Here is a 116,527-nt window from a genome sequence, read left to right on the forward strand (position 1 = left end):
GAATTGCCTTGATAGGACTTTACGCTATATGACTCTCTTGTCCACCCAAAGCCCAAAACTACCCTCAGTTCCTTTACCCTCAAAGCCTGGAACTGCCCTCTGTTCCTTCACCCTTTACCCATTACAAACAAATAACATGGTATATCCACCAAACAAGGATACAATAAAGACCTTTGGCTCTTGCCAAAAGAAGAGCCCAAATCAGATTATATAAAAAGAAAAAATATTTTAAAAAAGACTAAAAAACAACATGTACCACGGCTCCTGCTTTCACTTTTCTTTCTCCTTGAACTCTGCACAGCAGAGTTAGAAACTTGTGTTGTCATTGTATGTCTATATGACATATGCTAGAAACAGGAAGAAGAAATGTCATTGAATAATTACAGAAAAATGGGCTGGAAAGACCCTTGTGAGTCCATCCCAATGCTTGGGTTGGATCATCCAGGCTGAAACTACATCTGAAAAACAGGTGCTCAGCAGTTTTATAAGCTTGTGATGATGAAGGCACTGCAAGCTCTACAGTCAGTCTCATCTAGCACTGTCTATACCACTAGAAAGTATGTTCTAATGTCTAATACAAGTGGTGAACAGATAATTAATTTTCTCTTTATGGATAGCTTTCAGTATTGAAGTTTATGTTATCCTCATTTTTTTTAAATAAACAAGTCTATTTCTTTCAGTTTTTCCTTGCAGATTGTATTTTGTATCCCTACTCTTATTCTCCTGACTTCTCTCTACAGCCCTCCTGAATGCACCACTCATGGCTGGATGTGGTGCTCCAGCTGAGGATTTGCCCCTGGCAAACACAATGGAAGGACTATTTAATGTCTTTTATTTTTACACATGCCAATAGCACATTGAGTGTTTATTTTTCCAACAAAGTCATCTGCTGTATGACTGAGCATCTGATGAACTCTCAGACAGAAGTACAAACTCTGAAGATGAAAAGGCTGTGCCAGGGCAAGGAGCTGCTGACTCCCATGTCTTAGCCTTGCTTTCAGCATGCAGTCAGTGGGACACAAACAAAGCAAATGAATTATGTAACTGATCACTGTGAAAGTTTCCGAGGGACAAAGGAAACTCTCCAGTGGTTACAAGTAGAGACAAAATGACAAGGCAGTTTGAACAATGCCCACAGACAGAACCACCTGTCACTTCACTAACCATTCATTTAAGCAGTAGGACACTAAGGCACAACTGTCTTCACCACTGCAGAGACCACAAGAGAAACAATTTTCCATTGTACGTAGCAGTGAAACAGGAATCAATGCACAAAACCCGGAACTCTGTGGAAGAATTGTTTGAGAGTGGTCCTCTTTCACTTAAAAAAGAAACATAAAATATGTGTGAGGAAATTCAGGTTAGGGGGCTGGGAATTAATTAATTAAACCGCAGCTCTACACAGCCCATTGGGAAATAACTGGCTTTTGGACAAAACTGTTGTAAGACTACGTAATCAGTAGCACATGGATTGTTCAGAGACATGTGGAAAGATGCTGAGCACCAAAGTCAACTGCTGATATGACGCAGGTATCAGGCTCAAGGCAGCCTGCCAAACAATAGTCTATTGGCTGTTGATAAAAGCATTACGTATCTCATAGTGGGGATTGGGTTAAGACTACAAGAAAAGATGTTATTCAGAGGACCCATGCAAAAGTCAGTAGCAGTAACAAAATTTAACCTGAATTTCTCTTTATTCAGAAGTATGTTGTTGAGAACTAGCAGGTACTTAGAAAATGTGATTGGGTGCAACCCGTGATGTGTGAGCAGGAACCAGCTTGTATGAGAAATATTAAAACCCAGCTGCCTGTGGAAGGAGCTGGCCAAGCTCCAGGAACAATTTAAGGTCAAACTGGAACTAAAATCTTTCTTAAAAGGAGACGGAAATTTGAGAAGTCAGAAAACCAAAGTGGCTGCACCAAAGTACAAAATCACTCAGTGTTAAAATAATTCCAAATGATGTGCAAAAAGAAAGAAATGAGCTGTTCAAATTTTACCTCAAGTAAGACGCTACCTGTTGTAGAGATAAAACTTGGAAAATACTTGACAGTCACTAGGAGTTTCAGGAAGAGGTGTGCATAGGAATACTGATTTTGAAGCGGGAGTTTGTAGCAACTTTCTGAGAGGCCTATCTGCAAAGACAACTTTGCAACACTGAGATTGGAGCATGAGCAATATGGGCTGCCTTAACAACTGAAATGCAAAATCTCTGGGAGGTCTGTGATGGACTTGGATGGTTGTAGAGAACTATTTTCAATGTATGAAGCACTTAGAGCATACCGGAACCCAAATTTTGGATTCCTTATGTTTTATTGAGGGTTACATCCAGCTTCTTAATGAGAGCTGAATGGGCATTATCCTCTTTCCCCACCAGCCAGTGAGCTTAGTTTCTCAGCTGCCAGCCTTGCCCTGAGATTAGTAAGAGAGCAATGCTGCAGGATGTTTTGACCTTTGAAGGGGAAGGCATGCCATCCCCCTGCAAGGCAGCTGAGTGACAGCAGCAGCAGCAGGGCTGCACAGTGGGGATAGCTCCTACAAGCTCTCCTGGCAGCTCTTCAGTCAGAAAGAGAAAGCACCGAGTTGCCTGAACACTCTGCCTTTGGGGGCAGCAAAAGAGCCGATTTCAACAATTTCCAGGGAGTCCTGGGCTCAGAACCAGACTGGTCCTGGTTCTTGGCCAGTCTTTGTGGACTGGTCACTGCCACCTGTACAGTGGCTGAGACCTGCTCTTTTGGATATCCCCTGTGTTCCTTCTGGACAGGCACTGGTTGTGCATTTATAAAGCAATGTAAAGCTTATGTGCTGAATGTATCATTTCAGTATTGGTAATACAAAGAAGCGCAATAGAATTGCACAAAAATGCATAATAATAACAATAATAAAATCACTTGTGTAACAGTTTTGGCCAAGAAGTTCAACGGTGTATTCTAAAGAGCAAAGCAGCTATTTAAGCCCACGTCACCCCTTCCTGTTCCTCCGCTCAGCAGGTAGCTAAGGGTTTCTCCGCCTTCTCAGGAAAGCACGTCCCAGGGACTGCCGCGGGTCGCTGGCAGCACAAGCGCCCAAATGGCCATAACCGAGGGCCAAAATCAATGTCCTTATAGTTAACTGCTGGGGATAAACCCCGAGGGCGAGTGCCCTGCTCGTTAAACCAGGGAGCGCTGAAATACCTGAAGCACTCGCTCCAGCCTCCTGGGGCAGGAATGTTAATGGAAAACGCCACAGCCTCCCAAGCAAGGCCAGCGGCGAGGGGACACCTCTGACTGCAAGGTCAGGGTGGTTAACCTTTTCCCCGGTTTATCACAGGCGGGATCAGCGCTCCCTTCCAGCCGACTGCGGCTTTACACCCCGCCCTCGCATTCTCACTCCCGCCCGGCCCGGCCCCCGGGGCGGAGCCCCGCGGTCCCCAAAAGCCGCCGCGGCAGCAGGGCCAGGGAGCGGGATTTGGGAGTGGTGGGTCGGAGCGGTTGGACGAGGAGACCTCGGTGGTGAGTGGGGACCTCTCAGGTCGGGGTGGGGGACCATGTTTCCTGCGTAGTTATTGACATAATCGTTGTTGCCTCCCTAGAGTCGAGTCCATTTTAAGTAGCTAAAATTGCTACAAGCTTAAACTACTACGTGCGCTTCTACACGGTAGGGATGTTTTAGCCAATGCATTATTCCATACATGACTTTTCAAGCCTGTTCCCCAGCAGAGGAATACCGAGCTATTTCAGCAGTACCTTCTTTTGTGGAACCCGGGCGTTTGGTTTTATTCCGGTCACGCTGTGGTTAAAAGCAAGCAGACTTGCTTCTGACCTCTGCAGAGAGCCTGGATGAATATCGGTCTTAACTCAGAAGGTGTGGATGAATCTCTATATTGATTCAGCCCAGCAAGTATCTCCTCTGTCAGCACCCATGTTCGGAGGACAATATCTGTTTGATAAGGACAGTATCTTTCCATTAAAACTGGAGACCTTAATGTATTTTATAATGATGGCTGGATTCCCTTTTTAACTAGTTTGCCACTCACTCACCTGATATGGAATTCTTCTAAGGAGATGCTTATTATTTTTATTGGTATAGGGAAGAAATTCTGAGTAAGAAGCAAACCAAGAATTCAGAAAATGAGCGGAAAATGAGACAGCTGAGGTCATGGGACGAAATTACTGGCTGGTGTGTTTTTTTTGGTTTTATTTTTTCCTGAGCTAAACTCTGCCTCTTTGCTTTAGTTTCTTCTTCTTCTTCATACTTCTTTCAAAATTATAGACAGCTGGGGCGGAGGGGTGCGGGGGGGACACGATGTAGGATAGAAGTGGAAAGACTCATAGGTTAGTTTGGCATACTGGCAGGAGAGGAGGTACAGACCTTGACCTTCACCTTGGGATATATCAAAGGAAGAGTGCTTTATAAAATTCCTGCACTGGGGTATCCTACGTGTATATTGAAGCTTCAACTAATATTAGTAAATCTATGTACAGTTTGAAAACTGTATTTGGTAGTACGCAGAATTACACAGAAAAAGTGAGTAGCCTTCACTGCCTAGGCAGAGCAAAATTCAAAACAAACCGAAAAAGTATATATTTTACTTTTATCAGTGTTGCTGTATTTGCGATAGATGAAAACTTGTTCCAGTATGTTGGGGCAGCAGGAGTTAACTGTCAGTGTTAACAAGTTTCTCAGGAGCAAAGATCAGCTTGTGACTGACAGTGGGCAAAGCAAGCTTGGCTTTGTCTCTGTTAATTAAATGATCTGTCATTAATCATGGTAGAACAGGAATGTGAGGAACTTGGAGCTAGAACTGTCTTCCCTGAGATAAAGTGTCCTGCCTATGTGGCTCTGCTGCATTTGTATTGAAAAACTGGCACAGCCTGTGAGTCCCGGCCTCTGTATGGCACTCTCTGGCAGTATAGAAGAATGTCCTTAGTTGCCGTTTCCTTGTTTATTGTTTTTTACATCTGTGCTGTCCTTTGCAGTGGTCTAAAGAGTAAGATGGGCTTCTCTGCACATAAGTGTTGTGTATTTCTGTGTTTTGGGGTTTCATTGTATTGTGTGTCAGAGGGCCCAGGTAACTTTTCCTGAGGTAAAGATGATGAAAGGAAAACTAGGGCTGCAGAAACTATTCAGGCATGCTGAGTGTCTGCAACTTTTTCTAGTTTATTTGGATACTGGATTATTTGCATTGCTAGAGGAAGTGACTAAAGAAGGTTCAGCTGTACAGAAGGCTAGCAAAAAGAAACTGGTATATTTCTGACATTTTCCATCTGGGCAGTACAGGTGAATAAACAAAACAACAGGCAATACAAGTGCCATGGGAAATGCTTTCGAGTGCAATTTTCCCATAAAAATAGTTGACATAAGATAACTGCAGAATACAGTGGTTAGGAGGATATTATAGAAAATGGGGAAGTGCTTATATTATGAGGAAGGGGAAAAAATAAACTGTGGACAGACCTGTTTGCTTTTGGAAAGGGCAATCTTGTATCATCTGGACTACTTCTTACCTCTTTTCTAAGATAATTTAACATCTTGCAAAGCTTTATCATAGTGAATTGCAATTTGTGGTCACTTGGTCAAATTTACTTATTGACCTCTAAATTAGAGAAGCCTTTTATACTGTACACTGCCTTATACACCTGATTACACTATTTTCATGTAATGTTCACAAGAATCAATATTGTGAACACAGGTGGCAAAAAGAGGTCTTAATGGAAACAAAATTATGTGTACACTCTTTTTTATTTTCTGTCCAAGTGTACCAGCTCAGCTCTTTTCATGTTGTTGTGATAACTGGAAAAAAGGAATTTTGGTCGTGATTGTCTTAAGTTCCATTTGATTGCAGGATGTAGTCAAACTAGTTCAGCTTGTTTTAAATCCTTGGAGCCTTTTCACTGCAGTGCTCCTTAACATCAGACCTGGGAGACAAACCGCTTTAACCTTCCATGGTGAGAAGAGTAGTGACCCAAATAAATAGGAGACACTGATTTGAATCCAGATGCTTTTATACAGTATTCCTGACTTTCTTCTGATTGTCAATGTTATTACATGTTTTTCACTCTTTGTATGTTTGAAAGTCCTGTTTTAAATGGACCAGGCACAAAGTTTTATTAAGTGTTAGCACGTATGTTTATAACATGTACTTACAGAAGCATTAAATCCCCTTATTTCGCAGAAAGAGGAACCTATAATGTCAGCACTAAACTGGAAACCCTTTATCTATGGAGGTTTAGCATCAGTCACTGCAGAATGTGGTAAGCATTTCCTTTAACTGTTTACATGATTTTCTTTATTGAGATAGCATGGAACCAAGCTTGGTTTAAATAGAGACTATCAGTAACACAGTAGTGTGTGGTGGTCTACAGCATAGGAGTTTTTTGTTTAATGCAAATGAAAATTTGCTCTGATCTGTTACGATGTCAGAACACTCATCCTTTATAAGTCTGGTTTTTACAAACTTTTGCCTTTGCACTTTATTATTTGGTGTTTGTTTCATCTGTTCTTAGATATTGGTCATAAGCAGATACAGCTTTTGCTTTGCTAGACTGGACAAGTTAAGCTCTTGTAAATCTTTGTCTCAGCTTTCCTGAGTGTGTGTGTTGCAGTTTAAATTCCCTTTTCTTGAATGTGAGTGGCTGTTTAGATTGAACACTTAAATTTAGTTAGTGAGCAACATAGAATAATTGCTATAGTGAGATAGTGCATCTGATGTTTTAGGCCTACTCTAAAGACAAACTTAAAATACCAACAGCCTTATAAAGTTTTATCTGAAATGCATGTACATGAAAATAAAGAAAATGTGAATTTTCATAGTTGCAGAACATAGTTGGGCATGTGGTGGGGCTTTTATGTGAAGTCTGTCTAGTAAAGTAGATGCAATACAAAATAACACTTAAAGCTACTATTTTGTTTTCATAGAATCATAGAATAGTTTGGGATCGAAGGTCATCTGGTCCAACCTTCCTACATTGGGCAGAGATATCTTTAACTAGATTAGGTTGCTCAGAGCTGTGTCCAATCTGACTTCGAATGTTTCTAGGGAAGGGAAGGATTTCTACTTTCTCTTACCTAACTTGTGCAAACTTGAGTTTGAAACCTCTCTTGTTTGTCTTGACTGAACACGGCCAATAATGCCAAAAACTTTTTAAGGAAGACAAACAATTCACAAAAGTTTGTGTGTCTGGTAAACCTTGTTAGAACAGATGTAGTTCATCCTGACTCCTGTTAGTGCTTAGGTCAGTACTGAATGTTGAGGTGGTCCTTTTCCTAAAGATAAGCTCTGGAGGGATATGCTTTCTGAATCCTTTCATAAAGGGAGCCTGGAGAGTATGAACTGAATGTAGCATCAGGCTATGGGAAAGCAATAACAGAAATGGGTCCTTCTATTTCTTTTTTTAGATTCTAGGCTAGAATCATAGCTTTTTCTATGGAATTTATTTGCCTTCAGTGACATGCTCTTCAGAGGTGTTGGTAGAACACACATGCAAACTCTGTACTTCACTGTGATTGTAGTATCCTATTCAGTGTGGCTGTTTACAGCCAGGCAATACAGTATGTTGCCTGAAAATACAGTGAATGCAGAATATAAACACAGGGTAAACAGAGGGAGAAGATAGTGCCTCTGACAAGCTTTTAGAAGAAACAAGGTGGTAGAGCATGAACTAGTTGTTTGAAAGAAAGGCTCGTTAACAAAGACTTCTTTACCCATGGGAGTGTTTTTATAAATTTTAGTATATAAGAAAGGCTGCTTTTTCATATATGATGTTCTTTTTTTTTTTTTTTGTCTTTGGTTAGATAAGTATTTGATTAATTTTCTCACTGATTTTCCTTTAAGGTACTTTCCCCATTGATCTGACCAAAACACGTCTCCAGGTTCAAGGTCAAGTTAATGATGCCAAATACAAAGAGATCCGCTACCGTGGAATGGTGCATGCACTAGTCAGAATATGCAGAGAAGAGGGATTGAAAGCCTTATACTCTGGGTAAAATTAACTGACTTGCAGCAATGGCCTATGAACAGCCTATTGATAAATATAACCCCACACTGTATGAATTACTGGGGTTTTGAGTTAGAAGGTATTTGGTTAGCCTTAATCTGGAAATTGAAAGACCAAGCTTAGATTGCTTAAGTGTTTACACTCTGCAATAGAATTTCATGTTTAAAAAACTCCCTCAAACAAACAACAAAACCTACTTGGAAAAAACATCTAGGCATACAGTTATTCTCTGCAGTGCTGCTATGGTTGTTCCATCTCTCAGAAGAAAAACTGAATTAACCTTTATATATAAATGAGCATACTTTTCTTTAGAACATGCAGGATGGTGGAAGAATTAAATTTCAGACATGCCTGCTAGCTAATTCTATAGATCACAAGTTGAGGCATGGTCTGATAGCAATCCCTACACAGTTCATTCATGTTTTTGCAGGCTTTATTTAAACAAACAAACAATCCCTCCCTCCTCCCCCCCCAAAAAATACCCTCCAAAGCTTGTTTTGTCTATACTGACTTCAAACTGTCAATTTAAATGAACCAGCCTTTCTCTGGTAGATATCTTGTGTTCAATCTCCTGCTCTAAAAAGTATTTGCTGATCACTTTTTGTGATCTTGAGCATAAACATTATTGCTGCTTGTTTTCACAGGATTGCACCTGCAGTGCTAAGGCAAGCTTCATATGGAACCATGAAAATAGGCACTTACCAGAGCTTAAAAAGAATGTTTGTTGAGCGTCCAGAAGGTGAGTGGTTATTTTCCATTTAATTGAGGATTGATTTGCTTGAAACTGCTTGTTTCTATTTGGTATCCTACTGTAGCAGTTTTAACAAGTCTACTGAGAAGACATTCCTTGTACCAGTTACAATGAAGTGAGTCAACAAGGATAACTTGTCAGAGCAGTTTTTAAGGCTTCTGCAACTGGCACTCTCTCAGTGGTTAAAGAAGTGGCGGCATCATCCTGCCCTGATGCATCTTAAGATTTGTAAATCTGCAGTTAAACTCTTTTTATTTCCTTGTGAAATAGATGAAACCCTGATGATAAATATTCTGTGTGGCATTCTTTCGGGAGTAATCTCATCATCTATTGCCAACCCTACGGATGTCTTAAAGGTAATTATGAAGAGTTTAGTTATCCTTAGTTTTTGTTCTCTCATTGAGGTAATGCAGAATCTCCTGAAGAACATAAGATTTTTTTTTGTAACCCTATTTAATCTCATCTTTTAACTTCTAAAAATTAGTAACATTCTGAATTCTTGGAACCTCCTGCTGGTCTGTACTAATTATTTGGAAGTGCGCACAAGGCAACTAAAGGCTGGGGAGGTAGTTGCACCCACGTAACTCTTTCTGAGTATGGGAAGAGAATAATATACCATGACTCTTTTTAACGTTCATGCTGTAGTGTTTGTGTAGAAGCCACACTATATATGTCATCTGTACTTCTTAATAACACTATTACACTACAATGTTTTTAGATCTCCAAACAGGTGAAGATTAATTCAGAGGGAAGAGTCCCAGTGAGTGCTACTTGTACTGTATGATTCTTTAACTCTGTAGAGAGGCTTTGGAATCCTATAGTCCATGGAAATAGGGTTCCAGCATCAGCCATTTTAAAGTGAATTTGCGATATGACCATGTCTTTAAGAATGTGTTAGTTTAGCTCAGTTGGTTGGAGCATGGTGGTAACACCTAAGTCATAGGTTTGATCCCTGCATGGGCCATTCACTTAAGTGTTGGACTTGATAATCCTTGTGGGTCCCTTCCAATTCAGCATAATCTGTGAATGATAGTCAGTTACTTAAAAGGGTTAATGGTATTTATGTTACGAAGCTGGAGCCTGTGATTTACATAGCTGCTTCTAATAAAAAGTCAAGAAAACTCTTTATGTTCTCCTGAAACTACTAAAACATTTAATCCTTCATAGTGTGGTTATATAGTGGCATTTCAAACATAAGCTTGTATTTCAAGTGTGGCTGCAATTAGTTATATCCCAGAATTATGTCCACTTACCAAGTTGCTTGTTGCCAAACTTGTATTTGGAAGTTACTGTGGCAGGTTTCTAAGGATGTTCTTGGAAATCTATAGGGTCAAAGACTACGGTTCTCACTGGCTGAAACATTAATCTTTGTAACCTTTCATTTCAACATGTTCCTGTGAGAACAGTGTAAAAGACATCCTGCAGAACCCATCTGTCAGTCTAATCTAACTGGAGGAGCATACCCATACAGAAATAGAAGTGATTTAATGCAGCTAAGAATTCTACCCATACTTGTTCAAAATTAGCAGCTGCGTTTGAATAGTTAAGGCAAAAGATTGCATTATGGTTATAATAATGGCAGCTCTTAATTTATATTCAAAGAGAAATTGACTTTACTACTTACAATTTAAAGTTAATAGCTCAATACAATTTTATTATTTTTGAGTGTATATTAGAAAAATGTTTATTATTTAATTTTGTCTTCAAATGAATTTCAGATTAGAATGCAAGCCCAAGGTAGTGTGATTCAAGGAGGAATGATGGGCAACTTCGTACAGATCTACCAAAAGGAAGGTGCTAAAGGATTATGGAAGGTAGGAGGTTTTTTTGAACTATATCTTACACTTTAGGTATACTTTCTTGTGCAGTTGAATTTCATGTATTTCTATGGTGTTCTCAGCTAAAATATGGAGGACCTTAATATATGTTATTTGTCACGATTGCTTCACTGCTGGTGTTCCAGTGCTTTTAGATGAAGGGTTGCTGCCAGTCTTGGGTTCAAGGATTAGCTGCCACTTAAAAAAGGGAAGACAAATGTAGGCTTCAGTTAGGGTGACTGGCTGTAGGACTAGTTCAACAACCTTTTGCATGACACCTCACAGTCTGTATGCTCTGTCTGTTTTAAAACACATACTAAAGAACATTTGGAAGCAGAGGTACTAATGAGCATCCCCTCTAGCTCAGGATTCTCATATTCAGCCTTATAGGTTCTCTTATGTTAATTACAGTCAATGACTGTATAACAACTGAAGACCCAAAATTGGACAATTGTTCTGAAACAGCTGGAAAATAGAAACTTTTTTCTATTAGTGTGTTTTTCTCTGCGAAGTTTCTTGATCTCCAGTTTTCTGTTTATCTTCCTTACTCTGTCAGTTTTTGAGTTAGCAGCAAAGGAACACAGTTCTTTGTGTTTTAGCTGACTGTGGATGAAAAAATTGAGATGTTAAGCAGAGATAAAAAATAGCATAAAGGAACTGTGTGGAGAAGTGATTTATCTGTTATTTCAGATTTGTGGGTTTGGAGCACGTGCAACTAGGACTTGTATTAATTAGCCTTATTTTAATTCACAATGTTCTTAACACATTTCTGTTGTGTTGCTTTGTATTATAAGAGCTTGGCTTTTCTGATGGCGCAGAAAGGTTGACTTTGAACTTCATTTATGTCCTTTCTTTTGCCAGGGAGTATCACTGACAGCACAGAGAGCTGCTATTGTTGTTGGAGTGGAACTGCCAGTGTATGACCTTACCAAGAAGCACATAATTATGTCTGGATTTATGGGAGATACAGTATATACTCACTTCCTGTAAGTTTGTGTAACTGTTTATATAGCTCATCGTAGTTCAATTCTTGTTATGGGAGATGAGTATTTTGATTTTTCTGTCATCAGTCCAGATATAAATATACTTCTGATGAGTTTATAACTTTTAATATAATATCTCAAATGGCAGCACAAAGCATGGAAGCTAATTTTATTTGGGACTTGGATTTAACTTTCTTTTGAAATATGGAAATTTGTTTTGTGGGTGGTCTGAATCATTCAGCTGTGCAAATTAAGGGTAGAGGAAAGTTCCAGTTAAATATTATTTACAGGGGCACAACATCTGTTCAAGCATACTATATAAGGGCTGCATAGTAAATATTCAAAAATATGCTATTTATAGTAAATGAAAAGTAATTTTTTGTATCTATTACCTAATGTAATTTTTAACTAAAAGCATTAAACAGCCCTTGTTATTGTGTGCTTCCTGAGGAAGAGAAACTCTTGTGTATCTTTAAATGTGGTAGATCAAATTTCATTATACCTTTCTTTTATAGATCAAGTTTTACTTGTGGGTTAGCTGGTGCCCTTGCATCCAACCCTGTTGATGTTGTAAGAACACGCATGATGAATCAGAGAAGCCAACAACATGGGGGACACTCAAACTACAAGGGCACTTTGGATTGCTTGTTACAAGTAAGTAGTTCATTATCAACATAAATACTACTGCCATCAAGCAATGGTTTTGGTGTAGAGCTCAAAATTATTCTGTTTCCTTAAAAATTAATTCTAGTGACTTAGCTATGCTTTTTGCCATACTACTCAAAAGGACTGTACTGCCAGTAATGCAGTTGGTGTGAAAAGTATCTACTGTCTTGAGAGAAAGGCAGGAAGAAAGTTAGTGTCTGCTGTGGGCCCTTACTTCCTTGGGTGAGGAGACTAAGGCTCTCAGCAGCACTCCCTCTTACTGAACTTTATACTATGTCAAGCTGATAGGAAATGGTAGTTTTCAGTTCTTGAAGAACAGGATCATCTGGGACAGATGGTTTTCTTTGTTGCTTATTGCATAATGGAAAGCCTAGTACAGCCAGAGGCAAGGTCAGTCTTTGCTCTTGATTACTTGGATTTGGTTTCTTAAAACTCTAAATTTGGTATGAGGTGGGAGCATGGCAGTGTTTTACACAGAAAAGAATAGATAATAAGCTGCTGGTGTCCAGCTGTTGACTTTTTGACAGTGAAATTTTGTGAAGTCCATAAAGCAAACTTAAAAAAAAAAAACCCAAGAGAATGCCTAATGTGAGCTACAGGCTTACGTGTGGCACTCTGCAAAGTGCTTTTTTGTTTGTTTTTTTTTTTTTTTGGTGTGGGGAGAAGTTCAGGAATGCAATTTCGATCAATCTGGATTAGGTAATGAGTAACAGAGACTGCAGCATTACCCACCAGGTAATGCTGCAGGCACTACTAATCTTGGTTTACCTAGTGAAATTTTAATTTTTCCAATCATACAATATGTTTAAATGAAGGTTACAGGACTAAGCCATCTTCTTTTCTGGTATAGTCCTGTTAGCTGAGATGCTGTCTAGATTTCTCACTAATAAAGAATTATATAAGTATGTTCTTACTCTGTTTTGATGTTGTTTGGGTTTTTTTTTTCCTAGACATGGAAGAATGAAGGCTTCTTTGCTCTGTACAAAGGATTTTGGCCAAACTGGTTAAGACTTGGTCCTTGGAATATCATTGTATCCTTTTCAGAGGTGTGCAAGACTATTAAGTTAGCCATACAGCAGCAAGTATTGTTTTTCACAGAATATTAAGTGTGGAAGCAGTTATGTCAGCACAGATATTCCCTTTTTATAAATAGGAAATTGTGTAGTTGACAGTGGGTTTTTGGGGAGTTTTTTTTGTTTGTTTTTTTTAAGTCAGCTGCTGCTGATCAGATTGAATTGATGAGTTACACGGAGTGAATACTAAAATGTCATCTTGCAAAGTGATTCTCTCTACTTTTGATTTAATACCTGTCAATTTCCTTAGTTTTAAATAAAATTGACCAGATGAGTTAGGAATGGGGGCGATTTCTAGAACTGGGGATGCTGCTGGAAGTAACTGATGCAATAATTTTGTTTATCTTAGACAACTTTGGTTTTGTTTCAAGAGCCAGCTAATCAGAGCCCTGGGAAATGGGTTGGTAGTAATGTTTTTTACCATGAGCAAACCTCTCATAGCCATCAAAGCTGAGTGAGTAAAGACTCTAAGGACTTTTGCAGTATCCTCCTGCCTCCTCAGTCCTGTGTTTAAGACCATGAGGAAAAGGGATGGGACAGTAAGTGGCATCACCAGCTTTAAAGCAAGTTTCATCTGCCTAGGATTGGGTAGAAAAAGTGGCCAACCTGCCGCATGGCATAGGAGGGAACTAAGAGTGTAACACAGTTTCCCACGGACACAGCTGTCCTTTAGTAGTAAAGTGACCCTTTTGAACTGCATGAGCAGGAAACAGTTTTCCTCAATCAACTGTCCCAGTTCTTTCTGACATATGAACAGCTGAAGAAGTTGGACGCCTGACATGCTGAGATGTATACTGAGTAGTGTTCATGTACTGAGTTCAGAGCAATGTGCAAGCTGTCTTGTATTTGCTCTGTATTGCCTGAGCTGCTGGCCAAATGAAGAGGTCACTGCAAGACTGTTGAGAGTGAGAAAAACCTGGAAGCGATTTCAAGGCAAACTGGCTCCTGTATCCATGGCTTGTGTGATTCAGTGGATGATGTGCAGTATTTTCTAGACTGAACCAAACATGGTGGAATACCTTCTGTTAACTGTTTCATTGTTCTTGAATGTGACGATCTTAGTGCAACTTCATGCTGTTAAAACTCATGCACAGTGTTTTGCAAGAGGTGAAGAACAGGCTTTTTTTCTTCTGTATTTCAGAAAGGAAGAAGATTTCCGTAGAGAAATCTTTTTTTTCTTTTACAGAAAGATAAGCAGTACCAAGGAGCTGGGTTTTTCCTGCTTTCAGAAGTGTATACAATTTGAGTGTAATAACTTAAATCTTCTAATTAATTGGAAGTGTCACAAGACATCCTTGCAGGCTTTCAGGTCAGCAAAATACCTACTGCAGTAAAAAATCTGCTTCTGGTTTTGGCACTTTCCTGTGTTCTAAGTCCTTAGAAGTCTGCATAATTTGCTGGGAATAATCCAGCTTCATTTGCAAGGGTGGTTGCTACAGTTGGCAGTTTTGCAGAGCTTGAAGAAAGTTTTTTTGCTATGTATCATGATGATTTTCTGCATAAGTGATTCTTTGACATTCATATGTAAATTACAAGTAGGAATGAAGTTCAAATAAGTTCATGCCCATCTGCTGATCTTGCAGAGAAACTTTCTGTGCCTCTTCTGTTGTTGGAAGAACTACTTGTATTGGTTACTGGCTGTTACCTGTCATCTGAAGGGTGCAAATTTTACACTGAGCAGTTCAGGCTGTCATGTGGATGTCTGTGTGAACAGAACCAACCCCTCCAAAGGTGAATCTACTATAAAGGCTGCTTTCCGTCTTTAAAAAGACACCCAAACCCAGAACTACTATGCACTTTCATATACCAAAGAGGCTCAAATTGCTGTTATATGTAGATAAACACTATGCAGAAATCAACCACAACTTCTATAAGGCATTACCCTTAGGCTGAAGTGTGTATCAAAACTTCAGGGCCTTTAAATAAAACAGTTGCCTTCTTAATAAATGCTGCTGTTCAGTTCCAGGAAAGGGAATATGCGAGATCCAACTCCTATGATGGATGTTCTGTGTTTAAAGCAGGATGCATAGCTTTGGTTTTTTGTGGTATTGTGTTAATCTTTTACACATTTTTCACAGAATCATGCATTCCACTTCAAGAATTTTCACTTTGTTTTCAAAATTATTGTAATCACTTAAAATTACTAATCTTGAATTCACATATGGATTTTTAAATGCACAAGGCACTTTTGTTCCTAAGGTACCATGTTTTCTATATATATGTGTATGCTGATGTGCAGTGGTTTTCCTTACAACTGTTTCTGTGCTTTAATAGAAAGATTTGTAAATATTTTTGTACAATGTATAAGCAAAGTGTATGTTTTACATTTTTAAGCTTATTAAAAGTGTTAAAATCATTATATAATGACTCTGGACTGCTTTCAGTTTCTAAGTTTCAAAGGGTGTGGGGGGGTGAGGCAAAGGGGCTCAAATACCTCAAGGTGATTAACAAAGGAAAGCTGTTGTTGGCATTGAACTGTGTGGTACTATTGGTTACTTAGCCAAGGTGGACTAAAGTTGCTGTACTTAAAGCCTTGTGTTCCCCTAATTTACTGGCTGAATGACACATGTTAACCATAGGTTTTCACTGTTCTTTGGCCTATGTTAAATTGCTACACCATTTCCCACAGGTTTATCACACTGTAACCAGAGTAGATTTCTGGAGTTCATGTAGGACAGAGGTGATGGACCAGGTCTGAGGGGTTGAGGAATCTGCTGGCTGGGTGTGGTAGGGTAGGAACATGTTGCATCAGTTAGTCTGTGGGACAGCTGGACAAGATGGACTGAAATAAACTGCTCAGAACCAAAGGCATCCAAACAGTTGAAAAGGAGTTCAGAGCTCAGCTGAGGGTGACTGCTGTGCTGAAGAACTCAAGCTATTTTCAAGCTCTTTAATTCTGACATGCCTTAGTTAGGATTTAGTGTGTAATGATAGGAGATTTAAATTTATGAAACAGCAAACCAAGGATAATGGAGGACATTTCTGAAGTGAAGTGAATTCTGCAGGCATGCAGGTTCTTGTGTGTGATGGAGAAAGCAGCTCTGGTTATGGAGTGATGAAGAAAATGAGTCCCCTGATGAGGAAGTTGAGTGGTGATCTACGTGGGTGTGGGGCTGTCTCCCTCTACCTTACCCCGTAACTACATCAGCGCTGTCTTGACCCTTGAGGGAGAGCCACTAGTGCTAACAGATAGGAAAGGGTGTGATGCTTCCCTTCTGGTGGCTGGGGAAGTGCTGGAGCTCATGGAAGGGACAGGCAGACACAGCAGTGCCCTCTCAGCGGCAGGCAGTGGTTTGGCACCAGCCAAGGCAAATTGGACGGCAGAGGACTTGTCAGGAGGCCTTTAGTTGCCGTGTTGGATTAAACTGGATCACTGTCATCACTGCAGCAGTTGATCCAGCTGTTAACACCTGCTTTTCCATGTGGCTGATCACTGGGAAGGGCAAGGTGGTCCGGAGGAAGGTGCCATCATCCCCAGGGTTGTGCTGTGGTCTCTCTGCCTCTGAAGAAGGGAAGAGCAGGGTGGCCTATAGGGAGGTTCCATCATCCCCAGGGTTGTGCTGTGGTCACTCTGCCTTCTGAAGAAGGCTCCAGGGAATGCTGGGCGTGAGTCATCTGCCGCAGTGCCCACTGGTGCCCATGGATGTGAGGTCCCTGCCCAGGAGCACTGCAGGGTCCTCTGTGCCTGGAGGCTCAACAAGACCAAGTGCTGGGTCCTGCAGTGTCACAACGGCCCCAGGCTGTGCCACAGTCTGAGGCAGAGTGGCTGTAAAGATGCCCAGTGCAAAAGGAGCTGGAGGTGCTAGTTGACAGCAGCTGAACCTGAGCCGGCAGTGTGCCCAGATGGCCAAGGAGGCCATTGGCATCCTGAAGTGTGTCAGGAATTGTGTGGCCAGCAGGGAAGTGATTGTTCCTCTGTACTCACCACTGGTGAGGTCACACCTCAAGTGTTGTGTCCAGTCCTGGGCCCCTCAGTTCAGGCAGGACATGGAGATGCTGGAGTGAGTCCAGAGCAGGGAAAGGAGCTGGGAAAGGGCCTGGAGCACAAGTCCTGTGAGGAGCAGCTGAGGGAGCTGGGGGTGTCCAGCCTGGAGGAGGCTCAGGGGGGCCCTCATTGCTCTCCACACCCACCTGAAAGGAGGCTGTGGCCAGGTGGGGGTCAACCTCTTCCACTGGGTGATGGGATGAGATGACACAGCCTTAAGCTGTGCCAGGCGAGATTTAGGTTGGACATCAGGAAGAATTTCTTCATGAAAAGAGTGATTGGACACTGGAAGGTGCTTCCCAGGGAGGTGGTGAGAAATATGAATGTGATTTTAGTGAGTAAAACAAATGAGTTTTTGGAGCTCCTATAGTGACATGAGAAGAAACATACGGCCAGCCAATTAAACAAAATTTCAATTTACACCCACATGGTAAGATAAACAGGATAGTGTTAAATCACTTTATCTCCTATAACTTTATCAAGGACTAGATGAGTTGTAACAGGAAGATTAAAGAGTTAAAATTTTGCCACCTAAGGGGAACAGAATTTATGGTGGGGTTATCACTGCGGTTGTAAGAGTGACTTAGCTATAGTAGTATATGTTAAACTGCTTAACGATGTACTTAAAATGTTTATGCATGAGTCGAATGAATATGTATGTAGAGACTAAATAAAGTTTAGAATTACACTGTATTCGGGGTGCAATGGCAAGCAATGCTTGTGTCCATCGTACCCAGCATGCTGAAATTGCTTTTATCATATAGTAAATTTTCATTAAAAACCTATGAGGTTGAGACTGTTTCTTATACCCTGGGTGATCGGATGAGATGACACAGCCTTAAGCTGTGCCACGGGAGGTTTAGGTTGGAGATCAGGAAGAATATCTTCACAGAAACAGTGATTGGACATTGGAATGTGCCGCCCAGGGAGGTGGTGGAGTCACCGGCCCTGGAGGTGTTTATGGAAAGGCTGGACGTGGCGCTCCGTGCCCTGGTGTGGTTGGCAGGGTGGTGCAGGGTCCCAGGTTGGCCTCGGTGGTCTCAGGGCTCTGTCCCAGTCCATTTGGTGACCCCGGGGCCGTTGTGGCTCCGCGGCCTCCCGCGCTCCTCCAGGCCGCCAGGGGGCGCCATCGCGGCCGCCGCCCCTCGTGATGCTCTTCTGCTTCGCGCCAGTGACGCCACTGCCACGCGACGCGGCGCGGCGCGCGCCGAGCCTCCCCCGGAAGCGCCGCCCCGCTCCCGGCGTTCCGCCCCGCTCCGGGCCCCGCTCCCGGCCCGGCCCCGCTCCCGGCCCCGTTCCCGGCCTGCCGCCGGCAGCACCACCACCATGCTGGAGCCGCCGCCCACGGAGCCGCCGCCCCCGGGCAAGGACGTGCGGGACCGTCTCAGCCTGTGGGACCGCCGCCCGCAGCCCACCGCGCCGCTCAGCGACCGCCAGACCGACTCGGTGCTGGAGCTGAAGGCGGCGGCCGAGAACCTGCCGGTGCCGCCCGAGGTGAGGCGGCGGCGCTGCCCGGCCCGCAGGGGCGGAGGGAGGGCGGGAGCGGCCGCGGTGCCACGTCGCCAGGCGGGCGAGGGTGTGGGCCTGGCCCGGCCCGGCGGGGCCGCCGCTCCCCGCGGCTTCGGGGGGCTCAGCAGCGCTTTGCCGTCTGGTTTGCGCCCGCAGCCGCTTCCCCGGACTCCCTCCCTCCCCGCGGGAGGGCTCGCCCTTCCTGCTGCTTTCCCGAGTCGCCTCATGCCCCCCTGGCTTGCAGGATTTTAGGCAGCGGTGTCAGCTTTCCCTGAGCATCCATGGGGCGATCTCTGCCTGCCCTCCCTGCTTCCCCCAGGTCATCGGAGTTTGTCCTCTTGAAATTGAGAGCTTTAGTCGTGGAGTTAGATTCTTTTGGTCCTCTTAATTTGATCCTCATCAATGCATAGCTGCTGGCGCCAGTGTTATTTCCTGGTACGACTTGCAGGTGATCCGAGCGTGTAAAGCCAGGAGTAGTGGTAAAAAGCTTAAAAAGAATTGTCAGCACCATAGAGGACATGGTCTCCCACTCAGTTGTAGAATACTGAACTCTGAGAAGGTGATTATTTATGAATGCTCCCATGTCTGCAGAGGGAAGTGGAAAGGAATGTTTGCATTCCTTAACTGCACTTTTCATGAGAGGCTTTGTGTTTGATACATTCGATATATCATTATGATATGAGCAGGATCATAGCACAAGATACAATACTATAAAATCAACCAAGTTGGCTCTTGGCTGGTGTCTGAAAGCTCAAAATAACAAAGGGGGAGTGTAAAGCAATTCCTTCCTGAAATGCACCTGTTTAATTTCATTCTTCTGATTTCTTCTCTTGTGCAAACTGTATGCAAAAAATAAATATTGGCAGCCATTCAAAATGATTGTAACAGGATGTGCTGCTATCCCAGAATGTTCTTAAGGATCTAAGCCGGCTTTGCAACAAGGCAGGTACCACATTTGCCAGTCAGGACAAGGCAATGCCAAGACATTGAGCTCTTCAGTGGACTGGGCAGTGGCCTCAGCCATTCTGAGAAATCAGGGTCTGATGGACTCATCTACTCCTCAGTACTAGACATGAGAGAAACCCTGGCTCCACTGCTGGGGTCCTGCCTGTTTTAAGGAGCAGGGAAGAGGAATGTGGAAGTTGAACAACATATGGCAATCTGTCATTTCTCAAATAGTTTAGATCCTGGTGGTTCTTTCTTTTTCTGGCTAATATTGCAAACAGTGAATATTTTACTAAGCAAGTAGTTTTCTAGAGAGATACTAATTTGTATTTAAGCAATGTTTTCTGGTTTTACTTTACTGATGTTCTCAGCATTTGAAAACATGCAGCTCATTATGTTAAGTAAAGAGGCTATTACATTAAATAAATGTATGTAATGGTATTTGTTTTCTTGAAGTAATTTCTTCCATGTCAGCTAATTATTAATCTCTGGCCATACATAAATACAGTTTATCTCAAGTTACTTTTTTCCCATATTTTTCTCACTTAAACAAAATAATTGTGGCTAGCTAAACCCATAGCACCCATTCAGCAGAACTGTTCCTTGTCTTCTGAATGAATTCTGGCAGTGTTAAGTCTTGAACTTTCCTTGAATATCTGACAAAAAGAATCTGACAATTCCTGTGCGATGGTGTTGCCATGCACCATAGGCAATAGTGGCTTTTGTTTTGTTGCTTCTGTGTCAGTTCTGAGTTCTCATGTTCTCAGATACTTTTCTAGTGCATCTCTCTGGGTTAGAGCCAGTTAAATTGGAAATTAAAGTGTAACTCATCAGTATGTCAGGTACATGTACCTTCAGTTTCTGTTCTTACACAAACATGTATTTACATAAAATGCTATACAATATTTTCTGACTTTAACTTAAAATAAAATTATTAGGTGTTTCTGAATGAATAGGTGTTGTAGTTGTTGGTATAATGGATGGACTTGATAATCTTAGGGATCTTTTCTAGCCTTAATGATTCTATGATTATCATATTGATAGCTAAAATGTCCATTGCATTTGTTTCTTCAAAAGTAGAAGCCTGTCATTTTCTCATCTTGTTGCTTTGGATTGTGTTGTAGTTGAGCTGCATACTAATTCTCAGTGAGTTCTCTTAACAAAATTTCATGGGGTTTTGTGACAGCTTCCAATTGAGGATTTGTGCAGCCTGACGTCCCAGTCTCTCCCTGTTATGCTGACAGCTGCAGTGCCAGAATCCACAGAGGATGTCCTTCTGAAAGGATTTGCAGCGCTGGGGATGGAGGATGAAAGAATTGAGACAGCACAGCAGGTAACCTCCAGGATGCGGTAATCTTTAGAGAATTCAGTTAGTTTCTGGGTCTCTCACCTGGCTTTTGGTGGGTTTGCTGAATTTTTGGGCCTTTTTCAAGATGCATAAGGGGGGACTTGGGGGGAAAAATGATTGAAATCTTAGCTCCTAAGTGAGAGATACTTTTCCCATTTGAAGTGGAGTCATGTGAGAGTAAGGCACCCCTTCAGTAAGGTGACATTGCTCTTAATGTAGAAGAATGTTGTGCTCCCTCCCCACTTTCTAGTGTAACATCCTTTTTCTTGTGCAAAGAAAACCAAATGAAATTCAGTCTTTCCCTTTTAATTTAGTGAAGAAATAGAATAGAATGTTTCAATTGGAAGGGACCTGCAGTGAGGAATTTGTTTCCTTGATTAATAATTGGGTTCTGAAACAGCTCTGTTTTTAACAAAAGGTCATCTTCATTTCGTAGATCATAGATTTGATTTTTTTTTAAATTGATTGCATGTGATATCTATATTGTTCACACCATAAAATCTCTTCTAGTTCTTCTCCTGGTTTGCTCAGGTCCAAATTCAGATGGATCAAGATGAAGGTGCCAAGTATAGGTATGTGTTATTCCTCAGTTCCTTTCACTATTATAAGCAGTTCAAACCTTGAAGGACTTCATCTTGTCAATTAATGTCAGCACATGTTTGGATTCAGCTGGCAGGGAATGGGGGGACATGTTGGAGCAGCTGAAGCTTTCCAAGGCAGTGTGCCTCATTCCCAGCCTGACGGCCACTGGCCTTGTGGCACAGCGGTCAAAGGGGACACAGATTTCCTTCTGAACTGCCCAGTGTGTTAAGACAGATGGAAGTTAGTTTGGGCTTGTAGACAAGACTGTAGACAAAGGCAGTGTAAGAGCTTTCCTGTGCTTTCTCAACTGCTGCTGCCAATGGAATGGCATCCTCTGAGAGTGAGACTGTGTTAAGCAGATGTGACTGGTAGTCATTTCTGCTCTCACCATTTGGCTCACCAATGACTATGGCTGTGATTGTGTATCTGCATTCCCTACATTCCTTGACACTTTACTCAACTCCAGTTTGTAGGCTCGTCATTTTCATCTGTTTTTGTCTGACTGACTTTGCCATCAGGCTCAGAACAACTCCCTCCCTCTGACTTAGACATTTACGCCTTGAGAGTCTGAAGTCCAGCTAAATGGCTTAGCTAAGTCTGCTGGTGACTTTTATGGAAGCTGGCATGTGTTTTGAGACTTTACAAACTTGTCCTTGGCTGCAAAGAGGAGCTGCTGTATTATCTCTTCTGCTTTTTCTCTGCTTTTTGTCTGTTATTTCTTCCTCTTTTGCTCTGACATTTGAGGACACATGACTTTTCTTAAAAGCAGAGGGATAGGCACATATTAAGCCCATGATCAGATAACATTAAGAACCTAAAAAGAGTAGGAGCCTTGCACTTTGTCAGTTGAAATGTTCTTAATAGAGCACATGGGTACTTAAGTGTGCCACCCATGCACAATGGTTTGAAGGATGGTCAATATGTAACTGTTTGCAGGAGGCCAGGGGGGCAGGAAGAAACTAAGTTCTTTGCCTTTTGTACACTAAAAGGATACATAGTAAAGGGACACGTGGATACAGGGAACTGTTTTACTTGCTGCTTTGCAAGTGGTAAAAGTAGAGCTCAGAATTTTTAGCTGACATACAAGAGCAATTAATTTTAAGTGATGCTTTAGTTAAGCTGAATGCTTGACACAGTATCTAGTGCTCATTTAGAATTTAGATCTGCATTGAGCCTTAGACAAATTGGGTGACATTAAGTACCAGGTCTGTTTCATCTAAGCCTCTTTTAATCCTCACAGTAAGTTTTGAATCCTCTGGAAAATTTCAGCTGCTTTAGGAGAGAAAAAGTAATTTCTAAATGGGAACTGAAAATTGTATAGAGGAACAGACCCAAATTAGCACCTCTGTTGGAAGGAAGGCAGGTATAATTGCAGTAGTCACTGTGTTTGTGCTGTCTTAGGCAGTATTCACATTGCTGTGGTGCAAGCTGCTGCTTTCTAGGCAGGCTTTCTGTAAGGAATGTCAGGGAACTGAAGTTACTGCAGTGGTTATTCCAAACCTTTTAGCTCTGTTATTTCTGCAGTTCATGAACATCTGCTTATTGTGCACTTTTGCTTGATGTGAGTGATCTTTTATTCCTAGAGAGGGAAGGGTGATGGCACTGTCCCTGCAGGCAGCTGGATTTGCTTATACAGAAAGGGAAATTTTACTTCTGTTATCTGTTGATTCTCTTTTTCTAGACAGATGAGGGATTACTTGTCTGGCTTTCAGGAGCAGTGTGATGCTATCTTGAGTGATGTGAATAGTGCCCTTCAGCACCTGGAGTCACTGCAAAAACAGTATCTTTTTGTGTCCACAAAGACAGGAACGCTGCATGAGGCCTGTGAACAGCTTTTGAAAGAGCAGGTAATCTTTGATGGGAGGATTACTGGAAACTTAAAAGACAAATTAAAGTTTCTTTTTCTTGGGCTGAGAAAACTTGTGAGCTGTGGTTACAGTCCCTCCATTTGCTTTGGACCTTGTTTTTTTGGGTGTGTTTCACCTGGGGTGTCAGGCTCTGCTGTAAAATGTTCAGTAAATGTCAATATATGCTTCAGTCAAGAAAGATAGGTAGCTAAGGGCAGGTTTTTCAACTGATGTCTGAGAAGTGCAAACTGTATTGAGATTAATGATTCATATCACTTACAGAAGTATTTTGAGCTGCTTATTACAAGAAGAAGGATGTTTTAAAGTTGTGAGCTTATTTCTCAGATACTTTCATTTTCCTCATAAACTGCTCCAGCAATGATGTAATGAATATGTTTACTAGGGCTGGATAAGAGAGCACTGATAGTACTACTCTGTTGTACTGCTGGTAGTGTTGCTGTTTGTATGCAGTAGTGTCCTTGGAATACTGACAAACCTATAGAATAATTTTTTAAAAAATACACTACTGAGAGTAATGTGTCATTTTCTGGTAAGAGAGAACAAAAGAGCATTGCTGTACGTTGCATCTTTTGTTGTTCTTGATTAGTTGCAAGTTATCTAGGACTGTTTAACAGTGGTATGTGCTGAGAGTTGAATGGCTGAATAATTTCATATGTATATATATATTTATATATATAAAAACATATATTTAAGCTACTTGCTAGGATGCTGACGTTCTTTTATTATATTTTTATTAGTCAGAACTTGTTGACCTGGCTGAAAACATCCAGCAGAAACTTTCTTACTTTAATGAGCTGGAAAACATAAACACTGTAAGTATTATTTCACTGTTAATAGTCATAGAAGATCAAAGTGTACCGATCTTTTGAACTTTGTCGCCAACAATAAGATACTTCGGTTCCTTACAATGATGCTTTGTCTCCTTTTCCAAAGAAACTGAATTCCCCTACGCTGTCTGTGAACAGTGAAGGATTCATTCCTATGCTGGCTAAGCTTGATGATTGTATTGCATATATTTCATCACATGTAAGTAATTCTGTATTGGTTTCAGCTAAATCTTCAAAACTCTCTGTTCATACCATTTTTGTGTGTTTTTCCCTGTTAAAAGTTCTCTTTGCCAAATACACTAAGAAGTCAAATATTTTACTGAATGTACTTATTATCCTGCTTAATTTTTATAAAGTATTGCTTTTAGTTGATACAAGCCAGCATTTATAGCTAGTTATGAGTATTTTAAATTTTGATACCTTTTTGACTCTTACTGTTTCTATTTAAAATTGATTTTTATATTTCTTTCAGCCAAATTTTAAAGACTACCCTGTGTATTTGAACAAGTTTAAACAATGCCTTTCTAAAGCTATGCACCTTATCAAGACATACACTGTGAATACACTACAGAACCTCACAAGCCAGCTAATGAAAAGGGTAAGGTGAATCAGTAAGTGGTACTCAAGCTGTACTGAAATGTCTATTGTAGCACTATACAGTTTTCTTCTCCTTTTTTTTTAGTTTTTCAAGGGTGTGAGGTGTCAGCAGCTTTTTGTGAAAATAGGTCAGTGCTATGGGGTTTGTGTAGGTTGTCCAATTTTCAGCCAAATATGACAGAGACCTAGAGATCCAAAAGATTTAAAACCAGTAATAATTAAAAAATCATGGAATTTGAGAAAGGTGAAGTATCTGAATTGAGGTGGGTGAGCCGTAACCTTAGTGAAGGCCAGGGATGGATAAGTGGCTGTGTTAGAGCAGCAACAACCAGCTGGCCAGACAGTTTGTTTCCCTAAACCAGCTTGTTCACTGTAGCTCTGAGGCAGCTGCAGTGCATGCTGCTGTCTAGGCTGCCAAATGGGGAGGGTGCACAAGAGAAATAGGGGTACTTTGGGGATCTGTTCAGGAGATGAATTGCTTTGGAGACAGAGAGAGGTTACAGGGAATACTTGGAGAAAGTATACAGGAATTGGGTGCTGTAGATGAGAATTGTTAAGACAAACTCTGAGCTTGTGCCATGACCTTTTCAGTATTATAGTCCACTAATTTTTTTGAGTGATCTTGGTCATCTAAATTTTACATTTTTTTCTGCAGTGGTTTGTGTAGCTGCAGAGAACAACCGTGACAAGTTCCTACTAGTTTTACCAGTATCTTTTGGTTTCTTTTAAAATGTTGACAGTGATACTGAAGTGTCCCAGGGAAGAGTTAGGTGTTTTTTCCCCACTCACTTCAGTGAGATTTAAGCATAAAGGTGAGTTAAGAGGCTTTTTGGTTTCATTAAAATGTTGGTAGTCTTGTGCTGCAATATTTTGGCAGACAAGAAAGGCAAGGAGAATGTCTCCTTCTACCCACTTTGATTCTTTCTTGGTCCTGTTACAGGCAAACGTGGTGTCCTGAGGGAGAACCAGTGAAATTGAAAGATGCTAGAATTGAGAACTGACAGACCTAGAAAAAGGGAATTTTAGACAGCATTCATGGAAACTTATGAAACAGTACTCGTGGAGTGAAGGTTTTTTGTTCAGAAGCATTAAACATTTTTTGTGTTTGGTGCAAACCTAAGTTTTGCTAAATAAAAAGTATCACAGCTTGGTTTGATGCCAGTGGATTGCCGTGACTGATCTGAATTTAAACAGAGTTGAATATCTTTGAGAATAAGCATGTCTACAGAAAGAAGTGTGTCACCACATTTCTGGATTTGTATTGCCACTTAAGAGCTTTAAATTCGGAAAGATACCTCTTTTAGGATTCAGATGACATCTTCTTTACCATGTCCGTGTGGGTTTTGTGGATGTTCTGCTTATTTTTCTGAAACATCTGCTAAAAGTGCAGTACTGAGACAGTGTTTTTTAGTTGTGATCAAGTGTTTAGATTTCCTGTTGCAACAATACTAGAGGCTTTGTCAGGACTGGAAAGGGACTGGTGAGATCTGGATGTCCTTTGTTGTTACTCAGGTGTGAGTGTTTGGGTATTTTTGTCTGTTTGTAGATGGGTGATCAGGTTGCTCAGAGGGATGAAAGTAGGAGGGGGGAAAGGTGGAAGAGTTTTCCTGTCCCCACCATGTTTCAAAAGGCAGCCATTCGTTTTTCTCTATGTCATCAGTAGGGATAAGGGGAAGGAAGCTTCTTCAGTGGCTAAATTAGGTCTCTGCCCTGCTTTGTTAGTGCTAGAATTTGCCTAAGTTCAAGCTGTCTGCCCAGCTAGGCTGGGCACCTGCAGGGAACTGCCTCAACACTTGATATTCCAGTTGGAGTTGAATACAAGCGGAAACTTTGCTTCTCTGCCCTGGGACTGGCAGGTAAAAGAGAAATTCGATTCCATTTTAGTACTATGCATTAAGGACCAACAATCAGTATTACTGTGGCGTGTCCAGAGAAAATTATTGTCTCTAATGGACAATGCCATAATTACTGAAAATGTTACTTTTGCTATAGAGGCTGTTGGTTGGGTTTTGTTCTTCCATTTGACTTTGAGTTCTGAAACCAGCATGCCTTTCTTGGTGGGAAGTGGCAAAGAGCTGTTCCGCTCGCAGTATAAGCATAAAGAACCAAGCCCCTGTGTTAAAGCCTAACTGTCTTGGCCATTATGTACTAGAAACCAAAGATAGTATTTTGCTTTTTAACCAATTACTCGTCTCTTCTTTCAGGATCCTTCAGCTGTGCCAAATTCTGACAATGCCTTCACACTGTTTTATGTAAAATTCAGAGCAGCTGCTCCCAAAGTCAGAGTAAGTAGGCTGGTAACTAACTTTTAAAAAGGAAGTTATGAAAATGGGGTCTGAATTTATTAATGTGAATGCAAGGGTTTCATATTGTCCAAGTGTGAATATCTGAAGATTGCATATTGTGTCCCTGAAAAATACTGCAAGCTATTTTCCAATTTTTACAAAAGATTAATATACTAATAATACTTTTTCCTTTTCTTTTTGAATAGACTCTAATTGAACAAGTAGAGCAAAGATCTGAAAAAATGCCAGAGTGAGTGTGTCTACATAATTTCTCTTCAACAATTTAAGTTTTGAAAATATTTACTGTTTAACACATTATTTGTTTAAAATAAAGCCTTAAGAATCAAAATTATATATACTTATGTGTACCAGAAAATGATCTTTAGGATGCAGCTACTGTTTTAATTTCTTGGCTAGGTATCAACAAGTTCTCAATGAAATCCATCAATGTTACCTCGACCAGAGGGAGCTTTTGCTTGGTCCGAGTATTGCTAGCACTGTTACAGAATTAACCAGTCAGAACAACAGAGATCATTGTGCTCTGGTACGTAAAGTAGTCATGTGTTGTGTGTTTTTTTGTTATGTCTTAATCCCCTCTACCCCAAGTAAAATGTACTTATTTAATTCAATCATTTGTGTGCAGAATTGTTGCTGTTGTCCGTGGTTTTGAATAATAAAAATTGCACTAATATTTTCAAGCAACACATGTGTTTCTGTACAAACTGCCCTGCTACAAACCTCACAAAGGAGGGAGGATAAAAAAAGGCATAAAATGTTGGTACTTAAATTTCAGAAACAAAAAAGAAACAGAACTTGTACAATGAGCGTTTGTTTGTCTAATAACATCTTTTCAGTCCATCGTTTTAATCTCATTAATTTTGAATTTTACAAAGCTTCAGTTTAATCATAGCTATAATAATAGCAACATGATATATGATATATAGTAATAATAACTGTAATATCTCCTGTAGTACTGAGGCAAGGAAAATAATTTAATAATCTAGTATTTGTATTTCTGTGAATACAGGTACGAAGTGGTTGTGCCTTTATGGTCCATGTATGCCAGGATGAACACCAGCTTTACAATGAGTTCTTCACAAAACCAACACCAAAACTGGAGTAGGTGGTACATGCTGGTTTTGTTTTACTGCATGTTGTATTTAGTATGCTATGATACAGTAGAGAATATTATATGGCAGATAGGGCTGTGTTGAAATGGTTTGGTAAGAACCAGCAAGAAAAAAACCCACCAATTGCTTTGTATATCAGAATTTGATATTCTTTTACTTCCTTTTTCTTCAGGCAAAGCTGATAGTTTGCATTCTCCATAAATAAACTGTGCAAGTGCTCTGTAGGTGGTCTGACAAGAGATAAAGACAGACAGCTACTTGGAAAATAGCTATAGAATTTTACAGTGCTACAGCTCTCAGCTGTTGTACAGCCTCTGTGCCACTGGTATGCACAGCCGGTTGCAGAAGTGCTTTTCATTTTCTTCAGTGTAGAATTAAGCTGATGAACTCCAGCTATTTTTCATCAAGGATTTAGTTAATGAGCTGCTCTTACTGTCAAGGGGTATTTGCATGTTGCCTGTATATGGGCTGAATTGAAGGCAGGGTAGTGAATGCCTGATGAGAGCAGCATCTGTATCTGCTCTGCCTAGTTCTAGAAGAGGGGACAAGTTGTTGCTACACATAGTAATTGCATTATAAAAGTATTGTGTGGTGTAAAGGAGAGCACTCCGGACTCTGAATCCCAATGACCTGAGTTCCAGTCTCAGTGGGACCGTCCCCTGGCAGTTCAATGCCTCCCTGCCATCCCGTCCTGTCACATCTCGGATGCTCAGCAGGGTCAGCCCCGGTTAGTACCGGGTGCTGTGACAGTCCCGAGGCCTTCCCTGTCACTGTCCAAGCTCGCTCGGCCGTGGCAGATGGACCTCAGGACTTAAACAGTGGGGGCAGTTCTGCACATGCTGTGCCTCACCTAAAACATCCACTGTGCAGGCTGGAAGGGCACACCCACGTGGGGAGAGCCCTGCCGAAATCTGCGTTTGTGATGTCTGGCCATACATATATACATGAAAGTACTGCATGTTTTTTACAACAGACCCGCAATATTAGAGCAATACCTTTGCTGGTATATTTTAATAATGACATTTCAAAATTTGTGTAGGTTGTGTCCCCTTCCTATGAAGTTCATAAATAATATATTTCTATTCATATGACTGATGCACTAATTTTGAGTTATTGTAGTGTCTTAAATTCAGTGCAGCTTGAGTTGTATAAGTGTGTAACCTGGAAAAAGTCCTGCCCACTACCCTCTACATCCTCTAAAGGTAAAGGAAATCCAAAATGCATAGAGCCTCACTGGACATAAGCTACAATGCCAGAGAAGTACCAGTCTTACTGAGAAGTTGGTCTCATGTGGGACATGCTCAGGATTTGAGGTGACCTGGCTAAATTGGCTTAAGAGTTTTGCGGTCTCAGTCCAAAGCCTGAAATAAATATCCCTAACTGGAATCAGTGTAAAATGTTCCGACAGAAATTTCGTCACTAGTGCTATTCACTCAAAGAATGAGAAGAGACTTTAGATTATTTTTGAATCTTGGTGGAAAGTAGTTACCTTATTCCCTAAGAATTTGCTTCCCCTTTTTTGCCTACATCTAAATAAAATAATAAAAACATTTCTAGTAGTAAACTACTTTATTAGGTTTCTCTTAGCATAATAAATAGCCTCTGGGGTTTTTTTGGACTGCTGAGGTGCTCTGAAGACATAAAGGCCAGGTGTCTATGTATGGCTAAAAGGGTTTACCAAAAATCTAGACAAGACTATAGGTCTGAGGTTGAATGTTGTATTTAAGTCTGGTGAGACTTTCTCCTTTGTTTCTGCTTTGATCATGGAGAGTTACTGTTTTACCAAGTTGCTTTTAATGCTATAGGTTGCAAAGGAAGAAACATTCAAAATGCTTCTTCTGTGCGTATTCTTTTCTGAGCATTTTTGCTCCCTCTCTGAGGGGAACTGAAGTGTCCTTGTCCTATTGACAGACATTCTTTGTGAATTAGAAAAAAAACAGTGCAATAAGCTCGACGTCTTTATCACACTGTAAATATTTAAGTACTCTTTGTGTTTATATTTCCAAGTCTCACTGGAGATTTACTTGAATTTTCAGCTACTTGCAATAGCATTGTTGCCTAAGATGTGATTAGTGAAGGGAGCATTGAAAATAGCAAAAATGTCCAGAGTGAGTACTACTGGTGTCTTAGCCAAGATATGCATCACTTTGGACATGAAAGAAAAAAGTAAACTGAAGTGAGATTTCTTGTGTTTCATGTTGGATTGATATTGTAACTTCAGTTAGATTGAAAGTGTGCTCTGCGATGTTTGTAATTGTTACATAAAACATTACCAAGCTCTTCTCCTGCGTCCTTCTTCATGTGCTTCTGGTTCTAATAAACTGTGGAGTACTTGGAATCAAATGAACATTTTTCTCAAGGGGAAACTGGGATTATGAATCTGAGCTCAGCAGGAGCATTTCTTTACACAGAAGCCAAGAAAACCAGTTTGCAGTATCTTCCCTTTGTGACAGGTTAAGTTGCTCAGTGTGTGTAGGTGTTTTGTTTGTTTATTTGGGATTTTTTTAGTTTTATTTTAAAATTAATTAAAAACTGTACCACCATTTTTAAGCAGTTAGTATTCTACATCTTTTAAGACTTCATAGGAAATAATGGATTCATGTTTTAAACAGTCCTTTCTAAAGTCTTCTGTGGCACTGTGTTGCATTGGTTTCTTGCCCTCCATTCAAAACTCTTTGCCACAAAATAATCTGTGATAAAATCTTGTGATAAAATTTTGTTTTAGTACTGTGGGATCCTGAAAGTATTTTGCTTTGTTTTATTTCTACTTCGTAGTGAACTCTTGGAGAAGTTGTGTCTTTCATTGTATGATGTCCTGAGGCCAATGATCATCCATGTCATTCACTTAGAGACACTTTCTGAACTCTGCGGGATTCTCAAAAATGAGATGCTTGAAGATCATGTACAGAACAATGGTAACTTATAGATGGAAGCTGATTTGTTTTTAAGTCTTCTTAACTGATAAAATTATTTAATTGCACAGGCAAAAAAATCCTAGATGTTTTCTTCTTTTTAGTGGATTTTAACCTTACCTCATTTTTTGTGTTTATGTAAAATGAATTATGTTTTTTCATTTATAGTAAAGGTCTGTGTCTAGGAGTTTGTCTATAGCTTCATCTAAATTAATATACTGATATTAGTCCTATTTTCTGTAGGTTGTACAAATGTATGGTAGGATTGATTTAAATGAACTTTTCAGATGAATGAATTGCTTCACTTGGCGCTGCTAATGCATCATCCGTGTGGAGTTTTCTGCATAATGATGATAAAAAAAGAATGCAAACTGAATTTTTTTTTAGTTCTCCTTAGTGTCATGTTTCCCAGACTAGAAATTGTAACTTCAGTAAACGAATGAAATTAATGAAGTAGATGGTATAGATTTTGGAGTTGTGTAAGTGTTCAGAGCTCAAAAGTCTCATAGGAGTGAGCTGTCCTAGTATCTCATTTCCTTAATATGACCAGTGCATAATGGCATCCTTTCACACTCTTAAACTTGCACCTGGCAATAAACAGAAATCATACTAGTATATCACACAGTGTAGCTCTCTGTTGCTGAAGCTGTGCCAATAATCATTAAGAACTGCTCCCTTTCCTGGAAGTATAATTGTAACACTGTGGGGAATGAGAAAAAACTTGCTGCCATAATCTTTTGGCTAATCTTAGGAACTGTCTTCCTACTACTTAAGTTTGGGCTGATACAGTGGTTCTTCAGTTGGATGTGAACTTCTTTGGATCACCTGTTCTGGTTGGTAGATGAGTTGTCAACTCCCAGCAGTCACACCACAAGCATTGCCTGTGATAGAACCAAAGCCACCTTGCTTTGTCATTCCCACCAAAATGCCACTCAATATACCCATTAATTAGAATTATACCAAATAATTAGAATGCTTAATTCTGACAAGGCCTCTGGTGTAATCAGAGTGAGGCTGAATTTTCACAGTCTAATGAAAATTTGGGGAGCTGAAGCAACTGCAGCATGGAGTTCAGAAATTCCTTGTTTGTCACAAATTTGTCTGCCCGCCACTGTTCCAGAAATAGTCTGACTTCATCTGCAGCAAGCTGGATTTCGGCAGCTCTGTATGTGATACTTCAAACTTTTGTTTCTATAAGCTTGTTTTGTGATTAACAAATTTGTGCCCTGTTTTGCCTTTGTCAGCTGAACAACTAGGTGCGTTTGCAGCTGGTGTCAAGCAGATGTTAGAAGATGTACAGGAGCGTCTTGTCTACAGGACACATATTTACATTCAGACTGATATCACAGGCTACAAGCCTGCTCCGGGCGATCTTGCGTATCCTGACAAGTTGGAAATGATGGAGGTATAGCATCAGCTTTTTATTGTCCTTAGTTGCTTTTCTTTTTATATGCAGCATATGCAATTCTGCAGGACAGTGCTTTGCAGCCAAGGTTTTCCAGTTCTTAGGTGTATTTAATATTATTGGCATTATCAAAGTGGCTCCTGCCTATTAAATTAAAGCCCTAAAATTTTTATTTACATTCATAAGTAGTGGGTATTACCCACTGTATTTTCTAGTTGAGCTGGAATTGAAGAGTAACTTTAGACAGTAAGAGCTGCAAGTTTGTTTTCAGAATTACTGGTCAGCCAGTGCTTGGTAGGCATATGTGTGTGCTTGCTCAAGTCAGTGTGAGGGGAGACTTGCTTGCAACTTGAGACAATTTAACATGTCATTAATCATAGAATCATAGAATTGATGGGGTTGGAAAAGACCTCTGAGATCATCAAGTCCAACCCTTGGTCCAACTCCAGTCCATTTACCAGATCATGGCACTCAGTGCCACGTCCAATCTGCATTTAAAAATCTCCAGGGATGGTGAATCCACCACCTCTCTGGGCAGCCCATTCCAATGCCTGATTACTCTCTCTGGAAAGAATTTTTTTCTGACCTCCAACTTAAATTTCCCCTGGCAGAGCTTGAGCCCGTGCCCCCTTGTCCTATTGCTGAGTGCCTGGGAGAAGAGACCAACCCCCATCTGGCTAGAACTTCCCTTCAGGTAGTTCTAGACAGTGATGAGGTCACCTCTGAGCCTCCTCTTCTCCAGGCTAAACAACCCCAGCTCCCTCAGCCTCTCCCCATAGGACTTATGCTCCAGTCCCTTCACGATTTCGAGTAGCCTTTTTCACGTTCTTATTAGTATTAGCCATTTCTGTCGTCATTCCAAGCACCTCGAGTCAATGTTCTTGTTGAAATGGAACAAACTAATTCTACTTACTTTAAAAGGTGAATGCTATATTGATGAAAGATTTTGGAATGAAACTACTCAGAGAAATAAAAAAGTGGCCAATGAGAAACTTGAAATTAGTTTTTGACTAGAACAAACTGCATTTGATATGCAACTGAAGAATGGCATTACATGGAGGCAGTAAAGCATAGTAAAGATTCCCCCCTCAGGTAACTGTTGCCCTTCACTTTATAATGACAGGCCCAAGCTGTCAAAGGATTGAGTTGACTGAGAATGGCAATTACAATGTGGACTGGCAAGATCCAGATTTTATTGCTACCAGAATAGCTGGTGGTGCTTAGAAAATTGTAGGGCTTATTTCCAGCTGACCAGTTGGTAGAGAAGCTGGTGTTTGCCTTCAGACTCAGAGCACTGCTTACATAAGACACAGAAGGTTTACAGCTATATATACATATATTTTGCTATAGGCTGAAAGAAATAAACCTTGTGTAACTGTACCTTATGGTGCTCAATTTTTGAGCAAACAGGCAAAATACTAGAAACTTGTTAGCAACTTACATTGCTATGATACTGTCTTTATACATGTCTAAAGCTTTTTTTATTTTACAGTTTATGCTTTGGTGATTATAAAGGACATTCACAGGGTTTGGGGAGAGCATTTACACACCCTGAAGCTAGTGAATTTTTTGAATACATGCTCTTTTGTACTGAAAGGTTAAGGACAAAGCAAAAATAGTAATTGAGAAGTCCACCACACAAAATGTCACTAAATGGGATGCTTCTATTCTGGACAACTAGTGATCAGAAGATTTACTAGTATGACTGTTAGGAGTGCAGGTTTGTTTTGTCGGTTTGGGGTCTTCTGTTATTTATTATTGTGTTTTTAAAATTGTGTGTGCAGAACTGGATTAAAAAATTACTTTGAGAGTTTTTTAATGTTAGCTATAACTTCTCTAGGCAAGTAATGCAGCTGCTTGGTCTATATGAGGCCTTATTTTCTACCAAGGGTCCTATGGCCCTTCAGTTTGGAAGAAGAAAGACAAGAAAGTTCATTCCAAATTGAGAAATTATGCTGCTCTTCATATTGTCCTCATAAGACTCCAGTTTTTGCCTGGTTTGAGGTTCATTTTGCTACTTGATTGCTTTTAATCCTCAAAACCTTGCTATTTAGAGAGACCTTCTGCCTTAGCAAATGAATTATTAAAATGCTAAAAGCACAGGACAGAAATATTTCTTGTGCTGTGCTGCTCAAATATTAATGCAGTTCTTTGCCCATTCTTACTGTCTCTTGTTGCTTTGAGGCAGACCAAGTAGTGAAAAAGGTTGAAGTGTGGAAAGGTTTAGTAGAGGAAAGCTTTTGGTTGAACTCCTGCAGGGAATAAACTAGAGAGAACTTTCAGGTCATCTGCACATACCATTTATGGGAATAAGGCTATCTTAAAAAATATCAGAATAAAATCTAAGTGTGTGTTGAATTGGATTCCCCTCTTTTGAGCTTCTCTTTCTAGGTAGCGTCATAGGTTATTGCTATTTAAAGATCAGTAAAAACAGGCAAAAGGGAAGGAACAATGTTTTACACAGATCTGTGTAGTATTTGGGAATCTTGTTTGGTATTGCAAGGTTTCTGCCACTGGTTTAGAAACCTTGTATTTCTTCTAAATGTCTTTCAAACACTGGGAGCTGAGTGTAGCTGATTCCTTTGGCAATTTAGTAAGCTTTTCTCTGTTGTAACCCAAACAGTGTAATGCTGCTTGAGAAAAAAAATACTATAATGTTATTGTGTATCTTTCTTTGCAGCAAATTGCACAGAGTTTGAAGGAGGAGCAGAAGAAGCTGCCATCTGAAGCTTCATTTTCAGATGTCCAGCTAGAAGATCCCGAGTCCTGCAGCTTAGTTAAATCCGGTATGAAATCTCACATTGTCAAATTAATGCATAAAGTCCATGGGGAGTGAGCATTAACTTGAACCATCTCTGAGAAACTTGCATGTATCATAGAGGGTTATTTTCTTAGAGAAGTTCATAAGAGATTTTGACAAGTGAACTTTGCCTCAAAGTTCTTAGCTTTGTATTTTTTATGAGAAACAACTTAATCTTGTTCTCTTGGTGGCATTTCTTTGTGCTTCCAGAGCAATCCATTATGTGAAAGCAAGTACTTTTGCGGCCAACAGTATCTACTGTACTGAGCTTTTGTATTCTCCACTGCAAAGTAGCCCTGCCATCAAGATGTGTACTTGAGGATGCTTCTTACTGTTAGCTATGCTATATGATCCATGTGTGTGTAAGTTAAAGTTAACTGCAGTCATATTCCATAAAATTTGGCTGTTTTGATGCCAATTGTTTGAGTGTTAAAGATTTTTAAATTTTTGTCTATATATTTCTCCTTTTTTTTGCCATTGTTCAGAATGGTACAGCATTATTTTTACCAGTAGCATCGTTGTCAACTCTATATCAACTCTCATATTGTTTTTGATTATGTGGTAGTTTCCTGCTTTTGGCTTGGAAGACCTGCAAAGGTCTTTCTGGACTCCACAAATCCTGTTGAGAATGGAGTTCATCTTACTTCAAGCCAGGTGTATGGAATTTGCAAGTCTTGTAAATCTCACGTGCATTCAGGAAATGGAAGGAACCTATAAGGTGTAATTTGGAGATATGTGTCTGAGATAACTGGGATTATTTGCCCTTCTAAAGTGCCTCTCTCCCAGTGCAGTGCCTGCAGGAGTAGCTGAAGTGACTAATAAATAGCCTAGGAACCTCAAACAGACAGTTTAAGGTCTTAAAGGCTTCTAATTAATGTGACAATAAATTTAAAGTTGCAAAAGGTAGAAAGATATTGCTGAATTATTTCAATTTTCACACTGATCACATGAACACTTCACAAGTGCTTTTCCATCAACAGGTAAAACCTTAAACATTTTACTTTTCTCTAATAGTTGCTAATTGATGCTACTGACTCAGCTGTTTTCCAGCTTGATATAAGGACAAAATAAAAATAATACAGACTTTGGTCTGTCAGGTGTTGTGAATATCCATTTTAAGCATACAGAATTATTATGAAAGTTACTCAGGAGAAACACTTTTTTATTGCTGCAACAACCTCATGACAAAATTGTTTTTTCCATTATTTTTGCAGTTATTAACATGATGTCTAAACCCTGTATTTTCTGCAACTGTTTAATCTATATAGGATTATCCCCAGCAGAAAGGAAAACATGAAGTAGAATTAGTGGAATGGTTTTTTTCTTTTTTTCCTCAACATTTCCTGTAATACTCTGATCTCTAAGCACTTTTTCCCCTTTTATGTCCTATGCTATTTTTTCAGTAATTGACTATTTCAGTTGTTCAGCTGAGTGGGAGGTGTGTCGTTGGAGACATGCCTGTAAAAGTAACTCATTAAAAAGGGTCGAGTTGGGCCATCCCTGAAAGCCAACTTATGTCTTACAGCCATGTGCTCTGTTCACATCAGAACTCCAGTATTGATTTGCACAGAAGGAAAAAAAAATTAACCTGTTTCAGTAAAAGAAAATGTCTTATTACTGTGTAGTCAATATAAAATGCAGTTGATATTACAGTCTCCTTTGGTTGAAAGGACAGATGAGCAAGTTTTTCATGTGTGTATTTTGCTTTTAAACAGGTTCATCTGAATCCCTTAATCCTAGGCACCAGACCACGATTTCACCAGCAGATCTGCATGGAATGTGGTATCCTACTGTCAGAAGGACTCTAGTGTGTCTCTCCAAACTGTACAGATGTATAGACGTATGCAAACATTTCTTTATCTATTTTTTTAAAGTTCATGCGTATAGCACACAAAGTTGCAAAGTGTGTATAGCATCATGTCAAAATATTTTAATATAAATTAGAAATGGACAGTTAGTGACCTCTTATCATCTCTTAGTCTTTTTGCTGCTATCTTTATGTAAAACAGGAGAACTGAAAAATTTAGGTCATCATTTCCAAGACAGTTGTGTATTTGTTGAATTGGAAAAATGGCACCGATTTGTACATCTGTTGTTTTGCTATTGCAGAAATAATTCAGTGTCTGACATTCAAGATACTGGTCACACCAAATTTGAGGAGTGAATAGGAAAGAAATAATAAAAACTTCTGGGTCAATTATAGAGAATGATTTTATTGCTGAAATTACTGGGTGAACGTGTTTCTTTGTGCTTTGCAGGACATCGGACAAGGTGATGTTTCTGGTGTTAAAAGTGATGACTCTATTACTTCTTTATTTTGGAAATGTTCTGAATTTTTTTTTTTGTGGTAGATCTTTTCAAGTTCCAAAATGTAGGAGACATTTCCAAAGTTTAAGAAAGTAGAAATCTTCATGTCTAACAAAAACAAAAGCAGTGTTTACTTAACACATATTTTGAGACTTGCCCATTAGTATCTGTTTTATTGTCTCTCACATAATAGAATAAAAGGCTGATAAGTCTCTGAGGAAAATAATGCAAGTGTTTTTTGTTTTCTGTATGTGTTGTATCTTTATTAGATACATGCTGTGCATTTCAAAGTGTCTTTGATGGGTGTTATATGAAACTGCTACCAAGATGCTAGTGCTTAAAAAGAAGCTGGAAAATATCGATGCTTTATTGCTTAAAATATCAATCTCATTAAAAATAGATGAGTATTTGCCCTTGTTTTCAGCTAGACCTTTGGAGATGAGGTTGTTTTTGTGTTGTTTGCAAGGCTCATTTATAGCATGTCTGCACAGAGTTTAATTTATTTTCCCCCTGAGGTCCTTTAGCAGAACTGGTACCCCCTGCCTGCACCCTGTAGGTAGGAGAAAGCATGAATGAAGTGGTGTTGGCCAGTACTGGAGCGGTCAGGGCTGTGTGTACTTTGTTGCAGTGCTGGTGGAGGTGAGTTCTGCTCCTACAGCAGCTCAGCCATAGGATGTAGTTGCTGCAGCTTAATGAGTTACTTGTGCCACCCGGGCCATGGCAGCTGTCATGTTTGTTTACTCACCTGTCGCAGATGTGAGGTAATTTGAGTTTGCTTGAGGTTAAGTTCACTCGAATGATCTCACATCGTTGCAGGTGTAACTTGCATGCACAACACAGGTGGTTACCGTGGCACACAAAGTGTCTGGTCTGGTTACTCAGCAAACATCATTCGTGCTGTTGGCTGAGTGCATGAGTTGTCACTGGTCATGTCACTACCCGGGTGCCAGTTCAGAGCTGGAGGGTAAGCAGGACAACCTTGAGTGTGCACCTGTATCCAGTCTAAGTGCTTGTAACAAGCTTTTGTATCACGCCATCCTCTCTTAGTGCTTTTAGACAACATGTTTGTGGCTTGTTGATCTAGAGGTTTATAGGTTGATAAGCACATTGTTCACAAATTGCAACTCTTAAAATTCTGCCTGAGCTCTAACACTCTTTTTGTCGGTCTGATTTCCTCCTCCCTGCAGAGGGCAGTGTTTCAGGGATTATCACAAGAGGCCTTATCTGCCTGCATCCAGTCGCTGCTGGGAGCTGCTGATTCCATCAGCAAAAACAAGGTCAGAATCTGTGGTATGTTTTGCAAGCCCCCTCCCTTCCACCCCATGTATATCTAAAGTCATGAAGCCGTTGTTCAGAATTCTATTGAAATCTTAGACAAAGCATGTTGGTCTGCCCCCAGAGACCTGACAGATTTGCCAGTTCTTAGTTACAGTTAATGTACTGCAGAGCAAAGATAATGAGTCACGTGCCAGCCTATCTGAAAAGGGAAATAAAGATCGCAGCAATCGTGTTTGCAGGCTGCTCTTAACTCGTGGGAATTCAATGAAGTGACGTCTAATGAAAAATTTCTGCTAAAGGACTCTGTTTCCTGTATTTATTGTCACTGTCTGTTACTTTTTTCTCTGCCTCCATTGTTTGTTTGAATTTTCACTGGAAAGATTTTTTAAGTATTCTCTCCTCAGAACTGTTTTATCAAAAGGTCTGATCTGATGTGTTGCTCAGATTCAATGCAAATTCAAGTCATGTTAAGTACTTAAGTTTAAATAGTTGGAATAAGCTTTCTTATTTCCTGTCAAAATTCTTTTAATACAAATCCTTTAATTCCTTACAGCCAGGAAGTGAATTTAAAAAAAGAAATAGACTAAAATTGTTGGATTTTTATAAGCAGTAAGTACTTAGTAATGAGCAGTTTTAGATGAGATTAGAAACGAAGGGCTGTTTTGAGTGTCCTTTGAAAAATACCTGTTAAACATAGTACCTCTAAAACCAAATTCAAACTGCATTTTAGCTTGAGTAGGTAACTATTTCCTGTGTAATTGATTCAGAATTCTGCAGTTAAATATCCATTCCAGCACTGTGTCCCACAAAGTATTGTGGAGAATGAAACTTGTTGTGCCATGAACCCTAGATAGATTGTCCCAGAACTAGGATCTGTCCTACTTTGTTCTTGATGCATGTTAATTTAACATTATCTGGTGAAATGGTACATAGAAGAATTAAAAAAACACCAATAAAACGAAACAACTCAAGAAGCCCTTCCACCACTTACTTATAGTGATATTTTTATTTGTTAAAACTGCATATTTTAACATTATATCAAGGAAAGTTCTCTTCCAGCTTGCAAAAGCAAATCTGAATTCTTGAGTTCTCCTCCTTTTACCTCAATGAGCCATGAACTTCAAAGATTAAAACCAGGATGCAGTATAAAGCACGTAGCTAAAATAACAAGCAGTGCAAAACATCCTCTGGGTGGTGTGAATATGGCCTTGTTTTATTCTATCTTTGCTGCACTGTTTAGAAATTAACTAAGCTTTGTGTTTAATGACGAGAAAAATGCCTTGTAAGACCTTTGCAGAATAGCACAGTTAATCAAGGTTATTACAGGAACATTAACTGTTTAACTGTTTGGCTTTTTTTAGTCATCGTAATGATTAAAACAAATTTAGAACTTCATGTTTTTCAACTATAAATTATATGGATTACATTAAGTAATTCCTAGCTCTTAAGAAGAATAAGTTTGTATCTTTCAAATAGGGGATACCTGTACTTAATAGAGAGACTTAGCAATATGACTGTATAATCTAATTCTTCTAAGAAATCTGAATAAAGTCTGCTTCTGTAGAGCAGTGTATTAGGAACAGTACAGAAGTGGGATTTGTTGATTCCAGAATGTAGTTAATGGCACTACTGACTAATGGAAAAAGCTTGTTAACTAATAAAAGTGGAAATGTTGGAACTTTGCTCTTCATCTAATTGTTTGAGGATTTTTTATACGTAATGCATGTTCTTTCTTTTGTGCTATAGACCCAGGTTGATGGACAGCTTTTCTTAATAAAACACCTTTTGATTCTTCGTGAACAAATTGCTCCTTTCCACACTGATTTCACCATTAAGGAAATTTCCCTGGACCTTAAGAAAACTAGAGGTACTAAACAGTTGCTGGCTACAGAATTGGATGTGATTGTCCTCCCTTAATGTGCCAGCAAAAGTTCTTGGTTTATTTTATGTTCACTTGCAATGACCTGTATGCTTTTTCTAATCTCTTGCTTTGTTCTTAGCTTCGCTGAAAAAAACCAAAAACCGTTCTCTTACTGAGGACAATTCAAGTTTTATCTAACAAATTCTTTTTTTTGTATGAAATGCATTTGTCTGCTTTTTGCTGCTGACCTAACTTATTTATCCGGTCCTTTTTAAGAACAGCTAAGTAACCTACATTTCTATTGCACAGAGATGTCTTTCCTCTCTTCTGACCTGTTAAAGGAATACCTTTTGTTACTGATGTTTAGCAGGTGAATTTATCAATACATCGGCAACTTGCCTAGAACAAATTAGAATTCCTAGACGTTTCTGTGAGGTTTTTGTTTTGGAAAGGTTTTCCTATTTTGCAAGTTCAATAAACAGTATTGTTGAATGGTATTATGTAGCAAGCATGTCTGTTCTGGGAAGTGAAAATAGAAATAGTGGCCATGGTCACGGTTTTTGAAATTGTGCTATGGTTCCTTTGTAAAATGCAGGAAAAAAGCTCTCAATGCAAAACTGAAGTGTTGTGCACTTTCCAAGTTTATAAAGGTAATGGGAAAAATTAGTGGAAGCATGTCAAATTTTTCTCTTTCCATTCCAGAAGAGAAAGCTAAAGAAATAACTTCTCTTTCCTGCTGTCTACTATGCTGCTCTCTTAACTTGGAAGCAAGCAATTCTCACACTAACCATTTCACTTGTTGCACTTGAACATCAATGAAACCTCCCACCTGTTGAGTGGTTTCTAGTTGACTGGAGGGTAAAGGGCAAATACATCCTTTTGGTGTTTCGTCCTGGCTGGCACACAAGTTTGTTTTCCATCTTCATTTAATGGAATAAATTTTTGTGCCAGCCAGTGCTTTGCAGATGGTAGTGGTAAGTAATGGAAAACACTTTCTTTATGTTGGGTGGTGACAGTGTTGTTGAAAAGATGTACATTGTGCTAAATTCTTACGTGGTGTAGCATAGGCCACTAAGGCTTTTATATTTGGGTTGAGCTGTGGAAGAAAAATAACATGGCTAATAGTTTTACTGTGTTGTAGCCAAACTTTCTGCACATGGATTTAAGATTTAATTTGGAGTTTATAGACAAAGGAATGCTGCTTAATGTAAAAGTCATGCTTTGGCCCAATTTTTTTGAAGCAGTGTGTTAAAGTTCATGTAACTGAAATACACAGTGGGAGAAGGGACTTTTGCACTGAAGCTCATAGGCTTCTAATCAAGATGTTGGGCTGTCTTCAGAGTTGGTGAAGTTTCTGGGAAATAATTCAGATAATAAAAATAATTGTTCTCTGTGGTCCTCTTTAACTGTATAGGAGTGCAGATTCTTCATTCAGTGCTAAACCTACATGCCTGTGTATTTGGTATTCCCTGTTTATTTAATGCCCTGTACAGCACTTCTTTAGCTCTTATGTCTTGTTTCCCTCCCATTGTTTTACACAGCAAGTGGGGCACAGAGTTGCTTTTGAAAAAAAGAAAAAGCAGGTGGATGTGTACGACTGTAGGGCAATAAGCTGTACTGAAACTACTGATAATTTTCTTTTTCCCAATTTGACTACATTTCAGGTTGACAACATCCTGTTAGCACTATAGGAGTATTTTCAGTATCTTGTATTAATTACAGACACTGTTGCTTTTTCTTCTTGGAACTTCTGTAGAGAACATAAATATGAATGTCTATCAACCTTGACGTTTTGTTGTTTAGTTTATAACTAAAACAATTAAGCGCAGAGGAAGAAAGTGCCAATTCTAAGTTACTTCATGCAACTGTGCTTGGTTTTACCAAGCAACATGTGAAAATTCTGCATATTATTTCTAAATGCTTAACTACGTAGTTTATGTAGAAGTCTTTCACTTGTAGATGCAGTAACAAGGAGAGCTCACACTGTTTGCATGCTCATAGCACTGCAGTTGGTATCAGTAACTTGTTACAAGTTTCTTGTAATGTATTTATCTCTTCATGTTGTGCAACTATTAGATTCAGGTTTACCATAGGTACAATCAAAAAATAGTGGATTAAGCTTTGTGTGCTTTTGTACATGTGCACTTGGGCATCCACTACTGGCAGTACTGGAGTCATTAATGTTACAGTTATAATAATTTATGCTGGGCTGCTTTTTATGTGTAAATGAATGATTGGAGTTTGTAATTTCTGGAGTGGAATTGCATTGACTTACAGTATGAGTGACTTTCTGATTTGCAGATGCAGCATTTAAAATCCTGAATCCTAAGACAGTTTCAAGATTTTTTAGACTAAACAGCAACAACGCCTTGATACAGTTCTTACTGGAGGTAATATGGAGTCTTACTGCATAAAAAAAAGTTAGATCATTTCAGTGTGTGGTGATCTCTGGCAAATAAAATGAAGAGTATTGTTGTCCTCTGTTCAAGGGTACTCCAGAAATCAGAGAACATTATATCGACTCTAAGAAAGATGTGGATCGTCATCTGAAATCAGCCTGTGAGCAGTTCATCCAACAGCAAACCAAACAGTTTATAGAACAGCTGGAGGAGTTCATGACAAAGGTACAAATGTGTTGTATGGTTGTTAACCTGACTGAAATACTGGTAGCACAAGGGAATTGGTATTTAAGTTGGATATAGGAGAAGCTGCTAGTTCTGTCTGATTAGCTGAAGGTGATGAGCTTTCCTTCAACAACAATCTTCCAGGCATTTTTGAGATTATTGGACTAAAGGAAAATGACATAGTTTGTTTTTAAAAGCAGCCCTGTGCTCTTAGATCAAGACACTTCAATGTTTGAGTTGAAATGGGTTTGTGAAGGTTGGCAGGAGCTTTCTTTTTGCAGGAAAATTCCTACCTTGACTGCGTTTATAAACCTTCAAAACCAATATTGGATCACGTGTATTCTTGAGGGAGGCCTTAGAGTATGGCTGTGAAGTGTGTTAGAATTTTCTATTCTCAGCATATTTTACACCAATGAAGTGTTTGCTGAGCAGGCCTTTCCTTAAAAGTTCTTCTTGGGACCAAAATCCTTGGTAAAAGTTGGTTAGAAAGATTAGGCATCTGAGGGAATAGAAACAAAAAAGATGCCTTTTTACAGTACATTTCTTTCTAGAATCTGCTCTAGAGCTCAGGATTTCTAGGTATCTTGAGAACAACCACACAGCAGAATCTATTCTGGAAAATGAAGAGTGATGTGGATCCTTATGTGCTGAGAATAAGTGACATGACCTCTCAGAAACTGTCCATTTCATGGACAGCAGATATCCCAGCTGCTGATTTTTGAGAATTTAGAAGATTATAGTGTTAAATTTACTGTTGCCTGTCATGCTGGGGTAGGGGTCAGTGGCGTGCCTAAAATATGAATGGGTAACTGGTGAGACTGATAGATTGACTGAGTGATCCCAGTGATTCATTGGGAATCTGGGGAGTTTGACTAAGCTGCTTAAGTATAAGTCTCTTTTGAGGTTTTGTATCCTTTGGTGCCTAAGCGTCTTTGTAAATTTAATCACATTTTGAATTTTACTTTCAAGAATTGATCACAGTTGTAATTTTGAATCGCTTTTCTGTCACACTGCTTCCCCTGTGTGTGGTTAAGTCAGGCCATAGAAGAGAAAGAGCAGGGGAGATTCTGTACACTGTGATATCTGACAGACTTGTGCAATTTTTACTTGGTCACTTTGTTGTGAATTCAACTGAAAGAAACATCATTTTGTCGATTTTACATTTCTTAGGTAGCTGCTTTAAAAACAATGGCCACTCAAGGAGGTCCCAATTACAGCCTATCACAGCAACCTTGGGCACAACCAGGTATTTGCTTTTGTTTATATTCAGGTAACTATTAGGAATCTGAAAAGGTGGCCAGAATAACTTGGACTGTGAGACTGTGATTGATTTTGAAAAATTGAACAGTTTATCTTTTTCTTGAAAATCTTGACTTCCATTTTAACCTGTGTGGTAGTTTAAATGTCTTAAGCCACCTCTAAATCAAAACCTGACAAACTTGAGAATATGTATTTAATTGGCGCAGTAGATGAATGCCTATCTCTCAAGCCGTGACTGTTTTTGCCTGTAAACAGCATTTCTGCAAATGCGTACAGAGTGTGCCTGAGGAATTACCTGATTATGTTATGAGAAAGCTTTTGCTTTTGTACAAAAGAATGAATCTGCCTTGTAGCCTTGTACATTTGGTACCTACTTTCTTTTCAGTTTTCCTGTCACTATGCAAAAATGGAATCTGGCTTTGTTTCCCTTTTTTTAAGTATTCAAATGTGAATGCTTCATTGGAACATTTGGAGCAGTTTTAGATGTTCCTGGGTTGTTTTGCTCTTCACATTACAAAGTTGTGCTTCTGGTTGAAAAAATCTGATTATTTCAATTCATACATTGGAACTCTGTTGCATCATGTTCTTAAGATGCAAAGCCAGCCATATACATACATAATTCAGTGCTGCTCCATGGGTCAGACACTATCAGAAGCTAACTTGAGCTTCTTCTGCTTCTCCAGGAGTATTTTTAGTGTTTGTTTGGAGATAAGTATGTGTGTAGAGGCAGATCTAAGTAGAGCTTCTGCTGTTTCTTGGAGTCATTTGTCTGGGAAGCAGGATTAAACAAAATATTTGGATATGGCAGAAATTGAGGAGGGGAAAAAATACATAGTATATTAACTTCAGTAGCTTAAAACTACAATATATATTTCCCCCTTGGCCTTTAAGCAACGATCTTGTAAAATCGTTAAAATTCCTAGCAATAAAGAAAGAAGGTCTTGTCTGAGATAGGATTCCTGTCTGATTGATTCAAAATCCAGGTGTCTGCAGCCTTTCTTCTCAGAGGTGTGCCTGTGGTCAGTAAGGAGAATTTGTGATATTCTCTTCTGTTTTCTAGCACTGTTTATTTCCCAGGGTTTCTTTTCCAGGTAAGTTTTCTAGCAGGAAAGCCTGTGTAGAACTTGGTTGCTGTTTAAAGGCTGTGACTTCAGAAACCTCAGGAGGATGTGGTAGCTTGCAGAAATGGGTTGAATGCATTTTCTGCAGTGTCTGGCACGCTGTAGTCATGTGACAGGTTTGATACTGCACACCCCAGCTGCCTCCTCTCTCCCTTTCACTCAACCCTGTGGTGATGATCAGCCCCAGTAAAAGTGAAGGTGATTTTTTGGAGTGTAGTGTTCAGCTAGCAGAACTCCATTTTAGCCTGTTAAGCATATTTTCTTTTACTTTCAGCAAAGATCAACGATCTGGTCTCTTCCACTTACAAGACAATAAAAACAAAGCTGCCATCAACTTTACGAAGCATGTCATTATACTTGTCCAATAAAGATACAGAATTAATTTTGTTTAAGCCTGTCAGGGTGAGTATTGCTGGCAGGTTTTCCTGTGGGTATTTCATGATGGTATCTTTAGCTTAAAACCCCCTAAACTCAAACAGCTATCCTGCTCTCTGTTTTACTTGGCCCACATAACACACACACCACAGGGAAGTAACTGGTGGTGTTTATTCTGCACACCTTCCACTTGGCATCCTATGAGCTACCATGAAGAAAATTAACTCTGTCCCAGCCAAAACCAGTTCAATTTGGTCAGTTATACATGGGCAGAAGCACCAGAGGCAGAGAGGATGACACAGATTCAATGAAAAACCTACTGTAAACTACCAGGAGAACCAGGCTTGAGTTTTAGGATTCCATGTTAAGTCTTTGGGACTCAGTGTTCAGTTTTGCACATCTTAGCTGAAGTTTTTATCTCATGGCCAATGTAAATTCCTTGGAGCTCTTTATCAAACCAGCTTGTTTTAGAAGAAAAGTTCTTAAAGCTCAACCACTTCTCCCTGCCTGATGCCTTCACTTGCTATTCCATGTACATTGTGTTTATTCTGGTTCATGTTTGAGATTGGTGTTGTGTTTTTTAATACAGAGGTTTTTTTTCTTTTGTTTAAAAGAATAACATTCAGCAAATGTTCCAGAAATTCCATGCTTTGTTAAAGGAAGAATTTAGTGATGAAGATCTCCAGATCATAGCTTGTCCTTCAATGGAACAGGTATATATTTAAGCCCTGTGTTTTATCAGTTGCTCTTTCATGTGACTGGCTTTTTTAAACATTGATTTTTTTCATTTTTAGTATTTCCAGTTCAGAATCTTTATTTATTTATTATCCTACTTAATCCTGGATGATTGAACTTTTTCTGAACTTCACACTCTCAGCTAGAAAAGGGCTTTGTTTGGTGTTTTTTTTAATGAATATCTAATAGATTTTCTTAAACCAGAGTGGTGATTGATGTTGTTGGGGATTGAGTTGTACAACATTGCTGAAGAGTTTTGCCATTTCTGGGCATTGTCTTTTTGGAGAGATAGCAAAGTCGGTGAATACGCCTTAAAAAAAAGCCTGTGCATTTGAAGGCAGTCTTGCTTTTGGCAAATACAAAAAGCAGCACCTTTTGCATTCAGAAAGCATGAGAAAGAATTACTAGAGTGCATTTCAAGTAAATTGCGTTGGGAAAATGTGCAAATGTTTATGGAAGTGTAACCCCACGTGGCAGGTAAATCTTTAGTCTCACAGATATTGGGTATAAGAATTCTCTGTATTAGGATTCTCTGACAGAAACCAAGTAGGTTTTTTAAAATGTCACTTTGGCCTTAGTGGTCTAGGGAATATGGATAGCATCTTGCTTATCACAGGATACCAATATTTAAACAGGTAAACTAGTTTGTGGATTAGAAGATGTTTCCTCCAGTGAATGTGGCCACAGGAATGAGTGATAATTGTCCTGGAGCACAGAGTAGGAGTGATGCACCAGAAGGAGGTGGCTTTCTCTAATTTTTTATCTGTTATACATTAAGGTCATATATCCTACAAACTGAATTGTACAGGAAACCATATTGTAATCTGTGGGAAATGAGTATTGTATAGGATCCCAAATGTGTTTCAGATGTCTGAGATGAAAGTTAACATTTTTGCCAGTGTACCTGTTTTTTGGAATTTCTTGACAATATGTGAAGTCATCTTAGAAAATTTGACACAGTAGGTTGTGACTGCTGAAGTGAGTGGTCAGCATGGCCAACAGTTGCATTTTAAAAAGCCTGTGAGTAGGCATTTGACTGGAAATTTTGGCCAGTTGTTTTATAGCTGTCTTGTCCTGACTAATGTGCTTTCTAGGAATCCTGTGCAAAGGTTAAAGTTTAACACATCTGTTAGGAAACTTAGGTACTCTAATGTAGGCTTTCCTTTTGTCTTTCAGGTGAACTTACTGTTATCGATGTCTAAGTAACCCAGCGGTGAGGCTGCTTGAAATAAGCTTCAGCTGAATGCCAAGCAGTGAAGGGAATGCAAAGACATTTACTTGAAGTAAACAAAGGATCCCACCATGCAGTCCTGTCTGCATCAAAACTATCCAGACTGCTTAACCCTGTTCTAGGGGAAAAAAAAAACACAAACAGGTTTATTGATTTGTTCAAGGTCTTCCTGTTCCGAGACTTCAGAAGTGGGCAGGAGAAAACAAAACAAAAACCCCTTTGCTGATCACTCTTACAGAAGCTCAGTTACTGCCTTATCCAGATGTTTTCAAAGTTGAAACCTCTTTTTTAATGTAAAAACCGTTTTTGCTTTCCTTTAATAAGCTGATGTATGCGATGGAAAGTCACACTTTCAAAGACATGCCAGAAATAAAGCACAGGGAATCAAATGAAAGCAGTAAGAGATATTTGTGAGAGCAGAAAGCGATACTTGTGAGAGCAGTAAGAGATATTTGTGAGACGTGGGAGATAAGCACTGGTATGGCTGTTTGACTTAAGCAGGCATGCCCTGAGTTTTTCTTTAACTCCCCATATAATCCTGGTAATCCACTATGTGCTTGAACATAATTCAGAGGTTCTTAGTTGGGAAAACTTTACTTCCCACATGGGAAGTGTTTCTTGAAACACTAGATGTGCTGTTCTTCTTACACTGTTCGGACTGGGAGCTGTGAGGTCTGACCTGGAGTTCTGCTAACCTTCCTCCATGTGAAGAGTCTCAGGTCCTTGGGATTTGCAATAGAAAGCTGTGCAATATAAGTTGTGATGTTTCTAGGAAACTACATGTTTTCAGATGCTTTACAGCAAAGTTTATGATTGAGGTTCTCAGGTACTTAGTTTTAGGGTAGAGTTTTTTTGCCTTTCCCAAGATCAGATGGTGGTGTCCTATTGTTTTAAGTGGGAACCAGGAATGGAACTTGCACAGCATTTGTGCCCTGGAGTCAGGGGGAGTGGGAATGCCTGAAATTGAATGTGCAAGGCTATCAAATTAGGATTGTGAACTGAAAATAAATACTTGGTAACTGGGAAACAATGCGCAATGTTCAGTATACATTAGTTGGTCATTAGTGCAGAAAGTTGAATTCCAAACACCTGGCCACTAATGGAATGAAACACTTCAAGCAGCTTCAGGGTGTGTCAGTGTGTAAATCCTTATTGGGCAGAACTGCAAAACAAAAAATGTAGTGAGTGACACGGCAGATTTTTAACTTATGTGTAAAACCCGTCCTGTCCTTCTAAATATGAAGAAATTTCCAGGCACATTGATGGTATTTTGATTTAATAATTTTCCTGTTGTAAATTACATGGCTGAAGAACAAGATGGTAGGATTTAAAGCTACCACAAGGAAGTGTTGCAGCAGTGGTGCTGAGGTACATAAATGGTACTCCTAGAACCTTAAATGACACCTTAAAAGTTAACTAAAGGAACTAACAAAGAGGAAAACTTGCCCTTTCTCTTCACTTATGTAGAAATACAGGCTGTAAAATAATGTCCAGTACATTGTAATATATGTATATTTGTTTTTTATAAAGTTTTTCAGAAGGACTGCATCATCACTGTACAGAGTTATGGCTGACTTAGTACAGACATTGTACAGAAAAGACATGAAGGGTAAACCATGGCAGTAATCACTCTTGCGGTGGGGATCTTTTTCTCTCTTAGTACCCAGACAGCTCGAGGAAAGCTGGTGGAAAGATTAGAAGAGCAATCAGTTTATACAGCCTGTTTGCTAAGTGACCATTTGTTTAAACATGTACAGTTTCAGATATTTACGTTTACAAATAGTGTAAATACTTTCAAAGATTAATTTAAGATGCTTTATATTATCTGACTAGAAACTTGCTGTTTTTAATTTTTTTAAATAAAAATGTTGCCTCCTATTTTGGTCCAAGAGTAAAGCTTTATTCTGTATCCTGAGGCTTGTCTGTCAAGATAACTGTAATACAGAGACAATAAACATCCTGTAAGCACAGGTGGTGCGTTGCTGAGAAGCATTCTTTTTTTAGCAGTAAGAGAACTGAATTCATTTGGCACAGATATATACCTGAGTGCTGAATGTACAGCTAATGGTTAAATTAATGCCTCCTTATGGTTATAATAAAAGTAAGTTTGTATTTTCTTTACTGACAAGTGATTTTGTATAACTAAATGATCTTTTTCCTTACAACTTTGTTAGGGGGAAGAAACCATAACTGTAATACAAAAGTATATTTTAACTGTTGGCTTTTACTGAGAGAAAACTTTGGAACTGGTGGCAGAAAACACAAGTAGTTTTGTATTTGATGTGTTCTTCTTGCCTGGTTACTCGCAGACTCATCAACCCATAGTTTCTCATTGCTACCATAGTGTTCTTCTGGCCCTTGGTATTGTAGCAGCATATCATCCAGAGGCTTGTGGATTGTCTCCTATATTGCCACCATGAAGTTTCCCTTCACCCTCTGTCTTTGGTAATGTCATTTGAATGAACTAACTTAAATAGAAACTCTCCTGTGGAATTCAGTTTCTGTCTGACAGGTATGGGGCAGTGATGTGTGACTACAGCTTCTGAGGTGCTTGGAGCCTCCTAAAGAGGTTTGGCCTTTTGGATTGCATCTTATCAATGAGGTGAATCCCAAAGCAGCTGGCCAGGCATTCACCCTTCTTTTTGTACAGCAGTGATGCCTGCAGCATAACCTTACACTGTGCCATGTGTTTTTCAAGCAAAACTTAATAGTCCTTTCCTCAAACTTCATGCTTGGTATTAACAAAAGTTATGCGAGTACAAAAAGGTGAAAAAGAGAGTCTGTGCTGCTGAAGCAACTGCTGGTGACTGCAGGTAGATCCAGCTCTGTGTCCATAAACGCTGCTTGCTCCTACTCTTGTGTATTTTCATCCTCATTGGGCCCTAGAACCAAGCCAACACTGTGGAGCAAGTAACATCTTTCATATAAAGAGTTCTAAATAGAACAACACAAAAAAAAGAATCAGTTGGCCCCTTTCTGAGGTGTCCAACTATGCCCCTAGGCCATGGGAATTGCCATCTTTCACCAACTGGAGCCTGGAAACCCAGGAGACACCTCATCTTTCCTCTGTTGGGTTGACCCTGGTCCCTGTACCCAAGCTGCTTTTTGCCATCCCGTCTCCACCAGCCCATTCTGGCTGACAGCCAAAGCAGACTTGTCAATCACACTTGGTACAACCAGTTCTCAAAGTTTCCAGTTCATCAGCTGTAGGATGGAAGGCATCTGCTTCAAAGCACCACACATTCGCTGTGTAACCCCAGTGATCAGACTATGATCCATCAAATGTCAGCTGAGGCAAACTTGGTGCTACAAGGACCTGATGTACAGATAGGCATTGTGAGCTTGAAAAAAGGAGATTTATTTTCATTGTGAGGTGACTTACCACCTTGGTGAAGGGAAAATTGATCTAAAGTGCTGATACAACTGCTTGCTGTGAGCACTAATATCTTCATTTCAGTATTTCATTGCAGATAGAAGATGATGAAATGCAAGGAGTGATATCACTGAGAAAGGGATTGCCAAAAGTATTGCAACATGGTCTAGTTTTTGCACAGCAGGCTTCTGAGCTGAATTTTTTTAGACTGAAGGAGAAGCTTGTCTTCACTTTCTGACCATTTCAGTAGGTGGCTTTTCTCTGGGTCTTTCAGCTGCAAAGAGAGCCCCTGCAAAGTGAAGAGTGTTAATGCTAAACTCTCAGAGGGGAGGCCGAGTGGAAGAGCATCCTGTGTCTCTTGGAACCCAACCTTTCACATTCACCCATGTAATGTGTCATGTGTGCCCATTCCCTTCGTGCCCTTGGAGCACACTAACACTACGGTTCACCTTTGCAGCTCATCCTCTTCTACCACCTGTAACAAGGGGACTGAGGAGCTAAACTCATGACTTGAGCCTACTCTGCTGGGAGTGGGCTGCCCAGAAGTAGTGGGGCAAGCAAGATGATCTCCCTACCTAACACAGCAATCGATTGTGAGAAGTCTGTATTTTGGAGATCACAGAGCAAGTAGCCAGTGCTTTATGACTCTGTGTACTTGAGGGCTTGTGTACTTGCCACCGTTCTGAACAGCTATGGCAGAGGTCTGTTTCCCTCAGCAACATGTCTGTGGTCACATACAGACTCTTTCTGTGAGGACTCTCAACATCTGGTTTTTGCCTGCACCAGGGAAGACAACTTGAATCCTTTACCCTGCGCCCTCAGCCCCCAACCAAGCATGAGCAGCATGTGACCTGTGTTTCAGTGGTGACCTGTTGTGTTTGCAGCTAGTGAAGGACTACACACCACACCACTAAGGCTTAGTCACAGTGGCCCTGAGCAGGGCTGAGCCCTGGCCAGAACAGCATTTCCATCTCTGAGGAAGGGTCAGAGGTGGGAAACCTGCGTGACAAATGCCAAAGGATTTTGATGTCCCTCTCCTGAAATGCTTGTTTCACACTAAGTGAAAATCACATTAAGATAAAATCAGAAGTTTTGTGCTTGTATTGACATTTAATATTAATATTTTCAAAAGAAACAGTGTTTCAAAATGAATTTGTGAGTCTTGTTGTTCTTACCCTTCACTGACAGCATTTCAGTCTCGTCTAAATGCTTTCCTGAGAGGGAATTTCATTAAGAGTCACACAGGCAGGAAATTTGGTTTTGAACGAAACAGTGATTTTTCCGCATGAAGATCTGTGACCGGTCATAGGCAGCAGTCCCAAGCTTATCTCCGCTGGGTGGTTTCCTTGCTGCTGTCCAAGGAGCTGCTACACAGGAGTTGACCAGGCAGGGCTGCCACAGCAAGTGCTCGCCCTGAGCCAGGACCCCACGCTGAAACAGGCAGCATTGCTGTGGCTCTGAGGAAGAGTAAGTAAATGTCATTCTAAGGCAGGGTTTTAAGGGTGAGGTGGCCGTTCAGTTTCATGGGGATGGACTGTAAAGGAGAGCTGCGAGAGTGATGTCTGAGGTCATGTCGCTCCCAGTGCTTCTGCCTGGTCCCTGCCCAGTCCAAGCAGACCCCAGAGCATAGGGCCAGGGCGGCCTTGGGGAGGAGCACACAGCTGGATTAATTTAGACCCAACATATTCTTGGTCTCAAATACCATATTTTGTCTGTGATTGGACCAAACTTCCATTTTTCCATTCAAAAGTCACCTCTGGGACTTGATGTATCAAGTCATGGACTAGTTTTGGTAAGCTTTTGTCCTTCACTAAAAGCATGCTACAGAAATTAAATGGCCCTGGGGGAGCAGTGAGTCCCTGAAGGGCAGAAAAAATCCTTGGGCAGTGTGGGCTCTGAGAGTGTGTGTGTGTCTGTGTGCGTGTGTCTGTGTGCATCCTTTCCCTTCTCCTCATTTCACGTCTACATCTTCCTAAAGTCCCTGGACATGGAAATTTCTTTTGCCCTGGCAGCCTTTAGGCTAAAAAAATGTCTTCCATGCGTGTGTGTTGTGCTTGCGGCTGGGTAAAGGGAATGGCCTTGCCAAACTACGAAGCAGAGAGAAGGGCAGAGTATGAGGGAAAACAGCTCATATTTATGCATACAAATACAAATCAATGTTCCCCATCTCAAGACGTCCTGGGTGCTGGAACATCCCCCCAGATGTGGCACATGGGGAGCTTCCATCATTCAATTTGCAGCACATATTACACAGAGCTTTTCCTGCCTAAGCATGAAGAAGTTGATTCTCACTGGACTGCAAAAGTGGCTTGGCCTCCCCCAGCATTACCTTGTGCTGCAGCTTGGAAAAACAGCAGGGAAAAAAATAAATCTAAAGCAGGAAAAAAATAAATCTAATTTTGCAGCTGTGATGTGCCACAGCGCCAGCCATTGGCAAGCCTGAACCAGTCCATAAGCAGGACAGGCTGTTGGTTTTCTCTTTTCCTCTCATCAAAACTATCCTATTCTCTTTACAAATATCAGAGTGGTCACTTAGCATTGTCCTCAGTTTAGAGGTGCTGGGTGGGTTATAGCAGCCAGCCCTGGCTCAGTGTTGAGCCAGCAACTGGTGTGTGGCTAATGCCAATGGGAAGTGTGTGGTCCCATGAAGTCAGGAGAGACCCACAGCAGGTCAGCGGTGGTTTAGCACTGCTAGGGATTGCCTTGGTTTTAGGCTATAAAACCTGGTTGCTGTGTGATGGATCAACATGTCTGCAGGCAAATAGTAGGAGTCTGTTGGAAGTGTTATTGCAAAAGCTATTTAAAATGATTTGTAGTAGCCAGTTAGACATTTAAGATGTCCATTAATTAGCCGCAGCACAGGGAGGACTTGTAAAATTGAGATGGGATTTACTGATTCCCCCAGACACTAGCTCTCTGAAGGGAAACTTTGGAAACTGGGACTGGGATGTCAAAAATTAGTATTTGATGGCTCAAACACTAGCAATTTTTACTGCAGCCATCAGTCACCTCATATTACAACTTAGACTGCAAGAGAGAGACTGCTCTAGATAACCCTCCCTTGACTGGAGGGTTGGAGTAGATGATCTCCAGGGGTCCCTTCTAACTCTTAACTATTCTGTGATTCTCTGAAATTGGTCACCTCAGTCATTCTTTAGTGAGAAGCATTCACTGGGTATGAGAAACAAACCAGAGGCAGTGCTGACCTCAAGCTAACTGACTACAGCAATTGTGGATTCCTGTCATGTGCAGATAACAAGCCCAAGTTTTTCCAGCATGGCCTCTTGGAGCTTCACAGGAAGCTGGTAAAGTAGATGCCAGGATCAATCCTCACTCCAGGGGATGTGAGGACATCTGTGGACAGATGTCATTGGCAATTGAGATGGGGCAATCCCCAAATGCCCTCATGCTGTACACTATGTCTGCACCTGGAACCTTGCTATGCAACACAAGAAGCTACCACCTGGTGGGCTGCACTTCTTCTCATGAGCTGTCACATAGGAAAAAAATAAAACTGGAATTAAAAAAGTGAAGGTGCTTTTAGCATGCATTAATGCCCTGGGATGCCACTGGGGCAGGTTGGGGGTGAGCTGGGACCCAGTGCCACCACCAGGCTTGCAGTCACCAGAGGTGGCCATCAAAGTGTAAGCAGACCCTGTGACCGTGACTCCCAGAGGCAGTCCTCATCCCTGACTATCTGTTGTTCTTCTGGATGTAGCAGGTGAAGAGGGCTTCCCTGGTGAGCATGATAAAACCAGCTACGTTGCCCAATGGGTAGCTGACAAAAAGTCAAGGAAAGCTGAGCCCATAGAAAGCCCACAAAAAGTACACTTTGGAAGAAAACCATCATGGAACACTGTCTGGGGGAAGTGATCTCAGCCTTCACGACCCTTCAGACAGCCATGCCCCAAGATGGCCAGCTCTGTAGACCTAATTTCCTTGCAGGAGCAACATGAGTTGTGTAGCCAGTCCAGGAGGCTGAGTGGAGTTTATCCAAGGGAGGAGGGTCGTGGTGACCCACATCAAGATAGTGCATTCCTGCAGGTGTTCCCCCAGCAAGTGCTATTGCTGCTGGATACTAAACCTGACCACTTCCATCTAGGAACAGGAGAAAAAACATTTGTCCATCAGGATAACATTGTCTTAGAGGCTCAGGAGAATGGCAGTGCTGCAGTAGCAAAACCGAGGTGGTGGGGCTGTCTGTCTGGACACAGAGGATGGGGATGCTCTGCCCCAGGCCTTCTTTTCCCCACACCAGTACCAACCCTGGAGCACTGTCAGACCACCACAGTCTGTGCTTTCCACCTAGACTTGGGGGATTTTTTGTTTGTTTGCTTACTTTTTAATTAAACCCTTCAAAATAACAAAAGAAAACTGATCCTTCACTTCTGTGTTTTCACATTTCATATACAAAGCTCAACTTTTCTTATTCTATGTTATTACCTGCTCTCTGATGATATAATTTGCTAAGGGCTCTGTTTCCATCAGACACACAAGTAACAAAGTACTGACAAGCAACACAGAAACATTTCTTTCCTAAGGGCTTAACTCCAAGCATTACAAGGAAGTTGGGTTTAATGCTTTCTAATAGAAATAAGCAGCATTGCCATCTGCTTCTCTAGGAAGAATGGAGAGCAACTAGGAGAGGGGAAAGCAAAGAGATCATCATTAATACAGTAGCTAATTCTCACCTGGAGAAAGGGACAGTGCTCACTCTGTGTCTGTCACAGAAACCTGAGGGACTTGTCCACAGCAACTCCCAGGCAGTGGCATTTTATACACATGAAGTGTCTGACTCCAGCTGTAACTGCAGCACTAATTTATATATAACCTGAAGATGTACATTTTGGCTCTGCAGAATAGCTAAGAATTTCCTTTCTTGTTGGAAGGGATAGAGGGGAACAAAAAAGCAACAAACTGATGATTTTGTTCCTGCTTTCATTTTTCAGGCTTTTTATGAGGCCAAAAAGACAGACAGTCCCAGGCAGGAGGATTTGCTATCCCTATATTTCAAGATGGAAGAGCAGTATAATGTGCTTCTATGTTGAAAATAAAAAAGCCAAGAAAATCACTGAGTGTGTGATAAATCACAGGTAATTTTCTTTCACCCTGGCAGGAACTGCAATGCTGTCTGGCTAGGGAGGGGAGAGGAGAGGCAGGGAGTGAAGAGAGGGCTGCAGTGGCCTGAACTGTCAGGGGGATCCCATTCAGCCCCTGACTGATGAGGCAGAACTCCAGTCTGCTTGCCCTCCCAGGGTCACCAAGGCTGGGACAACAGGCCCTGGGGAGCTGCTTCTCTTCACAGCTGGTTGGAGTAGACACTCCAGGACACCCCATCCCTTGCTGGACACAGTGGTGATATCCCTGCTGATGAATTCAAGGCTGCCTGGACACTGTAAAGCTTTTGCTTATGCTGTTAAATTGTTGGAACACAGCTAGACCTGGGACCAGTAGTACTTTCCCTCCTAATTTCCAGCTGAGGAGTCTGGATCTGACCCTGCTAGGCACTTTGGATGGAGCAGCCTGGTTTGGAGGATGAGAGGTGAATGGTATGAAAGTGAGTAGAGCTTGTTTCCCTGCCTTTAGGTCAAGAGGAGATGCAGCGGATGAGGGAAGGAGTGTGTATGTACTTGCATAGGTGAAGTGAATCCCAGCTGTTGGGACATTCAGCTCACACAGCTCATCACGCATGTGACTGAGTGCCCTGCATGCTGTGCTCCTGACTGCCACTCCAGTCTCTCAAGGCAAAACTCATCTTGTGTGGCTGGTGGGACCAAGCAATGCACATCACTTACACTGCTGATCCCTGCAGAGACTGAAGACAGACCCTGCCCAAAGGGCTCAAAACAGGTCTGATCTGGAGACCAAGTGGCACTCAGACTTTGTACTGCCCCTCAGTACCAGAGGGAAATTTCAGTGTGGGCTGTTGCTTCCATCAAAAGACATGATAGTACTTGCAAGTCTAACTCCAAAGGACCAAAATGATGGGAGAAAAGAGGAAACAGCAACAAAGCATGGATAACTCAAGTGATGCAGAAAACCTTTTGCCATCTGGAAAGTATCCCCATTTCTAGGGAGCTTCCTAACCTGCTAATGACAAACCTTCAAGGCCAAAATGGCAGAGATGGAGCAGGTAATGGGTGCTGAGCCCTCAGCTTTAAGTGCACCTCATCAAGCCATTTGGTGACTACAGTGAAGATTTGGACTCTATAGTGAAGATGAGCAGCATGAGGACTCTCAGGCAAGTATCACCTTGGCAGCACTTAACTGTCGTGGTCCAACATATAATTCTGGACTCACTCAGTGCTGTTGCCTGCTCAGCATGTCCTGCCTGGGAGCAGCTGATGGATCTTTTCTACCAGCCGCACTGTTGTAGGATTGACATGAGGATACTTCAATGCTTGTTGGTGCATGTGGGCAGCAGTGTAATGCCACAAGCAGTTTCCTAACAGAAATTCTCGTAACAGAGTGAAGGGACCTGGTATGGAGCTTCTCTCTACTCACGTAGGACTGGGGCTGGTCTTCCCCAGACCCTTACTGATGCCTCTTCTCAGATCAGTGTGGGAAGCATTGGCATGGGGATTGATGTGCAGCTCTTGCTCTGCTTCATCTTCACTCATCAGCTCTTGGATGACCGTGGCAAATGCTTACTTACATCTATTGCAGCAAAAGAGCTGTGTGTGGTGTGCCTATCAGGAGCGGTGGGGCTGGCATGGGACAGCTGCTTGCAGTGGAGACTTCCTCACCCTCCAGCTCCCTCAGCTCACAACCCTCTCTGCCATTGTGATTCCACTTTCCTTTTTTGCCAGGAAGAACCTTATGCGACAGGCATGCTCCCACTGTACCGATAGATACATTTTCCTGGGTCTGTTCCTTCAGATCAGCCACTGTTGGGATTACCTTTTCAGGAGCATTGCAAAAAGTGCACTTTGCAGAGTCTTCTGTCCAGGTGGTCTCCTCAGAGGACAAAGGAAAAGAAAACAAACATTGGAGCCATTAATTTTTAAAATATTAAATTGGACTTAAGTCTAGACTGTTCTCATAACGGCAATCAACCCCACTGCATTTAGTGTAATACCAGAACTCCTTTTCAGGATGTAGATATATAATGCCAGGAAATGTAGGTTATGTTTCATTTTCTGTGCTCCCACATAAATACAGTTGGCATATTTACATTTCCTTCTTAAGGGTTCAATGGAAAGTTATAGCTGTTTTTCATATGAAAATTTGAAAAACTTGGGAATTCAGTCTTCTTTTAACATACTGTGAAACACTGATAAAGTGGAAAAAAAAGAGGAAAAACAAGGCTTTATGTTTTTTAAAGGCTTAAAACTTTAAAAACTATTTTTTACAAAAGAGTTCCTGTCTCTTCTTTAAAAAGAAAACCCTGGGAAATGACGATAAAAATGACTATGTGCTCATTTTTTAAGACAATGTTAATATGAAGAATTTTCAAGGAAAATTAGAAAATTTGCATTTGGAAAGTAAAACAGCCTTCACTTGCAAAGAATTTGTAATGGAAACATTCATGATTATCACTCCTCCTTCCTGACTGGGCAATCACAAGCAGAAAATGGATTGTGAGCAGCTCTAAAGAGAAGGACTTGGGGGTGTTGATTGACAAGAAGCTCAACAATGTGCCTTCACAGCAAGAAAGCCAACTGTATCCTGGGCTGGATCAACAGCAGTGTGGCCAGCAGGTTGAGGGAGGTGATTCTGCCCATTTACTCTGCTCTCCTGAGACACTACCTGGAGTGCTGCTTCCAGCTCCAGGGTCTCCAGCACAGGAAAGACATGGACCTGTTGGAATGGATCCAGAGGACGGTCACAAAGATGATTACAGGGCTGGAGCACCTCTCCTATGAAGACAAGCAGAGAGAGATGGTGCTGTTCAGCCTGGAGAAGAAAGGGCTTCAGGGAGAGTTTATAGCAGCCTTCCAGTACCTAAAAGGGGCTCATGAGAGCTGGAGAGAGGCTTTTGACAAGGGCCTGTAATGATAGAACAAGATGGAATGGCTTTAAAGTGACAGAAGATAGATTTAGATTATATTCTAGGAAGAAATTCTTTACCGCAAAAGTGGTGAAACACTTGGAAGAGGAGTGTATCCAGAGAAGTCATGGATACTCCATCCCTGAAGTGTTCAAGGTCAGGCTGGATGGGGCTTTGAGCAACCTGGTCTAGCAAAAGGTGTTCCTTTCCATGGTGAAGGGATTGGAACTAGATGACCAATTAGAAGACCAACCTAAACCATGCTGCCATTCTGTGATTCTATGATAAAGGTTCAAAAGCAGTTTAAGACTGGGTTAGCTTTAAAGGCCCTTTTCCTCACTCCAGTAATTATAGTAGCCATTCTGGTGTCTTCTACCATGATCAGTCCTACCACTCCATATTTCTTGAAGTTGCTTTCTGGAAGAGTTTTCCTTTTCCGTCAGCCAGCTCTGGTCCAAGGCTGGGTGGGCTGGTTGCCAGCACAAACCCTGGTGTCACCAGGAACAATAAATGGCATCCACACTTTTTTTGCATCTTACTCTGGCTTTATTTGCAGGCATTGTGGGTTTGTGCTGTCTGAGTTACACAGGCTGCTGCTACTGCAGCTTACACAAAAGCAGTGCTCTGCCTACAATCCACAGCTGCCTCTCTGGTGGTGAGAAGAGTTGTTATTGATTACTCATTCCTTCCACAAACCTCTCATTAACAGAGGAAGGCAAAGACACTCCAGCTCTGACCTGAATGAAATGGGAAGTTTGTAACAGCAACTGAAGGGACTGATTTTATACCCCTTGTCAGTACACCAGGGCTGGGCAGACATGTGAGCCAAGTTGGTGTGGTTCACCAGCAGTGGGGCTGACACTGGGCACTTCACACAACTGTTACAGTCCCAAACCTTACCCTTAAACAAGTGAGAGGTGAAGGCGCAGCTGAAACATTCAGCCACACTGCAAGAGACCCTGTCACTTGCCAGTCCTCAGCTTCAGTCCCCAGAGTGGGCAGTGGCATGGCCAGGAGCAAGAAGGCTGAAATGGAAATAAAGATTTCTGCCTTGGTATTGCAGGTGGCTGTGTGCCTTCCCCACTCAGGTGAGGAGGGGGTTGATGGCTGCAATATCAGTGGGTCTGCCACTGATCTTCTCTTCAATTTCTGTTTTGACATTAACTTTTTCTCCTTGCAGCTACAGGAGCGTCAAACAAACTCCGCAGTGCATTTTTCTGAAGGTCATGTACCTTTTCTGGAAGGCATCTCACCAAAGAGTTGGCAAATCCAGTGCTGCCTGGGTCTAGAGGCTGCAACAAGACATTACTAGTGTCAGGGAGGAGAGAGAAACATGTTCTTTGTGACCCTGTGGCTCTGAGTTGCACCGCTGGACAGAGATGAGGAACCATCCACCAGAGCAGTTCATTGTTTTTTCCTTAGGTGAATTAATTTCATGCTCGCCTCTGGTGCTGGAGTGATGCTCAGTCTGACTCTTTTGGGCTACAAATAGCAGTGGCAACGCTCCAGCCTCTTCACCCAAACAAGGATGCCCCAGGCAGAAAGAAGTGCCCCGTGTTGTTGCTCCCCAACACTGATCCCCTTCCAGGCACTGCTGCAAGGTGCTGCTTCCTGGGGAAAATACATCATGGAAAGAGTGTTCCTCACTGGTAATTTCTGAGTTTTCTCACTAACTGATTAGCTGGGTCTTACCTTGCCTGGGCAGAGGGCAGTGACTACTCCATCATCCTCATGTTCTCTGCCATGAACAGAGGCTCTTCATCTGATTCTGGCCTTGGACTCAAGCTCAACAGGCTCCCACACCACTTTTTGCAAGGAAGAGTTGCCAGATATCTCCTATTTGTTCAACACAACTTTGTGTGAAGAGGTTTTCTCAGAGAAAGACTTTGTCATCCATTGCTTCCACTCTGCCTCCTATCCTTGGGCCCCAGGACTTCTGCACACCTCCTTGTGCTTGGGCCCATCTTCCAGTGATCTGCTACAGGAGGGAACAGACACATATCCCAGTGTGCTGGTTTAAAGGTGAACCAGCAGGGGAAATGAACTCACCACGAGAGAGATTATAAGTCAGACCTAAAATTTAATAATAATATTACAATAACAACACTGACACACAAGGGAGATTGCTTTCAACTCACAAAACCCCAGCAGTATAACCCAGTGTCCTGGGGCACAAACCCAAGGGGTTTGTTTGCCCTTGTGCTGAGACCCCTGTGGTTCCCCCAAGTCCAGAGCAAAAGGAAAAGAAAAACCTGTTGGTGCAGGCGAGGGCTGTGGTCTGGGCGAGAGCGGGGATCTCCTCCTGTCAAGGTCCTGCTGCTGCTCTGGATCCGACGAGAGGTTCCCGAGGTCTTCTTACCCACCCCTTATGTACCCTCAGGGAGCTCTCAGTCCCTCACCCTGGGCGGGGACTCACACAATGGGTGATTAACTCTGGGAGCCAGGGCGTGTTGAACTGTTGATGGCCCATTAGCAGCTCCGCCCCCTCAGGCTGGGTGTGAAGTGATAATGGCTCCCTGGGCAGCTGCTGCTAATGGCCCATTGACCTTGGGGAATGAATAGAGGGGGTAGAATACACAGCTTTGATCACCCCCACACAGGGTTAGCTGGTCCCTCCTGCTGAACTAGGACACCCAGCAAGTGGCGTCACCCCCCATCCTATCTGTGCAAGGGACAAGGTAGTTTTGCTGGTTAGGCACAATGCCATTTATTCCCAGAAATGCCAGTTGCTCTCCAGTGACACCCTGAGAGCTTGGGAAACTGCGTTTCTTCCCTCTTCTTGGGAGCTGGCACTTAAAATTTGAGAGAGGAAGGTGTTAAATTAGACTAAACATTGTTCCATGCTTTAAAAATATTCATAAATAATCTCAAAATAGCAGCAAGCAGAGAGAGGAAAAGTGTGCTGATGATATTAAAGGTGGTTGAGGTAAAGGTCTGACTGTGAACAGTTGAAGAAAGACCCTCGTGGCACTGAATAAAAGGGTAATAAAATCACAGATGAAATCTGATGTAGATAAATGTAAAGTGATGCGCATGGGAAAAGACAATCCTAGCTTTACATACAAATTAATGGGCTCCGAGCTGGCTATTTCCACTTGGGAGCAAAATCTTCATGTTATAATGGATAACTCTATGCAAATGTCAGCTCAAGACTCAGCAGCAATCAAAAAAGCAAACAAAAAACTAGGAATTATTAGGAAAGGAAGAGAGAGCAAAACAGGGGAAATCATTATGCTGCTGCACAAATCCATGGATTCCCTTCTCTTGAATACCATTGTGCAGTCCTGATTTACTGATCTCAAATATGATACAGAAGAAAAAAAAAAGGTACAGAGGAAGGCAATTGAAGATGATCAAAAGCACAAAAAGGCCTCCATTCAGGGAATGACTGAATAGATTAAGACTTTTTCTTTGGAAGAAAAAAATACTGAAGAAGAAATACGACCAAATTTTGTGAAAGGAAGAGTGATGTGACCGGGGAACAGCTGTTCATATTATTCAGTGCTCTTCAAAGGAAGAGAGTGAACATCAAAGAAAACTATCAAGTGACAAGTTCAAAATAAACAAAGGAGATTTTTGTCTGTGACACTCCTTGCCATAGGGTACAGTGGATGTATAAAATTTGTGTTTTTTTCAAAAGAGTGTAAGCCAGTCAATGGCAAAGGAATCCATCAAGTGCTATTACATGCGGAGTTGGCATACACAGTTCAGGAGGTTTGTGAGTTGCAGACCACTGGGGAAATGGAGAGTATTCTGGGAAGTATAAACAAATGTTTGCTCTATTTTTGTATTACTTCCTGAGCATCTGCTTGTCCAGGGCAGGATACTGGGCCAGGTGTATTTTGGGGAGTAACCCTTTGCAGTCATTCCTATGTCCTGCATTTCACACTAGGCCATGTCTCCCGATAAGCCAAAGCAGCTGAAATGTAGCCAGAGGTGTCTGGTGCTGTTGCCTCTCACTGTTTCTGATTCAGTCCACTTCACCACAGAAGCAGAGCTGTTTGGTGGCTCTCCAGGCTCAAAGGCTAAACACCAGGACCAGCTTTCAGTTTGGAAAGTCTCCCACCAAGACCCACAGGGAGGTGCATTCCATTTTCCTTTACCTCCCAGAGCAAAAGCCTTCTCCTGCATGGACAAGACTTCTCTGCAGGTCCTCAGCTGGAAGCCAAGTTTTTCTGGACTGCAGCATTGTGCTCCATGCAGACCTCTCATGTGCAACTCACAGTGGAGTGAAAATGTCACCCATTGGTAGCTGTGTCTCAGAAAAAGGATGTTCTGTGGTAGTCAGCTCACAGTCTGCAAGCCTGGCCTGGGTCACCCTGGGTTTCCAAGGCATCATGGAAAGAGAATGCCTGGTTATGAGCAACAGGAGATTGAGATTAAAAAAAATAATTCAGCAGTGGCTCTAATGGCCAGTCCAGATCTTAGTGATTCACTAAGATTTCCCCAAGTAAATTAAAAGCAAACACTTGGATGCTGCACTGACATAGTACACAAGTGCCTCTTTCGGTTGAAACCTCAGCATCTTAACGACAGAGACATTTGTGTTCCTGAGTATTTTTCCAAGGTGGCCTTAAAAACCATGCCTTGGCAGTTTACTGGCTGATGGACACAAGCTAGTAACCTCACTCTGCACTTCCTTTTCAGCTAAAATTGAGAATTAGTGGCTCTTAAAAGGTGATCACACCCAGTGGGAAATTCCTGAACTCAAGTATCTCTGTTCCCCAAATCAGAGTAATCTCTTGCAGTTGGCCAGCCACTGGCAAAAAGCTTGTCAAGATAGGATGGCTTCTTGCTCTCAGCATTTTTTCTGGAGGCTGCTGCACTGCCCAAGCAGCCTCATATGGGCATTGCATGTTCAATACTATGGAGGTGGGGCTTATTTTAAATGGTAAAGCCCAATTTAAAGTAAATTTAAGTCCAAATTCTGTTCTTATTGACACCTGTGCTATTCCACAGCAATTCTGAAGGAGTAATGACTATATACATTGAAACATGAGGACAGTCAGACATCTGTCCTGTCAATTGATCTGCAGGAGGGGGAGACAAAAAGGTCCATTAAACACACCGAAACAAATACTCTGATAGTGACTATTATGGGAAAAAAATCTCCACTCACATTTCTTGCCCCTAGATTTCTATTAGGAAGATGGAGCCCTTGTTCTGGTTGGCTCTGGAAGGAAAGTGTATGACTCACCTTCGCAAACAATTTGGGAAGGGCTCTACCCACATGGGTGTGTCCTTCGAGACTGCACAGTGGATTTTTTAGGTGAGGCACAGCATGCGCAGAACTGGCCTGACCGTTTAACTCCTCAGGTTCATCTGCCACGGCCAAGGGAGCTTGGACGGTGACATAGAAGTCTTTGGGACTAGAACCTACAGTCCCTGGTATTCGCAGGAGGTCTCCCATCCAAGTACTAACCAGGCCTGACCCTGATTAGCGTTCCAAATCTGACAGGATCAGACATCAGGGAGGCATTTAACTGCCTTGGAAGGAAGATGAGAGTCTTGGATTTAAGTGTGAACTGCAAGTGGGCAAGTGTAGGAAACCCCAGGTTCTGACTTCAACCTAGGGAAATTTGGTGGATCCCTCTTCCTCTCTCTTTCTCTGCCTTCCCCTTCCTCTTCTTCTCCTTCTCCCTATCCTTCTCCCCCATCCCCTCCCTCTTCCCCTTCCCCTCCTCCTCCTCCTTCTCCTCCACCCCTCAGTGGCCAGGGGTCCTGCCACCCTCAGGATGTCCCCTTGCACCAGAGCCAAGACTATGAACTGGGACAAACTCCAGCCTAGTTCCCATAAGGAGGGCTGGCACCATCCAGCCCGTGCTGGAGGGAGTTTTTAGCTACAGAAAGGCAGAGCCCTGGCACCCCATGGCCACACACCCTATGCATGAGCTATTGGTGCAGCATTGCTGGCACAGGCTCCTCACTGCTGAAATGGCCTTATTTTAATATATTTGTGCTGAATAATACATATTTCCTGCGAAGAAAAGTGTATTTCTGTTCAGGGGAAACTTGGCAGCTCTGAATACTGAGCAGCCATTTTCTCAAAGCAGTAGGATTCAACCCCTTAATCAACCTGATTAGCATTAAAAGGAACTGTCTAAATGTCAAGTCAAGTTCAATAAATAAGCACTAACACATTTAGAAATGGCTTAGAAAGGGGAATTAAAAGTTTTGCTGCTAATTATGTTTCTTATTTTAGATTTTCTATCAATTCTAGCTCTTCCATTCCAATGGGACAAACATTTACTGCCAAGGTGGAAGAAATGAGATGGACTAAAAGTGGGCAAAGCTGTTCATCCATAATAGAGAGATCTCAGCCCCTCTTGCAAGCCTCTGGAAGCACAATAAGGATGGAGTCAACAGACCTTTCAGTAAAGGTGCCTCCCAGCCTCCTGCTACAGTGAGTCCCAGATCCTCTGATACCTCTTGATCCTACCAGTCAGAAAATGCCAGGGGACAAAGAAGAGGAGGGCAGACTCCTCTGACTAGCTGAAGGTAGGCAGCCCAGGGAGTAGGAAAGCAGAAACAGGCAGTACAGCTTGCTAGAGGCACATTTTATAAGCAGCTGCAGAAACCTATGTTGGTTTCAACAACCAACTCTGCTCCTCCAGACCCAGTCACCTCAAACACTGCCTGAATGGAAGCAGCTTACCCCGTCTGGTGCTTTGATGTGGTAATGACATATAACTGATACTGATGGCAAAGGCTAATCCACTCTGCCCTGTAATGTTCCCAGTCAATCACACAATATTCTGTTATTGGAAAAACTAATTTTTGCCTGTCTGATGGTAATCACTGTATGCCCTGAAGCGCAAGGCTTGATAGCCACTGTAATTTGCAACCTAGCTAAGTGTAACTGCAGATGTTAATCCTATTTATACAAATGCCTGGCAAGCAAAAGTAGGGTTGGAGGGACAAGATGCAGGGCAGGGTAAGGCATAGAGCTGGATTTCCAGGAATTCTCCTGCAGATTTCAAGATGCTGCACCTCAGCAATGGAGATCAAGAGGTTTGGGTGGGCAAAGGGACGTAGCACAGCAGTGACTCTGCAGCTGTGCTGCTCCAGTTGCCTGGTATTTATTCTGGAAAACACTGGAGCAGACATCACCATGATCCTCTCCTTCAAGCAATCACTACCTAACAAGTGCAACCCAGGGGACCCTGACATGCAAATGTCAGGTGGTGCAACAAGGTCCCACACCTGGGTCAGCTCAACCCCAAGCACAAATATGGGCTGCACAGATGTGCTGGTTTAAAGGTAAACCAGCAGGAGAAATGAACACAACTCAAAAAAGATTATAAGTCAGAGTTACAATTTATTAAAAATATTACAATAAATGCAATGATACAAAAAGAAATTGGTTTTAACCCACAAAAACCAGAAACATAACCCAGCACCCTGGGGCACAAGCGGAATGATGTTCATTAGTCCTGGTGCTGAGACCCACATGGTTCTCCTGAGTCCAAAATAAAAGGAAAAGAGAAAATCTGTTGGTGCGGATGATGGTCACAGTCTGGCAGTCGCAGTCCTGTTGAGGTTCTGGGCCTCCTCTGGGTCCAAAGAGTGGTACTAGAAGTCCCCATCCCCAAGATTATATATGCTTAGGTTCAGGTGGGAATGCCCAGTAACTCCCCCAGGGCCAGGAGTTTCACAATGGGTGATTCACTCTGTAAGTTATGGGATATTTTTGGACTCCTTGATGTCCCATTAGCAGACATGGACCCTCAGGCTGGGTGTGAAGGTGCTAACGACCCCATGGAGGGGAGTTGTCACACCTGGGGCATTGATGTGAAGACCTTATCTCATAGGGTTTTCTAACACTCAGCTTATAGCCTGAGGAGTCAGGTGTGCCCTGGGCTGTAAATGATCCATTATTAAGAGTTTGTTAGAAATTATAAAGATGGTGTAGAGTACATAGTTTTGGTTACACTCACACCATAATAGCCGGTCCCAGCTACTCTAACTAGGACAACAGAGAATGGATTGAGAGCAGTCCTGAGGACTTGAAGGTGTTGGTTGATAAGAGGCTCAACATGACCCAGCAATGTGAGCTCGCAGCCCAGAAAGCCAATTGCATCCTGTGTGAGCTGAACCAAGGCCCAAGGTCAATTCTCTGAGTAAAGCACTTGAATTAGGAGTCTAATATTATCAACAAAGGAACACCTTCAGCAAGCAAGTGAGAGTAGTAGGCACCTAGCTTGGCGGGGTGTGGAGATGTAGACACAGCTCTCTAGTTACTCACTCCCAAGAGGGCAGGAAGACATTTCCTCAACTCACCAGTGTGCAATGAGACCTAAACATGTTAAATGGCTTATTCTGGGTGAACTGAGCCCCAAATGCTCAGCTTCTCTACTCATCTGCTCAGTTCTGCAAACACCCTCCTAACTGCCTGATGCAGGACTAAACTGTGGGAGGAAGGGTTATGTATTCAGAGAGGCACTGAATCTTATCCCATCACAGGTGGGTACTTAAAACAGACTTGCACTGTGCCTTTGATGGCTCACTCCACCTGTTTCACCAAGGACAGAGAGAAAGGAGGTCACTGACTTGCAACCACAGGAAAGCCCAAATTTCCAGGAATTCATGCCTTCAGGTGAAAACCCACCAAACAAGTTTCTCAGGCCTTAAAGAAAAGAAAGGTTTAATACTTCAAGCCTGGGCTTTGCAGGAGGTGTGACCTGCTGATGACAACAGTCCCATCAGCACAGTGACCCAGTGCCACAGAGATCCAGCCATCCAGCAGCATTTTCAGACATGGACTTCCCTGGACTGACTCCCATCCCAACAGGCCTGTAACATGCAGCACCTACACCCTGATGTGATACTGCTGGCACCATCCCTTGTCCGGCAGGATTAATGGAATAACAGCATTTCCATGGTGTTATTCCAGGTTTAGCTAACATGAACTGAAACCCAAAAATTCCCCAAACACAATCCAGGGAAACTCAGCCCCATGGCTATTTCACTAAGAATGATATCTCTGGAAAGCATAGTCTTAAACTACGTTGAGTTCGCTATGCTTTGTTTTTCTGCTGTTCATCTCTAGGAATGTCTCCCGCTTGGGCAAGAAACATCACATGTGCTAAGAGCATGCACTTATGGGTATATGAAGCATTTTACCTTACCAACAAATCCTCCCTGTCTGGTGACACTGATCGGGTTTTGTTTTTAGAGCAAGGCTGTGGCAACTTGGCTCTGTCACACAATCCTATAGCTGCAGGACCCCCAGTAGTGGAGCCCCCATTTGCTGTGGTTTGAGCTGCAGGGTTTAAGGTCAGCAGCAAGGATGAGCTGGCAGAGAATGGTAATATATTTAATTACATCTGTTAGTATAGATGGAAAAGAAGACATAAACATTTGTGCCCATTTGCTTTCTTCCAGACCTGAGAAAGAGTTGGTACAGCCAAGAACACATTTTCCAACCCAACTGTATACTACAATTGGTCTAATAAAAATGTGTTTCATTTGACTACAAAAATCACTTTTCTATGCACTTTACAACTGTAAAGGAAGTTGTTTTCTATTCCTGGCTTCTTTTAAAAGGCCAAGTCTTGCTGCTGTGTTATTAAATTCACCAGACACATGGTACAGCCCAGTGAGCACTGCTGTAGGAATCTTCACATTATAGTTCTCTAGGCTTGATCTTCCAAGCACATAAATGGATTTTACACTCATGGTACTCCTGGGACAGCAAGGCAGCTGCTTCAGGTTTTCACCAGTTTAAGTAAGATTAGTATCGGACCCAAGAGCTTGTGTGCCTTGCAACAGCCTACATGTTGCAGTCACTTTAACCTTGGTGAGCTCATGTCTGTGTTTCCAGAGGACAAAGAGTAGGACTGGGATACACAACTGGGATGTGTGCAAAACTGATGGTTAAGAGTGGAAATGGACAAGTAAACCCAGATGAAAACAGGAAAAACTGGTCTACTATTTGATTGTGATGCACATGCCAGCAAGTAGTTTGTGGTCCTTTTAGCATCCCTGAGGCCATGTGTAAGGGATGGTTTGGTCAAAAAAGATGTATTAAAACCAGAAACTTATGTCACCCCCATTGGTCTTCTGTGGGCTTAAGGCTGCTCCTGCCACCCACTGCCTCTAAGCTCTTATTCTCCTCTCTTATTACTGAAACAGCCTAAACATCATGTTTTAGTTATAAAGTGAGTTTAGTGGATAGAAGGGTGGGAGGGAAGGGGGATTAAATTTACTGCCTCAGTGACTACAGATCTGAAATAAATCTCCGATTCAATGATAGATCAATAACATCAAGATTGGGTTTAAATTATTAATAAACTATGAGAAATGAGGATAATTATTCTATGAGTCACAGCTCTCTAATGCACTGCACATTTTTTCCTGAGACATCTGCATTGAAGCCCGATCTGCCCATCTTTTGGCAGAAAGCTGTAGCCAAGCAGTTAATGTTTTTTGTTTTGCTAGCTAAGCATTTCATGAACCCTCATGCACTGAGACAGCCTAGTGACAATGTGCTTCACTTATGGAGAAACCCTTAGGCCAGGATCCCCCAAAACACTGAGGTGTCTAATGAGTCTCTGGACATCAATGTGATTGATTTGAATCACATTTGTGAATGGTTCAGAAGGCCTTCAAGTGTAATTTGAAACATGGATGTCTGGAGATGAAGGAGTTGTGCCAGCCTAAAAGGAGATGGAAGCCTTGGATGGTTGCAGAGGTACTAGTGGAAAGGAGGAGGGACAATTTGAGGACTGCTGGAGGCGGGGAGGAGAGGAACAGGTTTTGCACACTGCTGGAAGACTGCAATGACAGCACCATCAAACTGCTGGTGCATTTCAAGTGAATTACCTCCACCTTTACCAGCAAAAAGAGAAGGAACCATCCACCCAAGGAGGCCTGTTAAAATCAAGAAGCTGAAAACTATAATATTCCTTCATTCTGGGTCACGACCATCTCTATGACTGTACAGCCCACACTGACACAGTTGGGCTGGAGATGCTGAGCACCTCTGTGGGAGAATACCCTGGACGATTTCTATTGCCCTTAATGTTGAATTCAAAGTGTCATAAATATGTCTTCCCTATTGTATTTTCCCTTAGTCATGCCTGTCCCAGTTTCTTCTTCCCATAATCCCTCAGGGCTCCTTTCCCGCCACTCTCTCCTATTGGTTAAAGTTCCATGATTCTATTGGTCTTTACCCCTGCATGTTGATAGGTTGTTATCCCTGTTCGGTTATTGGCTGTTATGAAGTTCCACCCCTGTTTCCCATTGGTCCGTTTTTGATCCCTCATTTGCATACCCCTGGACCAATGGGAAGCTTGGTACCACCCACTATTCCAGAACCTTCCGTGCCAAAGCCTATAAAAACCCTGTACTCCCAATAAAGTTGCTTCCTTTGTTGCCAGTGAGCCTGGAGTGTGGCTCTTCCTTCAGGGTTCTGTGTAGGATTAGTGCAGAGGGTGCAGAGGGAGCCGTCCTGAGCTTTGAGAGGCTGAGCCTAAAAGAGCTGTTATCACTTAAGTTGCTGATCACTGAGCCCCTCAGAGCTGAAGACCAATGTTTGGTGGCATCATCATCCACCGTTACACCTCTGGGCATCCTCCCACCTCAGCAGGTGTCATCCCTCAGCTTGAGCATCATGGCTTGGGGTGGGGATGAGTAGCAGCCTTCTAGGGGCAGCTCACTGCAAAATCAGCTAATGCCTGCTCTTTGGCAGAGTGGGGTCATAGTGGGTCAGAGCACTGCTGATGGTGGTCATCAGTTGCTGGGCTATCAGGTGAGGTGCTCAGCATAGCCTTGGCTTATCAGGAGGGTACCTTCCTTAAGAAGAGAGGAACAGAACTCAGGTTATTGGTAATGAAATGCATTTATCCTTGTGAAAGCTAAGTCTGCAGCATGCAGAGGGGAGAGATGCACTCAGGAAGCTAAAAACAGCAGAGTGGAGAGGGTAACTGCCAGCACACCAAACAGGACAAGGAGTATTGGTAGCAACTGTGCACAGTCTTCTATGGTCTTAGTGGTTTTCTTCCCTCGTTCACTGGATGAAACAACATTGTATCAGCCCTAGAATCACTTTCCTGTTTATCTCAGCTTACACAGTTCTGCAAATGGCCTTAACTGACCCCCACTCGGCTGATGATACAGTATCACTCTGCATCCACATGGACTGGAGCTCTGCTGGGACACCTCTCCTTTACAATAGAATGTCCAGCAGCAACTGGGGCTTTCCATACCCCCTCTCTCTGTCTTCTTTCAGTTGAAGTTGTCAGTCAGGGTGCAAAATCATTCTGTGCCTACAGCATGGAACTATCAAGGTGTCCAGGTGCTTTTACTTCTGCAATATAGGAATAATGTTTTATAGCTCCTGTGATACACTAATTTAAAGATGCCTGTGGCTTTGGCACATTATAAAAACCCAAAACAACACAACTCCCCAAAACAACAACACCACCACCACCAGCACACACAAAATCATGAAAATGAGATACTGACCACACTGTGTTTGGGGCTTGACTGTGATCTGATTCAAGGTAAGGAATGAAGGGCTTTTTAATTTTTTTTAAATTTATCTCTATTAGAAATTCAAGAAGGCCTTTACACATCACTGCTTTCATATTAGCTACCTATGAATTATAAAGGATTCTAGGCACAGCACACACAAATTAATAAATCTGTGGATGAAAACTTTTCAGGAATAGGGGGAGCAGTGGTGCCTCCATCATATGTTTGCTCTCCCAGCTCTGCTGAGGGAGTAAAATGCCATCATCTCTGTCTTACACATGAGGAGCAGAGCCCAGTAAAGGGCCATGTGAAGGTTAACTGGGAAGGATATCAACCCCAGATCTTGTGGAAGCCCCAGTTCCTGGGCCCAGGTGGTAGGTGGGCAACTCAGGGTGCTGCATGGTGTTTGCTTGAGGGTGGGACGTGATCACACTGAGCAACCTGCCTGCCCTTGAGGGGTCAGAGTGCAGCCTCAGCAGTGCATGGGCAGCTGCCTGTTTGTACCCCAGATCATGGCCAGTCCTTTAAAGACAGCTCAGACCAGGCCTTCAAGGAGGGGGACTGCTAGATCCCCTCTTGCAAACCCCTCAAACGGAGGGAAATTCTCTTTTTTCTTGCATTTTTGTAGTGACTTGCTGCTAGCCAGAAGAGTGTCAGACTGATTTCCCTTGATATCACATCAGAGGTTTCACCTCAGTCCATAATATTTTCAAAATCCGGGAAAAAAATAGTCTGCACTCTTGCAGGCTGAAAGTTATGAATGTATAACATTTATTTATAGAAATAATAAACAGATAAATTTATATAGATATATAGAACTTATTACATATTTAAAATTTATATTAATTTAATTTATAAACTATAATTAAAAAACACCTTGCTGCATGCAAGAGCCTTCCCTTAAAGACCTGTTATATCTGTATTGGTGCCAAGGGCATGTGGTAACATCTTTTAAGTAAAAACATCACTTGGATATTCATATAAAGATTTTTATCAGTGAACTGAGTGCCATATAAAGTAGACAGAAGAATTTGGTCTTTCTTTGTCTGTTGTACAACTGTCTCTATTCAATTTCTTTTCTCTGCCTGCTCTCTGTGAGGAAGATTAGATGTGTCTGTATGTTTATGTCGGACAGACGAAGGGAGTGAGCTATGTCTCCAGCTGGTGTAAATCCGTGTTGCTGCAGCAGTGTCGGTGGTGTGAGGGGTGGTATTATGCTGATTTACTGTGGCTGGGGAATCAGACTTTCTTTTCCTCCCCACCTGGATGCTGTAAAATAAAAATCACTCATTTCAGTTGATTTGAGAGGTACTGCATGGGATTTATCTGTCTAACAAAATAAAACAAAAAACCCCCCAAAAAAACAAAAAAACCCTCTGCAGAGGCTGGCAGCACTCCTTTTAACAGTGAGTGTTGAAGGACCCAAAGACAATCACTCGGACAGACATAACTTCCAGTTTATTAATAGCGGGGCACAGCAGTGGCTGCCAGGTAGTGAATGTCTCAGGCATTCTGTAAATTTCCAGTTGTTAGGTGTTCCTGCTGTTCACCTGTGTATGGCATAAATACAGCCTAATATGACTGAGTTATATAGAAAAATGTTACCAGTTACTCTTCCTACCTGGATTTCTTTGGCACAGGTCCTGTGGGCTGAACTGGTGGAGAATATGTCACTGGTGCTAAAGGGGAGAGAGAAAGCTTGCTTTAAAAATAAAAATAAAAATCCTCTTTTTGTGTAGAACAGCAGGGGGATTTTTTCCTGCCTTGAGATTTCTTGCCATTTCATTATTTTGTATTTCAGATAAAACCTTCCCACCTTAACGAGGAACATTTTTCCCCATTGGTTTTAATGGTACGATAAATTGTGGAAGAGCAGAGAAAAAGCTCCTGAAAATGAACCATAAAAAAAGTTGCTGGAGACCGAGGACAGGTTTTGCAGAGGAAGAGACAAGAGTTACAAGCTAATTTACTTTGCCTTTCTGTTCAGGTTTCATCTGTAAACAGCTTGGGCCTCATTATTTTATGGACTATTGGCGGGGGACATATTCCTGTGGGTGTTTAAGCTTCCCTGTGGCTGCACAGGGGCAATGGGGTGAAGGGGACTGGGGTTGCCCCTCCGTGTCAAGGTAATGATGCTACAAGAATGAGCAGGAGACTGGTAATTTTGGTCCAAACACCCTGTATGGGCAGGTGCCCTGAGGGGTTTGCTGTGAGAACACCACGTTTCTCCTCCAGATTTGCTTTAATTCAGTGGCCACAGGCTGCTCTTTGTGCAGAGCACAGCAGACCTGGGGTTTGTTACAGCTCCCATCTACGGCATTAGTTGTACCTCTCAGCTTGTCTCAAATGCTCTATCAGGTAGAACAGCTCTTATGCAACCTACCTCAGTGTCTGCATACCAAGTGGTGTTATTTCCAAAAAATCAGAAAGGGCAGATGGAAGAGATTTAGGGCAGGCATAAGCAGAAGGTGGTGGGGGAGAGGAGAGGTGTCTGTGGACATGCAGTGGTCTGGGGGAAAAGGGTGTACAAAGAGGCATTTGGGGAGGGCAGGAGGGTGGCAGAGGAGATTGTAGAAAAGAAAATGTAGAAGACTAAGACATGTGGGATGAAAGAAAGGTATGGCTATGACAGGAAGCCAGAAAAAGTATAGAAAGCATGGAAATGAATGTTACTGCTCAGGTTGCGTAAACCACTCTTATTAATGACGGAAAAACAATGAAAATAGATGAAAAAAAGCCCAAATAGCCCCATGAATCACTGTACTGTACAAATTCTTGAAGACATATTAAATGTTGACACTGGGTCCCTAATGAGGCATTCCCATATTTGATTTTCCTTGGTAAATTTTCTTGAGTCTAAATACTAGCTCTCTACTGAAACAAGCTGAAACAAACTTCATATATCATCTGAATTTTAATTGTGGTGTGGATAGCCAAGAAATGACTGCTTGGGATAGCACTGAGAGATATTTCTGCATGCGTTTGCTTCCTATCTTTTATGGCTGTTTCAGAGCCTCAGCTTCTTGCCAGGACACATTTTTCCTCAAGGATGCAGCTTACATGTATGCCTGATAAGAATACTTGATTTCCACAAGGAAAGCTCTTAAAAAATAAACCTTACATGTGTGAACAGTTGATCTTTCTCATTCTTAGCAGCTGGCAAATTAGTGTTGAGAAAAATGCAAATGTGAGCAGAAAACACTTCCATTGATCAACCCCCAAGGAGGACCAATGCATGAATTCCTTAGGAAATAGGTAACCTTTTACTTCAAGGAATAGCCAGTCTCTTTCATGCTGGCTGTGCCTTTCTGCCTGTGCCAAAGCAGGCTGTGCTAGGGGCTCTCCCATAGCAGGTGAAGTTCTTGCTTATAGCATGTTCAAAGAATACAGAAAAAGTAAAATCTTACCTCCAACAAAATGATTTATACTTAGGATAAGGCTAAGGGGTCCCACTTGGACCCCGGCTTGTGATCTAGCCCCTGTTGCAGAAAGCCAGGCTTTCTCTGTGTAGGCAACCAGTTGCCATTCTCCATGGCTGCTGTGTGATCCCCTTCCAGTGGCTTTTGGTGGAGCCACTTGTCCCTTCCTCATTCCCTTGCAGGGGACAGCTGTGACCCTGTCATGCGTACAGCCACAAGCCACATCCTGGCTAACAATTAGTGTCACCGCAGGCAGCCAGAACCAAATTGGGACAAGTTTTTAGTCCTTATAAAAGGGGGTTTATCCCCTATAACTTAGAGAGGATTCCTTTCTATGGTTTAACTATACTTTTGTCCCTGCTATCTGCCTCCAAACATTGGCTGAATTACTTAATAAGCTGTAAAAGGTTATTAAAAGCACTCTGTGTGTATGTATGTACATAGACATATATATATATGCAGTAAACATAACTTGAGATATCTAATAAGAGAGATAAATGTCTAATATTAATTTGCTTATGTTTATATTCAACAGAGCAGCTCTGATCCAGACAAAACTAAAGTGGATGCCATCTAAAATGTGTCAGTGGGTTTTGTGTTTAAATTCTATCCTGGTTTCATTGTGATTATGTTGAAACTAGCTAATGGTAAAATCCCATTCTTTTCAGACTAGTACTTTGCACTTGTAATAAGTTTTCTCCATGGCTGGGATCAGGTCTGGATGCTGGTGTGCATACCATGTTCCCACTGCTCAATATATTTTCCCAAAACATGGTACAAACCAGCCCAGCAGTTCACACAGCTGTGACTCTCACTAACAGGCAGGGAAGGGCAGGCCTGTGTTGCTTCTAGAAATCCATCACCATTTTAGGTGCACATGCATGGCACTCATATTAACCATATGATGGAGTGACTGCAATGCTCAACAAGATAAGACTAACTAATGTCATCTCCCTAGACTTCTGTGAGACCTTCAACATGGTCCCAGATAACTTTCCTATGGCCAAATTGAAGAAACACAGGTTTGAAGGGTGGAGTATTTGGTAATAAGAAACTGGCTGGATGGATGCAGCCAGAGTTGTGGTGAATGGCTCTATGTGCACATGGTTACCAATGGTGTCCCCTCAGGGCTCTGTTTTGGGATCAATACTCTTTAGTATCTCTATCAATGACACAGACAGTGAGATTGAGTGCACCCTCAGCAAGTTTGCAGATGAAAACAAAGCTGAGCAGTGCAGTTGACACAACAGAAGGATGGGATGCCATTCAGAAGAACCCAGACAAGCTTGAGAAGCAGGCCCACGAGAGCTTCATGAAGTTCAAGTGCAACGTGCTGCACCTGGATTGGGGCAAGCCCAGACATGGGTACAGACTGCGAGAAGAACTCACAGAGAGGAGCCCTGTGGAGAAGGACTTGGGAGTTCTGGAGGATACAAAGCTGGACATGACCTAGGGATGTATATCTGCAGCCCAGAAAGCCAACTGCATCCTGAACTGCATCAAAAGAAGTGTGACCAGCAGGCTGAAGGAGGTGATTTCAACTCTCTAATCTGTCCTTGTGAGATCCCACCTGGAATATTGCGTCCAGGTCTGGGGACCTTAGCACAAGAAAGGCATCGACCCATTGGAGTCGGGACAGAGGAGGACCATGAAGATGATCAAAGTGGTGGAGCACCTCTCCTATGGAGACAGGCTGAGAGAGCTGGAGTTATTCAGCCTGGAAAAGTGAAGATTCCAGGGAGACTTCAGCAGAGACCTTTCAGTACTTAGAGGGGGTTTATAGAAAAGAGGGAGAGGGACTTTCTACATGGACAGATTGTGACAGGACAAGGGGGAATTTTTTATATTGAAATAGGGGAGATTTATATTAACCCTGAGGTTGGCTCTGTTGGTCAGTGCAAGTGCTCACAACACCAAGGTTGTGGTTTGATCCCCATACAAGCCATTCATTTAACAGTTCAACTCAATGATTCCTGCAGATCCCTTCCAACTCAGAGTACTCTGTGATTCTTCTGTGACTAAATGTTAGGAGGAAATCCTTTACTGTAAGGGTGATGAGACATTGGCACAGGTTGCCAAGAGATGTTGTGGATACCACATCCTTGGCAATGTTCAAGGCCAGGTTGGATGGGACTTTGAGCAAACTGGTCTAGTGAAAGGTGTCCCTGTCCTTGGCAGGAACGTTGGAACTAGATGATCTCTAAGGTCCCTTCCAACCCAAACCATTCTATGAGGGTTCATTTTGTGTTTATGTGATATACAGACAGAAATGTAGAAAATATCAAGGACAGCTGACTTATTCTCTCTCCTTCCTTCTACAGCTTGATAAAAAATACCTGTTGATATCTTTCCTTTCTTCAAAGGTCTTCCAGGAATCTCAGCTGCAATTTTTTCTTGTTTTGCAGGAGGGGATGAGGAGGCTCCTTCAAGCTCTGCATCACAGACAAAACCTCTACTGGTTCTCCTAGTTGTCTCTTTGTTGAAGAGTGCAAGATTAGTCTGCTCAATATAATCTTGTATTCTCTGCATTTTGAAGGTTTCTTTAGAAGCCAAATATTCCTCTTCCAGCCTTTTCAAATTTTCCACTGTGAAACCAGAACTGGAATCTGATGACCCAGTCCCAAGGGTAAATATTTTTGGTTGGGACTGGTTACTGCAAGACTTCGACAGCTTGTTTCCATTAAACGTATCTGCAATGCATTAAGGAGATGAGAATCTTTAGCAACAGGCAAAGTCAATTCATCATTCTTGTAACAAAGAAAGAAAGAAAAGAGAAATCCCATTAGTCATTTACTCCTGACAGACATATTGATTGATGTAGTTAAAATGTTCACACTAAGATAACCTTATTAGATTGAAAATCACTTTCTTTTCAAGAGGATCTACTAGGCTCCAATTCAACAAAGCACTTAAACAAATACCTGATATTAAGGGCATGCCCAGGTCCTATTGGTGGGATTTCCTTAAATAGTTCCCATCTAACACTTAAAGGCCAAAGCTTAAGATAGCTGCAAAGGACAGCATAATGCCTTATCTGTGTTTCAGATAGGACCAAAGCCGAGCAACCAAATACCTCACATCATAACACACAATGGTAGCCTCTGCCCCACTAAGGCTGTACTAAAGATTGCATCAGTAATTTCATTATTAACCTAGTTTGCTTTGGCTGTAAAATGCTGTACAGCTGAAACTTACTGTGTGCAGGCTGGAATGGAGTGCACTTTCTATTCATTACTAGTACTCAGACAAATTATTTTGGACATTTTTTGCTGTATGCTGATGGAGAAAAAAATAAAATTGTACGGTGGAATCTATTGAATCTGTTTAATTGGACCTGCTGGTGGCCATCCGACCATGCCAATTAAATAAAGACAAACAAAAGCAGCTCTCAGAGGATCTGCAGTGAATAAACTCAGGATAAATACTGCATGGTTTTTGTTATTGCATTATTCTGTATAGTTGTGTGCCTGAAACGTAAAATAGACATAAAAAGTATCTGCTTAATTGTGTCTGCATCTTCTGTTCACCCACTCAGTCTGTTTAATGTCAAAAGATAAAAGAAGGAAACATAATAAGGTTACTTTGGCAGAACCAGTGCTTTTCAACAATTTCTTTCCCTCCCTGCCCATCTCTGTCAATTCCCATCAGGCATGATGCTCCTCTACTCAGTCTGACTCCAAACTGAGATGGCCGTTTCCAGGTGTTTTGTCAATGCAGGAGGCCCAAACCCTTCCAGTGCTTGGGGTGTCAGCTTTGGGGTACCCATGGATCACCTCCAGACTTTGCAGCCCTCTCTTGTCCACATGGGCAGAGTGGTCTCGGCCAGACTGTGCTGGTTTAAAGGTAAACAGGAGGAATGAACCCAACTTGAGAGAGATTACAAGTCAGTTACAATTTACTTCAAAAGATTACAATAAATACAATGATACAGAGAAAAACTGGTTTTCACCCACAAACCCAGATGTATAACTCAGCACCCTGGGACACAAATAGAGTGGTGTTCATTAGTCCCTATGCTGAGTACCATTTTGTCCACCTGAGTGCAAAGTAAAGGGAAAGCAAAACCTGTTGGTGCAGATGATGGTCACAGTTCTGCCAAAGTAATGATTGCAGCCTTGTTGAGAGTGGCATTTGTAGTTCTGTTGAGGTTCTGATCCTCCTCTGGATCCAACGAGTGGTACCAGCAGTCCCCAAACCCAAAGATTATATACGCTCAAGTGCTCAGTACCTCCCCCAGCACGAGTAGTTTCCCAGTGGGTGATTTAACTCTGTGAGACATGGGATATTTTTGGAATATTTGGTGGTCTAGGTTTTGCAGCTGCCTATTGTGCCAGTCCCTAAGAGCCCATTATCAGACATGACCCCTCAGGCTGGATGTGAAGATGCTGATCCCTCCCTGGAGGAGAGTTATCACAGCCGAGTCATTGGTGTGAAGAGAGAAACATTCCCGTGCCTTGCAGGGTTCTCTAACACCCAGCTTGTAGCCTGAGCAGCTGCTGCAAATGATCCATTATTAACAGTTTATCAGAAATTACACAGAGTGTGTAGAATACACAGTTTTAATTATATCTACATAGCAATAAACTCGTCCTGGCCCTTTTACCTAGGGCACAGCACAATGGGAGCCCAGAGACACACTTGCACTCAGGCACTGCAGGTGTGCTGGGGATTGCTCAGTGGGATGTGCTCTTCACCCCTCATCCAGGCTTCTACAAAGGAGTAATTTTTGAGAAGAGACTAGGCAAAGGCCAAGAAGGACCATTACAGCACTGTCCAAGGTGAAGATGCTGACTAGGAAAGGTCCCAGCCAGCACTCCTCCTGAGGTTCTCCGGCAATGGTCATCCCTTACCATTTCTTGCATACTGTGACACAGTGGTTAGCTTGTTTTAATCCAGAAGGCTGAACTAGTTTACTTGCTTAATACAAGTGCCTGACACTATGAACTAAAATGCTGGAGAGAAGCAGAGGGTAATAATAATATCTCTCTACCTTGTGTTTGGGAGTCAAGTCTAACCAGGCTGTTTTGGTTGCCACTTCTTCCAACTCAGGGCTGCCTCCATTTCCCTGCCATAATACCCTGCAATTGCCATTTGCATTGGATTGCACTGTATACACCTGAGCAAGCTCAGACAATGCTCTGGGGCAAGGCAGTGCCATTTTCACAATGTCTACATGGCAAGGGATGTCCTGACCTTGTGTCTGTGCACAATGTTTCACCTGGGTATGTCTGTGCACACCACCATTGCTTAACAACGGCTGCTATCCTTGAGCTCTTCCTCTTGCATGAATGTTTTAAAGGGCGTTTTATAATGTATTATTAGTAAGGCTTTTAGATAATTTTTCCTTGCAACCCTGAAAATGGAGAATTGGAATAAATAAAAGCACAACTGAGCTGAGCATTTTTCAAACCTAGTGGAAGAGCATGAGCCGTGAACCTGCAGGCTTAGCTCACTGACTAGTGACATGCAGCAGCAGCAGCAGTGCCTAGGGGCAGGATCTTGTTCTTCATATAAAACTTGTCTATGTTGCCTTGTTACACTTCCTATCCTGACTTTCCCCAAAACAAAAGAGAAAAATCCCCTTATACGGCAAGTGTAGAGAACTACTCTTCCAGTGGTAGAAAAATATTTTGAATGGATTTTCCCATTCTCCCTGTGTCCTTCTGCACAAAAACATATATCTGACCCCATGGAAATCATATATCATGGGGGCAAAGTGTTCAGACAGTTTTTGGCTCTGTGTTTGTACTGTACCTGCCAGGCTGAGCTTTCACACTCATTGGGAAGGTCCTACTGAGTAATATGAATTACAGTAGCTTTTAGAGGACCTTCCCTTGGCACTTGGCACATCAAAGCTGCAGAACTCATGGATCAGCAGTTTTTGCACAGTTTAAAGAAATGCAGCACTTGAATGTTCATATTGAACTTTTCCATGAAATTGAGAATCAAATGAACTGTTTTATAGAATTCTAAATACAGAGCTTTTTTTCTGTTGTTGTTTGCATGCTTGCTTTCATCAGAAGAAATGTTCCAAACAAAAAGCCCATGGGAAATTAAAGGGATGGAATGCCATATTTTGAAAGAGCCAAAATTAAATATTCCTGCTTTGGAAGTTTGCCTCCCCCTCTCAATCATATGCCTTTCTGGGATTTTGATATCAGACCTATTTTTCACTTGACCCAATGCATATTTTCATTACAAAGCCCAAGCTTTTTTTGCAAAATGCAAATAAAAATTTTGCTAATCTGGCCAGATAGAATCACCACACAAAAAAGAGTGCTCTTTCTTTTGTAAGCTCATTGTTCATGGGGACTGGTATTAAACAGAAAGATCAGTTACATCAAAATGGCAGGCTTAAAAATCTCATGGATAATGGTAAGCTGCCCATTATAACGTCACAGGAGATTGTCCACTAAGTATTCACAAACACATCTGCAGCACTGCAAATGCATCTTCTCCAAAGCCATATCTGCCCCTAACATCAGAACTCACCATAAAAAGGAAGAGAATTCAAAGCAACATTTACTGGCTGTGTCCTCTGTGAAGCTTCACTTTCTCTATGGCTCTTCTGTTCTCATAATAATATGCTGAAACCTAGTCAGAATATTTGAATCTTAGAGAAACAAAACACAGCTGAAGTAGCTGGAAGGCAAAGGGCTTGGGAGGCAATTTCCTCTGATTCATCAGGAGACAAAGGCAGAATGATGACTGTATTTGTGTCAATATCAGTGGAATTGCCTCCCTGGCACTGTTACCCCATATTTCTTCAGCTCTTGCTGTCACACCCCATTCTCACAGCCCCCCACTCCTCTGCTCTCGGTTGACTAGGCTGGATGGAAGGCCACAGCAGGACCTCCTGCCATCCCCTTCCCGGGCCGCTGCCCCAAGCAAAGTGGGCTGGCAAACTGAGCTACTAAGCCCCATGTGGGCATTCCCATCATAACTGCCAGCTTCACCATCAAAACCTAGTTTTTCTTACTCTGAGCTCTCCCATCATCCCCCAGTAAAAATCAAGCTGACTTCACCCTTTCTATGATCACATCCATTTGGTTGGGGTCCCCTATTGGGTGGATGGATGATTAGGACAGCATTGTCAAGCTCTTTCACTGACAGCAACTGGTGGGACCCACTATCCCAGGCAGGTCCACTGGGTGCTGCAAAAGAAATTACACCTTCCCTGTAGAATCATCTCAAGGGAAATGGTATTATTTGCACATCTGTTATGCCTCAGGTAGAGGCAGAAGACAGAGAGTGCAATGCCATCAAATGAGGATTAGACTCTGTGCCATACCTTAAAATGTCAACTAAACTCATTCCAGCTCCCTACACATACCCCAAAAAGTAGAGGAGTGCTATGTACACAAGGCTAGAGAGTCTTTCATACACAGACATTGGAGTCGAATTTCTAAACTGCACTGGGTTTGGAGAGTATGCTCTGTAAATATGAGTTTAGTCAGCCTCTGCTTTCATTTGCTATTGCACAGAATATTTGTGCTTGTAGAGGAAATCTTTCCCTCTAAGCAATGCCTGCTTGATCCTACAGAATCCTCTAGTTTATAGTCCACTGCAATGAAAGACATTGGATGGTGCCTCAACTTTGTTTAGATGTGATTTTGTGGCAGGATTTTGCAATATGATACCTGATCTCAGGAGCTGTCAGACCCACAGGTCAGGAAGAACTGTGGGCTCCAGTAAAATAGCTTGCAGTCTCCCCATTTTGTTGGAGCAGAAGGACTTGCTTGCACCATGGGTGTTATGATGCTGAGAGCTACAGCTTAACACCACCCATGAAGGGCAGATTGGGGTAGTGGACTCCCCACTTCCTGAAATGTAAAGAAGCAGCTATGTTTGTGTATATATGCATATGCATATACATATGTGCATCTATTTACAGATCCAAGGACAGTAGTTGACTACTTTCCTAACAGTGTGCACATCATACACAGAGTACTGTTATTATTATAAAAATTATATACATTTATATATATTTAACATAAAGCCATATAATATTCATATCTCTATCTAGAAAAAACGTTTATGGTCTTTAATTGCCAAACAAGCCTTTTAAAACCAACCCAGATATTTCATCTATTTCTGCCATTGCAGCTGTGTCCAGACTAGTTTCCAAATTCTGAGTTATATCCACAACTCTCATAGAGAAAACAATCTCCTAAAATAACTCTGCTTTTGCACTTGTCACTTTCAAAGATGCCTGGAAAGCAATTGGTTGCTGTAAATCACATGGAAGACTCTTGAGTGGTCTCATGTTGTGCAGCCCTTATGCCTGTTGCATTCTACCCATTCTGTAAGCACCAGCAGAGACAGCAATACTCATCTCAGCTGTGTCTTTCCATTTGAAGGGGTGCATCCAAAAGCCTGACTCTCACCAGAAGTGGCATTGGCTCCAGCTGAGGGGCTGCCTACCTCTCTGTAACATGCAGTGGCCACTAGTAGGCTTATATGGAATATAAAAGGATATGGTAAATATGTAATGATCCAGATTCCAGAGAATTCACTCAGCCTCAAGGTTATAAGGAGCATGCTAATTCTGCAGGTGCAGGGATGAGAATCAAATGGCTCTACTTGCAGCCGGTAACACTCACAATTTAGAACTGAACACACTTATTCTAGTAAATCAGAAAAATTGCATTTGAAATATGTAGCATAAACAATTTAAGAGGGATATACTGAATCAGATTATCAATCTCTACTGTTGAGATTTAAAACCTGACTTTAGCAAATGCCATTGTCTGGGCCAGGACACATGCTCTACATATAGCAGAGGAGATACAGTCCACTAATGCTCTTCAGAAAGCCTGGCACTTTAGGACCATAACAATTAGACAACACAGTAAAACGAAGCAGCTTCAGCCATAAATCATAGTTGCTAGTATGTGTTCTGGGATGTGTGTCATGAGACACAAGAAGTGATCTGAAGTGAGACTGTCTGAAAGCACAGAAATCCCCAACTAACACTACCAGTGGTTCTATCTCTCTTCTGCTCTAGAAGGGTAAAAGTCTCATCTGACAGCAACACCAGGAATTTATTGAGTTTGGCTCTGGGTAACACAGAGCTGAAGTTACTGCTGCCTGTGGTTTTGATTTCTAACACTGCAGCAAACTGCAGGTAGAAACATTTTGTGCTCGTTTTGGCTCACAGGACCTGATCCTCTCATCTAAGCAAAGGCCTTTTGGTAGGATAGTCTCTCCTATTTCATGTCCTGCAGTGAAAGAAGGAAGCACAGGCACCACTGCCTTTTGTCCTGCCCTCTGCAGAAGCCAGATATTTTAGTAGAGATCAGAACAGCATTTCCTAGAGGGAGCAAAGAATGCCTAACTAATCCATTAGCCCTAAACACAAAGTTAAAGGTCACAATCACAATGCACCAGAGGTGTAAATTTGTGGTGATACCAAGTAACTAGAGTTTCTGTAGGTTTGGAGCAGAATAAATCACAGTTATACTGACCTAGTTGTACTGAGATAGAACTGAGAATCTCTCTGGTGCCTCCTTCTACCACTGACTGAATAAACTATCCTTATGCTATTCAACTGTGTCTGTTGTGCTGTGCTCTTTAAAGTATGCATCTAGAAATTGAAATGTTATGATAAGTCTAAGGAATAACATATACTTACAGAACTGTCTATTTAAATTACAAGTTCTGAAGTAGAAATTTATGACAGAGTAATCTGAAAAGAATAAAGAGATAAAGGAACATGATATTGTTTATGAAGAGAACACAGAGAATGAGAAAGAAGCAAAGAGACAATGCTGTCAGGACTAACCCCACTGAGGCACAGTCCTACCAAATGCCCTAAAAGCCTCTTGCCTGCACTCTGTCTGTAGGCACCTTGGCAAGAGGCTGCTTTCCAGGATATGCTGTACCCATGTGCCACTTGTAGGATGTGCCGGTGTGAGGTTCTGCACCAGCATCTGAGCTGGAGGGGAGTGGGGCAGAGAGGGCACTGGCTCCAGCTCTTGCCAGGAGTGGCTCAACAGATGTTTGAGAAAGTTTTTCTTTATTTCCTCTTCTTTTTTTTTTTTTTTATTAAGGTATGTTGTAGTATAGTCTAGTCAACTGTTGGTCCTACATCTCAGGAAAGTCTGATCTCAGAGATGTCTGGGGGGCTGAAGGGAGAAGTTGGCTCTGTATCTGTTTCCCCTCTCATTACCCACCCTTGTGTCTCTACCATGCCCTGTTTCAGTGAAGGAAACAGCCCTGGGGCATCCTACAGATTCCTCTTCCTCCTGCCTCCCTAACTCCTGTATAGGGTGGGTTTTTGTGTCAGGGGTTTGCACCAAAAGGTGTGAAAGTTAAAACAGGAAAGGAGAACAGCAAAAATGTATTCAACAAGGAAACATAAGGGTAAATGGTAAAGTAGCAAATGACAGCCACAGTGGGGCCCCAAAAAATCTTCCTCCACCTGTGTCCCAGAACAGGCTTACCTCTTTGGGCAGGAATATCGAGATCCCCCACCACAGGGAGCAGGCAGAGATCTGCTGACAGGGAGGTGCCCAGGACACCCTCTTGATCCTCAGTGTCCCTGGGTGTTGCTGGGACTATTTCCCTCACTGTTCTGCTGGGCTGTTGGCCCCCCATGTTCTGCTGGGTTTCTGTTTGGATTCTACTGGTATTCTGTTGGGGTTCTGTTGCCATAGTTTCCATGTTGCCACCCCACATGTTGTCAGACAGGGACATGGGGGCTCCTGCCATGTTGCAGTCCTTCCTGAATGTTTTGGCAAGGCTGTGGGAGCCTGACCAGGCCTGGGGGATGGAGGGGATGGGGACTTGCTGTGGTGGAGGATGTGAGATCACATCCAGAGAGGTTGGGATGACCTGGCATGCTGGAAGTGGGAGGCCAGCCTGCAAGGTTGTCTAGAGAAAGGATCAGTACTCTCAGCATCTGAGGCACCCTGTTCCTAGCAAGCCCTGAGCAGAGGCAAGCAAATTACCCTTCTGTGCTCCTCCAAAAGCAGAGTGGGCATCTCACCTTGCTTGATGAGGACAGCTTGGGCCCATCTATCTAAGTCATGGTGGATGGGTTCTAGCCAAGGCTCCCTTGCTGTTCTTTATGCCATGTGCTGCATCTCAAGCCTTCTCTGGCATGAACGACCCCCAGCACACCATCATCCTCACCCAATCTAACTCCTGGTGCTGGGCTGTGGAGTGCATTACTAACCCCTGCTGTCCTCCAAAAGGGCTCTCTAGCTTTTGGGAGTTAGGTCTTTTATATATGTGCCTTTTTTCCTCCCTTCCAAAGGTCAAATAAGGTTGCTACTTATTTTGGCAGCTGAGTGTGTGAGCTGGAAGGGCTCAGTGAGGTTGCAAAGAGTAATGACTCAGGCAAAAGCTGCTTTTATATTTCATTCAGAAATGTCTTGAAAGGAAAGCCAGGTTTAAAGGAATGCTTGCTTGAGTCCAGCTGTGAGATGTACTGATGCTGTCAGGAAGTTGTGGCTCCATCTCTGCTGCCTCCAGCTGTACTTTACACTCTGCAGCCAGTTCCTTTAAATCCCTCCATCAGACTCCATGGGATATTTTCCACTCTGGTGACTGTGTTCATTGTGAGTCCAGAGGCTGGTCTTACAAGGTGCAGAGGGGGAATTTGTCTTGTGCTTGGCAGTGTCTTGGTGGCTTTTTTAACATTTTAAGGGAACAATTGGCAACAGGCAAAACAAAGAAACTGCATGACCGGATCAGCCTGCAGAGCCCTCTGCTTTGTGTGCCCTTCAGTTCGATGCTGCCACAGCCTGATTTTCCTCATTGTGGGACAAGACATAAAAATTGAACCAAAATGCCAGTGCATTTGTCATGTGGTCCTAGAAGTAACAATTGATTTGGTGGGACTGGAGGAGTTTTTCTCCTCCTGGCTCCTGGTACAAAGGATAGAGAGAAAGCATGAGATGGTCAAAGATTGTGTCTGAGGCCAGGGGCAGTGCTTGCCTCCTGTTCCAACAGCTGTGATTTCAATTTTCACCTTTTGTCCCCAACATTTCCCAAAGGAGGCCATAAGAGTGTGGAAGTTTCTCATGCAATGGTAGTGTCATATGTGGGCTGGGGCACAGTTTCCCATTGAAAACAATGAGTGGTTTTGTGGAGGCAGGGAACATTCCTTAATGTACAGGTATGTAAATCAAAATCGTTTATTGTGCAGGGCATACTCCTAATATACTATAGATTTTATAATTGACTTTAATTTTTCACTAGGAAAAAGCCAATTCCTACATAGCAGGGCAGCCAGAGGAAAGAATACTTTAGTCTGCTCAGCAAACAGGGACCTGTTTTTAATCCAAAGGCCCTTTGTTAGCTCTTACCTATTTAACATAAAACTAGGATTTACTACACATACAACTTAATCCCCTTTTTATATTTGCATAGAGTTCCCAGAGCATGTGTACTAACAGTTTTAGAGATAAGAGAGAGAAGGCCTCGGGGGTCAAAGTCATTGTTTTTGCATGAAGTATTTAATGCTAAACATAAATATTGAGAAGAATAAACTCCTGTGCACTTGCAGACTTCACTCTTGTGCTCCTGAGGATTTTTTCTTTATATCCAATTATTAAGAGCCTGGTTGTAAGTGAATAATAATAAAAAAAATACAGGAAGCCTTTACAGACCCTTACTGGCCTTCATTTTCCTGTTATAAGGAGAGACAGATTATAGACAAAACAGAAGCAAATGTGGTGTACTTCTCATCTCCCTCAAAACAGTGTGGCTAAGGAGTAGATATGCCAGGCAGTAGAAACCAAGCTCTGGAAAAGGACTTTCTCCAGTGATGACCTCAAAAGGGATTGAAGCTAGACTTCCTGTGGTGCACATTCATCAACACCGCTTGTTGTAATTCACATGATTTACGTTCTCACAATCATGATTAGGTGGTGAAAAAAAAGATATACATGTAGGTTGACTTCAGAAAGCGACATTCTTTGTCCAAATCCAATCAAGCCCCGCAGCAGGCAGTCTTTTTGATTTAGCATTAATTTTAATATGTGTGTCCCTGAAAATAACCCTCCTGGCTTTGGAAAGGACTGCTAAGTAAGTACTGGGCAGAATATTGTGTCTGAGAGCTGTCATGGCTTTCTCCAGAGGCAGTTTTGCTGGAGTGAAGAATGGGAGGCACTGGCATGAAAATAATTTTTAAAATATAGTTGAAGACAACTTTGTGGGGAAATTTACTTCTCCAGACATAAAACAAGGTTCAGAGGAACTCCACCAGAATGGTTTTTGGAGATGCTGTGATCTCAACAGTTCAATGCAGTGAACAGCAGACTTTTGCCTTACTGTAGGCTATGTAATTGGATTAAATTTTTGCTTCTAGTGGCTGTGATATGACTGGCTAAATGCATCTACCTTGGTAAAATCCCTTACTCACTTGATGTCATTGTGACTTCAATAGGCCAAGATTTTACACTGAAGCCTCCTTGTTGCTGTGTCTCAAAGTTTTCCAGGATAGTCAAGTAACAGTCTGATTCTTGCCTGCTGACAACTTGGGCTCTTCATTTCAAGTTAAAGAACAGAAATTACCAAACTGCATAGGTATTGGTCTGATTCTGACTCCTAAACCAGTGTGAAACAGGAGGATAAAGCCCTAGGCAGCATCTCTTAATCGTGTCTTTCTACATCATCTTGCTGTATCAAACTTCAAAAGCAAATCTTGACTAATGGGCAGGAACAGTTTCTGGCCAGTCATCCAGGCAAATGGCTCCATGGGTATGGGGGAGGAAGAAATCAGAAGAAATCTGTTACTTAACTACTGCAGGCTGAGCAAATGAGCTTGAACCCAAAAGTTGTGTGATTCACAAAATCAGATAAACAAGTGAACAAGAATGTTTCTATTAGCATACTACATACCAAAGTTAAGGAACTGTTCTCTCCTAATGTTTTTGAAACCATTAACCAGATACATTACACTGGTGACAGCTCTTTCCTATGCTTTTTTAGTGGTTCTACTGCCCTCCAATTTTCCTCCTTTGAACAGAAATCTGTAGTGCTGACTGCAAAGAACAGATACATAATTATAGGACTTATTATTAGCAGAGTCTGGGAAGATAAAAGTCTGCAGTTCATATGATGAAAAGAATGATGAAGCATCTCAAATCACTAAGGTCTCAAGGTAGGGTCTATTGGAATTTGCATATTTATTTTCCCCTTTAAATCTGTGGGAAAGCCCATTTGCAGCAAGATTTTGTTGTTTTTCTTGACTTTTGCCAAAACTAAACTTTGACTGCTTTCCTGACATCTTACCCCATCAGTTTGTCAATCAATCTCACAATGTCCTTCATGCAAACCTACCAGGGCATTCTATAATCTAGTGTTTAATAGGTGTCATGAAGGAAAACAGTGTTTGACAACACCTCAAAAGCTTGAGATCCTGCTGCATGCAAGCACAACTCAGCAAGTTTCTGGGACATGTTGTCTCTTTGCTACACCCTTGGTGCATGAACCTGGCTGATCACAACACAGCAGGCTTATTGTCCTCAGGTGTGGCTGATAGGGAACAAACTTGGGGAAAGAAGGGAGCTTGGGCTGCTTCCAGTTGGCACACAGGTCTGTCCCTGCTAGCAGACTGCTTCATGATTGCACTCAAATCAGATACATCATTATGATCAAGTTCTCAGATAGTACTGGTTGGGCTGGTTTTATGCTGCAGTTTACCTAAACAAGTCTTGGACTCCTTCTGACCCCTCTCCCCTTCAGTATTTTCCTCCCCTGCCCCTTTTAGTGAGATATTGGGTCCTTTAAAGAAATTGCACCTCTTCATTTTTCAAAAGCTCATTGTCAAGTTCAGTGCCTGCCTCTTAAGAACAGTTCATCAGGCAGAGTTAACCTCATTTGGTGACAGTGTGAAGCAAATCTGAGCTTGTCTCTTTCAGTGGACATTCCTAGAAATTTCCTGTGCTGGTACTCACTCAGTTAATGAGTGCTGTGTCTTCATGGCTTGAAATACCCAAATCCAGAGTCCCTGTTACATGACACATGATATACATGGAGAGAAAACTATATTTTCTCCACAATTGTAATCTGGGGGGAAAATAGAGAAGAAATGGTCAATTCTAATTCCAGGCTTTTCAATTTTCACAAGGAAAAATATAGATTCTCAACCCTTCTTTCTTCTCACACCCTCTTTTGGAGCTAACATATCTTAGGATAGTTCTAAACTTTGACCAAACCCCAGAAGAGACACAGCTCATAATCAACAAATTGTGACTAGCCAGACACAGAGTCATCAAGTGCAAAAGGGGAAAACAATGAAGAACAAAGATAAGAAAGAAGAACAGTACAGTCTTGAAACTGAATGAAAAGAAGTAGACAGTAAAGCAATGTGCAAATACATGAAGGAATGCCAGAGCAACTTAGGTTAGAAGCATGTGGCAGTCAAACCCACTTAAATACTGGAAACCTTAGTCCTTATAAGTTTTGGGGAAAATGGAGGGCAGGCTCTCAGAAGAAGAATAATGTGATCTTTATGTTGCCAGTGAGCTGGTGACTCTGGAATTCTGAAGCAGCTGCAAGTGACACAAAGAGTTTACTAGGGATACGAATATGGAAAGAAAACAATAAGTAGAGAGAGAGAGAGCGATAAAATTATGTTTCAAGGATTCTGGTTCTCCTTGATAGAACATGTCAAAAGCTGGAAATATCCAGTCATGGGCTGTAAATAGCTTTGACAATCTGATTGATGTGTGCATTAACTGAATTCATGACAGCAAATATATGATCCTGCAAGTGCTTATTTTTCCCCATGAAAATGATTACCACAAGCACTTTTCACGGTGACACATATGTGAACTTGTGCCTGTGGTTTCTCAGACACAGTACAAAGAATTCAGGCTAATGAGGGGCCACTATCTATAATTTACTTTATATGTATATGCAAATGACAAGGTCTTTTAAACAAGTACCTTTAATAAACTTCATGTTTTGACCAGATTTTAGTTCAGCTTTTGTTACCCACATCTGCTTTTCTTTACTTAGGCAGTTTTTCAGTGATTCTATTGTTTGGGTGGAAAAAGGAAAAAGGCTGTGTGATACTACTTCTCAGGTCCTGATATTTTATGTGCTTTATATAGAGCAAATGCTGCTTCAGATTTCTATGAGCATCTGTGCTTCCAGTGCTATGTTTTCCTCCCTAAGAACACACGTATCCCAAGAAGGATGACAGTTTCACTTGGTATTAACACTCACTTAAATCTCAGAAGAGGTTTCTTTGCCAGGCTTCCCAAGAGATTTGCAGCTCAGCCCTCGCCATCACCCAGGTATGTTTGTGCATTGGTGTCTGTGCATCAAAGATGATATGTTTCAACAAAGGGGCAAGCAATTTCTCATCTCATTTGCTCAAGCACATTTATTGCATCTCAATATTTGCTTTTAAACAAACTGCCTGGGGCTTCTTCAAAAGAGGAAATATGAGGGTTATATGTAGGTGTAAATGGAGATAATCGGAAAATGTCTCTGAGAGCCGAGTGTTAGGTAAGGTGGAGTTAGTGCAAGGAGAAGGAAATGGAAATATTGGCAGGTGACAGAATGGAGAGGACTGTATGTCTGCTAACAATTGCACTGGCCAGAGGAGTTGTAGGTAGCGACTGTCTGGTCTGTCTGCTTTTCTCTTCTGAGGTGGAGTTTCATGAAATAGATGCTCAGAGTGTGGTCTTTTACTTCCATAACAAGGGTGCTCATTCTGGAAAGAAAACCACAGAGCCAAGATAAATATAGCAAAATGAAGACAAATAATTAGGCAGATGCCTCATTATATGCAATACAGCATTTGCTATTATCAGATAGAAAGTAACTTCTCCCAGGGGTGAGAAATTTGACCACTATAAAGATGCAGAATCCAGATGTCAAAAAAAGAGAACCCCCCTTTTTTAACTTTAATTTTAGCCAGCTTTATGATTGTTGAAGGCTTGGAGTTAGCAAGGCACACTTAGTCAATGAGACTGTGGAGTACAGCAGATAATGGTATCTTTGATCAATCAGGCAAAGCAGATAAAGATGCACTGCAAAAAATTGGCCCGCAAGCCACAGAAATATCTTTTCTGTCATTCATCAGTTCTTGGGATGAGACTGTAGAAATTAATCAGCATTGAGGTGGAAGGTGAGGGAGATATGGGCTGATGACATGTACCTTGTCTGTAAGATGATGACAGGCTTTGGTTTAGTCATTTCAGATGAAGCTTCCCAGGTCACTGGAGTGCCCCTTTCTGCCTCAAAAAGTGGTGTCTGGATGCTGTCTTCTTATTAGTGTCAGGTAGAAATCTTTGCTAGAAATAGGAAGACAGTCTCCAGATACCTTGTTAGATACAGAAGATGGAAAAATCACAGCAGCAAATAATACAAAGCATTTCATGGCTCTGGAAAAACTTGACTGTCTCATAAAAAAAGGGCTGGCAGAGATCCAGCAGCCAGAACAACTGTTCTTTTCCACATAGTTCAAACTCGTGAATAAACATGCAATCAAGTACAGGTGTAGAGGAGTAGTTGTGCAGCTTTCTACAAGCTACAGACTAATGACTACTTGGCTTTAGACAGGAACTATTTACACATTACTGTCTTTCTATTATAAGTACAAGAACCCATGTCCTTGGTTTTTGTCCCTGTGGTTCATTGTTGTTCTAGGTCTGTGATCACCTGCAATGCAGTGACAAGCACAAATAGTAAATCATATTCCTGGTACTCTGTGTATGCAGAAAGTGACTTTGGTGAGATAGGAAGAGTAACACCAGCACAAAGCATAATCTCAGCATTCGTGTAATGCAAAATGGTGTTAGCTAGTGGATTGACTGCCACATACTGTATGTTTGTTTTGTGCAGAAAGTTCTGATGGTTCTACCACAATGCTTAGGTTAAATACCATGTAATATATTTTAATAGGCATTGCATATTTCTGCCACTTCATCCCTGCATACAGATGGAAAGAGAAGAGCTGTCTTTTCCCTAAGTAGAAGAGGCTTAACTTTGTTTCTTGTGCAGCCAACTCTGCTCAGACCAGGAGGGATACCTGGTGGTGTTGACATGGCTGGCATCTTAGTCACATAACATGACTTATGCTGTAAGAGACACTTCACATAAAGAGACAGTGTTCCCTACACTGTAAATCACAGATCCAAAGCTTATGTATATGTGTGACTTCATTGGACACCATAACAGAAACCTTCCAAAGGGGCAGTTGCATTCCTTGAGTGCACTGGAGAGGAGCTGATATAAAAAGGCCATTGAAGGAGAACTAAGGATATGTGAAAGCTAGTAGTGCACAGCTAAAGTGCAGCTGCATGGCCACAGAGCCTTACAATTGTCCACAGAAGAAGATACCTTCACCTTCACTCTTCCCATCAGCAATTTGACTGCAGTTCAGGTTTAGCAGTGCAGAACAAGGTTGCAGATTTTTTTGAGGAATGTCTCTCCCCATCTCATCACACGACTTGCCCCACATAAGCCTTTTTCTTGGACTTTGCTCACTGAATCATAGACATTACTGTAATGTGGACATCTTCATGGAGTATGTCCCTTCACTTAAGTCTGTGCTTTGACTGAGATGTGTGAGGTTTTTTCTTCTGGATGGTTGGGAGTAAAAGCTCTACACCAAGTAAGGAAAAGCAATAATAATAAAAAGTAGTGTAATATTTTTCAAAGCTCAATAACTCTGCACTTGCTCCTGCTGAGATACACCTTGCTATGAAGCTTATGTCACTGATGGGACTGTTCATTTGAGCGAGGCAGAGCAGCAGGGACATTATAATTAATAATGCTTAGCAGGAAACAAGTTATTGTGCTTGGGGCAGAAGGGCAAAAGCTATTCTCTATTATTTTTTGAAGAGTTAATTGGTTGTAGGCAAAGATTTGCTGCGTTGAGCCAGCAGGTGCTGCTTTATGACTACATTAATGTTAATGATATCCTCCAGACACATATGAAGACAGGTTAACCTATTTCTTTCTCATTGCATTTCTCTGGGTGGATGTGTGTTCTGGATTCCGTTAATTCTTGAATGCTACCACCAAGCACTTGGACAGACAGTGACCCCAAATTTGCACAGATGTTTGCAGGTGGTTTTGCAAAACCAGGTAACTTTTGTAACCTCTATTCACCCTGGGACAGACTGCAGATTGAAAGTTGAGGGAAATGGGTAAAAGGGGCTGCTTCTCCAGCATAAAATCTCTCCTAGGGGTTGCATAACATTTCTACAATTGCCTGTTTAACTGTTCCTAGGTGTGCTTAACAATAGTACCTGGGATCTAACTGTTTATTCTCTTCTTTCATCACTGAAACATCTATACTTTTGGCATACCATTAAAAGAACATTCTGGCAGCAATTTAAACCCTGAGTTGAGCAGGTGTCAAATTGTGTTCCTCTAAGCAAAGCATGCCATGGCCCATCTGAGCTTGATACATGCTAGAATAGCTAAACCAGTGGCTCCACAGAGCTGGTAATGGTCTTGTTTCAGTACCGCTCCACATCTGAAGTTTAGTTATGAGCCTGTGATTTTTTTTCTTTATGTGCTTTTTGAATATCTAATTTGGCAAAACTGTACTGTCCGGCACTAATCTTCAGAGCCTCTTCAAGATATTTATATTTTTCATAGATGTTTGCTTTGCACAAGCCCATCAGCTCCAGTAAAAATCTGAATGCCGTGGCAGGCAGAAGAGCTGTAGAAGGACAGTCCTGGGAGCGGATGCAGAGCTTTTTACAAAATTCAGGTGACAGAGAAATTCACAGGGTAGAGCCTGATTCTGAATGCCAAATTTTTAATAAGATTACCAGGTGGGTCCTGTGCCTTGTTAGAAGTATGCTGCTGTAGATCTAGTGATAACAAAGTGATAACAAAGTAGGATAACAAATCTTGCATGCTATACAGACTAGGAGAGTTGTACTCAGCAGTGTTTGGACATTAGAACACAGATACAACTCCAAGTAAGCTATTCCAAAATTTCTTGGAAAATGAAACATGAGGAATCAGAAAGGGGGAGAAGAGTCTGTATAAAGTCTTAAAAGTGAGTGTTGGACCTTACATACTGTTTTTAGAAATGGTGTCTCTAGGACTCAGTGCTGCTCTAGGATGCCTCAGGCCTCCTGGTCAAAGTAAGGGGGTTTGAAAGGGTCACTTGAATCTGGCGAATCAACAAATGGTTACATCACTGGTGCCACAGTGAGAGGTTTGGCTACTTAGATCATGGGACTCACTTTAGAAACCTGGTCTACTGGGAGCTGATGAGGTTTGTCTGTCAAAGAAGGGGAAGAGCACCTTTGGTCAGAGGCTTGACAGCCTGGTGAAGGGGGCTCTAAACTATCATTTCCAGGGGAAGGAAACCTCAATCCATTCCATTCCTACTGGTTTGCTGCCAATGCCAGCCAGAGATGCTCAAAGCCTGGAGAGGGATCTCAGCAGCATTGGGAATAAATAAGAGGAATTATAGAAGTATGCATGTCTGCAGGGCTATGATCTTATTGGCATCCTGGAGACATGATGGGGTGGCTCCTGTTACTGGAGTGTCAGAATGAAGGGATACAGGCTCCTCAGGAAGGACAGGATGTCAGTGACCAGCTGAAGTGCATAGAGCTCTGCAGGGACAATGGATAAGGAACTGAGAGCTTATGGGCTAGGATTAAAGGGAGAGCAGAGACAAGTGATGTTACAGTGGAGGTCTGCTACAGGCTGCCTGACTGGGAAGACCAGATGAGTTCATCCTCATATTTACAAGCCATGGCCCTTATGGGGAAATTCAGCCACTGTGGTATCTGTTGAAGGAACAATGCAGCAGCACATAAACTATCTGGGATGTTCCTGGAATGATTTGACAACAAATTCATTCTCCAAGTGATAGAGAAGCCAACAAGGATAGCTGCTATGTTGGACCTTGTTCTCACCAACAAGAGAATCTGTTGAGGAATGTGAAGCTCAAGGGCAGTCTTGGCTGCAGTGACCACAAAATTATGGAGTTAGAGTACTTAGGACATGGAGGAGGGCACACAGCAAGCTCACTTGGACTTCAGGAGAGCAGACTCTGACCGCTTTAGGGATCTGCTTGGTAGAGTACCTCAGGATAAAGCCCTAGAGGGAAGAGGTGCCCAGGAAAGGGAGTTAATAGTCAAGGATCACCTGCTCCAAGCTCAGAAGTAATGCATCCCAACAAAGAGGAAGTCAGGCAAAAACACCAGGAGGTCTGTGTGGTTGAATAAGGAGCTCATGGAGAAACTTCAAAACAAGATCTGGGTTTCCAGGTTCCTTGATAATTCCTTGGGTTAGCATCCGAATGGAATTTTCACATTGCTTTAGTGATTCTTCATGTAGCATTGTTTATGGTACAGTATTTCCTAAGTCCTAATAGCATACTATTTTTTTTAAGTATTCTGTATTGCTTTTAAAATAAAATTAAATGGTTAGATTTATACAGATTTTTATTAAAGTAGGAGCTAGTCTGATAATGACTTAAATTTGTGTTATGTGGACATCACAAGTTATTTGATAACCATTCCATTATAATTAAGATGTGGCTAATGGACAATTAATATACAGGATTACGCACTTAGCTAATTAGATGATTTTAATTTTTTTGTTAGATTAAAATGTACAGATTCCCATAAATCACTATTAGAGATTGTTTAATAAGCCTGAACTCTCAATTTTCTTCTTGTCAATCAGGAATGAAACCACCGAATTTCCTCTCACCCAGAGAGACTTGTCACACAGAAGAACTGCAGAGTTCAGCATGAGTTGAAAAGCCCTCAACTCTCAGATCTTGCATCTGTTTGTGGGACATCACAGCTCAAGTCTGTGCTGTCATGTTCTCTTCCACTTGTCAGGACTCTCAGCTCCTGCCCTTGCACATGATAAGGTAATGCTCCCCCTGTCCCCACACTTTTAGCAGTGTCTTACTTACGCCCATGAGGGACAGCAGTTTTGCACATGGCTTTTTACAGTTGCTATCAAGAAGGGACAGTTCTTTCCTGTTCTGCAAAGCTGTTCCCATTTAGGTGTCCTAGACCATGCAGCAGTTGTTGGCTCAGCAGCACCTTGCCTTACAGGGTACATGTGAGAGACAAGCTGAGCCGGAGGTCTCTCTGATGTTTGAGGCAGTTTTAACCACCTTAACTGAGGAGGCTAACAACTGCAGACTCCTCAGCACTCAGTGCAAGGAGAGGAGCTATATCTTTAGGAGGTGGCATGTCATGTCCAACAATACTGCTGGCTGGGAAGAATTCACCTCCAAACTGTAGACAGTGACTTTGAGATGTCTACATGTAATACCTATAGGACAGAAAAGTGTTTAAGCTCTACTGCAGTCAGTAGAGATCTAATTGGTGCAGTAATGAGGGCTGAAGCATCACTTGGCTGACAAAACATGAAGGGCTCTAGTCTGTTGCCTGAACACAGCTGCCTATTGCTGTTTGGGATTTGTGGATATCAGAGATCAGGGACAGAATGTTCAGCATATCCTAGTGGCAGGCCTGCCTCTCAGAGGGTCCCCTAAAAGCCATGTGAGATATCCCATGGTCACACATGACACACTGAGATGACTGCACCCATCCAGATTGTCCCTGTGTACAGAAAGACTAAGGAACTCTGTGTGCAATGCCAGCTCTGCCCCTTCATCACCTATGGTGAGTGTGCCTCCACCTGCAGAACTGAAACAAGTGCACCAGTGATCATTTCTTCTAGTATTTACTCAACAATCAACAAGTAATGGGGTGTTCCAGCAGCAGAGAGCGCTCTACAAATTTTGATCTGATCAGACAGAACTAGAGGAGTGATACAGTAATGGGGTTGTATTTTGTTGGCAAGGCTCACAAGCAGTGTATCACAGAGGCACAGCACAAAGGAATAATGTTAACAGGCAATAGCTTAGAGTTGACCAAGAGACTGCACATGGTGTTGACGAATATTTTGAAATATTCACAGCTGAAGCAGAAAGAAAGCTAAGTGGGAATGAGATCTAAGGTGGAACAACACAAACCCTGACATGTCTGTAAGATGTCACTCACAAGCAAAAATCAAATCTTTCGCTTCACCTTGTAAACCATGTGTGTATTCCAATCATGGGGATAAATAAGAGAGGCACGTAGGACTTTTTTACTGTCATGCTTTCATGTTCAAGGCCCCTTACAAGTAAGAACTAGTTTCTCTTGACAGCTTGCATCAGAGTCAGCATCCCAAACTCCTTGAGAACCTGAGAAAACGGGTGTATCTGAACCGATGACTTGACCAATGTCTAAAATGAAATTAGGATCACAGGGAAGGTATAAAAATAGGTACTTCCACCTTTCATTTCATCTCTCAGTTGACCCAGTGCTGGCAGGTGTAAGCAGAGTTCAGTGTTTTGCACAGTATTGGATTTGTGAGGGTTACACCCAGGCAAACTAGTAGCAGTGCTGAGATGTTGTCACTAGAATTGAGTCCAAATGGATGTTGACATAGGTGTGTCCCTCAAGCTGTTTATGTGTCTGAAAAAAACTGATCAGGAATTTTTCATTACTGAGTTTCACACCGCTCATCTCTTCCTGGGCAGAATACAATGCTGAAATATCACCCCCTTTCCCCCCAGACTCTTCACTGCCTCAGAAACTGAGAAAACATAATTTTTACTCCCTATTCAGTTACTGAGGTCAGGAGATGATTCAAAAGTACTCAAATATACAAGAGTCTTTTTAGGGACTAGTTGGTATTTGCATCCAGACTTAATGCCCCAGAGGACAGTGGATTAATCTGTGGTGAGACCAGTCTGCATTGACCTGAACAGAGGCTGGCATTTCAGAAGAACAAATGTGGTTGGGCTGGTAGAAAGGGGCACTGGATGCCTTTGGCTTCATCAAATAAATATTTGGGAACATAGCACACTTATGAAAACAGAAGAGAAAAAATGCTCCAAATTCAAAGAAACATGTTTTTCCTAAAAAACCCTCCAGATTATTTTTATTGGAGGTACTTTACCAGATCTTCTGACCCAAAAACAGAGGAAAGAAAGGGCTGAACTTTACTGCAGGTACATGCCACCATTTCTAACAGGAAGGAGGCTGGTACAGGGTCTCCAGGGTCTTTCTTGCAAGATCGTCATGGTAGCAATTCAAACTTCACTCTTCCCCCCCTCTATCAACTCATCACTGGATGATATCTTGCACCCCACGTGGAGCACAGAAAATTATATGAGTGTGTCTGGGATCATACACTCTCTCCCACTGGATCCTTTCTAGAACCAGATAGCCTCCAAGAAGAAGGACAGCAAACTCAGCTGAGCAGCCTGGTACAAAATGTGCAGATGGGATGGAGAATATGGCTGCGGTTCCAATTAATATTTAATTCTTTGTATAGTGAAACAGAAGAATTGAGTAGTCTGAACCTGTGGACAAAGTACTCAGCCGGGAAGTTAGTTCAAACCCTTCTTACAGAGCAGGAGTTACTTGTCTCTTAGCAGGGAGGGGAACACACTCAGCATTATTTCTGCCTTTGTAATCTTGTGAATGACACTTTAGTCCTTTTGAGAGTCCAGCTCAGAAATCAGTGTAACTGCTATAAAAAATTCTGCAGTGAGCTGTAGCATTTCCAATTCTGATGTATGCATAAACACATCTCATGATATTCACTAAATTTGATCCAAATGTATTGGCATTTGAATTCATTATTATCAGCAAATAAAGGACTTGGCAGAAGAATTTTACTCATCTTTAAGGAAAATACTGCATACGCAAAGGCAAAGCTATACTACCAATTTAGTTCTCCGTGGTTCTCGATTAAATGGGCTTTGTCTGCTGATCAATCCCTTGCTGCACTTGTCCCTATTAACTCAATTTCTAGTCAGCTCTTAGGCCTCTAAATGTTCATCAAAGTGGGCTTTCAGTGCCCAGTGCCTCAGTTCTTCAGAAGTTTAGACTGACCATTTCAGTCACCTCTCCTGAAAATTGGTTGCACTGGGTAACACCCTTAAGTTCCCATCTGATGGCAGGCCAAGCACAACCACCCCATAACAAAATCTTTCCCTTTCTCTTTTGAACATGTTTTTGTGTTCTTCTGCACAAGATCCTGGAGTGCAAATAAAGAAGAATGCTCCCTGGGGAGTTGCCATAGTAACCTGTGATTTTTGTTTTTGGTTGTCTCAGATTAAATACAAGCAAGGGAGAAATTACAGAGAAGAGTTTTCTACCTGAGTTTATGAATTTCATATAACACAAAAGCTGAACTGTACCTTCAGCTTCCTAAAGCAATAACAGTCACCTTGGGATTGATGTCAACATAGTTATTTTCACTGGAAAAGAAATTAACTCCTATATTTATTATTCAAGAGCTCTAATTAGAAAAAAATCCACATCTGAAAGATGTAGCAAGTAGGAAAGAGAATGAGATCATTAGAAAGGTAAGGACATGGGTGTGGGAATAGCTGCTACAAATAATATCTAAACTTGCAATACATAAATGTCCTGCATATTTTATTTTCTTCTTAATAGGGTTCAGTGATAGTCTGCTCTTAAACATGTAGTCAAAGAACTCCAAACCCATGTTGTCCTCGGAAAGTAACTTCAATTCTCATAGCACATACAATGCTATGAGTAATTTTTGAATGTATCTGTATCAGTCTAGCAAGAAACATAATTTGAAGACTCAGAATACAAACAAAATTTGTTTTAAGAAGGTGTGATGGATAAAGAATCCATCCAAACTACTCTCAGTTATGAGCATCAAAGGCAAGATCAGGAAGTCTGGGATCAGGAAAGGGCATGGGAGCTGAGCTAACAGAAAGGTCATTTCCTTGAGAAATAACCCAAAAGAGCAGAGCTGGGAAAGATTGAAGACAATCTTAGGACGACACCAGGGAAGGAGTGCAGATGTGGGCTGTGCAAGGAGGGTGTGCATGAGCTCACCGCCCCTGGTCGGGGGGTAGGTGGGTGCTTCTTGGGCAAGGTCCCTGCCAGTGCTCACATCATCATCTGTCCCCTCTGTCCCCTGCCATGCACTCCTGCCGCCCTTGGACATCCTGCAGCAGCAAGACCTCAGACCGGGCTGCTTGGCTGTACTGTGGGGAGAGGGAAGACTCCTAACCTTGGTGAGAAGGTGAGCATATGCTGGTGTGCAATTTAGTGCTTCCAAATTGCTCAGCCAGTCTTGATTTTGTATGGCTTCCCTGCAGCTGGCTACTTTGCCCGTCCACCCCAGCTGCCCAGCACTTCCCAGGGTTATTTAGAGGGGGGGGAGGGAGGGGCGGGGATTATATGGGAGATGGAAGAACTTGTAGTATCTCTCTTGAAGCTTGGGTCGATGTCTTTCCTGCAGTGCAAAAGAGCTGACACAGCCACTGTCAAGTTTAATTGTCCCCAAGATAATGTCCTTCAAAGCTGTATATATTATACATTTCTGTTTATCCTGAAAATATGCCATCTCAACACTTTAGCCATAAGTGACTTTAACAAATCTAACTGCTGGCCCATCATACACAGTGGCAGGTGGGTCTGGGCTTATGACACTGCATGTTTTCTGCATCTCCTTTGGATACTTAGGGGTCTGTTCCCCATGTGGCTGATTTACTTCTGGCCCCAGTCTTGGGACTTTTGGGGGAAACAGGATCACAGATTCACAAAATATTCTGAGCTGGAAGGGACCCACAAGGATCATTGAGTCCAACTCCTAAGTGAATGATCCAATGAACCTGGGCATCCCAATGGAATGGGATGGGTCAGAAAGGCTGCAGGGGAAGGGATGCAACGGAGGGAGCAATATATGATTCTGAACATGCTGTGAGTAGAAACAAAAACCTCCAAAAACAGTTTTTGAGGAAATCCCTTTTAGCAGAGGAATGATATGATGAAAACACAAAATTTGAGATAAAGTAGCAGGTGATGTAGAAGGCAACCCTGAAAGTCAGATGGAAACCCTATTGAACTAAAATCAAGTGTTACTGCAAACAGATCTATATTGAAATAGCCTTTGTCTATATTAAGGAATTTGAGATTTTAAATGAAGCAATAATTTTATGACCATTTGGACAAGTTTGGTAATGAGGTGAAGGTTGTATCTATTCATGTTGACTCTCAGTAGAAACCTGGAGGGGCCCAGAAATGCAGTGTAGTTTGGTGGAAATGACAGGGAAAGGGGGCAGCAACAGGTTTGAAAAGGAGAGGGTAAATATAGGACAAGGGGTGCACAATGTGATGGCAGAGATGGAGGCCATGAGGAGGTTGTGTGTGGTGGTCATTTAGTGCTCAGTGCCTGGAAGAGGAACATGAGGGCAAGATTCATGATGGCAAAACTCTCTTCACAGATTAAAAGGCAGAACTGGACTTACCAAGGGAAAGAGGGCAGCTGGGGGACCTCACCTAGGGGGAAGAGTAGACTTTAGTGAAATTTGACAACTAACTTCTTTCTTCTTTTTCTTTTTCTTTTTCTCTTTTTCTTCATTTTTTTAACTAGAAAAATGCACACATTTTTTTCCTGTTAAAAATGCTGTTCAGAAACACCAAGAATTCCAGTAATCTGGTTATAAAAACAGTTCAACCTCTATTCAAATAACTTCATCAGGAAAATCACAAAAATTTAATTTTGATTAAAACTTCAGAAAATAACCTTTTCTTTGGCACAAAATATTTTTGATTGTTTGCTTCATTGCCTTGTTGGGGTTTTTATAATCTGAAAGACTGAAATCCTTCATTTGCCCTGGTTTACTCATGGCTAGAAGGTGATTTAAACTGCAACATTTTGGGTAGGGGAAAGGGGGGAAGAGTGTTCAGCAGATAAGTCTGAGGTTTCTGTGACAGAAATGAGAAGCATTAGAGGTGAGGCTCCGCAGTATGGATTTTAGAGATGAGTTTTCTGATGATGTGAAAAAGAGGCAGATGGACTGTAGGAAAAAGATAAGCAATCACTATTGCAGGGCTAGAAAGCAAGAAAAATGACAGAGCTATCAAAAGATATAAAGAAAAGAGTGACAGGAGAAATGAGAATGAAAAACTGAGAATTATCTATGCATTGTGACAGTTTTTGACCATGGTGATGGGAACTTGTCAAAAAAACATGCAAAGGGCAACAAAACTGTCTTGGTCTTGATGTCTCAGGGTTGTGGTTTGGAGTTTTAAATTATCTGTGCATATTGTATCATTCAGTGCTCTTCCTGTTCACAGTTCTGTGGGTTTTAAGATCAAAAATGAAAACTGCTGCTGTATTTTTGTGGTGTCCTGTGAACACAGACTACTCAGCATCAACAAGAAAAAACTGCTCTATAGGCCAGTTTTTCTCTATGATCCTTTAAAAGTGCTTTATTTTGAAAAGTTGGTTTCAGCCTCATAACAATTTTGAATTCGTTTGTCTGTCAGTCATTTGGGAACTGGCTATTCTGAGGCAAAATTGTTCTTGCATTTTACTCCCTTACAAGTCTGTAAAACTGAGGTAGAAACACAAAGTCCAGGTTTTTATATGACAGCTTTCAGTGCTGCCACAGAGGTGCTTTATCTACCAATGCCAATTTTCTGAGCTTCTATAAGCTAAGCATCTAGTGTATTCCTTACTCTTCAGCATCAAAGGGGCAACAAGGGTGTGTCAGTTTCAGGGAAAAACCAAAATGTTTACCAAAAAGCAGAGTAGAGGATTCCTCCACAATAATCACATCACTCCTTATTAAATTTAAGAAAAAGGAACTTTAATTAGACAATGGATATAAGAAGAATAACTGTTCTTTACTACTATATATATATACATATATATGTAGATATAGATATAACTGTAAACAGACCAGAGCAAACTATTCCCCTATAAGCAAAAGTAAAAACAAAAGAGAACAACCCCCAAACAGTAGGTTCCTCCTTGAGCACTTGTATTTATGGACAGTGTCAGTGTCACACCTCAGCTGGCTGCAAGGTGAATTCTCACTCTTTTCCCAGCAAGGCAGAGACAAGGGGTGAACACTCACATGGACTCTCTATCTCCTTGTCCTTTGTCCGAAACGAAAAAGGAAAAGCTGGGAGTGGAGGGATAGTGATAGTTCCCAGGAAGGAGAGGTCTGCAGTGTGTCCTGAAAGCAGCTGTGACTCCTCTCTGTCTCTCTGTCTCTCTGTCTCTCTGTCTGTCTCTCTGTCTCTCTGTCTGTCTCACTCTCTCGCTCTCTCGGGTTGCTGCCGCAGCGAGGTGGGCAACCATGACACTGCGGGCCACAGTGAAACCGGAATGGCAACCAGGCCCACAATGCTGAACCAGGAGGACAGCAATGGCAAGAAAAACCAGCTCACTAAACAGCAGCGGCAACGAGCAGGAGAACGGCCTCTCTCTGACAGCAGCACACACAGCTGCAGCGTTCAGCCAGAGCTGTGGAAGTTCGCAAAAAACCAAAAGAGACCGTGTAAACCCGTTCCCTCGTTCCCTGACACATCTTGCCCCAGTCTGCCCCCACCCCAACCATCAAGCAGTAATTCATAGCAGTTGACCACTTCTTTTGCTAACTAATGGCATGGGGAACTAGGCATTCAGTCTTTGTATTGGCAGGGAGAGATTTTTTTCTTTAACATCCCAAATCTACAACAAAGGGCAACTGTGAGAACTGATTTATTTGCTTATTCCTGTCATTAATGTAGTTGAATTCTGATTTGGACTTTTTGCAGTAAGTCTATGCGTTTTTCTTCCCTCTTCTTTCAGTCCCAATCAAACTTCTCCAGTCCCACTGTATCATCTTCCTCTCAACAGTGGACAGAACTCCTGGAAGAAGCCTTTTCACACAGTTCTCCTCAGTTTACCAAAGAAAGCCCACGTCTGCATTTGATTTGAGGAACCAGGGCATGCAGTGTACAGAGCCTGACACAGACTATATTGTTCCCCAGATGAAACCAAGGGATGAGGTGTTTGTCTTTATTGATGGTAAAAGGGTGAATGAGACCTACTGCCAGCCACCTTCCCCTTCCCACCGGAAACGCTTTACCAGGAAGGCACAGAATGAGTGGAGTATCTGGGAGGAGAACAGAGTACTCTGGCAGGAAAACCAAATCCTCCGGATCAAAAACAGGATGCTCTGGGAAGAAAACAAGTCTCTACAGTATCTCCTGTCACAGAATAAAGCTGTCCAGGTTATTTACACTGATGCTATTCAGCCAAGACTCCAGAACGAAAACAAACCATTTCCATTCTTCCAAGAGGGAAACACGGGCTTTCAGTTCAGCCCAGGCAACAAAGCTTTCCAAGCAGTCCAGGAAAAGAAAGAAGTATTTGAGGATTTCCAACAGGAGAGTAAAACAGTTCCTACTACCTGGAAACATCAAAAAGCTATCAAAGTCCATAAAGTGAGCAAAGATGCCCCCTCAGATCTTCAGAAGAATACTGATACCATCATAGCTGTGGAAAAAGGTAACCCTGGTCCAGACCCCCAGCACAAACATGAAGGTAAAAAGAAGAGCGCTACTCCAACCCAGAATGAGATCAAATCTGCCATGAGTATACATGGTGAGCATGAAGTGCTCTGGGTTCTTCAGGACTTATGTGAGCTCCTCCACATCTTCCTGAAAATGAACCATTTCCCTGAGCAGAAACAGGGCTGTCATAATCTTTATGAAGTGAATGGATCCTTCCAAGAAGATTATAATAAACTGAAGCTGCACTTGAATGCTGTGAAACACACTGTGTCAGACATTACAGCTCAAATGGAAATGCTGGAAAAGGAGATCATTGCCATCACTTCCCCAGTGCATGAAGAAGCAGGACAGAAGCTGGCAACTGAGCATCAGCTTGGAGACATGTGAAGCTTGGTGCTAAGGGCTGTTGAATTCCTAGAAGGCTTCTCTCCTTTTTTCAGGAAACCTAATAAAATCCAGTAGAGTCTGAAGACATGTGAGGGAACTTTGTGTTACTCTGAAGCTGTCTTGCAGTACTTAGATTTATTTCCCTTTCTGCTTATACAATGTGGGTGACTGTCATGAATTTACCTAGTGTCAGGAATCATGGTTTTCAGTATTTTTTTTCAAAGTTTCTGATAATAAGGCCAAGATTTTCAAAATGTAATTTAAACTTGAGGATCCCATCTGCAAGATGAATTTTAATTCCTGTCACTTTCTCTCTTATGAATGGCCAAGTTCAATGGCCAAACTCTATCTTCTGCCAGCATTCCCTCTTTCATGCAGGGTAAGCAGTGGATTATGGAAAATGTAGCCTCCCAGATGAGATGGACCCATGAAAGACAATGGGACACAAGAAAACACACTATATGAGCCACATTCTTTCTGGATAAGCCCCAATGTCTTTATGAGCCCTGCCCCATCAGCCGGTGGGCCTCATTGACCAGACCACTGCAGGCATGAGGGGAAGGCCTGACCTCCTCTGCACCTTGGTCCTGCTGATGCTTCTCTTAGGATTTTCACACCTTGTCCTTGTAGCGCCTTTTTGTTTGACTGTCTGATAATTTCCCTCCTTTGTTTTAAACTGTTGATAACTGATTTTGACTCAGCAGTCCCCTCACCATGTGCTCTCTTCAGGTTTGCTTTCAAATCTTGTACAGCTTAATGGCCACCATTGTCTCTTGCATATAGACCAGCAGATGGGATACCTGCAGTTCACCATTAAGCTGCCTTCAGCAGAGCTGACCCATTGACAGGCAACTCAAAAATTTGGGCCCTGCCTTAGGGATGCAGACTCAGAGTAAAAGAAACAAGGTGAGGGGTATGTCCTCACCTGTGATAGAGGAGGAGAGAAAGAACAGAGGTGTTGCACTGATGTGCATGCTTAGGCTGCAGGGACACTGCTTATGGGGAGAACTTCCTATTTTTGCAATGCTGCTGAACTGTCACATGCAATTGTAGCCTGGGACAAGTGAACAAGAAGATTACAGTAAGAAATTTGGGTCCCAACTACTCACAGGTCTCTGTTAGATAGTGATGATAAACAAAGGACTATCCCTCCTCCCAGACATCATGGTGAGGTCACAGGAGAGAATGGAACAGGTAGGGTGGCATCTCCTGCACAAAGCAGTGAGATCCCTCTTGATTTCTTGGATGGTGTCCTAGTTACAGCATAACCAAAACTGTATTCTACGTCTTCTAGTCATTTCTGATGAACTGTTAATAATGGATTGTTTGCAGCAGCTGCCCAGGGTACACCTGAACCCTCAGGCTACAAGCTGGGTGTTACAGAACCCTGTGAGATAAGGTCTTCAAACCAATGACTCGGGTGTGGTAACTTCCCTTCATGGAGGCATTAGCACCTTCACAGTCAGCCTGAGGGGTCATGTCTATTAATGGGCCACCAAAGAGTCCAAAAATACCCCATGACTCACAGAGTAAATCACCTATTGTTAAACTCTCTGCACTGCGGGAGGTACTGGGCATTCCCACCTGAACTTGAGCATATATAATCTTTGGGTTTGGGGACTTGGAGTACCACTCATTAGATCCAGAGGAGGACCAGAACCTCCACAGGACTGCGACTGCCACTCTCAACAAGACTGCAATCATTACTTTGACAGAACTGTGACCATCATCCTCACCAACAGGTTTTCCTTTCCTTTTACTTTGTACTCAGGAGGACCACACGATGCTCAGCACAGGGGCCAACAAACACCATTCTGTTTGAGCCCCAGGATGCTGGGTTATACATCTGGGGTTTGTGGGTTAAAACAAATGTTCTCTGTATGATTGTATTTAGTTTAATCTTTTTGAGTAAATTGTAACTCTGACTTGTAATCTTGCTTGTCTTCATTACACCCACCAGTTTACCTTTAAACCAATGCAGATGGTCAGATAAGACAAGTTTTTACCTGCCCCAGAGAAAGTAAGTAGGCTGCCCAAAGTGGTATTTTGATGACATTTCCATGGCTTAATCTGGTATTTGGAAGCACATCTGCTCACGCTATAGTGAGCCATTCTCAAGTGATTTCCTGATATGGGAGGTGGAGAGCCTTTTGATATGCTCATGTGTAAAAATCTGGTCTAGACTCAGTTGTGTGGCCAGAATGGCAAGAAATGCTTTTTCCTCTGTCTTGGACATCCTGGATACAGTGCAATTTGTCACAATCTTTCAGGCAGAATATGGGAGCCTTTAGGTAATCCAACAAGACAGTTGCAAGGAGACTTCTGCAGAGAAATTGTAGGAGCATTATTGTAAAACAAAGGAATGGTTATGGTGAGGTTTATCTCTTGCAACAGGACCTCAAAAGTAGGTTTCACTCTAGTTTATAGGTCTCTAAGTGATTTGGCACAAAATAACTTAAAGCAAGAATTATGTTTCACCATTTATTTTACTCAGACAACACCATGCCAAGTACCAGTGATGACTGTTTACTTCAGAGGCTTAAACCAAGCAGCATTTTCTTTTGCTGTTAGGGCTCCAAGATGCTGAAACAAATTTCTTGTGGTTGAAGGTAAAGGGCTGTATCTCAGTGGTGCAGGGAGGGCTGCATGTGTAAAGATCAGGTGAGAAGAAGAGTAGGAAAGTTCATTAAGAGGTGAATGCACAGACAGCAAGTTGCTTCTGCTTAATGACTGTATCACAGATATAAATAGCTAAATATCTCAGCTCTGTGCTGGGAAGCACATTCATGCTTCTCTGCCTTCAGACAGGCTGCTTTTCTTTTAGTCCTCTCCCTCACCATCTCTGAATGCAGTATTGTCCTGGGTTGAGCTGGCAAAACGCCAGCTGTCCAGGACAGAGAGAAAGGGTTCCTCCTCTCCCCAACCAGCTAAGGGAAAAAAAGAAGAGGGAGAGGAAAAAAACACTTCCAAAGCCAGGTCTATGCTGAAACTAACTACATGTATTTATACAGAGAAGAGAAAACTAAGAGAGAACTACAATATAACACACACTTACACAAGTTATGCATATATAACAAGGAATAATTTCCCACTCCCCAATTAATACAAAGCCCATTACTCTAAATTCATAAGCACTCCAAAAGACACTCAGCAAGAAAGTGTAACAACAAAATATCTCTTCTTCCCTGAATGCAAACAAAATGCAAGCAGAGGCAACAGGAGCAGGGCTTAGCATAGTAGAGGAGCTGCTAGATGTCCTCCTCTTAGTGCAGCCATGATGGAACTGACCAAGCCACTCCCACACACTGGATTTTACCCCCTTTGAGATGATGTAGTATGGTATGGAATACAATATTATTGGCTGGAAGAAGTCAGCTGTTAGCTAGCTCAGCCCAGCTCAAGTCAGCTGACAACCCCAGGCCTAATTTGAACCCTAAAGCCTAATTTTAGGCCCATCTGGCCAAACCCATAACAAGTATTTGTTCAGAGGGAGAAACAGGACTATTAAGACCCTAACACAGAGCTCCAGAGGAGGGTAGCAGCAGTGACAAGCTTTGATCATGTGCTCATATTTAATAAAGTAATGTACATCCTGGTAGAAGAAATAAACCACTCCTTTGGCAGTGGTCAGGGCACTGACTCCTGCCATGTCCCTGTACATGGGCAGGAAGGGCAAATGGGAGTGTAGCTTTCCATCAGGTGTTTGGGAGTAGTCATCTCACCCAATGTCGAGTGTTCATCCAGGACAGGACATCCAGATCTCAGATAGTCACCCTGGGCTTCCTTTCTAGCCTGTAGGAAGAAATGGGGCACCTTCAGGCTGTGGTTTATCTGACTCCTTTTAGACAAAATTTTAGGGTAGGTTGTGTCAGCAGCTGGAGTCCCCTGTTTCTCACCATTGCCTCTATAATTACTTTGGGGACAATTATCTCCAACTTAAACATTCAGTTAGGAGCTCTCTCAGTGAGCAGCTTGGCATTCCCAGGCAGAAGAGGTGCTTCATCAAGCAATAAAGTGGCCCCAGCTTGGGAGTGTGTCCCAGTCCCTGGCTTTGCTTTCTGTGAGATGCCTTCATTAAGCAGCTGAATGGAGAAATTATTAGTCTGTGAATAAAACTGAGTCAGTTGAGGCAGAGAGTAACTGTCACAAACATATGTAGGATCCTGAGGGGAACACGCTACTTCTCCCAAATGCTAATGATGTTCCTGGAGCAATTTAGATTTTGTGAACCCTTTACACTTTGATCACTGCTTTGGATGTTTGCTCTTCCTGGCTATAAAGAAGTCTATACCTGGGGTATGTTTTTTGGCATCTCTCACAGAAAAGTTGAATTGACTTATTCCTTAAAGATTTCTCAAGCCTGTTATGTGCTGGGATGAAAATGACCATAATGGCTGCCCAGCACTTAATCTTGCAAAGGACTATGTGATAAGTAAACTCCAATAATCCTAGAAGGTACCAAATCTACAGTCTGTGCTTATGTCCTTACAAACCAGAATGAGATAGTGACAACAGTGGAGAATCATTTCTGTGTGGTTAGAGACAATCATGACTATTGCTCCGTCTATTAATCTTGAGGGCACAGATCGTGAGATTTGACTGAGTTGCCCTCAGAGTATCACAGGACTACACAGGGACAGCCCCAGGCACTGCCCATTCTTTACATTACTCAATATCCCCAGCCAGAGTCCTTAGTAAGTTGGAATTGATGTTCTATAGGTTGGACTCAATGATCTCAGAGGTCTTTCCCAACCTAATTGATTCTGTTGCTAATTCTGTGATTAACCACTTGAGTGGAGGCCACTACAGTATCCTACAGATCTCCATCTGAAGTGTGCGCTGGTGAGACGGGTTGGACTTACAGCTTTTGCACCCTATTTAAAGTAAAAATACAGGAAAAAATGTAACAGCAGGAATTTGTAGAAACAACTTGGTATCCTAAAATTTAGGCAGGTTTGGGAAAAAATGGGATAAGCTTAATAATTTTCCCTAGCATGTTCACTGATTTACAAATTCTTGGAAACTGATAGCTATTCTGGCTTGAAATGGATGGATGTCATTCTGACAGTGTGTAATTTACCTTTTGCAGAGAGACAAACTTTCTGTCTCTCTTCCTATTGTTGCTGATTAGCTTTTTATTTTTGCACTACTCATTTCTCAGTCCTATTTTTGGAAAGCTGGGTTTTTGGCAAGGTCACCGTCAGCCTCTTATTTCCGTGTAAATTGAATTATTGCCTGTAGCTGGGCTCTGTGTAAATGCTGACTTTCCTGTTCTCATTTCTTATTAGACAGTCTAATACACCTGGGTTTGTGCTTGTCTTCATTGAACACCCACCTTGGCCTTTTGTGCTTGTCTTAGCAGTCCCACAACATCTTCCCATCCCTAAATTGCAAGTAAGGAATTTTTTCAAAGTGTTTTGAACTTTCTTGAGCCCTCCTTGTTCCCGTTAAGTGCTAAAGACAGTTTTCCCAGAGTTTTGCTTGTGATTTGATGAAGTTGAGGATATGCTTCATGAGCTGAGCTCCAGGCCAAAGCCCATGGTCTCCATAGCAGTGCAAACATAGTGACAAAACATGAGGAAAAGACTGTAGGTACCTAATGCCTTCTTTGCCTCAGGCTTTATTAGGAAGACTAGTTGCTCTCCAGGTCCCCAGCCCCCTGACCTTGAGGATAGGGATGGAATCCACACAAGGATACTGAGTGAGCTGGTGGAAGTGCTCACCAAGCTGCTTTCTGTGATTTACCAGCACTCCTGGCTAACAGGGCAGTCAACTGACTAACATTCAGTCATCTGAGATGTTGACTGGAGGCTGGCAAATGTAATGCTTGTCTACAGGAAGGGCTAGAAGGAGAATCTGGGGAGCTACAGGCCTATCAGACTGACCTTGGTACCAGGGAAGGTTATGGAGCAGATTGTCTGGAATACTATTACGTGACATATGCAGAACAACCAGGGGATGCCCAGCCAGCATGGGTTTTGAAAGGCAGGTTCTGCTTGACCAACTTGATCTCCTTCTGTGACAAGGTAACCCATATAATTGATGAGAGAATGGCTGTGGATATTGTCTAATTTGACTGTAGTAAAGCCTTTGACACAATTTTCCACAGCATTTTCCTTGAGAAACTCTCTGTGCATGACTTGGATGGGTGCTGGGTTAAAAACTGGCAGGATGGCTGGGCCCAGGGAGTGGTGGTGAATGGAGTTACGTCCAGCTGCTGGCTGGTCACAGTGGTGTTCCCCAGGGCTCAGTGTTGGGGCCAGTCCAGTTTAATATACTTTTCAACAATCTGAACAAGGGCATTGAGTTCACCCTCAGTCTGTTTGCAAAGAACACCAAGTTGGTTGAGAGTATTGATCTGCTGAAGGGCAGGAAGGCTGCACAGAGGAATCTGGAGAGGTTGGATCAGTGGGCTGAGGCCAACTGTATAAGGTTCAATAAGGCCAAGGTGGGTCCTGTGCTTGGGTCAGAACAACCCCATGCAATGCTACAGGCATTCACACAGCCTTAGAGTGAGGGATTAGGCACCAAGCATGTTTTATCATTGCCTCTGAGGGTACTGTCCTGTGTTCCTTGGAGTCTGTGGCAAAACTCCAGCTGAGCTGAGCTACAGGACAGAGGATCATAGTTAGATCGCACAAACCAATCTCACTGAATTCATTGTAAATATATACCGTTTAGTTCTTCAGCCTGGTTTACCTACCTGTCCTATGCCTCTGGTTTCATAGATTTTTTAATATTTTTTAGAATGTTTTTGGTGCAAAAGGTAAAATTGCTGAACTTACAAATATTCAGAAAAATATAATGGGCAGAAGTAGTTTCTACATGCAAATTGAACATTTTACTTTTGATCAGGGGCTATGCCAAAGCTCTAACAGACATCTTTGATCTTATGGCAGTGTCTGGAGAAATTATGGGATTCTAATATGGAATAATAGATTCTCATCAAGACTTCTAGCTTAAGGAAACTGTTTAATCTCCATTCTCAGTGGCTGTTTCTTTGATGCAGCTGTGACTGAAGGGCCCCAAGTGCTGGAAAAACAGCTCACCAGCTCAGAACAAAGCTGATTATGTAAATTGTGCATTAAGATTCAGCTTCAATTTAATTTTATTCTGTAAATAAATATCCCATTAACAACCATCTATTAAAAGACAGGTAAAACATTTTCAAAATCTCCATTGCTATGGCAGGTGTGACTGTACCATAAATAGTGACAGGATGACGGTAGGAGGATGGAAAAGTATAAACTGTGAAGCACATTTGAAGATGTGAGGAAGATGATAACATTTAATTATAACAAAGGGACCTTGTCTGATTGTTTGAGACAGACAGTGCTTCCATTTGTGTTGTTCCCTTTGCATTATGCAAAATGCTTTCTCTGATCACTGTCTCCAAGATACCTAATAATTATAGCTCATTAGTTCACTTAAAATACAAAAACATTTCAGCTGATGAAGGTCATTACTGAATTATGTCCAAGCCTTTTGCTTAATAACTTTTTGTTTCAACAGCTTACTTGGGAGTTGTCATCTTCCCTTGATCTAGCTGGTACTTCACTTTCCACGATGTAATAGATTATACTGATCAGGAAGAGAATGATGAACCCCATCAGGTTTTCTAAATTAGTCTTCAAAGAGCATGAAAAGGTTCAAGTGGTCTTAACCCATAGCTATTTTTAACTATTTTAAATAATCAGAGATTTTATATGCACTGCAAAAGAGCACTCGACTAGGGAGCAACCAGGGGACTGGAGCAGCTTGTACTTTTACTGGAAGTATAAAACTCTGTGTGTCTGTCAGCTGGAGATCAGAAACAGGTTCCTTATATATTCTTTAACATCCGGAAGGAGGAATTGTAATGCTGCTAATTAAATTTCACAAGGAAATACAAAATTATTTTCTATGTGACACACTGTAGGGAGTGGTTAGAACAGTAGACTGCTGTATGCCTCTAAAGGAACAAGAGAGGACAAATTACAATTCTTCAAGGTGCTATCAGACTTGAATACAACCTTCCAGTGCTCTGCTATTCCACCTAAACTCCTTGATTATAGCAATCTGCACCATCTGTGCAAACCCTTACTGCTTGGTGGAAGATAGCCTTAGGCATAAATCACATGCCTGTAAATACCTAATTGTTGATACAACAAAATGCCATATGCCATGTTGAAGCTGACAGTCTAATTCCAGGTAAAACCAGTGTGCATTAACACTGCATTGAAACCTTTTTATCAGAGCAAAAAAAGCAGAGTCTGGCACCAAGTTTCAAGAATGGTTTACTGCTCAGTTTAAGCATGATCTCAAGTCCAAGACAGTTCAATGGTCCTTCAGGTACTAGATATTACAAGCTACATCCTCATTCCTGTCTAATTTTCCAAAGAAGTTGTGAGGTCATGGGGACTGTAGATACAGCTGAAGAAATATGCTGATATTATGGGCTCTTCCCATGCACCAGTACACAGCAAATTTGCTTTGACTGTACATTTTTTCAGCTATCTTAGGCTTTCATCTTCATCTGGATTTTACAGTGATGTGAGTGTTGGACAAGGAATAGAGGGCCATGCAGCTTTGATCACCTCCCATGTTTCCAGCTGTCACAGGTGCAGTTGAATTAGAAAAGAGAGGTTATTCCACCTCACCAGGCCAGAGTCAGAGCTTGGACTGGGCATAAGGCTCTCTAAGGGGCCCTGAGTTTTGCTGTGTTCAGTATTGCTGACCTAGGGATTGTTGGATAAGTCATAAAATCACAGAATTGATTGAGTTGCAAAAGACCTCCAAGAGCATCAAGTCCAACCCTTGATCCAACTCCAGCTCGTTTACTAGATCATGGCACTCAGTGCCATGTCCAATCTCAGTTTAAAAACCTCCAGGGATGGTGAATCCACCCCCTCTCTGGGCAGCCCATTCCAATGCCTGATTACTCTCTCTGGAAAGAATTTTTTTTTCTGATCTCTAACTTAAATTTCCCCTGGCAGAGCTTGAGCCCGTGCCCCCTTGTCCTATTGCTGAGTGCCTGGGAGAAGAGACCAACCCCCACCTGGCTGGAACTTCTCTTCAGGTAGTTCTAGACAGTGATGAGGTCACCTCTGAGCCTCCTCTTCTCCAGGCTAAACAATCCCAGCTCTCTCAGCCTCTCCCCATAGGACTTATGCTCCAGTCCTTTCACCAACCTTGTTGCTCTTCTCTGGACCCGTTCCAGCACCTCAATATCTTTCCTGAACTGAGGGGCCCAGAACTGAACACAGTACTCAAGGTGTGGCCTCACCAATGCAGAGTACAGGGGAAGGATCACTGCCCTGGTCCTGCCATAGTCTGTGAGCCATAGAATTATTTGAGTTGGAAAGGACCTCTAGGATCACTGAGTCCAATCAAGGCCAGTATGGATCCCTTCTTGAATACCCACTCATGTCTCCCCTTCTCCACCATGCCTGTAGTCAGGTCTTGGACAGAAACACCATCTCTATCATATGTCCTCTAAGATTCACAGGCTGCAAAGATATAACAGCCTGGGGAAACTGGACTGTGATAATGGAAGGTACATTGAACATCATCACTGCAAGCAAAGCTCTGCTTAGGTGTGGACTGAGAGACCCTGAAGGGTTTCTTGGCTCTAATACTATGTGTGAAATACAACTCACAAACACAATCCTGCTCAAAAATTTGGATATTCCCTTTATGACATTATTCAGACTGATGCACTCTGCTAAGATGGCAGTGGGGAAAGCAGCAAGTGATCCTTCTAGAGAACATCTCCAGAGCTGGAGAATTAGGTTGACTAAGACTGCCCAAGAAAACACTGTTTTCCCGGCACTGACACCAGCTATTCTGTAAGTTGAAAGCTCAGGTTCTTCCTGGGAATAAACACATAAAGATCATGGATGCACACAGTCCATGAAGTTGTTCTTTTTCAGGCAAATAAGACAGCCACGGATAAAGCATTTATTGCCAATCTGTACTCTTTTACTACATATAATAAAGTATTCATTTGGTCGGTTTTTCAAGATTGTGTCTTAAAAAAGCAAGTGTTTCTGTCCTCTTTCTCTTGACAGTCTGTGTAACAGCTTAGCTTTGCCCTTCTGCCCAATGATGTAACATGGTGGTTATGCATTTTCTCACCATATTCCTAATCTCTTCTCAAATCCTTGCCTGCTCTCATCTCTTAAACCCCAAGAGCCTTAGCTGGAACAAGTTACTGTGAGTCATATAACACACATGCTGAAATTGAAACTTTTCTGGAGGATGAGGTTCCTGGGGACTCGGATATGTCACTGCTATTCCTGCTATCTAAAACTGGACTTGGATTTCACGCAATTTCAGGAAATTAGTTG

The 116,527-nt window shown here is 41.9% G+C and overlaps 3 protein-coding genes and 1 pseudogene across 4 annotated transcripts; 3 read left to right on the plus strand and 1 right to left on the minus strand.

The window, feature by feature from the left end:
- The first annotated feature begins 3,404 nt into the window (after positions 1-3,404).
- On the plus strand, positions 3,405-15,619 carry SLC25A30 (solute carrier family 25 member 30). 2 transcript variants are annotated; one of them, XM_071550896.1, is made up of 11 exons: positions 3,405-3,488; positions 4,066-4,155; positions 6,152-6,230; positions 7,811-7,958; positions 8,618-8,712; positions 8,995-9,080; positions 10,443-10,538; positions 11,403-11,527; positions 12,040-12,178; positions 13,141-13,221; positions 14,000-15,619. In XM_071550896.1, the coding sequence occupies exons 2-11, from the start codon at positions 4,135-4,137 to the stop codon at positions 14,039-14,041; spliced, it is 912 nt and encodes a 303-aa protein (XP_071406997.1). In that variant the 5' UTR covers positions 3,405-3,488; positions 4,066-4,134; the 3' UTR covers positions 14,042-15,619. The 2 variants fall into 2 exon arrangements, with proteins under 2 accessions (XP_071406997.1, XP_071407007.1); XM_071550906.1 differs by lacking the exon at positions 4,066-4,155 and having other exon boundaries at positions 3,446-3,488.
- A 2,861-nt stretch (positions 15,620-18,480) lies between these two features.
- COG3 (component of oligomeric golgi complex 3) lies at positions 18,481-50,380 on the plus strand. Its single transcript, XM_071550916.1, has 23 exons — positions 18,481-18,742; positions 20,889-21,035; positions 21,561-21,622; positions 23,314-23,479; positions 24,238-24,312; positions 24,434-24,526; positions 24,800-24,925; positions 27,129-27,209; positions 27,416-27,459; positions 27,627-27,753; positions 28,237-28,328; positions 31,115-31,254; positions 32,496-32,656; positions 35,337-35,442; positions 37,172-37,296; positions 38,951-39,040; positions 40,788-40,908; positions 43,204-43,292; positions 43,392-43,526; positions 44,697-44,772; positions 46,182-46,309; positions 46,897-46,995; positions 48,194-50,380. The coding sequence occupies exons 1-23, from the start codon at positions 18,575-18,577 to the stop codon at positions 48,221-48,223; spliced, it is 2,481 nt and encodes an 826-aa protein (XP_071407017.1). The 5' UTR covers positions 18,481-18,574; the 3' UTR covers positions 48,224-50,380.
- Positions 50,381-51,787: 1,407 nt separating this feature from the next.
- On the minus strand, positions 51,788-86,205 carry LOC139677914 (uncharacterized; annotated as a pseudogene).
- Positions 86,206-104,640: 18,435 nt separating this feature from the next.
- Positions 104,641-106,199, plus strand: CBY2 (chibby family member 2). The gene is made up of 2 exons (XM_071568380.1): positions 104,641-104,812; positions 105,106-106,199. Exons 1-2 carry the CDS (start codon positions 104,641-104,643, stop codon positions 106,197-106,199), a joined length of 1,266 nt encoding a protein of 421 aa, XP_071424481.1.
- The last annotated feature ends 10,328 nt before the right edge of the window (positions 106,200-116,527 follow it).

Source organism: Pithys albifrons, chromosome 1 (genome assembly GCF_047495875.1).
Source record: "Pithys albifrons albifrons isolate INPA30051 chromosome 1, PitAlb_v1, whole genome shotgun sequence".
NCBI classification, from domain to species: domain Eukaryota; kingdom Metazoa; phylum Chordata; class Aves; order Passeriformes; family Thamnophilidae; genus Pithys; species Pithys albifrons.

Bases quoted from the DNA above. Each gene is read 5' to 3' on its own strand.
- SLC25A30 (XM_071550896.1), top strand. From the start codon at position 4,135: ATGGGACGAAATTACTGGCTG. The intron at 8,713-8,994 runs GTGAGTGGTTAT...CTTGTGAAATAG, and splicing joins GTTTGTTGAGCGTCCAGAAG to ATGAAACCCTGATGATAAAT. The intron at 9,081-10,442 runs GTAATTATGAAG...AATGAATTTCAG, and splicing joins ACCCTACGGATGTCTTAAAG to ATTAGAATGCAAGCCCAAGG.
- COG3 (XM_071550916.1), top strand. From the start codon at position 18,575: ATGCTGGAGCCGCCGCCCACGGAGCCGCCGCCCCCGGGCAAGGACGTG. The intron at 27,210-27,415 runs GTAAGTAGGCTG...CTTTTTGAATAG, and splicing joins CAGCTGCTCCCAAAGTCAGA to ACTCTAATTGAACAAGTAGA. The intron at 27,460-27,626 runs GTGAGTGTGTCT...TTTCTTGGCTAG, and splicing joins AGATCTGAAAAAATGCCAGA to GTATCAACAAGTTCTCAATG.
- CBY2 (XM_071568380.1), top strand. From the start codon at position 104,641: ATGGCAACCAGGCCCACAATGCTGAACCAGGAGGACAGCAATGGCAAG. The intron at 104,813-105,105 runs GTAAACCCGTTC...CTCTTCTTTCAG, and splicing joins AAAAAACCAAAAGAGACCGT to TCCCAATCAAACTTCTCCAG.